This window comes from Tursiops truncatus, chromosome 11 (assembly GCF_011762595.2).
Source record: "Tursiops truncatus isolate mTurTru1 chromosome 11, mTurTru1.mat.Y, whole genome shotgun sequence".
Classification (NCBI taxonomy): Eukaryota; Metazoa; Chordata; class Mammalia; order Artiodactyla; family Delphinidae; genus Tursiops; species Tursiops truncatus.
In genome coordinates, this window is record NC_047044.1 from 5,047,556 (window position 1) to 5,169,451 (window position 121,896).

At 55.7% G+C, this 121,896-nt stretch overlaps 1 protein-coding gene across 3 annotated transcripts; it reads left to right on the forward strand.

Annotated features, from left to right (window-relative positions):
- Positions 1-36,370: 36,370 nt before the first annotated feature.
- SHISAL1 (shisa like 1) lies at positions 36,371-118,095 on the forward strand. Of its 3 annotated transcripts, XR_012324147.1 has the most exons (6): positions 36,371-36,885; positions 64,618-64,713; positions 68,287-68,500; positions 79,295-79,612; positions 112,126-112,544; positions 116,421-118,095. XR_012324147.1 is itself a non-coding variant. In XM_073788092.1 (5 exons), coding segments are annotated over exons 2-5 (597 nt in total). In that variant the 5' UTR covers positions 36,371-36,885; positions 64,618-64,649; the 3' UTR covers positions 112,127-118,095. The 3 variants fall into 3 exon arrangements, 2 of the variants coding, with proteins under 2 accessions (XP_073644193.1, XP_073644192.1); XM_073788092.1 differs by having other exon boundaries at positions 112,126-118,095; XM_073788091.1 differs by lacking the exons at positions 112,126-112,544; positions 116,421-118,095 and having other exon boundaries at positions 79,295-82,847.
- Positions 118,096-121,896: the final 3,801 nt, after the last annotated feature.

A 121,896-nucleotide genomic window follows, 5' to 3' on the forward strand; every position in this document is an offset into this window, starting at 1 on the left:
GATCCGGAAGGGGAGGATCCCACATGCCGCGGAGCGGCTGGGCCCGTGAGCCATGGCCGCTGAGCCTGCGCGTCCGGAGCCTGTGCTCCGCAACGGGAGAGGCCACGACAGTGAGAGGCCCGCGTACCGCAAAAAAAAAAAATCATGAATAGTTGCTGAATTGTATCAAATGCTATCTCTACGCCTACTGAGATAAACATATGATTATGTGTGTATTATATTCTTCTAAAGTGGTGAATTTCACAGATTGACTGTCAAAAGTCAAATCAGTTTTGCATCCCACAGTAAACCCAACTTGATCGTCATGCATTGTTCTTTGTCTATATAGCCAGACACTATTTGGCTAATATTTTGTTTAATATTTTTGCATTTTTAATTTTTGGCTTTTAATGTTTTCCTTTTGTGTTAGTTACATATTGTTGAATAAAAACTTGCACTAAAGAATACTTGTTAAAACACTAATCTTATCTCTAATGGATTCTGCGGGTCAGGAATTCAGATGGGGCATAGCAGGGACAGTTTGTCTCTGCTCTACAATGTCTGGGCCCTCAGCTGGAAGACTTGGAGGCTGGGGACAGGATTCACGTAAAATCTCAGTCACTTACAGGCTGACTGTTGACAGGGGACCTTGCTTGTGCTCCCTCACAATATGGTGGCCTGAGGCCAAGAGCAAATGTCCCAAGAGGGAGAGAGGAAGAAAGAGCATGAGAGAGGCAGTGAGGCATATGCTCTATTCTTTTTTCCTTTGTAGACCTAGCCTGGGACCTGACATAACATCACGTCTGCAGCTCTCCATTGGTCAGGGAGGTTACTAGACTCCTCCCAGGTTCAGAGAGAGTGAGAAGAGGGTCAACCTCCTTGTAAAAAGACAGGGCAAACATATTGGTGTGTCTGCCTTTGGAAAATACATTCTTCCCCCTTTCTTGTAAAGTTCTTCTCAGTTTTAAGTATGAAGGCTCTGCTTTGCCTCTAAAGCAAGTAGGAAAAGATTCCCACTTTTTTATTCTGTGTGTAATTTGTACGTGACTCATGTTATTTCTTCCTTAAATGTTTGGAAGCATTCATCACTGAAGCCATGTGGGCCTGGAGAGTTCCTTGTGAGAAAGTTTTAAATTATAGATCAAATTCTTTAATAGCTATCAGACTATTCAAACTTTTTATCTCTTCTTGGTTAGTTTTGTTTTTCTAGGAGTTTGTCCATCTCAACTGAAATTTTAAATTTACTGCCGAAAAGAGGTGTTCACAGTATCCTTTTTTAATGCTGGAAAGGTCTGTAGAGATGTCAGCTTTTAATTCTTGATACTGGTTTCCATGTTCATGATCTGTCATGTTAGGGATGTATAAATTTAATTATACATTTGAGAAACAAACTTAATACTTGGTGGATTTTCACTATTCCATGTTTATTTTCTATTTTACTATTTAAGATCTCTCTCTCTCTCTTATTTTTCCCTCTTATTTCTTTGAGTTTACTTCGTTTTTGTTGTTTTACTGCTTCTTGAGATGTTTATTTAGACAATTTCTTTTCAGCCCTTTTCCCCCTAAAATATAAGTTTTGAGACTATCAGTTTTTCTCTAAGTTCTGCTGGAGGTTCATCCCTTATTTTGATGATTCACTTTTATTATTGTCCATTTCAAACTACCTTCTCATTTTCATTGTGATTTCTCGTCCAACTCACTGAATTTAGAAGTATACTTAACTAGTTTACAAACGGTGGGCATAGTCTAGTTTCCTTTTTGGTTTGGATTTCAGTAAAATTCCACTGTAGTCAAAGAACATATGATTTTAATTAAAGGACATTCGTTGAGACTTGCTTTATGATCTGTATGTAATCTAGTCTTGTACATGTACCAGGTGCGCTCGATAAGAATGTGAATTCTGCTGTTTATTTTTACAATGTTCCTTATATGTCAGTAGATCAGGTTTATTCATCATATTGTCTAAATTTTATATATCCTAAGTTTTTGTCTACTCATTCTGTTAATTACTGAGAGAAATGCACTGCACCACCCCCCACACGACCGCTGCTTTGTCTATTTCCTCTTTTGGTCCTGTCCAGTTTTTGCTTTATTTATTCTGAGATTATGTTATAAAGTGCATACAAATTTACAATAGTTTATCTTCTTGGTTAATTGTCCCTCTTTACCTCTATTTATGATTTTTGCCCTAAAGTCTACTTTGCCCGATGTTATTATAGTGAAACCCACTCACTTGGTTAGAGTTTTCACGATCTTTTCCTGTTCCTTTACTTTCAGCCTATCACATAAGTCCTTTTATTTAAGATGTCTTTTCCAAGCAGCATATGGTTGGGTTAAAATTAAACCAGTTTAAGTGAGATGATATTTGTCTTGTAAGAAAAGTATTTATTTTCTACTTATCCTACCTCTTTTATATTTCTTCACTCACTTTCTTAATTTTAGAAAAATCAAAAAATTTTTATTATTCAATTTCCTCCTTTCCATTAGCTTGCTAGTTATCCTTTCTTTAATTGTTCTGTCAGTGGTTACTCTAGAGATTATACCATGCAAAGTCAAAGGACTTGTTATAGTCTAATTTAAGTAACTATTTTTACCGCTTCCTAGAAAATGGAAAAATGCAAGGGCCTCAGAGCATTTTAACTTTATTTGCTCCTTCTGTATATTTTTCTTATTGTTCCGCTGTACCCACGTAGTCACACATTTACCTCTTCTTCAGTTTTTCATTCTGCCTATATTGTTATGTGTCTGCCTGAAGAACTTCTTTTATGGTATTTCTTTTCTCGAAAGTCTACTGAGAATAAATTCTTCAAGTTGTATTTTTCTGAAAGGATCTTTATTTCACTTTTGTTTTTGAAAGGAATTGAATATTTTCATAAGGTATATAATCCTCGGTTGGCATTTATATTCTTTTAGCACTTTAATGAAAGATGCTCTTCCATCGTCTCCTGGGTTGCATCATTCAGTTGAAGGGTCACCTGTCGGTCTTATTGTTGTTCCTTTGAAGGTCATGTGCCTTTTTTTTCTGGCTGCTTGTAAGCCTTTCCCCTTGTCTTTGGTTTTGTGACAGTGTGTTAGGGGTGACTTGGTGGCTCATTAAGCTTCTTGAATGTTGGCTTAAGTTCATTCATCAGATTTGGAAAATTCTTGGAAATTTATTTTGTCATGCATTGTTTCTGTCTAATTCATTTCCCCTTCCTCCTTCTGAGATTCCAATTATATGTATGTCAGATCTTTTAACTGATTTCTGTGTCTCTTATCATCTTTTCTGTATTGGTCCTTCTTCCGTCACTCTGTGCTCTAATATAGATTTTTCGCACTCACTCATTTTCCAGTTAATTAATTCTCTATTCTGCCTAGTCCACTTTGCTCTCAACCCCATCAACTGAGTTCTTATTTTCAGTTATTATGTTTTTCAGACGTAGAGTTTCCTTTTGCTTCTTTTATTTATTTATTTTTTAATCCTGGCTTTTGGCTGAAATTCTCTGGCTTGTCACCAATTTTCTTGAATGTATTAATCACAATCATAGTCATCTCTTTGTCCAATAACTTCAGGATTTGCATCATCAGTGGGTCATTATTTTGTCTGTTTTTTCTCTTGTTCCAGTTATTGGGATGCCTGGGAACTTTTAAATGAATATTGAACATTTTGTACAAACTCGCAGAGCCTCTGTATAATGTTATAATCCTCTCAAGAGGCTCGACATTCGCTTCTGGAGGCATTTAGAGTATGGAGAGAGAATATGAATCCACTCAAGGCCTGAGCTGATTCTCTGCTGGGGCTTAGACTTTCTCAGGCTGTGTTTATCTCTGACTTACCCTTATTCCTAGGACACAGCCACCTTCATGGGTCCAACTGTGTTGACACTCCTCCTTGGTGGTCCCTGAACTCCAATATTTTTTTTCTTCTCACGATCATAAACCTGCTGAAAGTTCTGCTTAGATTTTCAGTCTCTTAGCAGCCACTTTCTGCCAGCCTCATTCTGCTTAGGAGTCGGCAAGTTTCTGGAAGGGGAGGTGGAGAGAGTGAGTACTGCGCTCACTTCTCTGTGCTTCTCATCTCCTGGAATTTAGATACTCAGGTCCTGGGTACCCTGACAGCCCTCAACTCCAAGTTTCATCTCCCCAGCCCCGTGAGATTTCTAAGAGCTCGGATTAGCCGCCACTGTCTGCCTATTTTTGTTTTGTTTTGTTTTGTTTTGGCTTAGCTCCTTGGGCCCTAAGAACAGCTGCTACAACTTGTCAGCTGTCTCTGGGGAAAATCAGGGGAGACGATCATCTTTGCCTTAATGAGTTTCCCTTCTCTCCGGGATTTGGCCCCTTCAGTCCTGGCAGCCTCTGTAGCTCTCTCAAGCCTTTAAACAGATGTGTCTTGCATTGTATCTCACTTTTCTCTTTGCTAGGAGATCAGTAAGGAAGGTAGGCAAGAGGCGATGCTGGCCTCAACTCAGCTGGTGGCAATGGAGATGGCAGAAGAAGATGAATTGAGAGAGATGCAGTTGTGGGAATTTGTTACAGGGGGAGGAGGAGTGCTGATAAGCGCAGATTGTTTGTGCCTCTGAGAAGCTGGGCACACACTCACCAGCACCAGGCTTCTGCGGGCTCCCCTCTGGATGCCCAAACCTCTTCCCTATGCACCTCCCCCATTATAGCCCTGACCCCGCCGTGGGCATCTTTTGTGTCCTTGTCCACCTCCTTCACAGCTGGGAGCTCTGTGTTCCCAGCGTTGTCGGCACTGAGATGGTCACAGGTCACTGAGGGAATGAATTAATTAAAGAAATGCGAATTTGTCTAACAATGACCTGGGATGAGACTGGCATCTCCTGGGTCCAAAGGCGTCTGGCACCGACCACGGTGGTCCAGCTGGGTGTGCAGTGTGGCGAGGCTGGGTTTTCCTAGGAAGTGCTCCCCGGACCCCAGCCCTTCTGTTCCTCCCGGCAGCTGGCATCCCCAGACCCCACGCTGACTGAGTCACTGGATGAGTCCCAAGGCTATTCCCAAAGCAAACCCCTGGGCTCCCAACTGTGCCCAGCCCTCATCCTTGCCTGGCCAGGCCACATTCTCATCATCCCTACTCCCTTCTCAGGCCAGAGGTTGTGTGTGTCAGAGGCAGGCCTCTCCGTGGCAACGGGAGGGCTGGGGGAGTCAGGGTTTACAGCAGCTGGAGGAATAGAAGAGATGAACACTGCTGGTTCCCCCCCTTGGCGTCTCTTTCAGTGTAGGATTTAGACCAACAACAGAGACCACCCCTTGATACCCAGAGCTTCCCCCCACCTTGCCAGCCCCTCCCTGGCTGCCCATTCCTCTCTGCTGATCACGTAGTGAAGAGCTGGTCCAGCAAGTTGCCACACACCTCTGACCATCCGGGCTTTCTCTGCGCAGGGGAGCGAAGGTCCCCACAGGGCAGGGGCCGCGGGACAGAGGAAACTCACGGGAGAGCCAGCTGGGCTGGCACAGTGTGAGGGAAACTCCTTTTGGCCTCAGATGGAGACTTTCTGAGGAGCTGTGGATGGGTTTGAGTGGGCAGGGCTGGGAGGTGAGGTCGGAGGAGGGGTATATGAGGTCATGTGGCCTGAGGGTACTGGGCTAGGGTCTCAGGTGCTGGATTCCGGTTCTTTCCCGAAGCTCCAGCAGCTTCTGGCTCCAGGTCAAACTCCTAACCACTGCCCACTGCCTCTTCCAGACCCTGGCCACCCGATGGACTCCTCTTCACCCCTCAAAACTGCAAGCTGCCTCCTCTGGGAAGCCTTCCTCAGCCTCACCCCTCCGTCCCAGAGAAGGAACCATTCTTTCTCCAGGATGCCTCCCTGATCTGATTTCATGCTGGGTGGGCTGTCCTGGCATCTGTCTGCTCGGCCACCGCCCAGATGTGGGCACCTTGAGAGCAGTCTGCCTCAACCATTCCCGTGTTCCCAGCTCCCAGCTCCTTGCTTCTCTGAGGCTCAGCCACTCCCCTTAACTCACGGGTCACCCACAGGGCACGTCAAGGCCTTTGTCCCCACCGTGAGTGGCAGAGCCACCTGGATGGTGACCATCCAGGGCTTGTTTGCAGGCAGTGGAGCTATTTTCTAGGAAGCACATCTGGGGCTTCTCAGAATCAGAAACCGGAACCCGGCCAGGAAAGGGGCCAGGAACCAAGGCAGCCTGGTGGCTGGGGAGCCAGGCAGATCTGGCCGTGGAGCAGCCGGTCACATCCCCCAAGGCCACCCTGAGAGGCCTAGTACAAGCTGCACTCCTCACTTGAGCCACCGCAGCCGGTTCCCGGCCACCGAGTGGCGGCAAATGACCCCCAACATCCGAGGCATCAACAGATCAGAACCAAAGCCCATGCCTGAGGCGTCTGGTTTGGATATTGTAGGAGAAATGCCCAAAGTGCCTTCATGCTGACGGGGCCTGGGGTGCCAGGTGACGGGGGCTGGTGGCCAGAGAGAGGCTCCAACATCCAACCCAAGAGCCGTCAGGCCTAATGACATCACCCCACATAAAACCTTCAAGCACTCTGGTTACCCTAGGGTAAAGACCAAACCTCTCAGCGGGACCAATAAGGCCCTGTGGGTTCCGGTCCAGCCCTTGACCACCCAGCACCCCTCCTTCTCTCGGCTTGGGCCACTCTGAGAATCCTTCATTGCCTCAAATACATCTTGAGGTCCTGCCTCAGGGCCTTTGCACAAGCTGTTTCCCAGCCTGAGAATGCTCTTCCCCACCCTCTCCATGTGGCCAGTTGATTTCTCCCCACCTTGGGGTCTCAGCTTAAATGTCCTTTGCTTAGGCCAGACTCCCCACTCTTCAGTTTGCAGCCACAGCTTATTGGTAATGAAAGAATTAAGAAGAAAATTAATTAAGAATTAACTCTGGATCAAAAGAGAGGCCACAGTGTCCTTTGTCCTGAGCTATTTCCTGTGAGACTCGTTGCTTCCTCCAGCAGGACCCTTCTTGTTGCAGAGAATGTTCAGGCTCTTGGTCAGTTTTCCTTTGGTTGTCCCTGAGGTCATCACCAACCACATTTCTAAGCCTTGTCTCCCCTCGCGGAGTCTGCAAAGTGCCTGCCTCCCAATCCAAGTCTTCAGGAAGGACGTGGGCTCTCTGCATCTGGGCAACTTTGCGGGTCAGTCAGCTGCTCTTTGAGGCCTGTGCTGGGCAGAGGGGGTTGTGGCAACTTAAACTTTTGGTGCGTAAAGAGTAATTTCCACACCAGTCTGCCCTGAAAGCAACTACCCCAATGCACAGAAGTCTTGAACACTCACACCAGATACCCAGCGTCCCAATCAAATATTAATGGCTGCATCAGTCAGCTTCTGCTGTGTAACAAACCGTCCCTACTCTTTGTGGCTTTAACAACTGTTTGTTTAGCTCATGATTCCGTGGGTTGCCTGAGAAGTTCTGGGTCTGGGTTGGCTTAGCTCACTTCTGCTGGGCAATCTACGCCTTGCGTTTGTGGTCAGCTGGCAGGTAGGTTGGTGATGGAATGACCTAGGATGGCCAACTCACATGTTCGGTAGTTGGCAGGCTGCTGGTTGGGGCACCTTGGTCTCCTCAATGTGGCGTCTCCAGCAGGCTGGCTCCGGCTCATTCACCTGTTGCTCTCAGCCTCCCAAGGGCATCACCAAGGCAAATCCCAAAGCGTCTGCTTGCATCATGTGAACGTCCCCTTGCCCAAAGCGAGTCCCATGGGCGAGTCCAGAGTCGATGCGGGAGGGACTACACAGATCAAGGCAAGAAGGAGGGGAAGAACGCGGCCAGTTTTGCAATTTAAGATCATTGTTATTTGTATAAGGAAGACAGGATTCATACAGCGGGTGGGGAAGTGGGTGGTGAGCAGTTCTCCCTGTGGCCATGCGCACCGTCTTGGTTGGTTGGTGGTGCTGGGGGCAGGGACACGTGCTAGCAACCCCCCAGCCAGGGCGCCATTAAAAGCCAGCCAGTGTCACTAAGTGAAAGAAGCCAATGTGCAAAGGTTACCAACTGTGGGATTCCAAGTCTATGACATTCTGGAAAAGGCAGTACTATGGAGGCAGTGCAAGATCAGTGGTTGCCGGGGGATGGGGGAGGGGAGGACAAAGCGGGGAGCACAGAGGATTTTCAGGGCAGTGAGGCTCCTCTTATGATGCTGTGAAGGTGGATGCGTGTCATTATACATTTGCCCAAACCCACAGAATGTCCAACACCAAGAGTGAACCCTGATGTCAGCTATGGGCTCTGGGTGACAGTGACGTGTCAGTGCAGGTTCATCAGTTGTAACAAATATACCACCTGAGGGGGGATGCTGGTAATGGGGGTGGCTGTGCATGGGGGCAAGTGAATCTATTAAATAAAAACCCAAACAGCCAACTCCACTTCAAGAGGACATCCAGTGTGAGGTGAAGGCAGTGCTGGGCAGTGCTGGTGAACAGAGAGTGAAGCCAGAACAGGAAGGAGCTGGGGGCTAAGAGGGGTGAGAGAGCGCGGGGCCCTTTGCAGTAGGGGAGCTGAGTCACAGACGTACAGGATGGGAGCGGCTGTGGCCCCGCCAGGCAGCCGAGGGGAGGGGGAGGGGGCTCTGCCGTCTGTCTGGCGGCCTTCCACTCTCTGTGGCCAGCCCTCACTCTGCTGTGTGACCTTGGGGACTCCTTCAGCTTCTCTGTGCTTCCGTGGCCCTCTCTGGAAAGTGGGCCTGGTGATAGGCTCCACGGAAAGGGCCCTGGCGAGGATAAACAAGTGGCTACCTGGGCGCTTGGAGGCGAACCCCGCCCATGGTACAGGTGCTAGAAGGAGCCAGCTTTATCACTGCGTTATTCTCACTGCTCTTCAGAAAGCACCTGCTGGTTCATTCCCTCATCAGTTTGGTGTACGTCCTTCAAGCTGACTCAGACCAGTGCCTGCCCTGAAAGAGCCCCCAGCCGCAGTGCCAGGGCCGAGACACGGGGAGCCCGGGGCTGGGAGGGGAGCCGGACGAGGGCCCCCCTTTCCCCTCCTAAAGCAGCAAAGGCCTCCCAGGGGCTGAGGAGTCTCAGAAACGCAGAGCAGCCCCGTGTGTGACCCTGAGCAGTGTCTCCTCTTGAGGCCTCAGGTGGACATCAGGCAGGAACAATGCATCCCTTTACCTGAGCCTCCGGCACCTCGTGCTGAGGACAAGGGACCGTGGCGGGAATCAGGTGCGGGGGAGCTGGGAGGTGCAGGGAGGCGGCTGGAGAAAGCTCAGCCGGGCTGGAGTCTCTCGAGCTGGATCCACAGACATGAGGAGACCCAAAGTCCCTTCCTGCCGACCTAGGACCCACTGGGAAGGCTGGGAGGTGCGGATGCCTGCCCGCCGAGGCCCCGGGAGGGCACCCCTGGCCGCCGTCTGCGTGAGCCAGGGCTTGAGGCAGGAACACTTCTCTCTCGCTTTACTTAATTTCCACCAGAAACCATGCTTTTTTTGGATCTACTTGGGCCAAACTGCTGAATTTCTGAACCGGCTTAGAACAGTGAGGGAAGTCCGGTTCCCAGTGTGCCCCGCCCTCGCCCCAGGCAGCACGGGGCACGGCCACGCCCTCCTCAGGACAGCTGTGGCAACGCGGGCAGTGTGCGTGTGCGTGTCTGTGTGTGCCTGTGTGGGCATGCATCTGTGAATGTGTCAAGTGTGTGTGTCAGTCGATAGCTGGTGTGTTGGTCCACCGGCTAAGAAACAAAAGTGCAGATTGAAGCCCAAAGCCTCCCTTCTTCAAACATCAGGAGGCCACGTCGTTATTTCAACTCTGTCTCAAGTTTTCTGATGGCAAAAGAGCCCTTCCAGATGTGTGCTGACTCGGCTTCAAAGGCCTCATTACAGCGGCCCAGCTTCCGGGATCTCTGGACATGGAAGCGGGTGCCCCGGAGCCGGGTGGGAGCAGGAAGGATGCACGTGGGCGCTGACCTCTGGGAGGGGTGTTTGTAACCAGTGCACAGTCAGGGACCCTGCTGCGGGGCTGGGTCTTTGATGCCTGCAGCCTTTTGCCCAGGCTCAGCCCACAAGCCCACGTGCCCCCTGCACAGGGCTCTATTCCCTCTTCACCCCCCGCCCAGGGGAACCCCGTCCCCTTCCCGCAGGTCTGCTCTCCAAGCCCCAATCACCTGGCTGAAGGCTCTTCATCACCACCACTGCCCCCCTCAACAGACACGCCCACCACGCACTCAGCGTGGGTTGGGGGCTTGGGGGTGGGACCAGCTTCATTCTCCATTCTGGGCCCTCGCTCCCACCCGGCAGACTCTTCCCTCCCTCGCATGAACAGCGAGGGTATTTCCTATAGTTTTTCCAGGCACTTTTGGGTAATACGAAGTCCAGGCAAGTCTAATAATAAAACTTCAGGGCTTCCCTGGTGGCGCAGTGGTTGAGAGTCCGCCTGCCAATGCAGGGGACAAAGGTTCATGCCCCGGTCTGGGAAGATCCCACATGCCGCGGAGCGGCTGGGCCCGTGAGCCATGGCCGCTGAGCCTGCGCCTCCGGAGCCTGTGCTCCACAACGGGAGAGGCCTCAACAGTGAGAGGCCCGCATACCACACACACACAAAATAAATAAAATAAAATAAAACAGCATGAACTGTATGCCACTTTAAAAAAAAAAAAAAAAAAAAAAAAAAACTTCAGAGCCTCGTGGAATTTAAAGCTCCTGCCTGGCCCCGCTCAGCTCAGCGTGGTTTAGGGGCCTGGGACGTGGTCAGTTTCTCCTCTGTCCCCCCTTCTCCCCCATTGCTGGGGTGCATCTTTTTTTTTTTTTTTTTTTTTTTTGTGGTACACGGGCCTCTCACTGTTGTGGCCTCTCCCGTTGCGGAGCAACAGGCTCCGGACGCACAGGCTCAGCGGCCATGGCTCACGGGCCCAGCCGCTCCGCGGCATGTGGGATCTTCCCGGACCGGGGCACGAACCCGTGTCCCCTGCATCGGCAGGCGGACTCTCAACCGCTGCGCCACCAGGGAGGTCCATTGCTGGGGTGCTTCTTACCCCTCGGAGCTGGGCTCATGGCAGGGCTAGAGGAGGGGCAGGGAGGGTCTCCTGATGGGCGTGGCCGTCTTCAGAGACCCTCCCCAAGGGCCCCTCAGCCTGCGGCTCCCTGGGCAATGCCCTGCCCTCTGCCCCAGCTTCCAGGATCCATGCTTTCTTCAGGATCTAACTTGGACCCAAGAATGAGCCCCGTCGTCCCACTGCTCCTCATGCGGTCCTGCCTCTTGGCTCCCCTCCAGCAGCCTCTTGTCCCCAGGCCTGGATTCCCAGAGGACCCCAGGGGCACTGGTCAAGTCTGGGAGTGGTTTGCTTGCTAGCCCCACCCATCTTCCTCCAGCAGCTACTGCTACAAGCCGTGCCTTTGTGCAAATTACAGCCAGGCCCCTTCCTCCAGGCTGACCCCCTGGTGTGGCTTGGCTTCGAGGCGTGGCTGGAGTCCAACCCCATTTGCATCCCCAGGCACAGCGATGGCTGCCTTTGGGGCCTGTGCCGGGGTCCGGGCTGGCTTGGGTGTGCACCGCCTCCAACGCCTTCACCCCGGGCTCTCTTGTCACCTTGTGCCCTCCCATCCCAACACTGACCACCTGGCCTGGAGACCACTGCTCCCACACAAGGTCTTAAAGGCAGACACTGCTTCCTGGACAGGAAGGCCTGGCGCACGGTGGGACCCCCAGAATATCAGAGTGACTTGGTGAGCAGACAACGTTCCATGAAATGGGGCCCAGGCCCATCTTGGGCCAGGAAGTCATAACCCTGGGGGGATGGGAGCAGCTGCTGCATCTCCGGGGATTGGGTTCCCCATGGGAAGCCACCCTCCCTACCCGTCCTGCTGCCTTGGGGGAGTCACATGACCCTCTTCCCCACACCCAAGGTAGAGGGGCCCTACCCAATTCCTCCTTCCTTAGGCCAGCCAGTCTCCCCGCAGGAGGTGGGATACGGCTGACCCCACTGCTGCCATCAAGAATAAGGGCAGGACGACGGCAGCAGCTGCTGGAGGGGAGGCCAGGGTGGAGGCAGGGCCCTGAAGGAGCACAGCCACCCTGGTGACTGACAGGCAGCATCCCCCGCTGGGCTCAGTCTCCTCATCTGTGAAATGGAGCGGTGAGTCAGGCCCATCTAACTAAGGAGGTTTCTGGGTCCGGGTGCTCCGGGGGCCCCCACACACTCTGTCCCTCCTGTGATGCTTGGTGGCTCTATCTGTGGACCAGCCCAGAGCAGGCGGCTGGCGCAAGCACTGGTTCCAACTGCGTCAAACAGGGAGCTCAGCGGGGATCCGGAACGCCCTGGAAGAACGCTGGGTGGCGTCCAGGCGCCGCCAACCCGCTCCACAGGGAGCCCTCGATACCGCTCAGCTGTGTCCTGATCCCGCGGCCGGCCCTTGCACAGGGCTGGGGCCGTCCTGGGCAGAGGGGCCTCAGGATGTGGGCCTGCGCCGGCTCCTTCTCTGAGCCCTGGGCTTGCTGACGAGGCTCCCTAAGGCAGCTCCTTGGCCAGGGAGGGACGGGAGGCCCAGGGAGAGTGGCCACGCCTGGAGGCTGCCGGTCCTGTGGCCACTCATCAGCCGCTCACAGGACGCCCTCTCTGAGCCAGGCTCCAGGTGGAGTCGTCCCCGCCCTCCCAGAAGTCCACACCACTAGAAACAGTGTCCAGTACTGACCAGTTCAGGCTGGTCCTCCCTGCCTCTCCCGCAGCCGCGCAGGGGGCTCGCGGTGGAGAGGTGAACTCGGAGATGCAGCAGGGAGCGGTGGCCTGAAGCAAGATCTTGATTCCCTGCCCAGGAATTGAACCTGGGGAGCCTGGATGAAAAGCAGGAATCCCAGCCACCACACCCCCTGGCTCTTGCCTCCAGTGAAAAATGCATTTCTCACGGAGGCAAAACTGTAAAAACACGTACAAAGTTGATTATTAGAGACACAGCACAACAAGTGGGAGAGCATACAGAGAAGCAGTTTGCTTAGTTAGGACAGAAGCAGGGCAGAGATGCACACGGGGAGAAAAAGGGTGTGGGCGTCCCCACAATGAGGAGGGGCCCAGTAAAGAGGTGGTGACGTCGTTCATATAGGGCAGTTCTTCCGGGTTTGTTTACCTTTGGCCAATTACCTGGCTTCTTTTTCCACACGTGACCTGCCCTAGGACCCTCCCCAACACGCGTGCGCAAATTTTTTCAAAGATGGGTTACAGCCCACAGGCCTGTGGGACAGCCTTAGCATCACCTATTATGGGGTGGTGCCCCCTCCTTTCTGACCCCCAAGGAGCCTTCCTGCGCATGTGCAATGTCTCCCTTGCCCTAAGGATGGGAGATATGTGACCACTTGATCTTTTAACAGGGTTTAGCCCCTCTCTGTCCCTGCCACAAAAGTGTCCAATGTCCAGTTATCTACCCTATTCCTGTTGTTTCTTATATCGAAGTGCAGATCTTGAAATACAGACAGGAGCCTGGTCACAAATATGTATTCTGGGGCCCGTTGGTCTCTTGCCTCTGGATATATAAACAGGGGGCTGGTAACGAATGTCTGGCCTGGAGCCCATCTATCTCCTGCCTCAGAGGGAGCCCATTTTCCAGCTGAGGAAGGGAGCCCGGCCAGGCGTAGGGACTCACTCCAGACCCCACAGCTGCTCGCTCCAGCAGTCACTCAACACGTGTGCTGAGAGACAGGGTTGCCCAATGGTCACACACTCTGCCGCGGGGGCCAAAGTACCAGGGGTGGATCCTGGTGTCCCCACGTCCAGGCGTTCACCTTGGGCAAGTCACTTAGGCTCCCTGGGCCTCAGTCTCTTTGTCTGTGAAATGGGCCCGATCACAGCCCTTGCCACAGGTTTTGGGCATGAGGTGGGAGTGCAGAGTGGAGCTGGCACACTGCCAGTGACGTCAGCATTTGCTGTCACAGTCACCTGCCGTGCAGAGCCTGTGTTAGGTGCTGGGAGGGAGACAGAGAGAGGGACGGAGTCTGCCTTCAAGACACCAGGACACAAACCAGCAGGTGCCAGAGGAGAGGCCTCCTCCAGGAGGGGACGTGGATCAGGCCTCGGCGATCAGACCCCAAGACCTTTCCTCCCTCTCTATGGCAGATAGAAAAGGAGCGCTGCAGGAGTGGATGAGAGAGAACTCCTCTCTGATCTCTAGTCCCTGAGCCAGCAGAGATGCCCTCCAGATGCCTCCCTCATCACCGGCTCGCTTCACTTCCCGTGTTCCTTTTAAAACTTGTCTTCCTTTCTCACGTGGCCCTGGGCATGATTTTTAGCCTCATAAAATAGGGATAAAAATATCTATCTTACGTAGGATGCTAAGAAAAATAAACAAGATAACTATCAAAAGCGTTTATCAGAGCCAGGCCTCATACAGCCGTTCAGAATCCATTAGTTCCCTCCTCCCGTTTCCCTCTGTAATTTTCAGACGCACTGAGCTCAAGCAACTTTAGAGTCTGTTGGGTGGACCCGCATGGCTCACTTAACTGCTTCTCTGAATGATTTGCTACCATGAAGACCACAGCAAACATCTCTGTGCCCAGGGCTTCCCCATGGACCGTCCCTGGAGGCGGATGCCGGGGCCTGGGTGCGACAAACTCCAGCTTCGTGCCTGTCGGGAATGGTGGAAGGCATTTCCTTTGAGAAAAGCATCTGGGATGCTCTGAGTGAGAACGGTTGGGGCCGGCTCAGGTTGGCCCTGAGGGGCCCGGGGGCTCCACAGATGTCATGGAGTGTCCCACGGCGTGTACTAGTAGGTTGCAGGTGAATTCAAGCCCAAGAGGCTCTGATGGCCATTTGACTCTTCTAACGTCAATACTGGTTGTGATCGTTTGCTGGGGCCCCTGTCGACCGGGCGGCCTAAGCAACAGACATTTATTTTCCCACGGTCCCGGAGGCCTGAAGTTCAAGCTCGAGGTTTCCGCAGATTGGTTTCTTCTGAGCTTCTTTCTCTCCCCGTGTCCTCGTGTGCTCGTCCCTCTGTGCGTGTCTATGTCCTCATCTCCTCTCCTAATAAGGACAGCAGTCCTACTGGATTGGGGCCACCCTAATGACCTCGCGTAAGCTTAATCCCCTCTTCAAAGGCCTTCTCTCCAAATAGTCATCCGCTGTGGTACTTCAACATATGGATTTGGGAGGGGACACGATTCAGCCCAGGACACTGGTGATTCATCGTAATTCTAGAATTCAGGGATCACTACCCCGGTAACTCCTATAAAAACAGTCCCCCAACGCCAAGACTTCCGCCTCCGACGGGAAACCGTGGCTGGAGAGGCTGTCACTTGTCTATGGTCACACAGCCAGCCGGGGGCTGAGAAGGACTTGGGCCAAGGCCTGGCTCATCCCCGAGTCCGTCAGCTTTCCACGTGCTACAACAGCTTCGTAAAATGGTCAGGGAAAGTTCTGGACTTCCGACAAGCTGCCTTCAGGGGCTGGGACACGGCGAGTTGCTTTATATCAGGTTGTCTGTTCCAGCCGGGGGCCCAGTCCTGGAAGGCGCTTGAGGAGACAGAACTTCAGACCTATGTATCTCGGCACCGCGGTGCCCCACCCCTGCCCGGCACACAGCAGCTGCTCGGGGATTGCTGGACGGACCTGAGGATGACGCAGGCGCGGTCGCTGCCCTGGGGGAATGCACTCACCCCGCAAGAGGGCGGCGAGCCAGCCGCACGTCCCAGCAACGGGGACATGCAGCCAAGAGCCAGGCGCTTCTCCCCTCTGGTTTGGGCCCCGCCACCCTCCATGCAATGGCCTCTGCGCATCTGCTGGCGGGGCTCAAGCTAATTCCGAAGCGCTCAGCTGTCCCGGAACTGAGTCACGACGGAGGTTCGTGGGATTCCCCGGCAGCAATCTGGCCCCCATGTGTTTTTGCTGGTCCCCAGCGGTGCCAGTGGCTCAGCTCTTTGCTACACCACCCAGAAATACCCAGAGAGGACGCATCCTCTTGGAATGAAAGGCCCCGCTGGCCCCAGCTCTGAAGTCCTCGCCACTTGTGGTCCCAGCCTGCTGCCAGCTGTGAACAGCCTAACAAGACGGCCCCGTAGGGCCGGGAGCTGCAGTAGCAGAGAACATGTGTCTTTGTCCCAGTTGGAATTTTCTCCCCAAATTACATTGGATGCAGTGGGCCTATATGTGGCAGCTCAGCTTACAAACTCCCAGGCTCCGGGGCAGCGGATCGGGGGAGGGTTCATAACTGTCAAACCCCTCGTATGTGCAGTCGCTGCTCCTGTGTGTTCTCAGTCAGCACCAGGGGCCCCACCTAACAGACGGAGAAACTGAGTCAGCGGGTCAAAGCACAGCCCCGATCGCCTTCTTCCTGGTCCCAGACGTTGGACTTCCCATCGCCACGTCCCGGGACATCTCCGAGCCCTGCCCAGTCCCCAGAGAGAGCTGCATATTCACACTATGGCACTTGACCTCTTTCTCCTAAGGGTCTCCCCTCCACCTGACAGACTCCCTCCTGGACCAAACTTCCATCAGGCTTCCCGAGCCCTTTCCTCCTTGACCCTGACCTGCCAAGCCCAGTTTCAGCCAGGAATCCTGCTAAGCCAGGTTATCAAGGATGCCCTCCCCCATATCTTCATTCTCCCGACCCTTGGTATCGAAGTCCTTGACCCTTTAGCCAGAATCCTTTGGGGCCAATTTAGCAAGAATTCCCCTACCCGGGAAATCTAATCAAGTCTCTCTTAGTAATTTTCCACCCGCTGATCCCCTCACTCTGCTCCTTGGCTGTACGTCCCCAGCTGTCCTTGCTGTATTCGGAAATTGAGTTCAATCTCTTGCCCCTATCGCAGTAGCCTTGAATAAAGTATTCCTTGCCATTTTTAGCAGAAGCCCGGTGCAGTTTTTCTCCTTATCACGCACCCTTTGGCCCCCACCGATCTGGCCATCCTCCCAAAGCTGCTCAGCTCTGAAATCTTACTCTGGGTCTTGGTCCACAGCAAACTTGACAATCAGAGCCCTGACTTCACTTCCTGCTGCCCTCCCGGGGGGGGGAGCTGTCTCATCTCTAAGCTCCCGGCACCGTAGTTCACGTCTGTAAAATAGGAACCGGGGAGAGGAGAAACCGCACTCACCGCGCACAAGGCAGCCCTCCGAGCAGAACATGTGTTCAGCAAATGGGCGTTTCTTTCCCCTCCTCTGGCTCCTGTTTACAAGATGCCTTCAATCTGGCAGCAGAGAAAGATTCCACGTTGCTGGGATGTTGTCTTCCAATGGGGAGAACAAAATCCCAGGTGGCAGGCGAGGGGCGACTCTCCGAAATGGCGACATCTGTCCAGCTCCAGCGTCCCCATTTATCGCTCTATTTCGGCGCTCAAAAAGGACAGGCAGGTGGCCAGCCGCAGAGCTGAAACTGAATAAAAGAACCGGGAAGCTACTGGATGGTCCAGGCTCGGCCCGGCTGGGTGTGCGTCTTCAGAGAGATTGCTTTGGCTATTCGTTTTCTCCTCGACTGGAACAGCAGGGCAGGGGGTCATGAAAGGGTTTAGATGTTTGTCCAGAGTTTCTTTTCTTATCCTCAGGCATGCAGCTCTCAGAACCGGCCGAAATGTCGGCCACAAGCCTGCCCTGCTCAAGTGCCTCATGGGACATCTGGGTCCTTACCTTGGTTGGCTTTGAGGATGGGGCCTGGGTACTGGAGATGCTTAGCAGGGTGACTACTCCAAGCTCTTCTGGGGGATAGGCCCTTGGTGGCCTGCGTTATTCATGCAGGGAGGCAGAGGCCCAGAGAAGGTCAAGGACCAACCCAAGGTCACACTGTGCTGTGGGAGCTGGGAACCTGGATGCCCAGATTCCCTTCCTTTTATGCCCTTTTCAAAAGTCACCTACTCTGTGAAGCCTTCCCTGCACCCATCACCCTATCCAGATAGGCCGGATCTGGTGCCCTCTGGGCCGCCGCAGCCCATCAGCGTCCTGTCATCAGAGCCCAGATCGTGCTGCACTGTGATCACCATTGGTGCGCCTCCCTCCTTGGGGGCAGATGCGTCCAGGCACAGAGGCGGCAACAGTGACTGTGAATGGATCACGGTGAGCACATCTGGCCCTCTCCTACAGGCCGTCTCCTCTCCTGCACACAGCGGTGAGCAGAGGCCCCACCACGAGGCTTTCTGATCTCGACAGCCAGCTCAGACCTGCCAACTGACAGCTAATTACAATCATGCTATTAATAACAACAATAATAAACATAACCACAGCACTGCCGCCACCAATTACCAAGCCTTACCACGAACCAGGTGCGTTGACACTGTATTTAATTGAAAGCTTGTGACAGCCGTGGGAGGTGGGTATTATTATCCTAATTTTTCAAACTAGGAACCAGGGACTGGAGAGCTGCCTCTTTGTTTGATGAGCAAGGGTGTCCCTCCCAGACAGACAGTTCCAGACTCGGTGGGGCTGCAAGTGGAGCCGCCGGGTGAGGGCCGGGGGCCGGCCAGTTCGAGCTTGGCAACGGCGTTAGTGTCCTGGGGCTGCTGTGACAAGGCACCGCGGACTGGGGGGCTCAAAACAACAGACATGTGTGCGGTCACAGTCTGGAGGCCAGGATCTGAGGTCAAGGGGTCTGGTTCCTTCTGAGGCTCTGAGGGGAGATTTGGGCCAGGCCCCTACCCCATGTTCTGGGGGTTTCTGGCCACCTTTAGCGTTCACTGGCTTGTAGCCTCAGCACCCCCATCTCTGCCCCCATCTTTACATGGCCTTCTCCCCGTGTACATGTCTGTGTCCAAACGTCCCCTTTTTATAAGGACACCAATCATGCTGGACCAGGGCTCACCCGACTCCACTATGACCTCATCTTAATTACATCTGCAACAATCCTATTTCCTGATAAAGGGCCACATCCTAAGGTGCTGGAGGTTAGGACTTCAACGTGTAAATCTGGCGGGGGGGGGGGGACACAGTTCAACCCGTAACAGCAATCCAAGGGCACCCAAAGGGTTGCTGCTGGTAATTGGGGCCAGCCACAGGCTCAAGGAGGCCAGGCTGCGTGCCACGTGGGCCCTGGGGGCAGGCCAGCTGGAGGAGGGGCCCGATGGGAGCTCTGCAGGCACCAGTGTGCATGAGGAACCAGCAGCTGGTCATGGAAGTGTGGCCTTGGTTCCCCTCCTACCCCGCTCCTCAAACCAGAAACCTGGGGTGGTCTCCGCCCCTCCCTCTCCTTCAGCCCCCAGATCTGACCCCCCACCCACATAAAGAACTCTTGAGTCTGTTTGCTCTTCACAAATAAGCAAGTGCATATATAATATAGCAGACAGCAATAAATGTCTCAGGGAAAAAACGCTGAGAAGGCAGGTGGCAAGCTTCAGGAGGTGAGGGGTGCTCTAGAGAAGGCTCTTCTTGAAAATGACATTTCAGCCAAGGCAGGAAGGAAGGAGAACGCCAGCTCCGGGCATATCTGGGGACAGCAGAACTATCTGGGAAGCAGGACCAGCCAGTGCAAAGGCCCTGAGGCAGGAGTGGGCTTGCTGGAGCGGAGGAAGAGTTGGTGGGAAGGGTGGGGGGAAGGGTTACCTCGTGTGCCCCTGGCCCAGGACTCAGCCTCTGACCCGACCTGGTTCTCCCTGTCAGGTGGCATGAAAAGCCTCAACATTCGAATCCCAGTCCTGTCACATCAAGGCCCCCAGGCCAGCCCTCTCTGCACAGCACTCCTGGCTCCCAAAATGGCAAGAGCAAACAGTGCATGATTTTCATTATTGAAGTCACTTTATATAACAATATCATGAAACCCTGGGGAAGAGCAGTGAAGAAAACCCCCAGAAATAATGAGAGAAAGACGACGAAGGCCTCACTATCAATAGAAACCCCATTTGCAAAAACCGCTCAAGGGATCACAGTATTTCTAAATCTTCCGGTAGCTTCTGTCTAACTGCTACGAAGTGCTGTTTTCTTCCTTATGGTTTGATCAACCAGTTTAGATGTATTACTGCGCTCGACTCCGCCTTGATTTCTGATAAATGAAACAAAAATATTTTTAAAACACTTGCACAGTTGAGAGCGGCGTGCCCAGATCCCTGCCCACGTCCTGCCCGGTGTTTCTGCAGAATCCTGGTTGGTTCATTCATTTGGCAAATTTTTGCTGAGGGCCTACTGTGTGCCAGGCCCCAGGGGCACAGCAGGTACAGAGCCCAGCCCTTGGCTGGTGGAATTTCCAGATCGAAGGGGATTTGTAACAACAGAACAAAGGACCAAAGCGTCCAGACGATCAGAAGGCACTTTGCCCGTAGCGGGAGAAACAGAAACCGAACTGAGAAAAGGAATCTTGATGGGGGACCGGCAGTGAGACCCCCTGAGGCCTTATTGAAGAGCTGATATTTCAGACAGGATTTGACAGAAGTGAGCCGAGTTTCTGTATGGGTCCCAGGACCAGTGCCCTGCGGGGAAGGGTGCTGTGAGGAGGCTTTGCTCTGGGTGCCGTGGGGCCCTGGAGGGTGTGAGTCCCATGGCTATCATTGACTGGCCCTGGTGAGTTCTCAGAGGGACAGACGGGCATCCACCCACAAAGCACCTGCCACACACCTGTTGGGAGGCAGAGGGAGTGGAGGTGGGGGACCACCTGGTCTCCACGAACACGGATTGAGCTGCCAGCAACGTGTCCTTCATGAAGCTCAAATCTCCCCCCGCCCACCCCCTGCCTCAATCCCCTGCCTTAGACACCTGGGGCCAGACTCTGGGCTGGAAAGGGACCCTGCCCTGGCCCTGCCCACGGTCTGGAAATCTCCACGGCCAGCTCATGAGTCTCCATGTCAACACAGGCATCTCCAGGTCCCTAAGACCCAGGCCCAGGCAGGAGAAGGCCCAGGGCCCCGCACATCCCACTCCGATGGGCAGCGAGTGCCACCGGCCTGGCCACAGGGCTCCATGGTCTGGGCCAGGGACAGGGCCGCTCAGCCTGTGGAGGGAGAGAGGGATTGCGAGCCCCGGACAGAGGCAGGACCCTGCTGTGTTTCCCCCGGAGCGAGGAAGTAAGTCAGCAGAACCGCAGCCCCCTGGGCTCCTAACGCAAACCCCAGCCCAGCTGCCGCCTGTCTTGCATCCCCCAGCCTCCGTCGCCTCCATCGTGGTGGCTTCTCAAATGCGGATCCCCACCCCCGGGCCCTGATGCTCTGACATCCGCCCCTGGAAGACTCACTGTTGGGGTCCCTTGTTCTCCCTGGTGGGCTCTGGGCGCCATGCCTGGTCCACAGGACTCAGGTAGGCACCTTCGCAGGGACAACCGTGGGGGCGTCTCCATGTCCATCCCTGCTGTCTCTCCTGGCCTCTCCTGGAGGGGATCCCCGGGCACCCCGGCTCCAGCAACACAAGACACACTCTCCAACCGGCCCCCGCCGGGCTGGAGGTGAAGGAGGCGGCAGCCCCCTCCCCTCGGGGACTCACAGTAGGACAGTAAGTCCCTCCAGCCTCTCTCTGTCCTGTTACGGTTGGGGACCCTGAGGTTCGGGGAAGGGTCCCTGCTCACTTTCTGCGTCCGGGGAAGCTGCACCACTGATACCTCACTGACATGTCGGTTAGAACTTCAGCCTTATTTGTCCAATGCTGGTGCTGGATGGACCCTGCACTTGGTGGCGGGGGGAGAGGGGAGAGGATGACCCCAGGCAGCTGTTGCAATTGTCAGTTATCCAGATGAGAGTGACGGTGCGGTGGTAGTGGATGGAAGTGGACAGACTCCAGCAATGGTTAGGAGGTGGGGCCCACAGAGTCTGGGAGAACCAGGGAGAGGCATCTGATTGGAGGGCAGGATGCAGCAGGCGCAGTGGAAGGGGACGGGCTCGGGGCAGGAGGACGCAGAGTTCCACCACAGACTTCCCTGCAGACCCGGGGGCCTGAGGACCTGGTGATGTGGTTTTGCACTCAGGAGAGATTTAGACCCAGAGATTTGGTACTTGGCGGTCCACAGATGGACAAGAGAGGGAGGAAGAAGAAGTGGCAAGGTTCTAAATATAACCAAGAATCAATCCCTCCCTACCAGCTTCTCTCCAGGTGGAGCAATTCCTGATCTGTAGTATTTACCGCTAAACCCTGTTGAATGAATGAATTCTTATTCCAGGCCACGGTGGGAGGGTTTTAAGCTGAGACCTAAATGCAGAAACTGGCCCTCGTTACATTGATTGTGTAAAATGCCCCCGAGGGCGCGGGGTACGGAGATTGTCAGAGGGCTGGAGGCGCACACAGGTTGCTGCCTTGGGAAAGCACAGCGACCTGCAGGGCAAGGACCCCGTGGGGGCGGGCAGACAGCTGTGCCCTCTCCTGCAGCGGGTCCACAGGAGGAGGAAACCGTCCGTGCGTTTGCCAGCAGCTCAGGACTGTGCAGCCCCAGGGCAGGGAGGTGGATGGGCCAGAGAGCTACCGCGGGAAGCTGCAGGGCAGCCACACCTTCCCCTCCCGGAGCTACACAGTCTGTCTCTACCAGACCCAGAAACAGATAAACCCCAGCGTCATGAAACCCCGGGGTAGACACCGATCCACGTACGTGTGAGTCGCTGTTGCAACCTCCCCAGGAAGCAGGGGACCAGATTATTCTTGCTTGCCCCTAGGAATGGGGAGCTCTCTATCTGAGGGGACAGCCCATTCTGTCTCTCTCATCTCTGATAGTTGGGGCTATTCCTCCATCCAAATCTGCTCACACGGTCCCCCTGCCGGTCCCAGGCCTCTCCCTCAGAGTCACAAAGAGCACTTCCATTTCCTCTCCTCCCCAGACTGGCCTAAAAGGTCATTCCCTGTGCCAGTCACCACACCCAGCACTTCCCACAGGAAGCATGACGCCAACACCAAGCACCTACTATGTGCTTCCGAAGCACCTACCATGTGTCATTTTGCGTGCGTATCTCCCGCCACAGCGTTATGCCCCTGAGATGGGCCATAACCCCCATTTCATAGCAGGGGAAATGGGCTGGGAGAGGTCAAGTGACTGGTCTGAGGTCACATAGTCTGTGTGTGGTTTGTCTGGGGTTTGCCCCAGGCTATCAGGCTTCAGAGCAACGCTCTGAGCTGCTGGACGCTCCTGCCTGTTCCCACGGACGCAGGGGCGGCCACACGGGGCGCCCTCTCGGCAAAGCTAGACGGTGGCGGGCGGAGGCCTGGGGCGAGGGTCTCTGCCCTCCAAGTGCACTGGCGGGGGCCAGGATCGGGTGGGGGTCCCCAGGCCGGCTCCACACCCTGAAGAAAGGCATGTGAGTTTCCTCACCTGGAAAACAGAGACCAGAGGACAGGCGGCTGGCTGAAGGTCTCCCACTAGTAAGTGGCCGATCGGGGACCTTCCCCTGCTCCAGGCAGGACCTCCAGGACCGAAGCCAAGGGCTGGCTCAGCACTTTGGTTGATGGAAACCCTCCCTCCCCCTGGCTCCTCTCCTCCCGAACAGCTGGCAAGGCTCAGCCATGCCCCGAAGATGCCAGCAGCAGCTGGCCACGCCGCGGCGGGGCAGGACACGTACCCCCCTCTGCCACCTCGCACACACGCAGGGGAGGGAGGGCGGTGGCACGCTCGACTTCCCAGGCTATTCTTAGCTCCTCGGGACCCACAAGCAAGGTCACCCTGTTGTCTGCGAGACAGAAGTGACTCAGATTCAGACATACTGACAGAGGGCCTGCCCTGCTCTGGAAGGCGAGGCCTGTTCCTGGTTCCAAGAACCGACCGGGGCGAGCAGCTGGTGTGAACCCGGCCGCGAGACCCTTTCGCTGGTCTTGGTCGCTGTCGTTTAGTGATTCGACCGCGGATCACCTTCCTCCTGTAGGTGCCACAGCCCTGACCCCCGGGACGCCTGGAGTCACTGATGTATCCCAGCACCCAGGACAGTGCCTGGCACACAAGAGAGGCTCCGTCAATACCTGTTGAATGAACTGACTAGTCTGTGCACCAGGCCCAGTCTTATTTTTGAGAAATATACTGTCAGGTGGGGGGAGGCAGACACTTTATTAGTAATGATCATAGCCGCCATTCGCAAGCACCCCATGGTCAGGTGCTATAGTGAGCGTGGCCGCCTCATCCATCCTGGTGACAACCACCCAGGCGAGAAGTCTTGCTGAGATCCTTGTTTTACACATGAGAAGGCCAGCCACGGGGAAGCCAGGGGTCGCTTCCTGCAGGGACCCCAGAGCCCAGCTGGAAACCGCTGTGGTGACTTGAAGATGGTGGGCAGTGATGGGAACCCCAGGGAAGAAGAGATTTCACTGGGCCTCCAGTGGACGGGGGGGACTGGCTTTCCAGAAGGGGCACTGCATAAACAATGACCCAGGAGCCTGAAGGCCCCTGTCATGGGAGGAAAGCAGGGCCCTTTAGTGTGTCCACAGGCACTGGCTATGGAAGGCTGGGCACACCGAGAAGGCTGGGGGCCCATGGGCGTTCGGGGTCAGAGGAGGATTTGGAGCTGTTTTAGCGAGATCCCCTTGGCTGCCATGTGGCGGGGACACAGGAGGGCCCAGGACGGCTAAGGGGAGCTGGGGGCCACATCCAGCCACAGTTGTCGTGGGTGTAGACAGTTGGAGCTCCGAGGGTTGGTGAGATGGAGGGTGAGACAGTGGCCAAGGTTGACGCCAGGCTCCTGAGGTGGGTGTCTAGGAAATGGCACGCCCTTCCCTGGGGTGGAAACAGAGAGAAAATATCCAGGCTGTTGCCCATCGCTTTGACCTCTCGTCCACTGCTCCCTCCACCTCACCTCCCAGCCCGCCCGGCATCCCATCTGCTTGACTGAGCTCCTGCCCACCTCTCATCACAAACACACACCAGCCGGGCACCTGCCTGCCTGTCTACCCACCAAAACACCCATTCAGGCATCCCTCATCTCCCAATCCAGCACACGTTCCCCTCTAGTGATAGTTACAAGCATTAAATGAGCTAATGAATATACCTGGAACAAATACTTGGAACAGTTCCTGGAACCGCAAAAAATATTAGCTCTGGGTAGAATATTATTATTGTTATTGTCTATCCAAAGACTCACCCACCCTTCATTCACCTGTTAACCCATCTAGCCACATATCTATCACCCATCCACCCATCATTCACTTATCCATCTATCCATCCAGCCCTCCCTTCATTCATCTCTCTGTGAAGCTCTCCATCTAGCCAACCATCTTCTTGCATATTCATCTTTCCATGAACCCGCTCACCCATCATCCACCCACCTACCCATTCATCCGTCCATCCATCCATCCATCCATCCACCCACCCACCCTCCTACTCACTCATCCATCCACCCACCCACCCACCTACCCACTCATCCATCCATCCACCCACCCACCTACCCACTCATCCATATGTCCACCCACCCACCTACCCATTCGTCCATCCATCCATCCATCCATCCATCCATCCATCCATCCATCCACTCATCTACCCACTCATCCATCCACCCACCCACCCACCTACCCAGTCATCCATATGTCCACCCACCCACCTACCCACTCATCCATATGTCCACCCACCCACCTACCCATTCGTCCATCCATCCATCCATCCATCCATCCATCCATTCATCCACTCACCTACCCACTCATCCATCCATCCACCCACCCACCTACCCACTCATCCATATGTCCACCCACCCACCTACCCACTCATCCATCCATCCACCCACCCACCTACCCACTCATCCATATGTCCACCCACCCACCTACCCACTCATCCATCCATCCATCCATTATCTATCCATCTACCCACCCACCTACCCGTTATCTACCCATCTATTGATCTATCCATTCATCCATCCACCCACCCACCATCTTTTCACTCATTCCCACATTCCTCAATGCATCACAAGTACTGGTCACCGAATGCCCAGTCCTCTGCTCACTTCCCAGGATGCAAAGACACGGAAACTTGAATCCTACACGAGGACTCTCAGTGTCATTGGGAGGGGCAGGCCCACACAGAGCAATCACCTATCAGAACAAGGGTCTCTGCTCTAAAGGCCAGAGGGAAGCAGAAAAACCCAATGTGAGTGGACTAATCAGGGGAGTCTTCCTGGAGGAAGAGGAGTTGCCTGAAACTGTGATTTGCCAGGGCCCTCGGCAACACCAGTCCACCCAGCTAGCTTTGCACAAACCAGGCTGCGGTGCTTCTCCACTCCACTCCCTGCCCCTCCGCTTGCCTCTTGCCTCTTCAAAAATTATCTTGTTATTTTTTCTGATGACAAAACTAAGCTGTTAAGACAGCAAGCTCGTGCATGGCCTTATAATAACAATAATAAATTAACACTCCATCCCAAAGGTTCTGAGACCACCTGCTGGCCCAGGGGAGGGAGGAGTAGAAGTGGGAAGGGCCCAGGAGATGCGGAAGAGAGGATTCTAATTACACTGTGCAATGAATCCCAGGCACCTTTAAGGAAAGGACTTCACACATCGTTATCTGCTGTGGGAAGAGCAGCTTATATGGGGTGTGGGGAGAATTAATTAAAGGTGGGGAGGTGCTCAGAGAGCTGAGAAGGAAAGGCGCAAGGCCAAATGTGCTTATTAATAAAATATCGGCGCCAAGTTGCCGACGCGGCCAGACTGGGCACTGGGTGTCCTGGCAGGGGCGGAGAGAGACGTCAGTCGCTCTTGGCCTCCTGGGCTGAGCCTGTTAGAACCACTTATGCAACTTCTCACACCGAGGCCCGCTCAGGGCTGGGCCCTGTGGTGGACAGCGTCGGCAACACGGAGCTGGGTCAGACCCAGGCCAGCCCTAAGGGAGCTCCTGGTGGTGACAGGAGCACAGATAGTGTCACTCAGTGTGGCCAGGGCTGTGATGGGTGGAGAAGCCCAGAGGAAGCAGAGATCCAGCCTGGCTCAGAGAAGGCTTCCAAGAGGAGGAGACAAATGACCTGGGTCCTCAAAGATAAAAAGAAGTAAGACAGGCAGTCCAGGAAGAGAAAACAGAGCGAGCTGGGGTCTGCTGACCTGAGAGCACAGTCTGATCAGGGAAGTAGGGAGGCAGAGCAAGCCTAGGGTGCCCTTGTGGCAGGAGATGGAGCTCAGTGGCAGGTGGAAGGCAGACTTTATCTGGAGGCAAGTAAGGAGCCGTAGAAGGGCTTTGAACAGGAGAGCAATGCTGTCAGATTTGGGTTCCACGTGGATCCCTTTGGCTTGCATTGGAGGATGGCCCACTGGGTGGGAGAAGAGAGTCAGGGAGACTGCTGGCTACTGCACGCGTCCAGGCAGGAGACAGTGAGGCTTGAACCAGCAGCTCCAGTGAATACTGGGAGGAGCGGCTCAGGGGCTGCCGGTGGAGGGCTCGGGGGGCTCTGCCCGACGAAGCCAAGACACCTGGTGACTGGTAAAGGTGTGAGCCTGCATGATCAAGGGCAGAGTGCCCACACAGATTGGTCCCTGCGTCCACGGCACCGACCCCACCCTGTTCTGAATGCCACCAGGGCGGGGCCTTGGCCAAGGGCATTTGTGGACCATCAGCCCCGTGGACTCTCCCTCTGGGGTGGTGCCCAGCAGCCTGCAACCTGCAGCTGTTGCCCACCTACATCCAGCCCCACACACTCCCCACTGGGTTTGGCGATGACCCTGCTTCCTCCTTCCTCCCCGAGCCAGCTCAGGTGTCCCCTTTTGGGTGGAGGACGAGACCTCAGCTTTTCAGACAGAGGTTCTGGCCCAGGTTTGAGAGCTGGGCTTGGGGGTCAGGCAGACCTGGGTTTTAGGAGTCTCAGGTAAGTTACTTCCAGCCTCAGTTTCTTTGTCTGTGAGATGGGCGTGGCTGCAGCCCACATCACGTTAGCCCATGTGATGCTTGTCAGATGCATAGAGCAGTGCCCAACACGAGGCTCGAAGACGTTGGTTGTGGTTATTTCCACGATGCTGAATATGCAAAGTGCCCAGTGTAGTGAGTCACACGTAGGTGGTTAAGACCTAGTAACTGTTATTATGACCAGTAAATACCAGACTCTAGGCACTAGCTACTCGCGGGGTAGTGGTGGGGATAGCCAAGTAGCGGCCCTACTGTGTGCCAGCCTTTGTGCTAAGGCACTTACTAATATGGCCTCAACTGACCACGTATCACAGGGCCCCTGAAAGGTAGGAACTGTTGCCCCCATTTCAAAGATGAGGAAATCGAGGCTCAGAGAGGGAAAGTGACTTCTTCTGATGCGAGGCAGACCCAAGAGTCTGACCCTGAAGCTGGGGCTTATTTTGTAATTTTCACATTAAAATAGGACCTTAAGGTGGCGAGAAGGCTTAATGTGCGAGGTGACCTTGGCCCAGTCACTGGACCTCTCTGAGCCTCAGTTTCCTCATCTGCAATTAGGGCTCATGCTGCTGACCTTGGAAGGTTGCTCCAGCAGGCCATGATTCTGGGGTTCTCTCTCTGCAGGTGGTATGCCAGGATATTCCCATGATGCCCTGGGGGCAGAAAGCAGCCCATCCTCTCTTCAGCTAGGCTCCAGTACCAGGCATGGTGCTCTGAGGAGGCCTTAGAGCAATATGTGAGGAAAACTGACTGCAGAGGGCCTGGCCCCTCACGTGGTCTGGGTCTCAGATGGGGAGGGCTGAGACAAAGTCATCTCCTGGACACCAAAGTGGGGCCACATTTTCTCTGATCAAGAAAGTGATGTAGGGCTTCCCTGGTGACGCAGTGGTTGAGAGTCCGCCTGCCGATGCAGGGGACACGGGTTCGTGCCCCGGTCTGTGAAGATCCCGCATGCCGCGGAGCGGCTAGGCCCGTGAGCCATGGCCGCTGAGCCTGTGCGTCCGGAGCCTGTTCTCCACAACGGGAGAGGCCATGACAGTGAGAGGCCCACGTACCAAAAAAAAAAAAAAAAAAAAAAAAAAAAAGAAAGTGATGTAAATGGTATAAAGGGTTCTGAACTTGGAAATCTAACATACGGCAGGCAGCAGCTTCCACTTACCCACTGTGTGACCCTGCGCAAGGTACTTAACCTCTCTGGTCCTCCCTATCTTCAGCTGAAATGGGGCAAAAATAATAGTGCCTTGCTTTTGGGGGGCCAGTGGGGCTCAGGAGAAAATGTTTGCAAAGCCCCAGGCCTGGCACGAGGTACCTGAATCCAGGCTCTGAAAGCTGGAATTTCCTTTCCCTTGCCCCTCTTCCAATGGAACCAGGGCTTGGCTGGCCCCGGTCAGCCAGAGGAGACCTCAGACAGGGCCGAAGGCACCCCCACTTCATTCTTATTCCAGCCGCTTCCCGTCAGGCCCCTGAGTAGCCCTTTGGAGGTTCTGATTCATCACAGATGTTGACCGGTGAACAGGCTGTAGCTGGCAGGCAGCCAGACAGGCGGGCGCTACCTGGCCAAGGCCACGGGCTCCACCCTGCGGCCCAGGCCGGGGCTGGCTTCCCCACAGCTGGGAACCTCACCAGAATAGAATTCAGACAGATGCCGGAACCCACCAGCACAGGCTCCTTTTTCCCTGGATTCTGTGGAAACATGAGATTTTGCAATAACAAAGGTCGCTCTGTGAGACCGAGCCAAACCATTTACAGCATCGGGAGAGGCTGCTCAGCAAAATCAAAGAAGCTTGGAGCTGGGACCCTAGCCACGGGAGCCTGATCTGTCAAACCCCGTACAACCTGCCTCCCTACGGCTGGGCTAAACCTGCAAGAAGCCAGAGCTGGGCTGAGTCTGCCAGGGCCTCACGCTCTCTGAGCCAGAGGCGCCTGACCGGCAGTGAGAACGGAGCAGCTGGGGAAACTGAGAAATGCGGAAGCACAGCCAGGACGTGCTCCCATTCCAGGGCCCTCAACTCTGTTCCTCCTTGCATCAAGGTCAAGAGCACGGGCCTGGAGCACGGGCAGGGGAGGGACAGACCCAGGTTCAAATCTTAGCTCTGCCACCTGCTGGCTGTGTGACCCTGGACAAGTCACTTAACCTCTCTGGGCCTATTTGTCATCTGTCAACAGGAATAAATGGAAGCAGCTCCTGGGACGGTGGTGGGGATTCAAGGAGACCACCCAAGTGACACTGGGGGCCACAGAGCACCCAGTAAGTGGGAGAAAAGGTAGATCTTTTTCGAGAGAAAAGGTAGATCCTCATCCCAGAGAGGTTAGGCAACTTGTCCAAGGCCTTATTGCTACAAAGCTGCGAATCCTACCGTAGTCTAGGTTGCCCTGCCCTTGGGGATTTAAAATGACTGATCTTTGGAGCAAAGCCCCCACTCCAGTCCCCTAGACAGAGGCTTCTGAGAAGGGGCTTCCCGAGCAGTAGAAAGAGCACTGGCATTGGAGTCCTCAGATTCCTGCCTCTCACGAGCTGTGTGACCTCAGGTCCACCACACAACCTCTCTGGGCCCCCGCCCTACAGCTCTGAGATGAGGGTAGATCCCTGCCCTGACTCCCCGCATTCTTTTCAAGGTGTACATGGGTGTGGAGGGCATGTGACTGAAAGGCTCTGCTTACGCCAATTATCCTGATTACCATTGCTGTTATTATTCCCCGGCTGCCCGTGGGGAGGGCTGGGCTGTGTGGAAATTAGGCCTCCATCTCGGGGTGCTTGGCTCAACCTACCAATTTGCACCATATTAATTCTCATCATCTGTGCGCTGGGTTTGAGAGGCTGGGGAGACGCAGGGAGGCCATGAGAGCCGCCGCCAGCTGTGGCAGAATCCAAACCCGGGATAGACACAGGGGATGGAGCTGTCGCCGTTCCTATAAGCTGATGCCTCGAAGGTTTGGAGCGGGGGCGAGTGCCCCGGAAGTAAGGGTGGGGGTCTCTCATTCCACCCCAAAAGCACTCCTCTGCCTTCTGCCATCAGCCTCGCGCTGTGCCTCCCTAAGCCAGGAGGCTGAGGCCGGCGTCATCCCAATTCAGATGAGGAAATGGTCTTCGACAGGTGAACCGATCTGCCCAAGGCCACCAGCTGGCACACAGGGAGCCAGGACTCAAGCCCGGGGGCTGTGAAGCCAGGGCTCTCTCAGTCACCAGCTCCCCCTGCAACCCGGGCGCTGGGGTCACAGCGCATCACTACCTGCGAAACTGTTACAGTGACAGATAGGATACCGGCTCCTACCCCATAGGCTTGTTATGACTGAGACCAGAGCCTGGTGCCACCTGAGTGGAGGTTATTATCAGTGACGGTGTACAGATGAGGAAACTGAGGCTCCAGGAGGCCAAGGGCACACTGAGTCCGCTGGGGTTTCTTGTTTTCCAGCCTTGGGAAGGGTGATTGGGTGCTCATCCCCCTACCCCCTCCACTCCAAGCCTTCCTAGTTCCTGCTGCCCTTTTGCATCAGACATGCTCCCAGGAACCCTGGTCCACACAGCAGGCTCTGAGTCTTAGGGTCCAGAGGCAGGCAGGTCTGCAAAGGGGGTGGGGGTGGGGTCTTCCGAGTTTTGCCGTTTCCCTGGGATTGATTTCTGTTGCCCTAATCAGCTGCCCCAAGCAAGTAGCAGGACCCTTGCTGCCGACTCTCTCCAGACTGATGAGAACCGTGTCTTTTCTTCCCCGTCTTGAATGTTCTAAAACGTGGAATTTGCAACTGTGCGTAGAACATTGGCTGATGTCTCCCCAGTATCCACATAAGCAGCTATCGGGGGTGTATTTAAAGAAACGGAAACACTTGGGAACATGTAGGTGCTGAACTTGAGTACAGGGAACCGTGATGATCCCTGACATGTGCCTGACGAGAGACCCAGGCTGCTCTCTGAACAGCACACGTCGGGCGGGGCCACTCGTGGGGACGTGGGGGAACAGGGTTCAGAACACAGGGGGCCTTGAATGCCAAACCAGGGGCTCAGACATCACCCTGAGAAGATGTAGCCATGGAAGGTCTGCAGGCGGAGGGGTGGCTAAGTCAGGTTGTACAGTACAAAGACCAGCCCAGGGGTCTGCAGGGGGAGGGATGGCCGTAAAGACCTTCGCCCCCTAAAAATAAAGGAACTGGCACCAGCGGTTGCTGGGTATATTGGTTTCTCTGTGGCTTGTAGCTAATTTAGCAGCTTAAAACCGCGCCCATGTATTATCTCACCGTTCTGTGGGGCAGAGTCAGGGCGGGCTCCGCGAGTCTCTGCTTAGGGTCTCACGAGGTGGAAATCAAGGCGTCAGCCAAGCGGGGCTCTTAGGGGAGGATCGGGGGAGACTCCAGGCTCCTTCAGGGTGCTGGCAGAATGCAATTCCTGTGGTTGCAGGACTGAGGCCCCTGGTCTCTTCCTGGGTGTTGGTCGGGGGCTGCTCTCACCTCCCTGCCCTGAGACCCCTCCATCTCAGCGCCAGCCTCCCTGATGTCAAATCCCTCCTTTGGCCGCCATCTCTTTGACTTCCTTTTCTGCTGACAGCGGAGAAAAGTCTCTGCTTTCAAAGGCCTCCCGTGATTGGCTTAGGTACACCAGATAATCTCCGTATCTCCTGATCTTACTAATCAACAGATGAATAACCTTAATTACATCTGCAAAACCTCTTTTGCCACAGTGGAGTAACAGCAGGGGGAAGGTGATGAGGCCCTCTTGGAACTGGGTCTGCCACGGGCCTTTCTGATGCAGACGGGGCGCAGACGGAAGCCCCGTTTCCTCCCGGGTCGGGAGGGCTGTAGGTAGTTCACACCCAGGGCCAGGAGGGAGGCAGGCAGGAGTCGGGAGGAGGCCCCCCCCCCGGTGAGTTTACAGCCCCTGGCCCAGCGCAGGTTGGAGTCAACGGGGTGTGTCTGGTCAAGGAGGCTTCTGGACCAGATGACCTACTGGTCTCCCAGATCTCCAGGACAACAGGCAGCCGTAGCAGCGGGTTCCACACACGGAGCACCTCCCGTGTGTCTGGACTGGAAGAGTCAAAAGCCACAGCGTCTCACAGAAGAGCAAACGGCCCAGGGCGCTGTGGGCTGCCAGCTCCGTGCCCGGCTCCAGAGCCAGCGTTCTAACCACTGGGTGCCCTGCCACCCACGTGACCCAGCCCTGCAGCCGCGGGGAGGCTGCGGCTCTGCTGCCACACGTAACTCCCACGGCCAGTTGGGAGAGCCGGAACAGCAAGGGCATAAGGATGGCTGTGACCTAAGCCTCGAGCTTCAGAGGGGCAGGGCTGGGCAGCAGGGGCCAGTTGGGAGAGCCGAGCAGCAAGGGCATGAGGATGGCTGTGACCTAAGCCTCGAGCTTCAGAGGGGCAGGGCTGGGCAGCAGGGGCCCAGCTGGGGTCGGGCTCCTCCAGGGGCCTGTCTCCTCCCAGGTAAACGGGGTGTAGCTAATGCCTCCCAGTGGCGGCAGGCCGCAGCCTGGGGACCTCAGCCTCTTTGGACTGAGAGGGAAACAGGCTCAAAGAGCCAGGCCTCCTGCCCACCACCTTCAGCCACTTCCTCCGCAAGTGGCCAGCTGGCCCGGAACACGAGCCCCCAGGCCAGGCCAGCACTTCACACTCCAGCTCGGCCACATCCTCCACGGGTGACTTGGTGGCGGGGGAGCCCCAGTTCCTTATGTCTTGAATTGGGGAAATGGGGGCTTGGAACCCTGAGGTCTTGGGTTGGAGAAGGAGGGACTTGGGGGGCTCCTGGGAGGGGGAGGGCTGCTCCCCAGAGGGAGGTGGGGATGCTGATGCAGAGGCAGGGTGCCAGCTGGTCGTGGCCCCTCCCCCTGCCCATCCCAGAGTCTCCCTCCCCCCTTCCCAAAGGGGCTCACGGGCGTGGACCTCGCTGCCCCCAACTTCTAATTAAACGGCAGCAACTTTGACGTGGCAGGTGATCTTCTCGGGAAGCCTGGCTTTAAATTTAGCTCCCTCCCCAGCCAGCTCTTTGAAAAGGCTGCTCTCGGCAGTGAGGGAGAGAGCGTGAGTCATCCTCCAGGCCGCCAGCCCGCCCCGGGGGGGGGGAGTGCGGGGGGGGGAAGCATTTGCGGGGGAGCAGGCCTCCCGAAGGCAGAGACATAGTAAATAGGGAAGGGATTAAAGGCGACAGAGCGCGGAGCACCCCGCCACCTCGACTCACAGTAGGTGCTCAGAAATGGGGGCAACGTTTCCCACGCGGTCTGGGTAATTACCTGCACAGCCCCGACCCCCTTCACCTCTCCCCCAGCCCCGACCAGAGTGGAGACACACATGTTTGTTGAATGGGTCCACGTAGGCTAGTCTTCATGCTAGTCTCTGCTGATTCTCCCAGCGGCCCTACCAGCCCAAGCTGCCCTGATCGCAGATGCACAGAGTGTGGGAGGCTGAAGATGCCCCCCACCCCAAAAGAGACCCCCGTCCTAGTCCCCGGAATCTGGGGACCTTATCGTATACGGCAACAAGAAAGGAGCTTCGTAGATTTGATTAAGGTCAGGATCTTGAGATGAGACATTATCCTGGATTATCCGTGGGCCTTAAATGCCATCACAAGTGTCCTGAGAGGGAGCAGAGGGGCTCTGACACACACAGGGGCGCAGCCACGTGAAGACGGGGCAGACAGAGGTGGGAAGATGCTGGCCTTGAAGGCTGGCGTGACGCGGCCACAAGCCAAGGATGGCGGCAGCCACCAGGAGCTGGAAGAATTCTCCCCGAGCACCTCCCAGGGAGGCGGCCCTGTCCACACCTTCAGCCCAGTGAAAATGATTTGGGGATTTCTGGCCTCCAGAACTGTAAGAGAATAAACATATGCTGTTTTAAGCCACAAGTTTGCGAATATTGGTTATGGCAGCCCCAGGAAACCAGTGCACAGGGGTTGGGAGAAGCGAACTTGCCCAAGGTTACACAGCTGGTGAATGGCCAGGCTGAGATTCAACCCTAAGTCCGACCAGTTCCAAAGCCTGCTGCCCACTCTACCACCTCCTGGAAGGACGGAAGGGCCACTCCTGCAGATCAAGGCCCTCATTTATTTGGGAAAATCAACAGGACCGTCTTCTGTTTGATACAGCCTCTTGTTTAATCTTCATGCTGACTCTGGGGTGAGTGGAATCATTTCAATTTTGCAGATGAGGAAACTGAGGCACGGGGAGGCAAAGTGGCTTTGTCCGAGGTTGGGGAGCCTGACTGTAGGGAAGGGAAGGTACAGGGCCCTGGGAGCGCACTGAGCGCAGCCCAGCCTAGCGCAGAGGATGGTCAGCTCTCAACCCAGTCCCACCCGCCTCCAGCACTGGGCCCTTCGGTCTGTTTCTTAACCTCCTTGGTCCTTGGTTTCTATCATCCCGTGGGATGATCAGGTTCCCCACTCTTGGGAGGGCTTGCAGAAGCTGGGTGAAGTGCTTCAGATATCCTGCCTCATTTAATCTGCGAAACGTCTTGTGAGGGAGACGCTGCTGAGACCTCTTTAGGGAAGAAAACTGTCACAGGTGGGGAGCCTGGGCTTGGAAGTCGGGGGCATCTGGGCTGGAGCCCTGGTTCTGTCCCTTGGCGGCTGTGTGGCTCAGGGCAGGTGCTCTAACCTCTCTGAGCCTCAGTTGCCTTACCTGTAAAACGGGGAAGACACTCCCCAGCACTGTGGTGAGATCTAAGTAAAATAAGGTGTATGAAGGGCTCAGCCTAGTTTCCGGGGAGGTTCAATCAACATCTGTAAAAATGGCGCCAGATCCAATGACGTGGGAGACACAGAGTCTGCCCCGCTGGGATCAACCTGCCTTCCGGAGCACTCAAGACCACGCTCCCTAACCCTGCACGACATAAACCATCCTCATTGCCGTCCCCTCCCTCTGCGGGGCCTTTGAAGAGGCTGCAATGTCCCCCCACATGTACTTCTTTACCACCAGAGGTCACTGGGCCAGGGACAGGTGGGGGTGAAGGTGGGGAAACTGAGGCTTAGTGAGGTTGGCTCACTGGCCCCAGGCCACACAGTGAGTCTAGCACGGGGTTGTCCTGCAGGTGAGGGGTGAAATGGGGGTGGGGGTGGGCTGCTGGGGAGGAGAGGTGGAGAGAAGGGGGCCCGGAGCAGGAGAGGGGTACCACCGCCTGGGGAAGTCGGGTTTTCTCATTGAAAACTGCACAGAAGACCTTGTCTGATGTGAAGGATTCTCCTGCCCAAGTCTGACCCTGCCATGGACCACCTCCGCCTGACCCTGACTTTGACCACCTCCCGCGGTGGCGGGGTGGGGGGGGGCTGGCTGGAAGGACTGTCTTGCTTAGCACCGCAGGGGGAGGGGCACTGCAGGTGGGGCCCTCCAGTGGCAGGCTGCGGGAGGGGCGGCAGGAGGGGCTGGCAGGACAGCGGCCACCTGGCTGGAGCGGGTCTGGTGTTCCCGCAGGGAGGGGCTGGGGGAGCCCGCCTCCCAGCAGCCGGGCCTGGCCGAAGGCTGGGGAGCCGCCAGAGAGGAGGCAGGTGAGCTCGTGCGGTGGGGCTGGGGAGACAGAGAATCAGAGATGGGGTGCCGGGAGGAGGAGAGAAAGCAGAAAGGGAAGGAACAGGAGGAAAAGAGGGAGGAGAGGGGAAAAGGAAAGGAAAAGTAGAAAGGAAGGAAAGGAGTGGGGGGGAGGAAAGAAAGTGAGAAGAGAGTGGAGCACAAAAGAAAGGAAGGAAGAGATTGCAAAAGGGAAAAAACGAAGACAACACACACGGGGAGAGAGCGCGCGAGAGGGGAGAAAGAGATTGCGAAAGAAAAAAATGAGAAGAGGAGGGCGAGAGAGAGAGGGAGAGGGAGAGAAGAGAAAGAGAGAGGGAGGGAGGGAGAGGGAGGAGGGCGCCGCGGGCGCTGGGGAGGGAGCGCGGCGCGGCGGCGGCGAGGGCAGGACGGCCGGGCGCCGCGAGCCGGGAGAGGGGGCAGCAGAGGGCGAGCGGCGAGCGGCAAAGAGTGAAGTGGGCACCGCGGCTGCGGCGGCGAGCGCGGGGCCGGCGAGCATGAGCGCGGCGGCGGCGGCGGGCGCGGCGCGGGGCTCGGGGCCGGCGGGCTGGCGGGCGGCGCGGGCCGCCCAGTAGCGGCGGGCGCTTGGCGGGGCGGCCGGCGGGGCATGCGGCCGGCGGCCGGTCCGCGAGCCGGAGCGCCAGCCCGAGCCCGCGCCCCGCGCGCCTAAGAGCGGGCGCTCTCCCGGCGCCGGCCCCGGAGCCCCGAGTCCCCGCGGCCCCGCAGCCCCCGGAGCTGGGACAACTGTTGCGGCGGCGGCTGGGGCACCGTGGGGGCGTGAGCGGCCCCGCGCCCCGGTAGGCGGCTCAGCCCCGCGGGCGCCGGCTCCCGGCGTCGGAGCAAGGAGCGAGCGGGCGGCGGGCACAAGGTGAGCGGTTCCCCGGGCGGGCCGGGCGGGGACCGCGCGGGGGAGGGGAGCGCCGGGCCAGGGTCCGGGCGCAGGGGTTGGGGAAAGGGGTCGGGGCGGAGCTCCTGGCGGAGGAGGTTCCCGGCCAGTGGGGGGCGGGTCTTCGGCGCCCCGGCTTCCGAGAAGGTGTGCGGGCGCCCGGGGCGGGGAGGGGTGGGCCCGCTGGGAGAGGTGAGTTCGGTGCATCGGGGGTCAGGGGTGCTGTGGAAAGGGACGGGGTACGCCCGGGGAAGACTCTGGGGGCAGGAGCCTTGTCGGGCAGCCGGTGCCCTGGCATTGCGGTCCGCGCCAGGGCTCGCCAAGGTCGGGGTCTCTGGACCTTGGAGAGGACCGGGCCCGGGTCCGACGACCAGTCCAGGGCGCACCGTGCAGGGACGCGGCAGCTGGGACCGGCATCCGCGTCCGAGGTGGGGACCGGCGTCCGAGGACCAGTCCTGGAGCTGAGCGAACCGGGAGCTCCGCGCGCGCCGGGCAGGGTTCCGGAGCCACGCTGGGGACCCGACTGGTTCCGGGGGTCCCAGCTGGGCGGCGCAGGCTACCAGGAAGACGCCTCCAAGTGCTTGCCCCTCGCTCCCCAGCCGCTGCGGGGCCCCAGGGGAGCCGCCGCCGCCTCCCGGGGCCGAATCAATATTGATCCCGCGCCTGGGGCCGGGTGGCCTGGCGGCGGCCTCCGAAGTGCCTTAGCTCCAGCGGTTGCCATGGCAACGAGACCCCAAGCGTCTTCAGGTTATATTTATTCTAATTATTATTATCATTGTTAGTATTAGTATTTGTTACTCAGCCAGAGGAAACCAGAAAGGAGGAAAAAAAGCCAGCGCGTCCCGTCGCCTCCAACTGTCATCTCTTTAGAGAGAACTGATGCCGGCTGGTGGGTCAGGGCCGTCCGTCTGGGTCTGGTGCCCTGTGCAGTTGCCGGGGTGGCAGCCCTGGGGCGGTGGGGCTGGGCAGGGGAGTTATATAATCTGCCGTGGGAGTGTGTCTGTGGGCCTCTGGTGTCTCCCCTGCCTCTCTCGGCCTCTCTGATCCCTTGCCTTAGTGACGGCTCCTCCCGCCCAAGGGAGCCCAGGGAGCCCAGGCCGGGATGGGAAGAGCAGAAAGTGCCTTGCACCAGGAATCACAGCCGGCGGCCTCCAGCCCTCTCTCCCCCAGCTGTGTGACCTTGAGCAAGGCGCTTGACCCCTCTGAGCCTCTGTTTCCCCATCTGTAAAGTAGCATGGGCGCCATTCCCACCTCTGAAGGTTGCTGCGAGGTCACGCCAAGAAAGCTCCGTGAGTTCTGACGGTGTGACCCTAGGCAGATGCCTGTCCTTCTCTGGGCCTGTTTCCAAGTCTGTGGAATGAGGGCCTGGACCCCAGGGTGTCTTGAGTCACGGTCGTCCTGTGAATTTCACTCCAGGCTGCGATTGAAATACTGTTGAGCCAGCAAGTTGCGATCAGACCAGGCTTAGGGGAGCTCCTCCGTCACCCCCTGTTCCCTCACCTGTCAGGTGGTCTGAAGGTGGTGGGGAAACAGGCAGCCCAGCCTTGGTCCTTGGTGTCAGCCAGGACAATACCCATGCTGGTCAGGGTGGCCCGGGATTGGGGGTCAGTCCCCCACCATCCCCTAGACCTGTGACAGCTCAGGGTGGGACACCTCCCTGCGCGAATCCATCTCCCCAGAGAGGCTGTTGGCTGTGCCTGTCCTGGCTGGGGGTTGAATGTGGAGCAGAAGCAAGAGGTGGCCAGAAAGTTCGCTGCAGCTAGGCAGCCCCAGCGCCTCATGGCTCCAGCTGAAAGCCCCAGGGAGGGGTTTCTGCCTGTTTCTTTACTGTCACCAATCACACTGAATTCTTGACTCTGTCTCAGGCATCTGGGAGGTATGATGGGGAAGCTGGGGGAGCAGATTGGCTTGGAGCCATGTGGGGTGTGTGTGTGTGTGTGTGTGTGTGTGTGTGCGCGCGCGCGCGCGCCCCACCCCCGCTCTCCCAGGCCCCCAGCCTGGAACTTATCGGGGCAGCTGGATTGGACAGGATGGGTGGGGGCAGGGCGAGTGCTGCTTAGACCTTTGTGAGTGAAAGAGAAAGGGAGTGAGGCCTGTCCCGAGGGAGATCGGGAGATCAGGAGACCGGAAGAGAGCCACTCCCTCGGTCCCAGTCACCCATCCATCCCTCCATTTATTCATTCTTTCACTCACTCCCCTTCTTCAGCCAACTCGGCGAGCCCCCTGCCTGCTGCGGAAGGGCATCAGCTCTGCTCTTGAAAGCTTTTAAGGAAACAGCCCCCGACAAGCCAGTGCGGCTGGAGCCCTGCCTGGGGGAAGCTGAGTGGCAGGGGTGCAGGTGGGGAGCATCTTCCCAGAGAGCCTGAGGTGGGTTCGGGGCTGGGGGAGCCTGGTCCGGAAGGCAGGCCTGAAGCAGCCAGAAGAAGAGAGGAGCAGCAGTGTTCCGGGCAGAGACCCTCCACGGGCAAAGATGGGGGCCCACAGGGGGCAGGGAGGGAGGCATCTTGTGGACCGGTGGGCGGGGCTTGGAGGGGGCGTGGTGGGGCCGGGAGGGGCTGCAGCCGGAGTGAGCAGGGGAAGGTGGTGCAGCTGGAGCAGGGCTAGGGCAGGAGATCTGGGCACCACCACCACCCAGCCTGGGTGTGGGTTAGATAGTGGGGGTGGGGCAGGGAGGAGGGGCGGATGGTCAAGTTCAGCACTTGGACACGTCCATGGCCCGTGGGTGGAGCCTGTGATTGGGGTGAAAAGAGGGAGGTTTGCGAGAAGGAGAAGAAGAGTCTGGTTTCCAGCTCTCTGGGGCAATCGGCCCAGCCCTTGCCAGATGCTCCCCACTTCCGGCCACATGGGGGGAGAGGACTGCCTCCCCGCCAGGCCCTTGGCTGCTAGGAGGGGAAAGTAGCGAGTGGACATCAGGTCAGGCTGCTTTAACCGTCCGAGTCTGTGATAAACGACTTCACTGCATGAGCCTAAGGACGCACCTGCACGGCAATAGGATTGCACTCGACCACAAAGGCCCAGAGGCCTGCTACGTGCCAGGCGCCGTGCGGGGCAGGCACTGAACCCCATCATCCCATTTAGTCCTCACACCAACCCTGTGAGCTGGCCGTGATCGATCCTGTTGTACGGCTGAGAAAACAGGCTCAGAGAGGCTAGAAATGAGCCAGCTACTCTCACGCTCCTAACCGCTGCACTCCACCACCTGGAGCCCAGCCCGTGCCTGATGGCAGCCATGGTAGCTCTTCAGACGCCGTGCAGTGAGCCGCTGCAGGTCAGGGTCTGCTGAATCCCACATCCTACTCATTGTTCTGTTTTTCCTCTTTTGGACGGATCCAGAGCGTGGCCCGTGTTAGGCTCAGATGAAAGATATCACCTCCCTTCTTGGGGATGCTCTACCTCTATAAATTCAGCCTCTTGCTTGAGCTTTGACCCAGCTGAGTCACACGACAGATTCATATTGATCTTAGAATGAACTCAGAGCCCATCTCCGGCTCTCCGAGAGTGGCTTTTCCCAGCCCAGCCACTCTTTCTAGAAGTTACTGAAGCAGTAGTCAAGCCCTAAGAACTGCGGGGCCTTGTTTCCTAAACAGTCTTCTGTAAGGTGGGGTCCTGAACGTCTGGAGCCAGTGAAAGTGAGAAGGGTGACCAGGGGCCCTGCCCACCCTGGGCCACGCTCTCCTGGGAATGCCGGATGTCACCCACTCTGTTGGTGTCGGTCTCGCCCTGCACAGGGACTGGCAGGGAAGAGGTCCTGTCTCCTCCTCCCCCCTCCCCCCTCCCTTTTTTTCCTTCCCTGCCTTCCCTCCTCCAGCACACACATTCCTTGACACACGCCCATGGTTGACCCCCTAGAAAGGTAAAGAACAGCCCAAGACCCCTCAAACCCGCCCCTAGACGTGACCAAGGCTCAGGATCTGTTTGACAACTGACTATGTGAGTAAATAACTCTGAGCTGAGACCGTGGCTGTCCCGGCACCCCTGGCTCTGCTGGCGTACCCCCTCCCACACGCCAGCTTGGCCCACTTGTGACGGGCTGCTCCTTCCTTTTCCCCCTTAGCTGTGAGCGGGTTGGGAATCTTCTGGAGGGCCTCCTCTGGGCATCCCGGTGTTACCACTCTCCAGCAAAGCCCTTGCCCTCTGAGCCTGGGTTTTCCCGTTCAGCAATGCAGAGACTTGGTGCCTGTCTAGTGGGTTTCATGAAGGTGGTGGTGGGAAAGGGGCTGGCAGAATCTTCGGTGTGAGGGCCTCCACCCTCCACATCCTGTAGCTGGGGGGAGGGGCAGATAGAGTCAAGGACCCCAGCATCTCCGAGGCCCCTGTGCTGTGCTGTGCCGTGATGGTGGGAAGCCCGAAGAGCTGCTGCTTAGGGGCCTGATAGGGAGCTAGAAGCTTGTCCGCTTACCCATGTACGGTTGGGGACACAGAGGCCCAGAGCGGGCTGGTGGCATATGCTCAAGGTCACAGTGAACTGGGCGTCCTCGAAGGCCAAGGATGTTCATGACACGATGCAGACCCGGTGGGTGTCAGCCAGAGCCTCTGAAGCCGCTGCCCAGGGTGGGGGAGGGGTGTAAACAGCTCCTTGGATGGTGAAATTTGCCCTGAAAACCCCAAGGCTCTCCCATCAGGAAGAGGCTTCGGAATCTCTCCCTCCCTGACCATCCAAGCGGAAAAGCAGAAGTCGAGGGATGAAGTGCAAATGCCTCCTGTCCCGTATTTCCGGCCATCAGACATGAATGGAGCGTTCCCTTTTGGCGTATTTTGGACAGGCTGCCCCCTTCCTCCCCTGTCTGGGGCACACACTCCCGTCACCGCCCATCTGTCTGCATGCACACCTACCCCAGCAGATGCGTGCAAACTCGCCTTTAAGAAATTAAGAAATAATGCATGAGTTTCCCGAATTACACCAATTTAACACTGCATTAAGTTCTGGAATCTCTTAACAGAACCCTGGGAGGGGCAAACATTTTTTTTTCTGTTTTTTTTTTTTTTTTTTGGTTCACACTTCCCTGGAAAATGAGACAAACCGTGATCTTTTAAAACCCAGCTACATAATCTGATTATTCCTTCCTGGCAAGCGTCTGAGAAATGCCCGGCGGAGGGCGGAGACGTCCGCTTCGCTGAGGCTGCGAGATTTGCATTGGGAAGTGGGGCTGGGAAAGTTTGTCTCCTGTGCCAGGTCTGAAGCTCCTCGGCACACGATGGGCTGAAAATAAAGTGCCACTTTCTTAGCTATTGGCACAAATGAAAAATAAAGGCCAATTCCTTCCGTAATCCGGCGCCATAATTTCCTCCGCGGCTCCCTGAGCAGGTTACCGAACCGATGGTGATTCGCTTTCACTTTGAGTTCCTTGCCTTTGTCGGGAGAATCGTCCATGTGCAGCTGGATTTATAGACCAACAGAAAACGCATTTAAGCGTTGGCTCATTCCACATTTCCGGGGCACCCACCCTGTGCCAGACATAGTGCCAGGCTCCGGGGACAAGAGACAATTAAAACAGGACCCTGCCCTGGTGGGTTTTGCGGTGTATTTGTTGGGGGCAGGAGAACAGAAGAAAAACAGTCATCTGCAAGGTCCCACCCTGCCTGAGGTCAGGTCAGGGAGGGCTTCCTGGAGGAGGTAACTTTAGGTTTGAGTCTTGAAGCGTAGATAGGAGTGTGCCAGGCAGAAGTGGACAGAGGGCATTCAGGCAGAGGAGCAGCCTGAGGAAAGTCTTCAGTGGGTCTCAGACAGGCATGGCCTCCCAAGGGCATCTTCAGATTTTAAAGTTTGCAGTTCCTTTATTACAAAGCCCTTTCTTGTCCATTATCTTCCAGCACCCTCAGGCAACCCCAAGGCCAACCTCCAAGTCTCCCTTTCCCTAAGGAGAACAGCCCAGAGAGGGGAAGCAGGTGGCCGGGGTCCCAGCCAGAGCTCTGAAGCCCAAGGCTCTGGGTCAGATGGGCTCTCTGGGGACAGCAGAGCAAGTATCAGTATCGTAAGCTGCTAAAGGGAAATTCTAAAAATTAAATCAAAGAATTACAGACAGTAATACCAAAGTCTGGAAGATCCCCTTTCTCCCTCCACCTGAGCCCTGCTTCTCCTTCTCGGCTACAGCCCAGGCTGGGTTTCCGGACAGGGGTCCCAGAATGTCCATGCCAGAGCTGCCGGGCTCGGTCTCTGCCTCCAGAAGATCGGGGGATGGAGCCTCTACCCATTTGCGGGAAGCCTGGCATCCTCCCCGAGCCCCGGAGGCCTGGCCAGCGGAGTCCAGCCTTCAGCTCGGTGGGAGTACGGCACGCCCTCCCATGGGCTTGCTTCTCAAGGGCTCTGTTTAGATTTTTCCGGGAGCAGGTCGGGAATACGGCACCACCTGGGTGTCGCTGCCCGGAATCTGATCCCTGGGACCATGAGGCCTTTGGAGAATGAGCAGAGCCTCTGAGCTGAGGCCCATCGTCAGGGCGAGAAGCAGAGCTGCAGGGAAGCTCCTGGCGCAGATCGTGGGGGAGCAGCCTCGGATCCACCCTGGACATGTCTCCCCTCTGCTTGTTCCTAACTCTGTGACCCTGGTCGAGTTACATAACCTGTGAGCCTCAGTTTCCTCATCTGGGAAACGGCTTATTGCACGAACCGGGTAAGAGGAATTTGCAGCTTCCTTAGTGCATCGTGTCTATTCAAAGACAGGTCAGCTCTTTGTAGTCTCACCTTATTAACTGTTACTCTGCCAGCATTGCCCCAGCCCTTCGGGGAAGCAGCCCGGCAGGAACCAGACCCGATCATCTGGGAATCCCCCGCGCAGGGGATTCCAAGACTGCCTGTGGACTGAGTGAGGACATGAATCAAGTGAACCGTTAGACCGCTCTGGTGCCTGCCCAGTGCCATGGCAACCACAGAGCAGGGCGGCAAGGGAGCCAGCTCTGGATCTCACCTGCCTGTTTTCACACACCAGCTCCACCCCCTACCTGTGGCCGGTGCTGGGCTGCTTATCTCACTCTCTGAGCCTCAGTATCCTAATTTTTTAAATCCGCTTGAGAAAGCTGATAATAATAATAATAACTTACAAGGGTGATTTTGAGGATTAAAGGTAAGGACTGTGACATTCCAGGCCCCTGGATCAATTACAGTGATAACCATTATTTATTATCTTATCCCTGAGTTCTGAAAGGGGCTGTCAGGATTTGAATCCCAGTTTCCACCGCTAATAGCTGTGTGACCTTAGGCAAGTTATGTGACCTCTCTGAGCCTCAGTTTCTTCCTCTAAAAATGGGGATAGCACTTACCTCGCAGGGTTCTTGCAGGAATTAAAAGAGTTGATTCAAGGAACGTGTTTGGTGTAGAGCCTGGCACATAGTAAGTGCTCAGTAAATAATACTGTTAGCATTATCACCACATTTAATAACAGAAACACCCAGTGGGCACAGAAGCAGTGGAGTTTTTCTCTGTCCTCAAAGGGTAGAGACCACCTTGTTCCTGGTTTAGCTCTGTAGCCAGCTTCTAGCTCAGGCATGCTTCAGACAGGTCTGTGAATGAAGGGATGGACTGATGGATAGATGGGTGGATGGATGGATGGGTAAGTAAATGAATGAGTGAGTGAGTGAGTGATGGCTGTCAGGAAACTTCAAAAGCCTAAGTTCGGGGAAGCTCTGGAAGGCGCCCAGGGACGGGGGCAGAGGCTTCTCTTTGAGGGCCATGAGCCATGAGATGGAGTGAGTTTTTAGCCAGATATGATCTCTCTTCTCTTCATGAGCTTCTCCCCCACTTCCAGGCACCAGGGATGGTGACCCGAGTCTGGGGCCCCAGGTTGCTTGGTGTCCCTGACAGTGCGGTTTTGGTGCAAGAAGGAGCTGCATTCAGACTGTGACCTCCTCCCCTTCAGGGCAGGGAAGTTCCAGGGCTTATCTGAACCTCTTTCTTCCTCCATAATACGGGAGAAGGCTGTCTTCCTCTGGGGGGACGGTGATGTGCAAAGACCACGCACTGAGCGTGGTTTGTGATCTGTAAAGGTGCACGGGAAGTCAGAGGAGGTGTTTGGGCTCCACGCGGCAGACGGCAGGTTGCAGGGAGGTTCTGGAGCTGGGGACGGGCATGGTGCAGGCAGTGTGGACCACCAGCCTGTGGGCCATCTGATTCCTTCCCAAGGGGGCTCCAGGCACGGAGTCGGGGAAGGAGTGAGGGCGGAGGGCACCTCCAATCTGCTGAGGCCACGGAACGGCCCCAGGGATGGGGTGCTGGGCCCAAGGGTCCCCAGAGCCCTGAGCTGCTGAGAGCTCCTCCCGTCTACACCGAGCCCTTTCCTGGGTGCTTTACAAACACTGCCTGCTTTAATTCTCAGAACATACCTGAGCAAGGATGGATTGCTGTCCCACCCAAGGCTCAGAGCAGGGCTATGGCTTCCCCAGGGGCACACAGCTGCTAAGTAGCAAAGCCAGGACTTGGATCTTCTCACGTGGGGTGGGGGGAAGGCAGAGTGCCCTCAGTGGTCAGGAGGGGCGCATGCGTGGGGGTACGGGTCACCACACTCCTGTGCCCACCCCTTCACATGTGGGTGGCGTTGCCCAGCCACCTCCGTCCTCTCTGCCTCAGTTTCCTCCTCTGCAACGTGGGTCCACAGCAGACCCTCCTGCAACGCGTCCAGGTGAGGGTCACGGAGGCAAAGCGCTCCAGGAGGGAGCCCTCCACGCGTCCCCACTCATTTGTCACTGTTATTTGAATTCCTTCTCTTTGGCGGAGAGAGACATGGGGTAGCGAGCCCCTAAGGACGGGCGGGGCCTGGCAGGAGCCAGTGAGGGTCTGCACTGAGGCTGCCCCAGCGTTGTCTGGGCCTGGAGCTCGAGGGCAGTGGGGTCCTTAACATCTGGAGTCTGGTTTCTGCTGCCGCCTGTGGCCTCCTCCAAAGGGGCTGGCTGTCAGACAGGAGCGGGCAAGCCATTAGCCTGGGTATGTGTCATGTGATCATTCCCTCCAAAGACTGCACCCAGGGCTTGCCCTGGTGGGGCTCCAAGTCCGCAGGAAGGTTCTTCTGCCCGGGTCCAAGTCCCACGTAAGGGATCGCACCGATGTGGGTGAGAACAGGAGGACAGGGCAGGGACTCTCCCTGGGGAAAAGGGGCCAGACATCAAGGAGGACTTGTCAGAGGAGGTGGTACCCAAGGAAATGGAGGATGAGTCGACCAGGCCGATAGGCAAGGGCTGGGGTGATCTTGAGGTAGAGGAAACAATGCCTATGGAGCCCAGAGGAAGAGGTTTGAGAAACTTCTGGATAGCATGGCTGTCCCATGGTATTTGTGGAAAGCTGTGGAGGTGAGGCTGTAGAAGTCGGCAGTGGCTTGATCTCCAAGGACTCTGGCTAGTTAAGGAGTTTGGACTTGACTCTGTAGATGCAGGATGGCAGATATGTGGCTTGTGTACCACCACCAGCCACTGCTGTGCCTAGGGCAGACATTGCTAATCGATCCATCACAGCATGGAGTCAGGATGTGCCTCGGCCCAGCCCCCCAGGCAGTCCCAACCAGTCGATCCTGTAGGCACCCAAGATGACACCTGTTTGCCCTGCTGCCATAGTCAATAGGAATAATGACAGCACTTCACAGTTGCTTATATTGTGTGGCTCATCCAGGCACCCAGAGTACTTTCCTGATAGAAGAGGAGGCAGGCGGCAGCCTCTCATTCCACCTGGGCCACCAGGCTCCTGTGTGGCTCCAATGCCTTACAGTGCTGGGCAAATTTGGTCCTTCCTGGGAAAACAAAGCCTTTCTTTCCAGTGGGTCCAGGCATGAGCGCCATCTGGGAATGCAGACCCGCCTATCCCGGGTGAGCCCCTGTCCATCACCTACAAGTCCATAGGCCAGCGGGCAAGTCCAGGTCAGCCCCGGACATCCAGCTGGGGGCTGGCCGAGGAGTGGGGTCTCTGGGGGAGGGCTGGGGCCAGGCAGAATTCTGGGCAGGACTAGGGAAAGATTAGGAGACTTTTCCCCTGAAATTTAAACAATTGGACAATCTGTTCTGGATCAATTTAGAAGCAGTGAAGTGAAAAAAAAAAATCAGAAAATATAGTGTGAAAGCTATTTTCTATCTCAGTTGGGAAGAGCGATGAGCTGGAGTTTATTCGTAGACTGTCCGAGGCCGTGGCCGGGGCCTTTCACCCCCTCACCGCCCGCTCCGCCACCGCCCTGGCCCCCTCCTACCCCCTGCCCAGTGCTGGGCTGGGCACCCAGGGGTCTCGGAGGGACGTCCTCCCCGGCTGCAGCCTCGGGGAGCCAGCAGTCTGCAGGGGCCTCAGACATGGACGTACCAAAAAGGCAGACCAAGGCGTCTCCATGCCAAGGACCGGGTGTGTCTGGTTCACTCCTGTATCCTCAGGGCCTAGAGCTGGGACTGGCACCTAGTAGGTTTCCTGCCTGAATGATGGATGGAAGAGAGGGAGGGAGGAACAGAGGCTTTGAATGAAGCGACCAGCTCATGGCCACCAGTTTGTTAGTGGTGGAGGTGGGATTGGAACCAGAGCTGCGACCCCAAGACCTGGATGTAGCCCCCCACCATCCCTGGGGCCAGGAACCAGGTCTGAGAGCCAGGAAGCAGGGCCTCCCCTCCAAGGATGTTTTCTTTTCCTGCCGACACAACTCCTGAAGGGGTCTTTCACCACTGGGGCCAAATGCTGATTGTTTTAAAGTAAGCTTGTTCAAAACAAATAAAAAAATAAGCTTGTTCAGTATGGGGCCTGAGCAAGGGGGACTGGGGAGGAGGGTAGGGGGGCAGCAGTGCAGATCCCCCCTCTCCGCTTTCCAGTCTGAATTGTCTCCCAGAGGGAACAGACTCCCCGGGGGCTGTGGTGCATTGAGTTCCAGAGGGAGTTCAACCAGGGGCTGGACATTTGGGGAAGTCCTGAGTGCGGGGGAGGGGGGGGAAGGGGAGGGCTCCAGTGCTGGTGGGAAATGAGACCAACAGATTCCCATCCCCAGAGAATGGTCTCTTCTGTTTTCCTCCAGGCATTGGGAGAGGGGGAAATTCCCAGTGGTTTAGTTTGGGGAAGTGGCAGCTCCCTCCTTCGCCAGATACTCAAGGCCAAGAGCCTAAGGCCCAGAAAGAACCTTGACTTAGAAACCAGACCAGCTCGGGCCCAAGTCCCAGTAGCTCAGCAGCTGTGTGACCTTGGGCAGGTGACACACCCTCTCTGAGTCTTAGTTGTCTCATCTGCAAACTGAGCGGTCGTCCCCCTTTTTTTGAAAATTAAAGGAGACCACATTTGTCAAATGCCTGTCATGGGGCTGGACAGCACATAGTAAGTGCTCAAGAATGGTCTCATTCTCCCGTTTCCACTGTGTGGAAGCCCAGTCATTAGACACTGCTCAACTCTCGTTTGGGTTCTGTGTCTGCACCCTGGAGCCCAGTCCAGGGCAAGTCGCCCCCAGCTGAGAAGGGGGGTTATGCCACAGCACAGAGGGCCCTGCGAGCCCCAAATGTCTTCGCGCCCACCCTTAACCATGCCGGGGATGTGCAGACTGTGCTGGGCGAGGCCAGCTTGACATAGTGGGGGGAACCTGTGCTGAGACTCTAGGGCCCCAGGTGCTAGTCCCAGGTCTACTCTGTCTGAGCTGTGTGACCCTCAGCAACGACAGCCTCTCTGAGCCTCCGCGTCTTCAACTGAGGCTAATAACCTCCCCCGGCCACTGCTCAGGATCACGTGCAACTCACCTAAGAGAACGGATGTGACGGCATATGCGACAGCTCTCAGCCAACCACCAGCCAGTCAGAGGATGGGAACGGAAGCCCTGTTTACTGACCACCTACTGAGCTCAGCTGGGGGCCAGGTTTCACTTCTACTGTCTCATTTAATCTCACACCACCCACGTGAGGCTGGGGTGAGCACCCCACTTTCTGGGGAGAGGCCCAGAGAGGCTAAGTGGCGTGCCCAGGGTCACAGGGCAACCGTGTCCCCTCCTGCAAGCCTGCCTGCACTCTCTGTCCTCTCTCTGGCCGCCCTCTGCCTGGCACCGGCCTAGCACCCACCTCCCCTTGAAGTCCCGCCCTCGCACCCCAGTTCTGATCCGGTTTCCTGTCGGCAGGGCTCTCCCGTAAATGCTTTTTGATGTTACCTCTCCGTTCCCCAGAAATTTTAGAGCCAGCATTCCCCACAGTGGCACACGAATTAGACCTCCATAATACTGTTTACCTAGACGTCAACTTACACTATAAAATTTATCAATTTTCTCTGCATGATAAGCAATGTTCAGTTTTGCAAAGGAGGAAGCCTGCCGTGATGGGCCCGGGAGTTGCGTTTGGCCCCTGTAGGACCCACGTGATAAAGGCTTATCCTGGCGCCAGCCTCTGGCCCAGTAGCTGGGGCCACCCCTGCTGGGAGGGGCGCCGTCAGCCTGAGGGTGGGGACTTCCCTCCATCAGGGGCCTGTGTTCAGCCCCTTGCTCCCTGCTCCTTCTTAAGTGTCTTAGGTGTCAGAGCCCACCTGGGGGATGGTCAGAGGGCTCTGGCCTCTCTGAACGCCTGCCCCAAGGCACATTTCTTAGCAATTCTTTTGTTTCCAGAGTGTAAACTCAGAATTGGAATGGGTCACCCATTTGGGGAGGAGAGAGCAAAAGCAGAGGGAGTGCGGGCTGCTACCGGCTTTGCTGGGGAGGTGCCCCAGGCTGGGAAGAGGGGCCAGCAGACAGGAAGAGAAAAATGTCAGTGAAATGGCTCAGAGCAGTTTGGTCTGATTCCAGAATCCAGCCTCTAACCAGACACCTGACAGCCCCTGGACATGATGACCTCGGGCCTGAGAGCCGGGCTTCCCTCCCGTCTCCTAGGACATATGACACTGCCGTCGTCCAAGACCAGGATGAGGACTCAGGGAGCGCGCCCCGCCCCTGCCCCTCACTCCACTCCGGTGGTGGCCACTCACGCTTCCTGGGACATCAGCTAAGGGAGGGGCCGGCAGAGGGAGGCAGCAAAGCCCAATGGGCTAGGATGGCTGAGGAGTTCAGTTTGGGGTGCAACAAATGTGGGGTGCCGGGGCTCCCAGGAGTGGAGATGGGCAGGAGGAGGCCACTGTCTGTCCAGGTTGGGGCCCGGGAGAGCTGGTGGCGGTGAGCCAGAGTTTGCAAGCGCTCGGGGAGGCTGGCTGAGAGCCGCCTCCTGCCCCCTTTGGGAGTGTCCTGTGTTCCTCCATGTTCAGCCGTTGCCGCCAGGGAGCCCTCTTGGTGTGCAGCACCCCCTGGCCGGCTCACTGAGGGCCAGGCTGGCGACCCAGGCCTGGCGAGCCACCGCTTTCAAACGGGGGCTGGGGGGCGGACCCGCTGTCTCCGGGTGGCTGCTGGTTCACCTCCCTCTTGGCTCAGCCGCTCTGGTGCCAGTTTACAGAGAATGTGGGTGGCAGGCTTGTTAATCCCCAGAAGTGGAGCTGGTCCATGGGAACGTGGCCGCGGGCCCTCCAGGCCGGCCGTGGGGGGTTGAGGGTGCCGGGCTGGGCCGGGGAGCCTACTCGGCACCATCCCTGTGGTCTCTGCTGCGGCCCTATTTGCATAATTTTGAAGCTGATTGGCCTAAAGGCAACTTCGCTTAATCACAACTAAGTCTCTGGTTGCAACGGCAGCTGCTTCCAATTAGCCGCGTTGGTACCATGGTTTGTTAGACTGGCTAGGCAGCCCCTCTCCCAGCTCCCCCGCCACCCGGCCCCCCTTAGACCCAGAAGGAACCCGCAGGGCCCGTAGCTGCCTGCAGAACTGAGTGTGGACAGGTTAGCACACAGCCTGGGATGCAGCAGGTGGAGGCCCTGCCAGCTCCCTGGAGATGCTGCCGCGATGGGCTGCGGACTGTACTTGGGTACCAAGGCACGGGGGCTAGAAAGCGGGGCTGCCTGGCTCTGTTAGTAAAGTTTTATTAACACACAGCCGCTGCCGTGCAGCCTGTATTGTCTAGGGCTGCTTTCTTGCTGTAACGGCAGAGCTGAGTCACTGTGATGAGCCCTCCTGGCCCACGAAGCCCGTGATATCTAGTGTGTGGCCCTTCACAGGTAAACGTCCCCGCCTCCGACCTAGCCCACTGGTTCTCATACGTGAGTGTGCGTCAGAATCCCCCGGAAAGCTGGTAGAACGCAGATTCCTTGCCTCATCCACCCTTGTTCTAATCCGACGGGTCCCGGGGGGCCCCAGACCCCGCGCTGCTAATGAGCTCCCAAGCGGAGCGCGGGGCCACACTCCAGGCAGCCCCGGTCCAGCCACCTCCAGGGTCCCTCACAACAGTTTCCATACTCCTTAGACGGAAGAGAAAGCCAAGGCTCTGAGAGGTCCCTCGCTTCTCCGAGGGCCTGAGCTGATGCACTCTTCTTCCCCAACACATGCTACACCCTTGACCCAGGCACCTCACCCCGGGCGCACCACGCGCCGCCAGGGCACAACAGGCCCAGCTCGGTTACCTGGCCTGGTCGGTTCCATGTCTGGGGTCCACACCGGGCTCCGCCGTCGGGGACAGCGACGACTCTTCGGCAAGTCAGGGTGTGTTGCCTTCCTTGGGTTGGGGGAGCATGATGGCGGGAAGGCAGGGTGTCAGGGGCACAGCTGAGAGCGCTTGGCCCCTATCAGGGGCTCTGCTGCCTCCCCCACCACTGGCATCTGCACTTTGCGGTGCATTCAGTTACCAACGTCTGTTTGGTTTCATCCCCTGGCTCAGGCAGAGACCCGGGCTGCCACCCCCGAATCATCTAATGTCACTTTGTGAATGATCGAGGGTACCTCCCACATGGCACCCTCTTCATCTCTCATCTTCCCGTGACCTGGGAGGGGTGGGAAGGGGCAGGACATGCACTTACAGAGGAGAAGCTGAGCCTCCCCGAGGCCAGGTGACCTGCCCGGGCAGCTGCGAGGTGGCGGTGGGATTCCATGCCCGGGTTACCTCACAGGGGCCCACCTGGTTGGGGCGCGCTGCCGGGCACAGGAGGACCTTTCAGGGCCAGCGTCCCCAATTTATAGGCGAGGAAACCGAGTCATCGACAGCTCATGACCAGGAAGTACTTGACGGGGCAGAGTGTCTGGGGCTCCCCGGAAGGAGGAGATCAATCCTTGCTGGAATCAGAAGACCCCAGCACAGGGATAAACATCCTTGAACCTGCCAGCCAGCGTTAACAGCTGGAACACCCCCCGCCCCGTCCTCTTGGGGCCACACCGTTAGCCCCGCTCCTCTCTGTGCCCTTATCACGGCTACACGCCTGCTACATTTTTAAGCTCTTTTTAGCTTCCTAAAGTGGATCGTGCAGCGTTTGATCTGGGGACCGCAGTTTCTCCCTGAGCCCTGGTTGCTAAAATGTCCTGTGACGTTTGGTGTGGCGACGGTTCAGTTTGGCGGCTGTAGAGCATTCAGTGTTTGGACATCCTGCCATGCGTTCTCCCGCCTCTCCAGCTGGGCCACCTCCAGGGTTTTCCTCTCAAAAATGGCCTCTGAGAACGTTCTCGTACCTCGCGCCCGCGGGGGTCAGCAGGGCCTTTGCTGAGCCCAGAAGGGGTGTTAGTGCCACTCATCCCACAGTCACTGAGGACCCACCGTGCGCAGGAGGATGCCGTGAAATTAGCCTCCGCGAGCTTGCTGTGGGGCTGTGCTCTCTCCAGCCCGGCCCCGGCCCCCTTCCCCCGCCCCCCACCAGCCCGCCAGGCAGGCTGGTCTGTGCTGTGATCACAGGCTCTATTGAAGAGGAACAGAGGAATTCCTACTGCATGGGGTCATCACCAGGAGTAAAGGAGTGAGACAGCTGCACTTTCATATGACGTGGGGGCCCGGGGTCTGGCTGAGGCAGCCCAGCTCAGAGAGGGGAAGGCACTTGCCCAGGGTCACACAGCTGAGAAGTGGCAGAGCCCAAGCGTTAGGACCCCAAGGTCAGAGCCCTTCCTTCTTGTTCTCTGCTGCTGTGCTGACCCTCGGACCACAGGCAGGACGGGAAGCCCCGTTACCTGGGTGAGCACTGCCCCCAAACTGGTCCCATATTTATTGCACTGAATGAACCCTCACTTTGCCGCGTGTGTCTTAGTCTCTCTGCCGGGAATGCCCTCCCACACTTACTGGTCCATCAGGAGTTACTGCCAGACCCTCTGGTGAGTTGAATCCCAGCTTTACCACAGCTAGCTGGGTGACCCAGGGCAAGTTACTTAAACTCTCCGTGCCTCAGTTTCCTCATTTGTAAATTGAGGATAATCACAGCACCTCCTGATCGCGTGAGGATTAACTAAATCCCCATCCCCCCATCCCACCAGACGGTTGGGCACTTCTCCTGGGCCATCATGGCGCCCTGGTTTCCCCATCACAGCCCCAGTCACCCTGGGCTGCCACTGTCCACCTGGATGGTGGCTAGATAAGGGGCACCCAGGCCTGTCTGGACCTGGCACTCTGTCTGCCGTAAGCAGAGCACCTGTGACTTCAGGGGATGAGAAAAGAGGTTTATGTCTGGCCCAAGGCAGGATCCAGCGATGGGAGGGAAGGAGGAGGAGCCAGCCTCCTTTGTGGCCTGGCTTTAAATGCCACCGTGGCACTGGCCAAGACAGAAATGCCAGCTGTGGGGGCACAGGGGGCCCTGAGTGTGGAGATGGTGGTGGGCGGGGCAGTGCCTGGGGGCAGGGGAGACCTGGCTGTAGAGGCCTAGGGCCCTTTGACTGTGTCCAGATGGTCACATGGTGTGTTGCCAACAGCAGCTGGAGCGGACAGCCCTCCGTGGTGGACAGGTCTTCTGCTGCCGGCTGGAGATGGGCGGGGGGTGCGTGGGAGGGGGCAGCCAGGAAGGCAGCCCAGCTTCGGAGGCAGGTGGACAACACCCTCTCCGTGTGCCTCGGTTTCCTTCCTCAGAGGGCAGGGGGCTGAACGCACTCACGAACGCACTTCACCTGGGCAGTGCCCGGGATGGAGGACGGTCTCCAGCGGTGGCATCACTGACCCGCATCTGACCAAGGACGGATGTTGAGGGCCTCGGGGGGAATCCACACGCATGGTCTCTCATCCTGTGAAGTGTTAGCCCAGATGCGCCCCTGCAACCCCAGCTCAGCCGCTTCCGAGCTGTGAGACCTCCCAGAGAACAGCCTCAGTTTGCTCACCTGTAAAATGGGACTTTTGGTGAGGCGCTGTGAAGACACCAAGGCAGGGGGACCTGAGCCTGGCCCCGGGGACAGTCCCCAGGTGGCAGCCCCAGGCCTCGGGCTTGAGCTGGGTCCCCATCGGTGGCGTAGGCCTGAGGCTCTCTCCAGCTGCTAGCCTCCTCGTGGCCCCGGAAGAACCAGCTGAGTTCCTGTCCACACAGTCCGGCAGCCGTGCTCCTTTGCCGATACAAGGCCCGACTGAGTCACTCTCATTTTACTGGGGTGCAGGGTTGATCGTGGTGGGGAGTGGAAGGGACAGGGTTTCTGGTCTCTGCCATCCAGAGCTGGGCAGATCAGGATGTTCCCAGATCCACGGCGTGCAGAGGCACGACTTCCTTCGGGAGCAATAAGGGTGAGGGGCTCACCCTCACTGAGCCCAGCCGCGAGCCCGGGTCCCTGCCCTGGACGAGCGCACAGCCTGGGGAAGGAGCCAGGCGGGGCCAAAAAGTGACCCTCAGTCCCAGAAGGATGTGAGGGGCCCCAGGGGAGGCTGTGACGGGCAGGTGTGGGTAGAGCAGGCTCTGGGCACAGAGGCTGGGAGCCCTGTGTAAGGAGCGCAGATGCTGGCCCCGGACCACCTGCTCAAGTTCCGGCTCCTCTGCCTGCAGGCTGTGTGATCTCGGGCAAGTTGCCGACCATCTCTGTGCCTTAGTGTCTTTGTATCAGGAGCTGAGCACACAGGGTGGGTGAATAGAGGGGCAACGGCTCCGACAAGCTCCGTGCTCTGTGGTCTAGCAAGGAAGCTGGGATGGGAGGGAAAACAGGGAGTGCGGGGGAGGCGTTAGGGTCCGACCTGGACCACCTCCAGCCTCCTCCCTCACCCCCACTCCATTCTCCCTTCAAGCTCTTTCCCGAAGTCAGCTGCCCTTGGGGCCCTGCCCTGGTGACCTGGTGCCCTTTCCCACCTCCCCTTTGCACCCAGCTGCCCCGAAGGTCTCTTCCTGTGCGCATACCCAGCCGGCTGGCCCGGCGTGGCCAGGCAGAGGACGCCCTGAGGGTCATGGCTGGCCCCCGTGTGAGCACGGGCCAGCGCCTCCCTCCTCCCCTGCCCCGGCAGGTTCGGGCGTGAGACTGCACAGCTGTCCTGGTGCGCAGTAGGTGCTCAAAGGTCTCTACTTGTCCTCGGCTCTGCTCCCCGCCCCTTCCTCACCTGAGAGGGCCAAGCTGCCGGTTTCTGGTGGCCCTCATGACCGGTGGGGGTGGGCGCCAAAGAGACCATCAGCACCCACCCCGTGCCAGCAGCGCCCACTGCCTGCTGGCCGCGCCTCCTTCCCTTGCCCTCCCTGAGCTCGGCCCCACCCCTTGGCCTTTGCACCTGCTGGCCTCACTGCTGGCGCGCTCCCTCCCCAGGCCCGCCTCGCCTGGTCCAGCTGAGCCTGCCTGAGATCTGACCTGTCAGATCTCGTGTTCCCTGGGGACACCCACGACCCAGACCAGGTCAGGGCCCTCTTCTGTGCTCGGGTGCCTGGAGTCGCCACGTGTGGTTGGCTCCACAGGGGCAGGAGGGGTCTGTTTAGCCCACCACTGTGTCTGCAGTCCTTAGCTCAGGGCTGCCCAACATCACACTCGGCAGGGAATGAATGAATGAATGCCTCCATCACCTCCACTGCCCCTCCCAACACGCCTTCAAGGGGGGAGTGTTATCCCCACTTACAGATGGGAAACTGAGGCTGGCCTTTGGTTTCTGTTCTCCCCAGTGAGGGAAGGTTCCTGGGGCCAGAGCCCCCTCCCACGGAGGGAGGCTGGAATAGAGGCTCCCAGAGTGGGGAGAGAAATCCAGCGCTGCCCTCCGACAGTCTGTGGGCCTGTCTTTCCTCTTCCTGCCCTGACACTTCAAGTGATCCATTCTTCATGTGATATTTTCATGCTTCTCCAGTAGGAAGAAAATGCCGCTGGGATTTCCAGGGGTTGTTTTATCTGAATGGTGTAGCCAAATAATTCGGGAGAACACATAGGGGCAGAGGGCCTCACGAGCTCTCAGCTAAGCCCTCCCCTTAACTGGGGGAGCCATGCGCCTGGTGATCTGGTGTGGCTCTGAGCAGGGAGCAGAGCGTCCGGGCCTTCAGCAGGACTGGAGTTTCCAGCCCAGCCTCTCTTAGCTGCGTGCCCTCGGGCAGATCTCTTCCCTCCCTGGGCCTCGGTTTCCTCACCTGTGAAACGGGAGAGCAGCAGTGCCTACCTCAAACATTCAGGAAAGAGACATGCACGGAGGACCCGGTGAGATTCCCAAGAAGGGATGATGGAAACAAGCCAGGTTTGGAACTTGAACCCAGAGCCCAGTTGGCAGAGGTTGGGGTGGAGATGTCGCTGAGGAAGGAGAGCCCTTTTGGGAATCAACTAGCATGTCCTCTTGAAGGAGGGACTTGGGGGGCAGGAGTGGTTTCCAAGTTGGTGGTGACCTGCACGCCATCCCGTGGTCACACCCACACCGACACCCCACACCGCACTTTGCAGAGCTCACCTCTCCCCTCCTGAGTTGACCCTACAGTAGCCCCATGGAGCGGGGGACATTGGGTGGGGGTCAAGGGGTGTAGATCCAGGGCCCTGCGCTGTCCCACCTGGGCTCCCCTGGACTCCGGAGTTGGGGTTTCCTGGCTTAGAGGAGTGGCATCCACCACAGGCTGACGCCCAGGTTCCCTCGTGGTGTTGGCAGTGAAAGTTGACACCCCGTCTCAGTGCGAGTTGCACTCGGGCCTCTGCCTGCATCTCTGCTGTTCCCATCAGAATGTTTGCTCTTTGCAGTAAAGTGGACCCCGCATCCAGGCCAATGAGTGTTGACACAGTTCCCACTCTTTGAACAGCAGCACCTACTGTGTGAAAAGCATCCTCTGTGGGTGATAGAGACACAGAAGGCCTTGTGCCCTGCAGGGAAGCAATGAACAAGCAGGCGGGGCAGGAGGAAGTCGGTGCTAACTAACGGCATAAGCCCTTCATGAAGGGAAGAGTTCAAACACACTTTCCTCTGCGCAGCAACTTCCCAGGGACCTAAACCACCGGCTTTGGAAACAACAGTGGGCAACACCAGATAAGAGCCATTTACGGAGCACTTGCTCGATGTGCCGGGTGCCCCGCTAGCGCTCCTGGACCTTTTCACCTTTCTTTAGGACCCCAGCAAGGGGTGGGGGTCATGGTTCCCATTTTACAGACGAGTAAGCTGAGGCCAGTGAAATAACTTGCCTAGAATACTCAGCTACTTAGCAGCAGGGCTCAGATTCCAGGCCGGGGGAGACTGACTCCAAAACCTGTGCCATCACCCCAGCACCCACTTTGAGCCCCTGCTTGGAGTCAGACACACCTGAGTTCAAGTCCCAGCCCTGCCAGCCTCCAGTTCTAAGCCAATCACTTAGACTCTCTGAGCTGCGATTTTTTTAATCTGAAAAATGGAGATGGTAAAGCCTGCACTCGCTCAACCAAGCCAACACGTGTTTATAAAGTGCCTACTGTGTGCCAGGGCCCATGCTGCATTGTGAGAATCCAAAAGCGAGTCAGCCAGGCCTGCTTCGCGGCGTGCGAGCCACGCTCAGAAGGGCCCGTGCTTGGTTTCCTGCTCCGCCGTCGCTGTCTAGAAATGCTTATTGATTTTTGAACAAAAATGGTTCTCTGCATTTTTCATTTTGCACCGGGTCCTGCAAATTATGCCGCCGGTCCTGGGTCACAGCGCTTGTCCAGCTTACAGTCTAGGGGAGCGGGAGACGCAGCTCAGAGAGAGCCACTGTGCAGGCGTGCGACTATAAACCACTATCTGTGTGTGAAGGAGAGGCGGACAGGCCGTGAGCACGCACGGCAGGGTCCCCGACCTCGTGTTGGGGCCAGGGGACGCCTCTGGGAGGACACAGGCACTGGGGGATTCATCTGAATCTACCGGGTGAAGGGAAGCCACAGGGTGGGGTGTGGGGCATGGTGAAGGGGCTGCAGGATGGCCAGTGTGGCTGGAGGGTGGGCCTCCCTGGCCGGGGAGGTGCCAGGACCCTGGCAGGAGTCTGGCCTTCCCCCTGCCCATCCCCCCACCCCGTGCCCTCGGAGGGTTTTAATCAAGGAGTGATGCGATGGGATCTGCATTTTGAAAGGCAGCTCTCTGGCTCCAAGGTGAGGGTAGGTTTCGGGGACAGAAGTGTAGGGGGGGCCCCATGTGCTTGACTGATTCATGGGGTGGGGTGCAGGCCACCGAGATGGGAGCAGCGTGGACCTCAGGGCCGGCGTGAGGTTGAGAAGATGTGGGAAGGGAAAGGGGCTGACCGACACAGGCTGGGCCCCAGCTGGGGTGCGCTTCACGGTGGCCGTGCCCTGCTGGCCATGCAGCCCAAAGCCGGGCTGCAGGCAAACCTGTCGCGGTCTGGCCCGGTTCCCTCTTGTTTCCTGCTTCCCCACCCGCCCGCCACTCCCTCCGCAGGCCCCAGGGGTCAGGAGGACACACTTTGATCCTGCTTCACACCGGTGTCTATTCGTGGAATTCACGTTTCAGACTGAGATTTCATAACCTCCAAGTGTGTGTTGCCCTAAAAATAAAAGTTCACAAACTCAGGAATAGGTCTGCATCGCCAAAGAAAGGCCCTGGAAACTTGGGGACTTGCTGGAGGATAAGGTCGCCGCGGATAACGTGTGTGCCCGTCACATGTATGTGTGGGCAGCAGGGGGTTGTGCATGCATGTGCACGCGCGTGTTGTTGCAGACGTATGTGTGCAGGCGTGTGCTGCCTGGTGAGTGAACACGCCCATCTGCCCATGGAGACAGGGCACAGGAGCAAAGTGCGGGCTTGGCATCCTGGCTCTAGCCTGCCCGTCCCTCCACCCACACCCCGGGGAGGGCGGTGGTACAGCCTAAGGGTGTCAAGAAGTCAGTGAGCGCATCATAGTCAAGCGCTCTGCAGGCCTCCCGGCCCAGGGTGGGCGCCCAGTGGCTGTCTCCAGGGTTATTTCCAATACCTGTCTATCGGGCACCTGCTCTGCCCACAGGACTGTTTGTGAGGCCCCAAAGGGCTCTATCCTTGTTTAATTACTAATTCATAATGCTCATACTACTATTAATAAGAAGAAGAATGCCCAAGCTTAATTACTAATTCATCATGGAATCAGTGGCTTCCTGACTGTTGCCCCCAGGCCGTCGTCCCATGGCGACCAGACCTGGTCCATCTCGTTCGTGGCTGAATCCGACCGCCACCCAGCGCTGGGTCTGGCCCCCTGCAGAGGCCCGTTAGGCATTCACCGATGGGCGTGCAGAAGAAGACCCACTCCCTGGACGTTGGGGGTGGGGAGGACAAGTAGCCGGGGCAGCTTCATGGACCAGGTGGCATTTGAGCCGGACCTCATGGTAGGTCTGATCTGGACATCTGAGTTGGAGGAAGAAATGCCCGGGGAAGGGCCAGCCCGAGCAAAGGGCCCGACTCCTGTGCTCTACCACCAGCACCCAATGCCCAGGAGGCTGGGTCGGGACCCATCCTCAGCCCGCCCGCCATGGGGCTGACTGCAGATCTGCACCCCTGCAGGGGTGGGGCAAGGTGGGATGTGTCTGGGTGACAGGTGTGTAACTAGTCACGTGCCCTTCTTTGTTCTTGCTGCTGGGACATGCGGGGCTCAGGTGGCCGGGTCTAAAGAGGTCAGGCCCCTACGGCAGGGGTCTGGGTTCTCAACGCCCCCGCCTGCCACCCGTTTTCTCTAACCCATTTGCTCTCAAGCTGGGACACAAACTAATCAGGCAGCATGGTCCCGCCCCTGCCAGCCTCGGGAGCCCACCCAGGGGAGTGAGAGAATCAGAGGGAGAAAAGCTTTGCTGAGAGACGGGCGCCGCAGCTGAACCTCAAAAGCTGGGTCCAGGCTGCCCGCCTGCAAGACAGGGGAAGGGTGTCCCCAGTGTGGGGACAGCGTGTGCAAAGGCCCAGAGGAGAGGCACATCCTGGAGGGCTGAACCTTGAGGAGTAGAGAGAGACAGAGGGGGCAGCAAGCCAGACCACCTGGGGCCTGGGAAGTGAGCATGGACTTGAACCTGGAGCTGCCAGGACCCCTAAGGAGGTGGCTGGGTGGTCAGATGGGCATTTCAGGAAGTCAGTAGGACCTGGATTGGTGGGCGAGGCTGGGGCAGAGGTATCTAGCGGCAAGCAGCAGTCCCCACGGGTATTTTGAGCTCCAGCCCCATTCCAAGCACTTTGATGCATTGCTTCATTCAATCATCACAAGGACTCTGTGAATTAGATGCTATTTTCATCCCCCTTTTAGGGCCGAGGAGACTGAGGACACTTGTCCCAGGTCACACAGGGTGTGGCTACAAAAGGTGGAGCCAGGCAGTGTGGCCCAAACCCAAGGCCCACCCTCCAGGCCACCCGGCCCTCGACCTGGTCCAGGCAAGAGGGGGTGCTCTTGGCCACGCCCAGGGAAGGTCATGGTGGGCTAAGCAGGGGTCTGGGTAAGCCGAGAGAGGATGAGGAACCTCCAGGCATTGAGCCGGGGGCCGCCAGGCCTGGGGGGTCCTGGGGGGTCCGTGGCAGTGCCCCCTGCCCCACATCAAGGGCCCGCCTCCCCTCCCTCCCTCCCGAGCCCTGCCTAGTCCGGCTGATGGAGAACAGATCTGCTGTTGTTGCCAGTGGGGTTTAATTCATCTTCGCCGGCTCTGTTTCTCTTCACATGCCCTCCATCCTCTCCACTCAGGCCTCGCCAAATTCGGTGTTTAAAAATAATCCTCAGATCTGGGAACAGCAGTCCCCGGCTGACCCAAGGAGTGGATGCAGAGATGCGTGCTTGACTTGTGGTTCTAGAGGCAGTCAGCCTGGGGGGTCCTGCTCATCCAGAATGTTCCCCCTGTTATTTGAGATTTATCATTGGCCACCAGCTACCATTGTGGGTGGTTTACCAGTGTTCAAAGAAATAGAACCCGGGTCAATAAATCGAATCTGTCTGTGGTAAATGTGTTTTCTGAGGAGCGAGGGTCGGGGGCTCCGGAGGCTCTGGAAACTCCTATAGTGCCAGGAGGGAGAGTGAGTTTCGAGGCTGGGCTTGCTTCCTGTCTGAGACACTGAGTGGCTGTGTGACCTTGGGCAAGTCACTTCACCTCTCTGAGCCTCAGTGTCCTACTTTACCAGATGGGAGTTTGATATCTGCCTCATCAGGCTGTCGGGGACTATCTGAGATAACATGGTGAAAAGCCAGCGTCCGGCACCTGTGAAGAGCCCGGCTGGTCTAAGCCAGTCCCAGGGTGCAGCCCCACGGCCGCAGACCGCAGAACCAGGGCTGGGCCCAGGGGGCAGGATGAGGGATGCTCACTCTTTCAGCCCCAGCTCCTACCTCTGCTGGAGGGGCTTCCCCCAAATGTCACCAGTGGGGGAGGGTCCCAGGTGGTGGCACCTGACAGCGTGACACGCCCAGGTCCCCCTCTGCGGACCCCACAGGGGGGCTAAGGTGAATATGGGGGCTGTTGGTGGTGTGCCCTCAGAAGCTGGCCCTCTCATGGAAACCTCACAGGGATGGCAGCCGCGGAGTTTCCAAAGCAGCTCTCCCACCGAGCCAGGAATAGAGATGCTGGCTTATAGCTTTCCTGTCTTCGGTCATTAGAAATGGAATTTTTATGTAACTTCCCAGTGACATATGGTGGGGTTTTCTTTCCACCACGGGTTCAGCCTTCAGTGCCAGCACCTAAGCTTCCCCGGGGGTCTGAGGAGGTGGGGCAGCCCCCACCTCCACCTTTGTCCCACCAACAGGGCTGTGGCTTTTGTCACCCGTTGACTCATCCTGAGGCAGCCGTGGGTGACCAGGCAGGGCGGAGGGCGCACGGCCAGGCAGAGGGGACTGAGCAGATCGCAGGGAGGACCCTGCTGGACAGGGGACAGACGAGTCACAGTGCATCACTGTGACGGGGTACACCTGTGCTGTGCGGGACCCACACATCCACAACAGGCCCTGTTGCTTCAGCGCCCCCAACGGGCCAAGGGCTTGAGGCCGGTGCCAGTCGTGCTGGGAGTCTCACCCAGTCTGTGTGACCCCCAGTTGGCCAGGCCCTGGCCCAGGACTCTCACAGTCGGAGAGAGGAGGGCATGAGGACCAGTTCCATAAGGTAGAGCTGCTGGGCGCCCTCACCCAGGACACCCTGAGTTCCTAGAACCCGGCCCAGTCCCTTTCCAGGTGTCAGCAAGCGGATAAGTGGGGGTCAGCAAGTGGATGTTGAGAGAATACATGAATGAATAAATGAATTAACACATTAAGGAGAGAAGAGATAGAATATGATACGCCTCAATGGAGAGACAAACTTCTTCAAGCTGATGGAATCGAGGCAGGCTTCCTGGAGGAGGTGGCATTGTAACAGCTTCTAAGGTGGTGCAGGATTTGGACTCACAGGAAAGAGAGGAGGGCACCCCAGGTGTGAGTGATAGCCCCCCTCAGTATACGCAGGACTTTGTAGGGAGTGGGAGCAGCAGGAAGGAGGGCTGGGCACCGGCGGAGGTGGACCTCCACCCCCACCCAAGCATTTGTTCCATGAACCCACCAGCTCTCAGACTGGAGCCCCGGCTTAAAAAGTGAAAAGTGAAAGCCACCTTTCAGGGGCTAGAAGGGCTTGGAATCTGGACACCCGTCTTGGCCCTCGGCTTCCCCATCTGCGGAATGGGGCCACATGGCAGGGAGGACTCATCTCAGAGGAGCTGTCACTCCCCACCCCCACAGTGCATTTTCCAGGACTGATCTTTAGGTTTCCCCAGTATGAAACCCTTTCCTAAGCCCTTTCAAATGCTTTAATCTCCTTCATCCTCCCAGGAGGGCCCTGAGGGAGGCAGGGAGGAGGCCCAGGCTCAGAGCGATTAAGAAGCTCACAGCCCTTGGGGGCAGGGCTGCTCCTGGGGGAGCAGAGAGGCCTTCAGAGAGGTGGGCGGGTCCCCCCAGGGACTGGCAGGGACCGACACCAACATCACCACGAGTAAGCGTCGTAGTAAGGCGTTCAGGCTTCGTCCAACAGCCCTGCCACCCCCTTTTCTTATTCCGGCTCACCAACCTTCCAAGCAGCACTGACACCCTGGGTGCCTCCGTGCCGCCCGTGCTGCAGGTGCGAAGCCCCAGGCCCCAGAGCAGGGGCAGGGCCTGGCTGTGAGCAGCCTGTGTTTGGCCGTGAATCTGGCACTGTCTCCTCAGTCCGAAGCTCTGGCCTCTGGGTTGCCCCCTTGGCTTCCTGCCCTGCCTGCCCACTAGTCAGCAGGATTCGGAGCTGCCTTGGACCCAAGCTGGGGTCCCGGAGCTCTCCCTGGTCAGGGGTGCCGTGAGGGTAGAGGGTAGTGTGCAGGACCTTGTTTGGCCTGGAGCCTGGCACATAGTAGGTGCTCAGCAAATTGCTCCCCAGCCACATGCAGCTACAACCCTGGTGGGGCTCTAGCAGGCCACGCAGAGGACACTTGGTCCTCCTCTGCAGCCTCCATTCCCAGAGCCCGGGGGCGGCGTGTGGGGATGGTGATGATAGTGAGGGAACCTGTCCCTCAGGTTTGTCCTGAGGTTTCAACAACCTGATAGAAAGTGGCCACTGAGGGCCAAGGCCCTGCCTTAGGCGGCCTGTTGCTACCCACCCCTCCCCTCATCCTCCACTGGCCTCCCTGCTGCTCCCACCTCAGGGCCTTTGCACCTGCTGCTCCCTCAGTATGCAACGCTTCTTCCGATCACCACCATCCATCTCCAGAACTTTGTCATCTTTCCACACTGAGACTCTGTCCCCATGAAACACTCACTCCCACTCCCCCTCCCCCAGACCCGGGCACCCCCCATCCTACTTCCTGTCTCTATGGACTCGACTGCGTTAGGGACCTCGGAGGAGTAGGATCACACAGTGTTTGTCTTTTCGTGTCTGGCTTATTTCACGGAGCGTAATGTCCTCAAGGCTCATCTGTGCTGCTGCCTGTGAGAATTTCCTTTCTTTTGAAGGCGGAGTCATGTTCCACTGTAGTACGTGCCACGTAGTGTTTGTCCGTCATCCGTCCATGGACATTCGTGTCGTCTCTTCCTTTTGCGATCGTGAATCGTGCTGCTATGGACGTGGGTGTACAAGTATCTGCTTGAGTCTCTGCCTTCAGTCTTTGGGGTGCAACCCCAGGGACCTCATAGCCTCTGAACTACTCATCTGTGAGCTGTCAGCCCTGGTCACTAGAATGCAAGCCAGGGCAGGGACAGCTTCTATTGAGTTCCATCTCGAGTCTGTTTAGTTCACTGCCGTGTCCCTAATTCCTGGAAGGTGCCAGCTGGATGCATGCTGGTGGGGGTGGGGTGGGGTTAATGGAAGTCACCGTTAGCGACACAGCAGGGAGACGTGGGTCCCGCCAGCCCCCTGCAGGTTCATGAGCTCGCCTCTAATCCCCTCTCTCACCGCCGTTCTCATTCCCGTGCCCACCGGCCTCAGCCCGCTGGTTATTTCCACCACCTGAGCCATCCGTCCTCCTTTGATTAAGTCTCATTTTGCCGTGAAAAGAAAGGGAGATGACAGCTGACTGGTGGGGGAAGGTCATTCATCCCGGAAAGGAAATTGGATGGCGGAGTTTCCATCATCTGCGGCCCGGCCCCTGCTCCCGGCAGACCTGCTTCCCTGCCCGTGCCCGTCCGGCCCTGCCATGGGCAGCAAAGCCAGTGTCTGCACCGCAGACAAAACAGCCCACACCTGGCCTCTCCCGGCTCTCGTTCGACAGGCAGCGCTCGACGAATCGATGCAAGCCAAACGATGACCAGTTGTGGCCAGCAGCCCTTGAACGTGCTCGCCGTCCTCTCGTTGCTGATTTCCGCAGGTAGAGCCTCCGCGATGCTTGGCGGGGGGCGGGAGGGGGAGGTGGTCCCTTCCTGGTGTCAGGGCTCTAGCTCAGCCGGGCTTCTGGGTGCTGAGGGGCTGCCTGCCCTAGTGGCATCAGCCTCGTGAGGGGCTCATGTTTGGTGAGAACCTACTGTGTGATGTGCCCCACGTGCCTGCCTCGGGGAGCTCAGCTGGAAGATTCTCGCGGACACTGTGGGGTTAACGGTGGCTGCCGGTAAGTCCTGGGAGAAGCCCTTATGTGCAGTGAATTCTCCCTGACCCCAGCAAGTCAAAGTCAGGCGGTGTCGTAGTCATCCCATTGTCCAGAGGAGGAAACTGAGGCTTGGAGAGGGAACTGACAGCCAGAGGCAACACAGCTAGTGTAGGGGCTGGATTCCAACCCAGACAGAGTGGTGCTGGGGCCCCGTCTCCCAGCAGCCTACCAGTCCCCTAGGCGGGCCCCCTGATCCCAGCAGGGGGGCTTTCACGCTCCTGTTCGCAAAGATGAACATGAACCAAGTCCTTCGGCTGCTCCAAAGCGAAGCTGGCCGACTGGAGAAGTGCACCCTGCCTCCTGCCAGCAGGGCTGGCCCCGCGCGAGCCCTGGTCTCAGCGACGTGCCTGCTCTCGCTGTGTCTCTCTCTCTGTCTCTCTCTCTGTATCTCTGTGTCTCTGTCCCTGTCTCTGTCTCTCTCGTGCGTGTGTGCACCTATGCCCTCGCGCCCTCCTGCTCTGGCGGGGCTGTGGACACCAGCCTGCACCTTTGGGCCCCTTTTGCCCCTTTGCTGGGGGTCGTGGTTCAGGAGGAGGCCATGAAGGGCCCTGGGATGGCAGAGAAAAAGCCAGGCCAAGGCCATGGGTCTGGGGGCCCCTGTGCACAGAACTCCTTCCCCGCTGCTTTCTCATGCAGTAGGTCATCTTGTCCCCTGGGAGAGAGGAGCTCCCCACCCATTTACAAATGAGGAACCTGAGGGTCAGACCAGGAAGGAGACCTGCCTGAGGTCACATGATCAGCGGACACTGTCACCTGGCTGTTAAATGATGGCCACGCAGACCCTGAGCCTCGCAGGTGTGTGTGTGTGTGTGTGTGGAGGGGGTGATCGGGGTCCTATCTTGGACGCCAAGACCCCGGGACCCAAGAGTGGCTCTCCCCCCGGTGTTCCCTCTCCACGTGGGCCGGTTTTCCTGGTGACTCAGGACACACTGGCCTCCTAACGACCATCCCCCTGCCCTCGGGCCCCAGGCACAGCCCCAGAGCCACGGTGCACCCGTGCCTGGAGGCCGGAAGTGCTGTCCTTTATCGTCCACTCTTTCGCTTACACCCTCCCTGCTCCAAGCGGGCCCTGCGCTTCGCTGTTCATAAATGCTTCTCGGAGCCCCCAGCCCCCGGGAGCCCACTGGTCTTCCATCCTTGAGGGCAACGAGGCACAGAGAGGCTGTGATGGCCCAGGTGATCCTGTGCGCTCCAGGATTCAGACCAGCTGTCCTGGCTCCGGGCCAGGACTCCTCGGGCTCCGACACGTTCTTCCTCAGGAAGCAGCAGTGGCCTTGTCTTCGCACATGGTCAAAGCAGATGGTACCGGCTGTCCAGGGGTGGCCGGGGTGAGCCACTGGGGACTTCTCCTCATCCCTTCCCTGGCTGGGCCTCCCTCCCACTTCCATCTCTGTGCATCTGGCTCCTCTGAAGCCCAGCTCAAAGGCTCCCCCCACCACTCTGCTCCTTTCCTCCCTGGGTCCTGTGGCCTCAGGGCCCCAGCTTGTCTTCTTGACCAGCCACTGGGTGTTGCTGACACATCGAGCCTCCTGCAAGGGAGTGTGAGCTGACCACCCCCCCCCCCCCAAAATCAGGGCTTTCTCATCAATCTGGACGGGGGCTGGTCAGTGGCTGGAATTCACTTCCTGCCTCTGCCTCTCACCTTTAGCCTCTGGTACGTTGTGCCTCCAGGCCAGTGGGTCCCAAACCAAGTCTATTGGCATACCCTGCAGGGCTTTCTAAGACTCAGCCTGCGCCCCCCACCCCCAGAGTTTCTGATTCAGAACGTCTGCTGTGGGGCTTGAGAAACTGCATCTGTGACACGTCCCCTGGGGAAGCAGACGCAGCAGGTCAGGGACCACACTTTGAGACTGGTGCTCTCAACCTTAGTTTTCTCCTCTGTACAATGGGAATACATGAGATCAAATGAGACGGTGCATCCCCCTGGGGCTTCCTTAGTGACCACGGCATCCATAAGAGGGTCTTCTGTTTCCCAGGGTCGAGGCTGAGAGCTCCCCTGACGCCTGAAAGGCTGAGACCCTTTTCCCGCAGTGATCCTACCCGTCCCCACGAAAGAGGGTGCTGTACTTTGGGGAAGGGGCCCAGGATTTCACGAAGCCACCCAAGCCAGCCTCGGCGCTCCAGCACATGAGGCCCACCCGCCCACCGGCCAGCGCAGCCCAGCTGCGATCCCCTCGGCAGCCCCTGGCGCTGGGAGCTGTGTGGGCTGGAGTCTAATAACCTCTCAGCAGAGACAGAGCTCTCAATTAACTGAGGCGCTTCTGCAGAACTAGAGCCTTGGTGGTTGGAGAAATGTATTCAGCCTTGGAAGCCCCTTTTGAGCGATACAAATTAGATACAGCAGTCCCTTTCATGAAGACACTAATTAAGCTAGAGACAGCGGGCTCCAAGTTGCTTTCCATTGTTATGTTTGTTCAGGCTTTCACTCGTCTTTATCATCAGCAGCACAACTAGTAAATACTGTCCTGGGTTTTCAGCGTCATCAGTGGCTGAATAGGGGCCCTCTGGCCTTGAGCCAGGAGAATGAGGGTCCAAGGCCAGGGCAGCTTGGTCGCCATGAGCTGGGGCCACCAAGGTGGGCCCTTGGGGACCTCCGGGTATAGGGCATCAGTTTAGTAGAAACCGAGATACGAGGGGACACCGCTTTCTCTACAAGTGGGACCTGGTTCTTGCACCCATGCCACTCACCACCCAGGCCAGCCTGGACTTGTTGGTGAGTCCACCATCAGTCCGCACAGTGATGGAGGAGTGCAGAGGCTCCTGGACCTTGGATCCAGGTAGGCCTGGGTTGGATTCCTGCTCCACCACCTCTAACTGGCTCAGGTAGGTCACTGTACACCTCTGAGCCTCGGGTTCCTCCCTCTGTAAAGTGGGATCCCAGACCTGCCTGCTGGGATGGCCAAGTGGATTAAATCTGCTAGAGCCTGCAAAGCACATAGTAAGTGCTCAGTTAGTGTTGCTTCCTAATTGAGTGCCAGCTGTGTGCAGAGCCCTTGGAGGGGATCCACGTGAGGTCTAAGATCAGCCCTGCCTGCAAGAAACTCCCAGTCTGAGCAGCACGGTAGAAGCAGGATGGTAGCCGAGGGGGGCCTGGGAGGTGACAGGAGCCAGAGCAGTCCTCCTGGCAGAGGGGTGGCTCACACTGGGCCACAAAGCCTTCCTGGCAAAGGAAGAGGTGGGCACAACCCTAGAATAGGCCAACCAGGCTCTGCCCGTGGTCCTCATGCACTGGTGGGGGTCTCGGGCCAGCTGGGCCTGAGGAGGGACCCCACCAAGCCTGGTGACTGTCTTTTCCAGTCTTGTCCGCGCATTTCCGTGTCTGTGAGCCATACACGGACCACAAAGGCCGCTATCACTTTGGCTTCCACTGCCCCCGGCTCTCGGACAACAAAACCTTCATCCTCTGCTGTCACCATAACAACACGGTTTTCAAATACTGCTGCAATGAGACAGAGTTCCAGGCGGTGATGCAGGCAAACCTCACGACCGGCTCCGAGGGCTACATGCACAAGTAAGTACTGCGCTGGGGCCACAGCCCCACTGCCTTGGGCCCCAGTCAAGTCCGGGTGCCGCCAAAACACCCCAGCCTCCAGGCCAGCTTTTGGGCAACCAGTGCAAGGATGCGTGGACCTGGAAGGAGTCTGGGAAAGTCTTCAGGTGACAGGTTTTCTGACCTGTTCTGCCCTCTGGACTTAGCCTTCTTATCTGAGAAATGGGCATGTGATACCTGCCTCTCAGGGCTGCTGCGGTAGTTAAATGAGGTCAAGGATGTGGAAGACTTTCAGGCATGAAAGGTGCTTGGACCTGGAATCCACGGGGCCTGAGTTCCTTTTTCATTCATTATTTGTTCAACACGTATTTGTTGACATTCCTGACCCAGAGACTAATCCCATGCAGCCCCTTTCCCTAAGGTGATTAAAACGCATGAGATCAGGGCCCTGATGGAGGGGATATGAGTGTAAAGAAGGAGGAGGAATTTGCTGGTAGAAAAGCAGTGAGAATATGCTAAGTAAAGGCACATAGGATCGAAATAGCATCCACTGATTTCTCTTACTATGAGTGAAACTGAGCATATTTCACATGCTTGAGAGTCACTTGTATTTCTTTTGCTGTGAGCTAACTGTTTATGTCCTCTGCCATTTCCTATTGAATGTTTGGCCTTTTTCTTATTTATTCACAGGAACTCTTTACATATGAAGGAAATAGGATGCATTGCAAATATTTTCTCAGTGTCTTTGAATTTGTGATGCTTTTTTCCTCATGCTTAATTTTTAATTGTTATGTAATCAAATTGTACCCATTTTTTTTCTTTTACGTCTGGTGGGGTTTGTATCATACAGAGGAAGTCTTTCACTACTGTGAGATTGTTAAAAATCCCCTCGTGTTGTCTTTTACGTCTTTTATGTTTTAATTTTTTGCCTTCAAATCTTTGATCTGTGAGGAATTTATTTGGATGTAAGATTTTTTTTAAATTTGGATGTAAGTAATTTTTTTGGATGTAAAGTAGGAATCCACATTTATTTTTTTCCCACATGGGTAGACAGTTATCCTAACAGCAATCATTGAATTGTCCATCTTTTCCTCACTGATGCGAAATGCAAACTTATTGTATACTATAGTATACTAAATTTGAGTGTCTGGGTAGATTGTGATGGCTTTCATTGGTCTATTTATACATTTGCTAGTACCTCATTGTGTTAAGTACTGTTGCTTTTGATGTGTTTTAATGTCTTCTTAGTCTATTCCCCCAGGTCTTTTGTCATACGAACTTTAGAATTGGCTTTTGTAGTCTCCCTGCCCAAAAAAAAAAAAAAAAAATCTAGTTAGTACTTTTTACTGAGATTGTGTTAAATTCATAGATTAATTCAAGGACAATGGACTTTTCATGACGTTGAATATTCCTATCCAAGAATACAATGTGTCTTTCCATTTGTTCACATTTTCTTTTATAATGTTTTGGAGTTTTCTTCATATAGATATTGCACGTATCTTTTGTGTTTGTTCATATTTATTTCTTTTCAAGCTGCTATTTTATAATGGGGTTTTTCTTCTACTGTATCTTCTAACCCAGGGTCCCCAACCCCCAGGCCGCGGATCAGTACCGGTCCACAGCCTGTTAGGAACGGGGCCGCACAGCAGGAGGTGAGCGGCGGGTGAGCAAGCAAAGCTTCATCTGCCGCTCCCCATTGCTTCCCATCGCTCACATTACCGCCTGAACTATCCCCCCACCCAGTCCCTGGAAAAATTGTCTTCCACAAAACTGGTCCCTGGTGCCAAAAAGGTCGGACACCACTGTTCTAACCAACTGTTGTTTAAATGATAAAACCTAATGATTTCTAAATATGTATTTTTTTACTCAGCCACCTTACTGAAATTTCTTATCTTTGTAATACTTTTTTCAGCTGATTCTCTTAGGTGTCCGATTATGCCATTTGCAAACAATGATAATCTCATCTCTTTCTTTCCAATTTTTGTGCCTCACTTCTTTTTCTTGTCCAATCGTGTTGGCTAGTACCTCTAAAACCATCTTTAAAATTGTCAGGCAATCTTGTCTTCTTCCTGACTTTAATGGGGATGCTTCAGATATTTTCCCAGTAAGCCTGAAGTTGACTCTTGGGGTAGATGTATTTTTTTCATGGTAAGGAAAAATCCACTTGGAAGGAGTGTTTGTTGAGTGACTGTTGAAGAGATTAGTGGCACCGCTGGGAGTGGTGGGGTGGGGGTCTGAGCCTCCATCTCTCTGTCTGATATTGGGGCTTGGATGTTTTGCCACCATGCCATGCTCACTGGGGGGAAGTTGCCTCTTCCCTTTGATCAGGCAGGAGATGCAAATCCCTTGACTATCTTCTGAATCTCTCCTCCTCCCACCAAGGCCAGCTCCCCAGCCTTCCTTCCTCAAATGCACGGGTGCTTCCCCTGAATATCTTGCCATCTGCTCAGACCTCAGAATAATTCTGTGTGAAGTAGTTCAGCAAGTCTTTTCTGTCACGAGGACTGGAATCAAGCCTGGAACTTGACCCAAGCCTTTTATAAGACCAAAGACTAATTCCCTGAGGGAGGAGGGCGGTGCCAGGACTGGGGTTAGGACCCTGAAGTGTTGTCATTGCCAGCTGAAAGCCAGACAGAAGACAGAGGCTTGGCAAGACGGCCAGACTTCTCCGAGGCTCTGGCGATGGTGTCTGGGATCCTCATTTCGAAGCCCACAGGTTTCTGCGGTCTGCACATTTACACGGGATTCACACGGAATTCTCCAGCGTTTAGGCACAGTGGGTCCCGGCTGCAGATAATGAAGAGTTGGACCACAAAACAGAGCCCTTCCCCGGGGAGGCATGGACGCATTGAGGAAGTTTAGCTTGGCTCTTCTCCTGGCACCTCGGCAAGCATTTATGGAGCTAGCGGCAGGGGGCCAGCTCTGTGCTCAACCCTCTGAAGCCACTTAGCAGCCCACCCTTGGCCCCCTTTACACACAGGAAGGTGAGGCGTGGAGAGGTTGATAACTTGCCTGACTGAGGCAGCCAGTCGGGGTGGAGCCGAGAGCCAGCCTGGGTCCAGAGCTGCTTTGATAAATCTGGGACGTCCACTGATGGAGGGCCTAGAGCCGGGACCCCCACTGCGGCCCGGTGGACACCTGGAACCTAATCCTCCTTTCTGGGGGCTGCTCTGTGCACTGTGAGACCCTGGCCACCATCCGCTAGACGCTTATCGTGCCCGCTCCCCACTGACTGGCTGTGACAACCAACCGTGCCTCCTGACGCTGCCAAGCGTGGGGCGCGGGACTCTCCGGGTTGAGAGCACTGCTCTGGAGGGATCCCTCCTGATTATTCTCCACCGAGCTTCCTGCCATCGCCCTTCCCGCAGACGTGGACGGAGGCCCGGAAGAGCTGGGCTGAGCTCCCCTCCCAGGCTGTTCTGCTCTCCTGGGCTTCACAAGGGAGGCGTGGCGCTTGGTGTCCTGTATCCGAAAGTGTTGAAGAGGGTGGGAGCCGCACAGTCCAGAGGAATGAACGTTTCCAGACACAGTTCCCTGCAGCCTGAGTGTGAAATGCCAGGGGAACCATGGGGCAAGGCGGCGGGGGCTGGCGGGATGGGGTGGGGCCTCGTGGACCGGGGCGGGGGGGCAGAGGGGGAGGGGCTTGGGCTTCCTCTTGAGGATGGTGAGGGGTCCCGAGAGCTTTAAGCTGGGCTTGTGCTCACGGATGGTGCCTGGTACAAGGACCTAGGACGCTGCAGAAGTCATGAGGATGACTTGGCCAAGACCGGGGCCCTGTGGAGAGGAGAGGCTGGGGTCACCCAGGAGACAGCCAATCCAGAGCTCAGATAAGAAGCCCTGGAGGCCCCCGTTTAGCTGCCTGAGCTGGGGCATCTTGGGGAGAAGGCCTGAGCCCAGGGAGTGGGGCCAGGGCCTTGCGTCCGGCCAGAGCTTGCGGCAGAGAGGGGACAACTGGAGGATGGGCCACTGGGTGTGGGAGGATAGGTTAGTGAATGGGTTGGGACAGGCCTGCCTGACCAAGAGGTCCTGAGTGCTCCGGGTGTGTGAGGAGAGCCAGGTAAAGTCCACCTCTGGGACCGTCCTGCCCTTTGGAGCTCTGACCCTTCTGGGCAGGATGCCTTTGTTGTCTCATTAGTCCTCACAGCTACTCTGAGAGGAAGGAAGAAGGGGCTGAGCCCAGGCAGGTGAAGTCACCTGTTCCACCCAGTCAAGGCCAAGGGACACCAGGGCCCTTGTGCCGGCCAGTGGGCTCTGCCACTCCCAGGTGCATCTGGAAAGCCAGGGCTTGTCTGATGCTGGGGAGTGTGCCAGACCTCAGCCGAGAGGCCAGGTGTTCCAATATCCCAGGAGGTTAGCGCCCACTGGCAGCCCCTCTAGAGGGACCAGCGCAGCTGTGACCCCCGTTGGGGCTTTGTGAAGATGCATGGGGCCTGTCAACAGCAAGGCTGCCTGACATTCACCTGCCCCGCCAGTGAATCAGCTGGGAGGCGGGGCTGGTGGAAGGGAAGAGGAGAGCGCTCCTGATGACTTATTTATTTGTGTCTCTCCGGAGGAACAGAATGGTCTGTTTTGGCTCTAGCTGCCTGGCAGAAAGGCGGACAGAGCTAGGGAAGCAACCTCGCCAAGCCTGCCGCCACAGTGAGATGCCACTTCTAGCCACTCGGGCAGAGTCCCTGGTGTTCAGGAGTGTACTGCACACCCTCCCATGCCAGCTTCCGGCTGGGACGCCAGCAGCAGTGACCACCCAGGGCCCTGAGCAAGCGGTGGCAGCCTCTATCCAGGGCACAGGGTGGCACGGGGTATATGGGGTCAGCGGTCAGCTCTCTCTGGGGGCAGAGGTGGTATGGACTAGAGGCTGGTGCAGTGCGTGGGTGTTCTCCACCAGGCAGATGGGCTGCCAGGGGTGGGAACCTGGGGCAGCAATGCTCAGAAGACAGAAGGGTCTTCAAGGCCTCAACGTGGGAAGTGATGGGCTGTCATTCTTCCCTTGGCTGCACTGAAACCTCTTTCCTCCAGTAGCTTTCCTTTCCCAGTACCCAGAGGTGCTCCAGCCACACCGAGAGCTGCCATGTGGCGGTGGGCCAGGCCTGAGGACCTGAGAATCCCAGCACCCTGGGTCTCCTCTAGCTGGGCCCTGTCCTGCAGGCCTTGCATCACCGTCAGACATGCTTCAAGCTCGGAATCCAGCTCCTGAGTTGGGTCGGAAGTTCCTGGATGTTCTTGTCAGTTGCTCAGCCCTATCATGCCCCTTTAGGCGTAAAACATACCTACACACTGTCAGCCTCGTGACGCTCCAGAGGTTCTAGAATCCGCGAGGCTTCCTAACCTGAATACACCCCTCCACGCCAGGGGAAGGGACGTATATGAACGTTTGCGAGCATCTAGTGGAAGGCAAGGGGCCTTACTTGCCCTGACTCCTTTAATCCGAGTAGAGGTATTTATGAAGAAGGTCCCGCTGGCCTCACTGCACCAGGACTGAGGCTCAGAGAAGGTGAGAGCTTTCCTGTAGTCGTACAGCACACAAGTGGCCCAGCAGGGTTTGGGACCGGTGTGGGGGGCATCTGGGCTCAGTTAAGGAGCAGCCCCAGAGTCCCTGGGAGTCGAGACACAAAGGCTTATTTTTGTTTGTTTGTTTGTTTTGCGGTACGCGGGCCTCTCACTGTTGTGGCCTCTCCCGTTGCGGAGCACAGGCTCCGGACGCGCAGGCTCAGCGGCCACAGCTCACGGGCCCAGCCGCTCCGCGGCATGTGGGATCTTCCCGGACCAGGGCACGAACCCGCGTCCCCTGCATCGGCAGGCGGACTGTCAACCACTGCGCCACCAGGGAAGCCCCAAAGGCTTATTTTTGACTCACACTCCATGTCTTTCTTGGGTCACTTGGAGCTCTGGGCAGGGAGCATTCTGTGACCCGAGCTGATCAAGCAGTCGTGATCCAGAGCAGGATGTCTCCATGGCAGAGGGAAAAGAGCGATGGTGAAATTACAAGGTAACTCCTAAGCTTCCACCCAGAATCAGCCTAATACTTCTGCTGATGTTTTTTTTTGCCAAAGCACATCACTTGGCCAAGGCTGTTACCAGCAGGGCCGGGCCCTGTAAGCAGGCCTGCAGGGAGAACAGTGAATATTTTGGTATTACTGGACGCTGCTTCATTAGCCCCAAGCCCATGCTCCTCCACGGCACTGGACAACCTCAATCCGGCTGTGTGACCTTGGGCAAGTCACTTTGCCTCTCTGGGCCTAGATCTATTGAGCATTCCCTCTGTGCCTTAATCACAGGAGCCAGCACTCACTGGGTCCTTTCTCCTTCAGGCCCGTGTTATCTCATTAAGCCTCACAATTGCACCACCAAGTAGGGCATATTGTTATCCCCATTTTACAGATGAGGAAAGTAAAGCTCGTTTTCCCCAGATCACGGAGAAAGAATTTTGCCGAGCTGGGATTTGAATCCACACAGGCCTAATCTCCTGGGCCCAGAATTCAGTCACCAGGGTTATCAACTTGTCACACTGACTGACAGGCCCCCCTGTGAGCGGGTTCAGTTATTTTAGGTGAAGTCGGCTGAGGGGCCATGAATCATCTCCCAGCCAGCCTGGGGCCAGCTGTGAGCTCTGCAGCTGATGCTCCTTTCTGACAGCATGGCCTCAGGAACTCTGTCCTCCGTCCTCAACTGGGACTGCCCACGGGTGGCGATGGGACCTCCATCTGGCCTCCGCCACTGACATACCTGCTCCTGTCCCCGGGAGGTATTCAGCGACATTCCTCTGTCAGAGAAGGTTTTGTTTACTGCTTGGGAAGCAGCAAAAGAATCTGAATCATTAAATCTTCCAAAAGATACTGAAAAATTGCTATCTGCGGCTTTGGTTGGCTTCACATCTTGTCCCATAAAACAGCCTCTATTTTCTCTCCTGCCCTTTATAAAACACCCACACACACACTCAACAAAGACCCCTGCATCTGGATGAAATTAATTTCCAGATCACATTTTTAAATTAGATTAAAAAGACCAGAATGCTTCCAGCCAGGCAACCATGGAGAGGGCAGGCCCTGGAAGGCAGGGAGCTGCCTGGAGACGGCGTCCATGGCCCAGGCTTCCCAGCCGGCTGCCGCCTCCAGGGTGGCCTCCCTTGCAAGGCAGAGGGAGTCAGCAAAGGTGGCACCTCCTGCGGGTGTGCCCCTCCCTTCCCTGAGCTGGGGGGGCGGGGTGTGGTGAGATCATGGCGGTGAGATCATGGGGGGTGCTACCACCCCCCAAACCCCATGCCAGTTAGAGCAAGCTGGCTGCGGAGGCCTGCAGGCTCAGCAGTGCCCATGCAGCCCGTGATGTCGACACACTGAGATGCAGGATGCTGTTGCAGGGGAGGTTGGGGCCTGTCCGCAATTCCTGGTAGAGGATGAGCCAGGACAGGTGGGCCAAGCAGATGTGGGGAATTCCTGCCTGGACATCTATCTTAGACCTGACCTTGGGATTCCCCAAAACTCAGCCTACTCCGAGGTCAGATAGACCTGCTTGTAAATCCCAGTGCGGCCACTCCCCAGCTGTGTAGCCTCTGGCCACGGACTTTGCCTCTCTGGGCCCCATTTCCTCATCTGTAAATGAGGGATACTGGCTCCTAACTCACAGTATTGTTGCAAAGATTCGGAAACACGAGGCACGGGCACGTTGTGATTGCTAGTATCACTATTAACTACTAGAGAATATGCATAGAGAAGGTAAAGTCTAGTGAAGAAGTTATTCCTATCAAGGCTGCCACTGACACCAGCTCGCTATAAGCACGCGATATATATTAGCTTAAGGAACATTGAAAGCAGCCCCAGGCCGAGCATTGAACTCTGACCCTGGCCCCAAGGAGCTCTGATGTCGAGATGCAGACAGTCCTACAAGACAGCAGAGACAACACAATGTGTTCTGGGAAGCCCGGTGGCTTTGGGAGCCCAGGAGAGGGATTGGACTTAACATAGGACGTCAGGGAAGGCTTCCTGGAGGAGGTGATAGCTGCGCTCAGACATGCGGGCGGGGCGAGGTAGGGGCGAGGTAGGGAGCAAGTTCCAGTCAGGGGAGCAGCATAGGCAAAAGCCTGGAGGCGGCTTGTCTGCCCAGAAAACATGGGTGGCGCCTGCCTTAGGCGGTGTGGTGCAGCGGTTAGGAATGTGTGCCGTGGAGCTGGATTGCTGGGTTCAAATCCTGGCTCTGCCACTTAATGGCTGTGAGCTCTTAGACAGTCTCTGAATTCCTCTGAGCCTCAGTTTCCATCTCGGGTATGGGGATGATAGCGGTAATGCTTCCTTCCACGTGTGTTTTGAGTGTCGTCGGATGAGCTAAGATGCGTAAAGCACTTAGAGCAATGCCCACCGGCTGCTGCTCTGCTAGCTGTTATTATTTCTTAGTCCTGATGGTTTAGGCCCAGCCGTGTCCAGCTCCCACCCCCAGCTGGCGTCGTGGACTCCCTCTCTCAGTGTGGCAGCCCCTGCCTCTCCCGCCCCACCGGCTCCCTCAGCGCCCGCGGCTGCCGCCATGGGAACCACCAAGGCAAAGCCTGACGCTTAGAGCAACTCTGTGGGGGCAACAGAGGAGGTTGGAGAGGGGGAGGCCCTCCTCTCCTGTCCACGTGGACTCCTGCCTCGGCATGCCAGACAGGGCTGCTGGCCTCTGTTCCCTGGCAGGCATTCACACCCGGATATCTCCAGGTGAAGCTAGCTTCCCCTTGAAATGAGGCAGCTCAGGGGGCAGCTGGCAGGCAGTCATTCACACCTTAGCATGAACAAGCCCCTGGGACGGCCGCGGGCCTCATGGAGGTGGTGGCTGGAGATGAAGCCGCAGAGGGCTCCAAGGTGCCGTGATGCGGAATTGTTGGGTTACTCGTTCCTCAAGCGGATACTAAGTCCTAAGCACCTGCCAGTGCGTGCCTGCTCGCGGGACACACAGAACCTCCCCTCGAGGAGCCCCCAGCCGGTGTGGGGAAGGAGGGCGTTCCAGGCAGGGGGCACGTGTGGGCAAAAGTCAGCCTCCCCACCCAGCCTGGGCCCAGCCCTGGTAGGGGGCTGGAGGACCCAGAGGGGAGGGACGCCCATCTCACTGCAGCGGCCAAGGCTGAGCAGGTGAACCCAGCTGGGAAGATGCAGAGTCTGGAAACCGAGACCGGGAGGGGCTTCACATCTTCTCCTCCAGACCCAGAGACACACGGGCATCCTCCCAGGCCACACGGCAAAGTGAGGCCAAGGAGAAACCAGAGGCAGGGCCTCCTGGCTCCAGACCCGTGCGCCGCAGCTTCAGACAGCATCCAGAGGTACCTCTCGGGGGACCCCGGACACCCGGGAGCCTGTCTGCTGAGAGCCAGGGCGGGTCCCCCCCAGGGGGCAGCGAGGCTGGACACTGGCTTTGCCTCGTCTTTGCCGCCCGCCAGCTCACACCCACCTGAACAGATGGCCGCAGCAGGGAGCCGGTGGAGGGGGCATTTGAGTGACTAATAAATCCGTCCCTTAAACAGCCGCAGTCCCGGGCGAGCCCCGTGTGGAGCTCCGCTGGCCCCCTGCAGTGGTGAGGCCAGGAAACGGCCCTCCCCGGGCACCCGGGAGAGACTCAGACCCTGGCCTGGGCGGGAGGATATACCCGGACCCTGCCAGCGTGGCCCCGGCTGGTGGGGGGAGGGTTTGAGGGGCACTCAGGTCAGAGGAAGGGCCCAGCAGTTTCCAAGAGGCAGTGGGAGTCAGGCTGGGGAGGAAGGAAGGCGGTGGGGGGACAGAAAGCGGTGGCTGGGCAGAAGGCGCAGTGTCCCAGTGAGCTCCTCAGGGGGCAGCCAGCTTCCCTTCACTAAGGGGCATTTGCAGCTCAAAACCAACCCCATCATCTCTGCTTCTGGAGGGCAGACTGGCCCTCAGTGTGGAAATGCTGGGTGAAGGAATAAAAGAACCGACGTCAGGGGGCCCTGAGATCCCCCAGCCGTGCAGTCTGGGGGTGCCTGGTGGAGAGCGCTGTCGGGGAGCAGCCTGAGGGTGGGTGTGAAAGGCATGTGGCTGGTGGAGCAGATGCACCAGTGTCTGGTTCGTGGGGTGTGGGGAGGGCAGCTGAGCTGATGCCCTGACTCCTGGGCTTCCGAGGGAGGGAGCGTGATGGCGCAGGCTGGAAGGGAGCGGGCCCCAGGTGGGAGACGCCCTGGCTGAGTCCCACGCAGAACTTGGGGGTGTGAGGTGGCCCAGTGTAGATGCCAAGGGGCAGGAACTTGGTTCAGTTTGTCCTCAGACGCCAGACTTCCTGCATTTGCCCTGGGTCCAGAAAGATGGGGAGGGGAAGGGATGGTGAGGGATGCAAGAGAGCCTCCTAGATGGTGGGGGTGGGGGTGGGGGTGGGGGCGTAAGCCAAGGCCAGGAGGCGGGGCAAACGGGAGGTACCTGCGGGAGAGAACTGGCAGGTCCGGGAGTAGCGCCCATGCTGGGGGGGCAGGAAGGTGAAAGTAAGGGCCACCACAACGCAAGAGCCCCAGATACCCAGCGGAAATTTTCTTCCAGGGGGCCTCACAGGGTGAGGCCCCCTGGGCTCCCGGCCCAAGGACTTGGGGCCTTGGAGGGGATGCTCGAGGGACAGGCCGAGGGCAGTGGATTGCAGGCATCTGGGAGGGGCACACAGGTGGGGGAGAGGAAAGTGGGGAGTGGGCATGACAAGAGGGAGCTAAGATCCCCTGCCCCCCAGAGGGGTTCACCTCCTCTCGGAGACCCCGAAGTAGCCTCCGTGCCGCATTTTCTAATCAACCCCCCCGATTAACTCCAGCCTCGATGAGGCTGCTGTCCCGGCCTCTCTCAGCCTCTCTCTGTTTTCCCGCAGCAACTACACCGCCTTGTTGGGAGTGTGGATCTATGGCTTCTTCGTGTTGATGCTACTCGTCCTGGATCTTTTGTATTACTCGGCAATGAACTACGACGTTTGCAAGGTTTACCTGGCACGGTGGGGCATCCATGGACGGTGGATGAAACAGGACCCCAGGCGGTGGGGGAACCCTGCCCGGGCACCCCGGCCAGAGCAGCCGGCCCTGCAGTCCCAGCCTCCCCCGGGTCCCCTGCCTCAAGCCCCCCAGGCCGTCCACACGCTGCAGAGAGACAGCCACAGCCCACCGCTGATGAGCTTCCAGGGTTCGTCTGCCTGGTGAGTGGCTGCGATCTCTTGTCTTTGACGAGCTTGGAAAATACCAGATCATTATTGCTGCTGTGTTTGGCTTGTCAATTACCGGATGATTTGCTTATATTATTTGCCAAGAAAGATGTGAAGTGGCTCGTGGTAACAACACGTGCCTGGACAGAAAAGTCGAAATGAAAGGTTGAAACAGAGCTTAGAAACAAAGCTTGCAAGTTTATTTTGCTTAGATTCTGGCGTGAGAGCTGTTGCCACTGAGCGTGAAGTGGAGTTGTGAGTTTCCTAGCTGCCAAGGCAAAAAGGGAAATTGGATGGCTTCCCAAGTTTTCACAGTCTGGTCAAAGGAAGCAAGTCGATCTGTCGGGGGCTGAGGGAGAAGCTTTTCTTGGCATGAAATTTGAAAATAAGCATATTTATTACTGGACTCCATCGTGCATATATGTTGAGTCGCAGAAAGGCATCTGAGGGTGATGCAGGCAGGCTGCTCAGCGATGGCTCAGGGGAAGGGAAGGAAGCCGGTCAGGGAGGTGGGATCTCGGCTGGCCTTATAGGGTGGCCATCCCAGCAGAGCCTGGTTACCCTGCCCCAGGGGCGAGTTCATGATTTCCTGGAAAGGGACAGACTGCCACTCTCATGTCTAGCCATCTCCAGTCTGGTGGGAGGCAGAGAATAACCTAACCTGGGCGTCCCTGGGCGGTGCAGAGCTGGAGGGAGAGAGGAGGGGTCTGTGCATTTTGAAGCAGGAACCTACCGTGTGACTGGCCAGCACCAAGAACAGGCATCAGCCCCCGGCAGGAGCCAGGCTGAGTGTAGATGCTCAAGTCCGGGGCTCGGGTGTGGGGTTCAGCTGCTCTGCAGGGGCTGAGCTGCAGCCATGGGCACACAGGGCACGGGGCACATCATCCCAGGACATCACAGTACTGAGCCCAGCCTGCAAGATCCAGTGCAGAAACCTACAACACGGTGATCCCTGCCAAGCCATGAGTTTTGCAGGCAACCCAACCCAGGTTCAAGTCCCAGCTCTGCCAGTTACCAGCTCTGCAACTTCGGGCAAGCTCCTTCACCCTCTTAACCTTCCAATCCTTGTGAAGCAGGGGAGAGTGAGAACCCACCCGCCACCCCCGCCACCCTGGGATTGTCTTGAGGATCAAACAAAATGCCTGGCACATAGTAGGTGCTCAGCTAACCATTGCTCCTTCCTTGCAGGAGATGCAACCAAGCTAGTTCATGATCGTTTAGGCAGCTAACAGATAGTGACCTTTTCAATAATGAATGACTTAAATAATTAATAAGATACACTTTGCCACAACGGTCATGCAGGAGGCAAAGACGCAGCCTTGCTCAGCTCGGCTGGACAAATGTGGACTGAGCCGGTCCTCTGGGCGGGGCCCCCGAGCAGGCTTCTGGTGGTGTGGAGGTGATGGGTGGAGGAGAGGCTGCTCTTCCCCTTGAGGAGGGGGGAGGGGACACACAAGCCCACCCAAAGCTACAGACCATGAAACAGCTGTGGGCTCTGCCCCAGAGGTGTGGTCTCCTGAGATGTGAGTCTCGCGCAGCAGACACACCTGGGGTGCTCGTCAAAATAAATTCCTGGGTCTCAGGCACAGCCTCCTAACCAGGAATCTCTGGGGGTGATGCCTGTAGGCGCTACAGTTTGAGAACCATTGGAAAACTTCATTACCAGGACCCAAGTGTTTTGAGAGCTGAGACTCTACCATGTAAACGAAGGTGCTCCCCAGCCCCTGCCCTGTTCCTGACAAGACGGTGATGTGAGCCAGCCCTTAGGGGCTGTTGCCGTCCTGCCTGCAGAACCCGGGGTGGTTTGCTTGCACGGAAAGGGACCGCGCTGGTCCATTTCTGAGTCGCTGCGTCTGGTCCTAACAGTTCTCAGTGTCCCTTGCTGTTAACCGTTGCCTGCCTCTGAGGTCTCCCCCTTTCCGTATTGCACACGTCGTGCACCTCCTGTGTACCAGGCCCTGTGCTGTGCAATCCAGATGGGGTTTAAGGACGTCAGCTATGGAGGGGAAGGGGGCATGCAAGCTCGCTGGCATTGCACGTGAAGTCTGGGCTCATGGCATCTTCACGAGAGGCTGGGCTCCCAGCCCACGGGCTCTGCCCTCTGTACAGATGGTTTCATTTCTGAGCTCAGAGCCTCTTTGTGTCCTGGTTCTCATAGAGGCAGACTCAGAACGGGGTTTCCATCACCATATGAGTCTCCGTACAAGAACAAGCATCAGGAACGTGCCAGGACGCGATGGGGGTTAGGGGATCCCCAGGTGCCGCCCAGCTCCCATCCTGCCCTCCACGCTCTGTGTGACCTTGGGCCGGGGACTTCCTGCTTGGGCTTCCTTTTACCAGCAGAAGGGAGAGGGGATGGACTTTGAGACCAGAGGAGACCTTCACTCGCTGGGCCTCCTGGTGGGCGCCCATGGTTCCAGCAACATCTGCGGAGCACTTGCTGTGTTCCGGGCCCTGTTGGCACGCCTTCATTCTCACTACGACCCCGGGGGCTAAGTGCTGGAAGCACGGAGCTTTCTGGAGGAACCCAGCCAGTAGGGTCAGTACGTGATGGGGGTGGAGGGGGGTGAACAGCTGGCTCCAGCTCCTGCCCCGCTGCCCCTTGCTTCCAGCTCCGCCCTCTATGGCGGCAGGAATCCCTCCCCTTCCCGAGTGTGTACCCGTCTTCCCTGACGTTGTTTGGTTTGGCTGAAGTTTCCCAAGCAGCCACTACCCCACCCTGGCTCTGTGCCGGGCGCTGGGGACACAGAAGCAAGCGGGCAAGTGAAGACCTGGGTAACCGTCACAGGATGATGGGGTACAGGCGGGGGGGGGCGCGCAGGAGGGATGAGGGGCACAGCCAGGCCGTGGGCCCCAGCAGTCTGAGGTTAAACAAGCCTTGCCTTGTGGACAGGAGCGGAGGTGGGGCTTCTCAGGCAGGTGGAGGTCTGGGACCAGGTGCGGTGGTGGGTGTGGTCATGCGTGATGTCAAGCTGGGGGTGGGGGGAGGGTGGAGAGTCGGGACAGCAGGGCTGTAATCAGTGTTTCTCCCGGAACAAGAGCTATAGCGCCTGCGCTGCTTTACTACCAATTGTCACCTGGATCTCCCCCCCCCAACCCCCGCACGTCGCTGAGATGCGTCTCCTTGAGCACGATCCCCTCAGCCGCTCCCCAAGGGCCTCTCTCTCTCTCTCCCTCCCTCCCTCCCTCCCTCCTCTCTCTCTCTCTCTCCCTCCCTCCCTCCCTCCTCTCTCCCTCCCTCCCTCCCTCCTCTCTCCCTCCCTCCTCTCTCTCTCTCTCTCCCTCCCTCCCTCCCTCCCTCCTCTCTCTCTCTCCCTCCCTCCCTCCCTCCCTCCCTCCCCTCTCTCTCTCCCCCCTCCCTCCCTCCCTCCCTCCCTCCTCTCCCTCTCTCCCTCCCTCCCTCCTCTCTCTCTCTCCCTCTCTCCCTCCCTCCCTCCTCTCTCTCTCTCTCTCTCTCTCTCCCTCCTCCCTCCCTCCCTCCCTCCCTCCCTCCCTCCCTTCTCTCTCTCTCCCTCTCTCTTTCTCTCTCTCTCTCTCTCTCTCTCTCTCTCTCTGCTTCTCCAGCTCCTGGAGGCTTCTCCATTCCTGGCCCAGGGCCCAGCTTCTTCCCTGGGGAGAAGGACCAGAGTTCTTCCTCTTGGAGGAGGGGCCGGGGAGGAAGCGGGCTGCAAATGCACACTCGGCGCCTCGGTCCCTGGAGTCCCCATCCCGAGGTGCCTTCCTCTTCCGGGGTCTCCATATGCCTGTTTCGAGCCCTTACTTGGCGATGGGGAATTCTGGAGCCAAGATCCAGCCCGGAACGACTCCAGGGGAGACTGAGGCAGGAGGCTTATCATAGGCACCCCGGAGGGGAGACCCAAGGATGCTGCAGCTGCCCGGTCCGGCGGCTGGGAGCAGGTACTAGACCTGGACGCCTGGCAGTGGACTGGGCTGGCCTCGGCGCCCCCAGCTGAGCCCTGTGAGGGGCCAGGCACCTAGCAGGGCTCAGCGAACACTCAGAAACCCACGAAGGAGGCTGTGGGCGCTGCTCCCTGCACCCTCCTCCAGGCAGCCGGCATTGATCTACTCAGTGTCAGGTGCTCAGGGCACAGAGACACAGAAAGAAACACGATGGGAGGACAGGAAGCGGACGGCAGTAGCCGTTGCTCAGTGCCGACCATGCGCCAGGCACCCACAGCGGCTCCGCCAGCAGGCGGGCACCGCTCAGCCGTAAAGCCGTCAGCCTTCTTAGGGGATGTTTCAGCGCTATCATCACCGTCGGCATTATCAGAAGCAGCACGGGTGCCTGGGCCGGGAGTCAGACGGCCCAGGTTCAAGGCCCACCTGTGCCACTCGGAGGCTCTGCGACCTTGGGCAGCCCGTTCCACCGGCCCCTGCCTCAGTTTCCCCATGTAAGCACCAGGGGTCATAATCATCCTGAGAATTAAACGGGCTGATCCTCGTGCAGGCCTGGTACCTGGTCCTCACGTGCCGGCGATTCTTGAGGTCATTTCACGTTTGGGTAAATAAAGGTGGTGGGGGTCCTGCCCTGCCAGGGTTGGGGGGGGGGCGGGAACAGCATTCACCCCGTGCCCCACACAGGCCAGCCACATGCCGCCTGTTCTGTAGGGCTGTTGAGCCCCATTTTCAGATGTGGAAACTGGGGGGCTCGGAGGAGTTCATTGACTTGCCCAGGTCAGCCGGAGAAGGGGAGACTGAGGCAGGGTCCCACCCCAGGGCCCATGGCCTCTGCTGAGACTCGCAGAGCCTCTGGAGAGGCGGCCTCCTCCACGGGAGGGGGAAGGAACGTCTTCATCAGAAGCTTCTCTGGTGACGCGAGGACTGAGGCAGCCCCCAAGCTGCCACTTCAAGAGCAGTATCGGAGGTCGCGCATCAGGGGCGCTGCATCTCAGAGCAGTGCCTGCCTCCGTGGTCCCTGCAGACCCACACTCCATCCATCCCCATCCCCAGAAACGCCATCTCCTTGCTGCCTGGCAGGGCCAGGCCCAAACTGCATCACCACTCGGGATGGCATTGTGGTGCCCCTGCCTCGGAGCCCACAGTCGCTGAGTTATGGACCCGGCCTGGATCCGGGGGTGGGGAGGTGCGGTCCGAGGGGATGAAGCGCAGCCGCTTTCAGTTGATTTCACGGAGAAGCTGGCTTTCCCTTCGTTTAGAGCACAATGACCTCGGACTGCAAAGTTTTCTGCTAAAATCCCACGGACTCGGCCTCCCCTGGCGCCCGCACCTCCGTGGCTCATTGCCTCCCGGAAAGTGGTGACAAGGTGCCCTGCTTTTCTGCTCATAATGTCTCCCTTGCTCACTTGACACGCTCTGGTTTTCTCCCGAGCTTAGGGAACGTTTCACCTCGGCCCTCGTCGCACCCCTGCCGGCTCCCAGGCGGCAGGAGGGCAACTCCGGGCTGTGCTCCCCCTTCCTGCCGCCCTCCCCTGCCTCTCCCTCCACCTGACTTTCTTTTTGCCCCAGCTCCGGGTCTACCTCCTGGTGAATCACATCTCTATTATTGTGCTACGGTTCCCCCAGGCTGGAACCTACGCCCACCGCAGGCATCTTGTCTCTGGTGTTCAGGGCACATAGTAGGTGCTCAGCTAATGCTGTCTGATGGACACAGCAGCAACAGAGCTGGAGTCAGCCCTGACACATCACCCTAACCCTCAGGCTGCGTGCTTTATAGCTAGAACCCCCCTAGGCGTGCAGTGGAGCTAAAGGAGAAAAGGGGGGTGGCCTGGGGTGCTGCAGGTACTACCCAGGATCCTCACTGCAGCTTCAGGGAGAGGGGTCCCCGAGGCACGGTGTCATCCCAGCTGCCTCGACGCTTGTGTGCGTCATCGTCACTGTTACGGGCCCAGGGGAGAAGCAGGGGCTCCAGGTCAGACACATCTGGCTTTGAATCGCAGCTTGACTCCTCAAGACCTGTCTGAGCCTCGGTTTCCTCATCTGTAAAATGGGGACAATCTCAGCCTCACCTCACAGGGGTCTCAGGACCAGATGAGGTTCTGGCTGCCCTCTCAGGGCCCCAGCCCCCCGTTGTCCCTGCCTCGCTCCCTCTGGTGTGTCCCACCTCCCCACCCCCGGAGAGGGTCTCCGCTCCTAACCTGGCCCCCAAGGCCCTCCGCAGCCTATCTCACTCTCTCTGAAGCCTCGGGCTGCTGCTCACCTCCCTCTAAGATGCATGCACGGGAGCAGGTCGAGCGCTGGGAACCGCGGTTACACTTACAGTTTAGACGCCTTCCCCCCCGCCGATCATTATTTCCCTTGGTCCTTGTAACTCCCACCCTGGGAACTGAGCTGCACAGCTCTACCATCCCCTTTTACAGATGAGCAAACACAGGCCCAGAGAGGCTAAGTGACTTGCCCACGGCCACACAGTAAGTCCATGGACTTAAGCCAGGGTCTCCCTAGGCCACAGTCTCTCGGAACTAAGTACGACCCTGAGCCAACTGCCACAGCCCCTGCCAACCTCGGAGCCGCACACCCCACAGCAAGACAGGACTACAGGGGCTTCTACCTTCCCACCAAGGAAAGCTGCGCAGTCTTCCCCTCCCACCTCATCCCTCACCCCTGCCTCACACCTTCCATTCGAGGCCTGGTTCCCCTCCAGCTCTTGCTGATTCACACCTCCCTGCTTTTGCACACAATTCTCTTCCCAGAATGCTCTTCTTCCGCATCTCCCTGAGGAACTCCTATTCATCCTTCAAAACCTTCCCTGAGATCAGGGTCCCTGGTCAGGCCTAGAGGGCTGAGATGGGGTGGTGACTGGAGGAGAGACAGGAGGCTGCCCAGCCCCCAAGCCTTCCCAAGAGAAAATTCCTGACTGGACCTGGGAAGGGGGTTGTTTGTGTATCTCAAACTTTAATGGGTATTCAATCCCCCAGGGTCCTGTTAAACTTGCAAATTCTGATGTGCATGGTCTGGGGTGGGCCTGGGATTCTGCATTTGTAGACAAGATCCTGGGAGATGCTGATGCTGCCAGTCTGGGGACCAGCCCTTGACTAGAGGACAGAGCCGCGACCGTTAGAGCTGGGAGCTTCTCTAGGGCAGGCTGCCTGACTTCAAGGCCCAGATTGGCAGAAGGAGCCCTGGAGGCCTGGGGGCTGGCGCTGGAGTCCAGGGGGGATGCTGAATTACCTGGCCCCCTGGGCAGTAGAGGAGCAGCTCCCCCTGGTCCACCTGGCCAGCCAAGAAAGCCTCCAGCCAGGGAGGGGCTTGTTTGCAAGGAAGTGTCCCATCACTTGAGAGAACGGCCACAGTCACATGAAGTGCCCAGAGGACCCAGAAGAGCCCACGATGAACTGTGGGGGAGGGAGGAGTCAGGGCATGCTTCCTGGAAGAGGAGGCGATGTTGCGCCTCACCTGAGGAGGTAAGGGGAGGCCACCTGGTTGGCGCACAATGGAAAAGTCACCTCGGACAGAGGGAGCAGCTTGAAAAATGGCCCCGGTGACCCTTGAAATCACGTGACTTTTGCAGATTTCGTGTGGGAGAACCAGACATTCTTTCCTGATGTTCGTTCGGGGGCTCCCCTCTCAGCCCATCACTCTCCCACCTCCTCCCTCCCCCACCTAGAACCCTCACAGCTCATTGCAGAACTCATCTGTGCCTCCCCGTGGGGTCCCTGGAGTTCACCCAACCCCAGAGCCTTCCCCCCTGGCAGAGCCCGGGCGTCACTTTTTTGCTGGCTCTGCGGCCAGAGTTTCTGGTGTACGGTTTCTGCAGGGACACCAGCCAACAGCGAGAAATTCCAGAAAATTAGGAGACAAAGGGAGAGGACCAGGTATCTTCTTTCCTTGGCATCACATCAAATACCAAGGAGGCCTCCGTGATCGGAATTCAGAAAACAGTGACTGTCCCAAGTGGGGCTGGAGTTTCAAATGCTTAGGGCTTCCAGCTGGATCAGGACACTCTGGCCCTGTCCCCTCCGACCCCTGTCCTTCCCGGCTGGGCCTTGGCTTCCTCCCACCCGGCCTAGTTGACACAGGAAGGCACCCTCTGCCAGCTCTCCCTGTTTTCACCTTGTTCACACGGCTTTGGTGAAAACCCAGGAGAGTGTTTGTTCATTAGTGGTGCTCCACGACCAGGGGGTACCATGAGGGATGAGGGGTGACAGAAAGTCCAGACCAGAGGCCTCACGTGCTGTGTGTCCTCAGGTGAGCCGCTGGCCCTCTCTGAGTCTCAGTATCTACTCCGGACAATGGTGATGAGAGGTGAAGGAGGGCACACAGAAAGGCCCAGCCCAGGGCTGAGCACACAGTAGGGCTGCAGGGAGCGTTGATGCTATTCCTGGGGAGTGTCCCCTCGCCCCTCACCAGCTGGCCTGTCCCTCCTTACCCTGGAGAGGGCAGAAAGTCAGACTTCTCAGTGGAGAAGAGCCGGCAGCGGGATGGGGGGTACGGGGGCGGGGCAGTTAGCCCAAGAGGGAACGCTTGGGTTTGGTGCTGGGGAGTGAATTTAAAATAACAGCAACCCTGGAGCAGGGGTGCAGCCGGGTACGCTATGTTCCTGCCCCAGCCCCGCTAGAACATAAGAATGAGGGTTTCGTTTGCTTGATTCAATGCCTCCCTCCCAGCTCCCAAACACTTATTTGACAAATCCTCATTTTACAGACAAGACAACGAAGGCACAGAGAGGTTAGGTAACTGGTCCAAGGTCACCCAGCTGGTCACCTGCAGACTCAGCACTTGAACCCAGGCAGTGTGCTCCACCCCAGGCTGTCAGGCCCGGGTCTTCAGTCTGGTGCCCTTGGCCAGAGAGCCGGATGAGAGAAGGCAGGAGTCAGGAGATAGAGCTTGAGGGCCTCTGCATGCCCCTGAAGGCTTGGGCAGGGAGCAGCTCCCTGCTGCAGGCTCCAGCCAGGGCAGGGCCAAGGGCAGGGGGAGGGGCCAGGAGGAAGATGGGGTATAGCGTCCAGTTCTGGTCCAGAGAGGGGCAGGGATGGGAGCCGATCTCCCCCACTCCTATCCTGCGCCAGTCTCTGAGTTGGGCAACTGGACACACAGTCAGACTGACTCAGGTGCAGACAGAGGAAATGAGTGATCAGATCTGATCAAAGGGAGCCCAGAGGAGACACCTGACCAGCCTGGGCATCAGGGAGAGTTCCCTGGAGGAGGTGGCGGCTGGAATGATCTTTAAGGATGAGTAAGAGTTAGGCAAAAAAAAGAAAAAGCCGGGAGTGTGTTGCTGGTAGGAAAAACAGCACGTGCAAAGGCCCAGGTGAGGGGTCAGGCCCACGAGGTCTCCGAAGGGAGCAGCTGCCCAGGAACAGAGTGCGACTCAGGGTTCTTTTCTCTGATAGAATTATCAGATAGATTCTTCTTCTAGTGAACCCCCCTTTGCTAATAATATTCCACAAGAGGCCAGAAACGCCCTCCAGAAAGTCTTCCGGTGCTCAAGGCCTTCTCTTTTTCTGCTCTCTCCCTTCCTCGAGGGCGATAAACCCCAACAGAGACCCCAACCCAGCCCTTGAAAGCGCCAGCCTCCAGGGTCCAGAAAAAAGAACCAAACAGTCCACATTCAAAGGGACCTGGGGCTATGCTGGTGGATTTTCCCACTCATACCAAGGAGTAAATTGTGATATTGGAGCAGAAGGGAAGGGGGTGGACGAAGCAGTTTGGAGGGGCAGTCCTGAGTTCAAATCCCACGGCTGCCCTCCTGAGTCATGTGACCTGGGCAATTCCTGCAACATCCCGCCCCCTCCCTGCCCCCTCCCTGTCTCTCAAGGCTTAGGGTCTTCTTTGGGAGGGGATGATGAGATGCGTGGAGAGGCAGGGCCGCCTGGAGCCAGAGCACGGGGCCCCTTATCTCTGGTCTTGATTATTATTTCCTCCACCTCAGCCCTCCACCAAGTAGCCGTGACAGTTTCCTTTCTTTTCATGCCAAATTTTCCACCATAAAATTGCCCGTGCTCAGTGGAGAGCACGCGAGCAAGGGACCAAATGGCCACACCACCAAACGCGGCCCCTCCTCCCCTCCAGCCCTCTCTTGTCGTCAGCACATCATTTCGCTTTATAGCTGTTGCCTTCGCCCAGAAAATTGTGTGTCTTGGGTTTTTAATTCAACATTATGTCATGGCGAGCTGCCCACGTTATTGAGAACTTTTCATGAGCAGTGCTTTAATGGCTGCATTCACTGTGCCGTGGTCCGTCACTCCATGACCCACTTCCTTGTCTCTGGCTACCTGGGGGCTTCTGACCTCCCACCTCTCAGAGCATCGATCTTCTCGTGCCCCGGTCCCTCGGCCTCCAGGACAAGAGGGTTTCTGGTGTTGGCACTGAAACCCCCTGCCCATCCCTGCCCAGGCGTGTGCTACCCAGTGATGGAGGGCTCACTCCTCCGAAGCCAGCTGCCTGTATCTGAACAACTCCACCTGCTACGAAACTCTATTTCTTTACAGGCAGGAAGCAGAGTGGTGAGGGGCAGAGGCTCTTGGAGGCTGGCAGACCTGGGTTCAAATCTTGCTCCCCTGTTTCTTGGCGGCCAGAGGACCTCCAGCACATGATTTAGCCGAACTGCCCTCACCTGGAAAGCAGGGTAATTAAATCAGCCTCACAAGGTGCTGTCTGGCTAAATGAGACGTGGGAAGAGCCTGACATATAGAAATTGCTGTACAAATGTTTTTCATCTCTCCCCGGCATCACATCGAGGTGTGGCAGGCTTTCTGCAGTGTTGAAGATGGCAGTCGGCTGTCCCCAGGGTCCACAGCCCTTTCGGCTGAGTACCAGACAGCGATCAACACAAGGAAGGGTTTCACTGGATGAGTAGGAGTTTTCTGGAAGTGGAGAAAGGGCAGAGAGAGCAGCTTGGCAACGTCCCAGAGGAGGGAAAAGGCTGAGGAAAAGTGAGGAGCCCTGGGGAGCCCCGGGTCCTGGGCACTACCCCATCATAGCTCCCGGCCTCTCACTGGCCCCACCTCAGTCCATTTCACTGCTCCCTCCTCGTGTCTGCAGCCTTAGACACTGGAGGACCCTTCCTTCAGCCTCTTTTTCCCATCTCCACCCCCCGCCCCGGGAACCCCACCCGGCCCACAGTTACAGTCTTGTCCCCCTGTACCTGACCCCGGGTCTGTCTCCACCCGCGTCTCCCCCGACTCCAGACTCACCCGGATGTTCAGTAGACACGGCCGACAGACCAGCACATCCAGGGACCCCCGCCCCCTCCCGCCGGAGCCAAGCTGACCCCACCCTCTCTTTCCCATTTCACACGTCCTGTGAGCGATACCGGAACGAGCCCAGAACCCTCCCTCCGCACCCCTCTCCCAAGACCAACCATTCCAGTCCATCTTCCCACCAGGGTCGAGACAACGCCTCCTAATTCTCTCCCTGCTTCTATCCTCTGCCTCCCAACCCCCCCACCCCCGCCCCCCAACCACATGGAGCAACGATCCCTTTCAAATGTGAATCAGAACCCACCGATGCCTTTCTCACTGGGGGAGAAAATTCTCTCACTGGCTCACAGCTTGACCTGACGCCCCTCCCCAGCCCCTCTGTACTCCTCTCCCCCACTTGATCAGCCACACTGGCCTCCCTGCGGCTCCCGGAGCTTGCCAAGCTCACCCCTACCTCAGGGCCTTTGCACCTGCCACTCCCCCTGCCTGAAAAGCTCTCCTCCCAGATAGTTGCATGGCTTGCTCTCTCTCTCTTCCACCAGGTTCCTGCCCAGATGTCACCTCCTCCAAGAGGCCCTCCCTGGCCAAGGTTTATATGATAGCAACAGCCTTCCCACCCCACCATCCCCCTCTACTCCCCCTATTTCTCTTTTGGTTTCTACATGGAGCTCACCACCTCTGTTGTGTTTGCTTTCTTGTCTGCTGTCTCCTCTGCTGTAAGGAATCCCGGGAGAGCTGGGATTGGTCTGTCTTGTGCCCAGCCGTGCCCCCAGCACCTAGAAGTAGGCTAGGCGCTCCATAAGTAAGTGTTGAGTGAATGCATCTTCTTCTGCCCGGAGCCTGGCACGTATTAGGCACCGAGTAAATGTCAGACCGATGAGTGGATTGCATCATTATTGTTCATAAAAGGAGCTCCCATTTACTGAGGAACTGGTGAGCTAAGCGGCTGCAGCAGACGGTGCCAGTTCACGTCCCTAGCTTGGCCACCCTGAACTCCATGCATGGAGGAGGAAACGGAGCCTCGGCGAGAGTCAGCAATTTTCCCAGAGCTGCACGGCTGCTGAGGCAGAATTCACACCCAGGTCTAGCTGACTCCGAAGCCCACGTTCTTGGAACGGGAAGCAGGGTCTCCCCGGTACTTCTCCTGCTGTGAGAGCTACACCCTGAGCTGGTGCTCACGAAGCACCCAGCCCCGTGCTGGACCTGAGGACAGGCTCCCTGTGCAAGTCAGGCCTTACCCACCCCTGGGGCAGGACCCTGAGGGTCCTCCAAAAGAGCATGAGGTCTGGGGCTCCAGGCGCCGGCAGACCAAGCCCCCTCTGATCTGGACGCAGTACCGACCTGGGGTTCAGAGGGTGCCTCCACTTGCTAGTGGGGAACCTCAGGCAAATTATTTCACTTCTCTGAGCCTCAATTTTCCCACCTGTAAAATGGACCAGTAGACCAACCCTGCGGGGCGACTGCGAGGATTAGAACAGGGCCCGGCATGTGATAGGGGCCTCATGCTCATCGTAATTATTGGTGTGTTATTAGTGCAAAGAGTAAAAGTAGACAAGAGAAGCCACAGAACCCCCCAACACGCACAAGTGTTTTGCGTTTTCTGCTTTCTTATGCACGTGCTTTTCCACTCTTCCAATAATGACGTACAGTGTTTCCCCCTTATCCAAAGTTTCACTTTACCGGGTTTCAGTTGCCTGCGGTCAACCTCGATCTGAAAATATTAAATGGAAGATTCCAGAAATAAAGAATTCATACGTTTTAAATTGCACACCATTCTGAGTAGCGTGATAAAATCTCAATCCGTCTTGCCCCAGATGTGACACATCCCGTTGTCCAGGGTGTCCCGTCCATCAGTCACTTAGTAACCCTCTTGGTTATCAGATGGGCAGTTGTGGTGTCACAGAGCTTGTGTTCAAGTGACCCTTATCTACTTAAATACGGCCTCTCGGAGCAAGTGCAGTGATGCTGACAAGTCAGTTGTGCCAAAGGGAAGCCACAAAGTGGATCCTTTAAGTGAAAGGATGAAAGTTCTCAGGGTGGAAAGAAAAATAGCCAAGATCTTGCTAAGATCTACGGCAAGAACGAATCTTCTACCCGTGACGCCGTGAAAAAGGAAAAGGAAATTTGGTGGTTTTGCTGTTACACCTCAAACTGCAAAAGTAACGGCCACAGTGCCTCATAAGTGCTTCATTAAGATGGAAAAGGCATTACATTTGTACAATAAGGTATTTTGAGAGAGAGAGAGAGAGAGAGAGAGAGACCACTCTCACATAACTTTTATTACAGTGTGTTGTTCTAATTGTTCCATTTTATTAGTAGTCATTGTTGTTAAATGTGCCTTATTAAACTTATTGTGCCTAATTTCTAAATTAAACTTTATCACAGGTATGTACGTATAGAAGAAAACATAATATACGTAGGGTTTGGTTCTCTCTGAAGTTTCAAGTACCCACTGGGGGTCTTGGGATGTATCCCCCATGGTTATGGCCGGGGAATGACTGTACACATCATTCTGCATTCTAATTTTATTCACCTAACATTAAATTAGCCATTGTCCTGTGGTTTCGACTTAATTTTTCTAAATATCGTTTTAGCAGCTCCCAAGTAGTCCAGGTTCCATATGCTGGTGTGAATTTAGCCATTCCCCTACAACAAGGTATTTATACAGCTTACAGTTTTTTTTACTGTGACAAAAAACATTGCAGGGGAGGCACATACTCCAGAAAATCAGGGGTGGCAACAAACACCTTTAAGTGTTCATGGTTTTCCCTTTTCTGAATTATTCCCTCTGGATAGATTCCAGGCCGGCGAATTATTGAGTCTAAGGATGTGACAATGTTATGGTTCTTTATATAGGTGCCAGCCTCACTCCCAAAGGGACTGTCACCCACCAGCATCTTCTGAGGTTGCTCATTTCACAGCCCCCTCTCCAGCACAGGGGTTTGCATTTTTTTTGATTATTAGTGAGGTTGAACACCTTTCCTTTCATCTGTTAATTAGTTGTATTTCCTCTCCTGTGGGTTGCCCACTTATTTTACTGTGCCCCCAAGACAGGTGATAATTGAAGCCATTTCCATCAACAACATTTCTTTCCCAAACTTCAGCTGCTAGGTGTTCGTCTTGACTGTGTATCTCTCTCCCTGTACTATTTACTTACCACATTTTTAATTGATCTTAAATCAAGCCATTTTTTTTTTGTTAGAAAACTCAGACTTGCTCTAAGCAATCATATCTTTACATATTTCCAGGGAACCATCCTACACTATTGGTGGGAATGTAAATTGGTGCAGCCACTATGGAGAACAGTATAGAGGTTCCTTAAAAAGCTAAAAATAGACCTACCATACGATCCAGCAATCCCACTCCTGGGCATATACCCGGAAAAGACTAAAACTCTAATTCAAAAAATAGATGCACCCCAATGTTCATGGCAACACTAATTACAACAGCCAAGACGTGGAAGCCACCTAAGTGTCCACAGTCAGAGGAATGGATAAAGAAGATGTGGTATATGTATGCAATGGAATACTACTCAGCCATAAAAAAGAACGAAATAATGCCATTTGCAGCAACATGGTTGGACCTAGAGATTATCACACTAAGTGTAGTAAGTCAGAAAGAGAAAGACAAATACCATATGATACCACTTATATGTGGAATCTAAAATACAACACAAATGAACTTATTTATGAAACAGAAACAGACTCACAGACATAGAAAACAAACTTCTGGTTACCAAAAGGGAAAGGGGTGGGGAGGGGTAAGTTGGGAGTTTGGGATTAGCAGATACCACTACTATATATAAAATAAACAGTAAGGTCCTACTGTAGAGCACAGGGAACTCTATCCAATATCCTGTGATAAACCATGATGGAAAAGAATATGAAAAAGAATATATATGTATAACTGAATCACTTTGCTGTACAGCAGAAATTAACACAACATTGTAAATCAACTATACTTCCATTTAAAAACAAGTTACATTTTTCCTAATACACAGAAAACAATAAACGTATCCAAGAGTTGCTGGGGCCGCCGCAGCAGCACTGATAGTTAAATTCTGAGAAATTTTCAGAGCCCGTAGTTAAACCACTATAGAAATTCACTGTTATAAACTTCCAATTAAATAAATTTTATTAAACACAAAGGTAACAGATGCTTGAAACTCTTCACTTCCTAATTGCATGGCTACATCGGCTACTTTCTATGCTCTTGAGGTTTGAGGTCTGTTGTATCTGTGTGATGCAAACGCGCATGATGGTGGCTACCACCCATCTCTCCCCAGCTCTGCAGTCAGCTACGTCATATTGGCAGTATTTACACCACGGACATGGGCAGCAAATGCTACAAATCAGGGCTCCCCGCTGGAGAACAGGTCATTAAATGTTCACCAGCTCATCGCTATACATGGCTCAGATCTGCCTGCCCCAGTGGTCTGCCCCGTACTGTGGAGAAGCAAACATGTTCTTAGGTGCTTGTGAAAGCAGGGTCCCGGCGTTCCCTGGGACACCCGTAGGCAGGCGTCCCGGGCAGCAGTAGCTGGGACAAGAAGCAAGCTGGAGGGAGATGCATCCACCCTTTCCAGGTCCTGGTTCTTCTGGGCACGGAGAAAGCAGGGGGCGTGAGAAGGCAGAGAGCCTGGTCAGCCCTCCCTGTCACACGTCTGGGTCTCAGACCCCGAGGAAACAGCTCGGACGTCCCTTTGCAAACCCTCCGGCTCCATCCTGCTCCTCCTTCCCTGAAACAGTCCGCATTGTTGTGCAGCTGCAGCCCGGGCACACTTACCTCCCTCATTTATCCAAGGTCAGCACTAGGTCACGGCTGTGCTAAGTGCTGGGGGTAGAAAGGTGAGACAGGATCAGTCCTGCCCGCAAGGAGCGCTGGCCGGTGATGGGCAAGAAATCGATCCTGGCCCTCCACTTGCGTTGCCTGGAAAATCAAGGTATTCAGCCACAGGGAGAATAGACCTCAGGGAAGGTTTTGGGAAAATCACTGAAAAGGCACTTCCAGAACGAACTAGACCCACTGTCTCTGGGCCCAGGATGCAGCTCAGCCAGGGCAGGGGTGGGGAGGTGGGAGTGAGGGCCTTGGGTCCAGCCAACCAGATCCACAGGCCCTGTGACCTTGGGCCAGTCACTCGCTCCTGCCAAGCCTGTTTGCTTGTCTGTGAAAACGGGGGCATCAGGAGGACGGAGATGGTGCCCACTAGGAGCCTGGCACAGAGCAGGAGATCAGCCCGGTGGCGCTCCCATTCCCGGGGGCACACTGCCAGGCGGCCGCTCAAACCCTGGGAGGGGCTCCTGCAATCCTGCCCTTGCACCTGGCCACCCAGCCTGGAGGAGACCCACACGGCCCACCCAGCTCCCAAGTTTGAAATCAATTAAAATTCCGTAACCCAGTAACTGCGGTAGCTACTGTGCAAACAGAGATGCCAGCTCGCCTGAGCAATTAACAAAGAGATGTTTCCATGAAGGCCTGGGCGAATCTCGGGGATCATTACCCCCAAGAAAGGAGGATGCTCCTTTATGGCAATCTGACAGGAATTCCATAGCATCGCCCTCTGGGCTGCAGCAGGTGTAACCAGAGAAAGCGGGGTCACCAGGGAGGGAAGTCGGGTTTGGGCTTACGACTGTTATGTTCCCCCAGACCCTTTATTTCAAGGGTTCTTCCCAGGCCCAGCTCCCAGATCAGGGCAGGGGAAGAAGGAATTTATCTCCATGTGGGTCGGGGGGGACCACGGAAGCTTTCCTTCTTTATCCTGCTCCCCCATCCCCGCCATTAACACTCTGGCTTTAGCTGCTAAAATATTTGCTTCCGAGAATAGATGCTCGTTGGTGCAGCAAATGTCTCCCGATGTGAGCATTCCAGCCCCGTCGGAACGACGGAAACCTGCACTTGCCTGTGGGCCAAGAGGGCACCCCCTCCCCCCTCCTCCTCAGCGCCTTCCAGGGTGGTCTTCCGGTTGTTTCTAAGGCACCCGCAGGGTGCTGGGGAGAGCCCGCTGCCAGATCACTTTGGCCACGAGATGTGGGAGTGGTTCCATCCTGCCCTAGGTTCTGGGAGCGTGGCTTTGGGAATCTCTGGGTGCTGCATCCCGGGAGTCCCCTGGGCTGGGCTGGCACCAGGTTCTGGGCTGCCCAGCTGTGCATCCTTGGGCAAATTGCTTTACCTCTCTAAGCTGCAGCGTAGACATTGGTGGGGGAGCAAATAATCCCCACCTGGCGGGGGGGTGGATAGTGAAGACGGAATCTGAGAGGGTGTGCAGAGGACCTAATCCAGCACCCCACTCATAGGAAAGACCCCCAAAGTACCCTCTTTCCTTGTCTCTGCTCACTTTGTGGGTGGGAAAAGAGCTCCCTGCCAAATGCCCCCTGCTCAGCTGGAGTTTGCCGAGGGTTTAGGTCACAACTCGTTCAAACAGACGAGACAGGGGGATGTGGTGCTGGCTTGTCCTGTTGTGGCCTGGTCACCCTGGGGTCTTCACATCCCAGAGCCCACTCCCTGGTGAGGCCGGCTAGAGTTGTCTGAAATTTGGGAGGCTGGAGACAGCCATCCCCAGCCCTGGTGGTCTCAGAGCCAGGGAGACACAGCTGCTGAGGCGCCCTGGGGCCCCCATCTGTCTTCAGGTTTGCCGTCTGTGTCCAGCCCTCCTTCCCGACCGCTGCCCCCAGGCCGGCAGATGCCGCAGACACGTCCTGGGGAGCTGGTGGAATGCCAGAGCCTTCTATGCATGCAGGCCCCTCGGCAGTCACTTGGCTCCCAGCCCCCCTGCAAATGGGCCGCCTTCTCCCGTCCAGCACCTCTGAGTGACCCTCCTTCGAGCCTTTGACGCCCCTTTCTGGACCTTCCCTGCCCCCAAGTGTGGACACACCAGTCGCTACAATAGCACCCCAGCGACTGTGTCCCTGTGACCCTGACCGGCACCATCACTTACACGACTCCAGGGGTCACGTCTCTCGCCTCCAGCTGTGCCCCGTGGCTGTGTGCATTGATGGAGACTTGCCCACTTCTTCATGAAAAGCCACTGTTCCAGCTGATGATGGGACTCACAGCTGGCGGCCTCGTGACGGGAGGGAGCGTGTCTGTGAGTTTAAGGAAAACGTGGGGTGGGCGGAGGGCTTTCAGCATTAGGCAACTTGGTCTGATGGGAGTTTGGTGGGAGCTCCCCCATCCGTGGCCCGGGCAGGGCTTCCAGTAGGAGGCGGGAGTGGAGGCAGGGAGGCCGAGGGTAGGCCGCTGCTGTGCCCCAGGGAAGAGGCCAGGATGGTAGAGGCTGGGGGGTGGTGACAGAGAACAATGGACCGATTCGGAAGTATCTTGGAGGTGGACTAGGTGGGACCTACGGAGTGAGTGGATGTGGGGAGGCGGGGGAGGGGGAGCGCCAAGGACCACTATGGGGTCTGACGTGGGTGACACGCGTGTGGCCACAGCCCAGAAGGACACACGAGAGGAGAGGCGGGGCGGGGGCTGTGGGGGGGAGGGGCGTGTAAAGGGGGAACATGCGTCGTGAGAGATGCAGAGATGGCGGCGCCAGGAGGGCCAGGTGTGAGCCAGGTGGGCAGAGGGAGGCCCCAGGAGGGCTGGCGGACTCACGACATGCTGCCCTTGAGAGACGACCTCCTCCCTGGCTGTGAAGCCTGCCTGGAAAGGCCAAGACCAGGGGTGTGTGTGTACATCGTGGGTAGGCGGGTGCAGTCTGCGTGTGGCTTGTGACGCAGTGTGGGTGTAGTGTACGTGTGTAGCATATAGTGCGTGTTGAGGGTGTGTGTGTGCGTGTGAAGTGCAGGTGTGTAGTTTGGGCATAGTGTGTGCGCACGTGTGTAGCGTGTGTGTGTGGATGTGTGTGTTGTGTGCACGTTCATATGCTTGGGTGTGTCCCTGGCCCGAGCCTCAGCCCCCTCCTGCCACCTCTGTCCTGACCCTAGGGCAGCGGGAAGGGCGGCGGGGAGGGGCCAGGGCACCTGAGGCCGCCAGGGGTGCAGTAAAGTAGGAACGGGGCCAGGTCAGCGCCCAGACTGAGGGAGCATAGAGGCATGGATGGTGCCAGGGCCAGGGGACCAGGAGCCACGGATGGCCACGGGCAAGGTGCAAACTCCCCAGAGCAAGGAGGCACGTTAATTTCCCAGAGATTTGGGACCAAAGCCTGGGCCCCGGGCCAGGGCTGAGGACACAGAACGGATCAGACTCCATCTCTGCCCATGAGACGCTCACGCAAGCCTGGCCTCACTGGGTTCCCTACCCCAGCTCCCCACGAGCTCCTACTCACCCCTCAAAGCCTTGCTCAGGTCACTCGCCTCCCTCCATCCTCTGGAGGATTTCTTCCCCTGCTCCACGCTCCCATCACAGCCAGGACCACGTGGTCTGTTGTCACATCTGTCCCCACTGCACCAAGCAAGAACAAGGACGATCTGAGTCCTACTGGGGATCCCAGGGCCCAGAGCAGAGCCTGGGCTGGGAGTCACAGCTGCTCGTTCAACCCCCTCTACCACTGGCTTGCTGTTTAACCTTGGGCAGCCTTGTGCCTCCCCAAGCTTTACTGTCCCCTCGTGTAAGTCGAGGGAAGGGACAGAATGCTTCTATGGTGCCTTTCAACTTAGAACCTTTCTGACCTTCTACCTGGCTGATGGAGACGCCGATAGGGGACAAGAACGGATGTGGAAAGCGCTTTGAAAAGTTCGTAGCAGGAAGCAAAGAGAGAGAGTTTTTCTGTAGAGCAGGAGGAGGGGGGAGTTATGGACAGAAGCTGCAGATGAAAAGGACAGACTCTGGCATTAATGTAGGATGCAGAGCGCCTGTGGAAGCAACAGCGTCCAATATTTACCAAAGCAACATTAAAAATTAACCTTTAGGATGTAGAGGTTTAAAGACCCAGAGCTCCATGGGAAATGCCACCAGGCAGAAGAGTAAAGGGTACGGGCAGGAAGGGTACATGCTGGGCTTGAACAATGATGCCCCCAGAGCCAGGCACAGCTCCCCACGGACCCCTCCTCTATTTCCCGCCACCCGCCACAGCAGCCTTCAGCCCTGCATCTGCAGAGGCACCTGGGCAGCCCTCCTCAGCCATAAGCCTTTCTGAGGCTCCCGTGGCCTCCAGGATAAGGACAGGCCCTCTGCTCGGCATTCATGGCCCTCTGTATTTTGCTCCTGCCTCTCTGGGCAGCTGAGACCTTTAGGATGGAAAAGAGTGAGCTGCTGAGGTTGGAGGAGATTGAGGTGGGATCGGGGAACATTCCAGGCCCCGGAGTGGCATGTGCAAAGGCACTGAGGCAGAGAGAGCCAGTGCATTCATGCACCAGAAGGAAAGTCGAGGTGCAGGAGTGTGGGGAGAAAGGGGAGCACAGGAGGGGAGGGATGGGAGTTGCAGGGGGTGTCTGATGTGCAGGGCCATGGTGAGGGGTGGGCTTCCTGATCCCGGGACCAGGGAAGCCCTCCAGGGGAGGGACAGGTGCCTTTTTCAAAGCTCCCCCTGGCAGGGAGTGGGGAAGGGAGCTGGCCGTCCAGCAGAGGCTGGCACTGTCTTGCAGGCTGGGTTGTGGCAGGAGCAGAGAAGGAAGCAGACAGCCCACAGGACCAGCTGGTGGATTGGGTGGGGGTGAGGGGCTCCAAAGACCGTGTCCCGGACTCTGGCCTGAGCCACTGGGGAGATGCTGGTGGGATTTTTCCAAGGTGGGGACCCAGGGGCAGGCGTGGCTTTGGGGATCAGCCTTGTGGAGTGTCTGCTGTCTGAGGTGCCTGTGAGCGTGGATGGGGTGATGTCGGTGCCGCACACAAGTCGGGGAGGAGCTCGGAGGAAAACCTGGGTTGAATCCCAGCTTGGACTTGGCCAAGGGGGCTTGTCACAGAATCATGTCGTGCAGGGGCCAGGAAGTCACCTGGGGAGAGGATGACGTGTGTGGGAAGGGACCAGGGGACGCCGGCAAAGGAGTCTGGGTAGGAGCAGCCCCTGAGGCAGATGGAACCCAGAAGCCCTGAAGACGGGGTGATCCTGGAGCGGCGGGGTCAGCCTCAGATGCCAGGACCGAATGCCCTGCCCTCTGCCCGCCGCTCCCACGATGCCCGTGTCCGTCCCGCAACACAGTCAGCGGCTCCTGCAAACACACGGAGGCGACGGCTTGTCTGACTCCCAAAGGCATCATCTCTCCTTCCCATCCGCCTGGCCTTTTACGCAGCTGGCTTCTCTCTTCAGGAAGAAAGTGAGGTTTCACGTTGGATTCTTTAAAATGAAGCAGTGCCTTATGACCCCAAATCATTCTAATTTGTCCACAAACAAGACCTTTGTTTTGATGGTCTCTCGTTTCTCCTGGAGACCCGGCGACCCACAGCTGGGGTGCGAGGGGCACTTGGGAGAGCGCTGCCCGTCTCACCTGCACCACGGCCTCTCAGGACAGGTGTTTTCTGCCCATTTTACGGATGTGGAAACTAAGGTTCTGAGAGGTCGCTGGCACATTCGAAGTCAAGCAGCCAGTGAGAAGCAACCTGATTCCACGGTCGGGCTCTTTACACTCTGCTGGGAGCACCTCCACGGTGCCAGGTCTCAAGGGGGACTCAGCCCAAAGCCTCCCCAGCGCACACACATACACACGCGCCACACACACATACACACACACCACACATACACACGCGCCACACACAGAGACACTGCTGACATCACACACCCAGACATCCCACACCGACACACACACACGCACACACACATGCACACACACATACACACACCACACATACACACGCGCCACACACAGAGACACTGTTGACATCACACACCCAGACATCCCACACCGACACACACACACGCACACACACATGCACACACACATACACACACCACACATACACACGCACCACACACAGAGACACTGTTGACATCACACACCCAGACATCCCACACCGACACACACACACGCACACACACATGCACACACACATACACACACCACACACAGAGACACTGTTGACATCACACACCCAGACATCCCACACCGACACACACACACACACACACACACACACACACACACACACACGCACGCACCTTCCCCTGCTCAGCCCCTCCTTCTGCACTGGGATCACTGCCCCTCTTCATCCGTCTAGAGGACCAACAAGCTGTCTTGCTAAAGGCAAAATAAAAATTTCCTAGAGGGTCTCTAACGTCCCCTTTGTGAAACGCTTGCCCCGCCCACTTCACAGGACATCCATGCCCTGAGCGCCTTCTGCGGGCGAGGCACTCTCACACGCTCTGCTTCCTGGGAGCCTCACGAGGTCCCCACTTAGCAGAAGCGTGAACCCAAACTCCCGGAGTAGGTGACGGACAGCGGGTGACGGCAGTGAGCGAGGACACAGGCCGAGTGTCTGCTGGGACCCCAGGGGCCTGGGCCCTGCCTCACTCCGGGCAGCTCTCGCCTGAAGCAGGGGAGGACGGAAGGAAGCCCTGATCCAGAGAAGGCTGATTGCTCTGAGGGTCGTGGAGCCTGACCGTGTCTGCAGGACTAGAGTGAGGGACCCCGAGGCCGAGCTGGCAGCAGGGGGAGGAGGAGGCCAGAAGCAGGTTACGGGCTCAGGAGAGGAAGAGCCTCCTGCCAGGAAGCCTCCCTTCACAGCCCAGCAGCTTTCCTCACTAGGTAGTGAGCTCCCCATCACTGGGGCATGCAAGGTGAGACCAGAGGCTCATTTCCTGAGGTTGTTCACGGTTTCCGAGTTGAAGTACATAAAGTGCCCATCTCGATGCTACAGCGTGGTGAATTTCAATCCGAAATTGAAACATCCCAACACCCAGAAGGCTTCCTCGCGTCCCCTCGGCACCACTCCTCTGACATCCAGCCCCTGAGTGGTTTTGCACAACCGTGGGCTGTTCCTAGGCTGGCATTGGCTGGTGTGGGGCCTGGGGTCAGTGTCTCTCACGCAACATTTCATCTATGAGGTGAATTCCTCCGTGTTGTTGGGCATATCAAGAGCCTGTTCTTTTTCAGTGCTGTGTAGTACTCCATCATACAGATGTAGCACGCTCTGCTTATCCCTTTGCCTGTTGAGGACATTTGGGTCGTTTCTGTTATCCGTAAAGCTGCTCTGAACCTTCACAGCCAAGTACTCTGGTGAACGGGTGACCACGTTTCTCTTGGGTGTCGTACAAGTGTCCTGGGGCAGCTGCAACCAGTGACCACGAACTCAGTGGCTTAGAACAGCACAAATTATCCTCTTATAGTGCTGATGGGCAGAAGTTCAACGTGAGCCTTGTGAACCCCTAATATTCAGGTGCTGGCAGAGCTGGTTCCTTGGAGGTTCCGGGGAGAATCTGTTCCCTGGGCTTTGCCAGTTTCTGGAGGTGACCTGTGTTCCATGGCGTGTGGGCCCTTCCTGCGATGGCATCACTTCGACCTCTGCTTCCATCCTCACATCTCTTTCTCTGACTCTGACCCTCCTGCCCCCCTCCTTTAAGGACCCTTGTGATGACCCCAGGCCCACCCGGTAACCAGTCTCCCCGTCACAAGGCCCTCGACCCATTCACACCGGCAGAATCCCTTTCACCACGTGAGGCCACATTCACAGCCTCTGGGGATGAGGATGGAGACCTCTCTGGGGGCCTGGGTTCTACCCACACAGGTGTATGTGTACCATCAGGGGACAGGCATATTCAACTTCAGCAGGTACAGCTCCCCAGTTTCCCAAAGCAGGTGAACCATTGTGCGCTCCCCAGGTCGTGGGTGAGAGTTCCTCCCCCACCTCACCAGTCTTTCTCATCTTAGCCCTTTGTTTCAGGGGGCTTGTAGGGCAGCTCCCTGTAGTCGTTTTACGTTGCATCTTCTCCACGCTCGCGTTTCACTTTCTATCATCATTACCGAGCACACCTCCTCCATGCCACCCCCCATGACCACACCTTCTGCCACTAAGAGGCCACCATCTGTGCCGGGGGACTCTGCTCTCCCCTCCGTGGCAGTGCCCTCCTACCACCCTGGTGGTCCCGCATTGTTCGCCCCTTTGTGAGGAGTGGTCAAAGCGTCTCCACCTCTCAGGTTGCTGTGAGGACGCAATAGAAATTGAGCTGAAGGCTCCTGTCCCCACTCCCGGCTTATCGTCCCCACTAGATCCAGGCTGAGCTCTTATCAGTGCCGTGGGCGCAGTATCTGCAGCTCACCTGGCAATGTAGCCATGCTGTGCCTCGTGAGGCCTCTGCTTTTATCCTGAGCAGTTACTGTGACAGATTCTCCGCCTTCTGGAAGCGTCCATTGTTATGCAAATTGCCAGGAGCTCTGTCTTATCTCCCCAGTTAGGTTGCAGAAGCCAGCTGGAGACCCTCCTTATCCTGCTGGGCCCCATCCGGGTCCCAGCGCTGCATCCTCTCTCCAGGGCAGTGGTGCCTGCTGTTCAGCTGGCCCCCCCACAGCCAGCCTAGCCAGGCCACCACCCGGCACCTGAGGGGTGGCAGTGCGGCCCAGTGGCCGGCAGCACAGGCTGGACTCCTGGCTCCACCACTACCCAGATATGTGACTCTGCGCAAGTCACACTACCTTCCTGAGGCTCGGTTTCCTCACCTGTAAATAGGGGAAATAGGGCTACGGCTGTTGGGAGAGCGAAGTGAGACTAGGCATAGAAAGTGCCTGGGGCTTCCCTGGTGGCGCAGTGGTTGAGAGTCCGCCTGCCGATGCAGGGAACACGGGTTCGTGCCCCGGTCCGGGAAGATCCCACGTGCCGCGGAGCGGCTGGGCCCGTGAGCCATGGCCGCTGAGCCTGTGCGTCCGGAGCCTGTGCTCCGCAGCGGGAGAGGCCACAACAGTGAGAGGCCCGCGTACTGCAAAAAAAAAAAAAAAAAAAGAAAGTGCTTGGACAGTGCCCAGCCCAGAAGAGATACCCCATCACAGAAGCCCTAACTCTGACCTTTCTTGGGATTAGGAAGGATCTTCCACGTCTACGTCCCAGAGCCCCGGGATCTCGTGTAGGGCCTTCACCTGGCAGTTGAAGTGCTCCGTGGCTGCCTGTCTAGCCTCAGCCCACCAGGAAGATCCTGCGTCACCTGCTGTGACCCTCTGACTGGCCTGGGCTCAGGCTGCCCCCTCCTCCTGGTGTGCCTTCCCCCACTTCCTGACATGAGTTTTCCCTGGGTCCCCGCCCCCATCCAAGCCACGCCCCCAGCCACTCAGCACTGACACAGTGCGGATCTGTCGCTCTCGTTTTAGGGTCCCAGTGTGGCTCCCCCCAGCTCAGAGCACTCGAGGGCTGGGCCCACTCCTTCCAGGTCTGTGTCTCAGCCCCCAGCCCAGGCCTGGCAGAAGAGGCTACCAGCAGCGGCTTCCAGAGGCATCATTCTGCTTTGGTCTCCACTGCGTGGGGAGCCATTGTTTCTGAACCAGTTCCCCAGTGATGGACATTTCTTTGATCCTAATCCTCCACTTTTACCCACATTACTGCAATAAATGAGCTTGTAAGGATTTTGCCCTTGTGAGCGTATTTGTAGGATAGTGGTTAAGTGGAATTACTGGGTCAGAGGGCGTGCGCATCTATTACTTGGGTGCGCGCCAAGCTGCCTTCCAGGAGTGACCTGACGTCCCTCCCACCAGCACAAAGCAGAGGTTTCCCCCCCAAACCCAGCAAACACGTGGTGCGCTCAACCTTTTGATCTCTGCAGACGTGATGAGTGGAGGCGTGTAGACGCTTCCCTTTGAGCTGTGCTCTGGAACGCCTTCTCATTATGGCTTCCATTTGCGTTTGTCTTATTTTATAGACTTTGGATTTGCCGTTGGACAGTTTCTTTCTGGCATTGCTTTGTTTAGATTCACTTTTCCTGGATTCTCTGGGCGGTTTCTATTGTCTTGGAAATTCACCCATCTCATCCAAGTTTCTGATTTTTGCTGCACAGGGTTGAGTGGGTAGGTTGTGTGTTCCCCCCATCTTTCCTGAGCGCCAGCTCTGTGCCAGGTGTCGTTATTGGTCCTGGGGGTAGAGTAGTGGGCCAGCTCCCATTTATATAGAGGCTACAGACAATTTAAAATACGTGTGGAATTCCCTGGTGGTCCGGCGGTTAAGACTCTGCGCTTCCACTGCAGTGGATGTGGATTCCACCCCTGGTCAGGGAGTCAGATCCCACATGCAGGGCGGCACGGCCAAATAACAAATAAAATATGTGGACTGTTAGATGGTGATAAGTGCTAACGAGAAAAACACTATGAGAGCAGGGAGGGAGTTGATGATGGAGTCCAACTTTCAATAAGGTGGTCAGAGAAGGTCTCAGTAAGAGGTGACTTGAAGGACGAAAGGGAATAGACACGTGTTTATCTGGGAAAAGAGAGGGAAGCATGCTGGTGCAGGTGCTGTCTTGGTCTAAGTTCTTGGAGAAACAGAACCAGTAGGATAGATATCGATACAGATATAGATATAGTATAGACACAGATGTAGATATCTATATATAAATCTAGATTATAGATAGATATCTATATATAAATATATGTCTATATATAATACAGATAAAATATGTGAAATCCACACAGAGACAGCTATATATATAAAGAGACATTCCAAGGCATTGCCTCGTGCAGATTTGGAGGCTGAGAAGTCCCAAACCTGTACTTGGCAAGCTGGAGATCTCGCAGGGCTGATGGCCCAGGACCACTCCAAGTCTGAAGGCCTGAGAACCAAGAGAGCCAATGGTATAAATTCCAGTCCAAATCCAAGTCTGAAGGCAGGAAAAGACTGATGACCCAGCTCAAAGACAGGAAGGCAGAGAGGGAATTCTCCCTTCCTCTGCCTGTTTCTTCTACCCAGGCCCTCAGTGGATTGGAGAAGGCTTACCTGCCTTGGGTAGGTGATCCACTTGACTCAGTCCATAGATTCAAAGACGGATCTCATCCAGAAACACCCTCACAGACACACCCAGGACCACGTATGATCAAATATCCAGGCACCACCCCTGTGGCCCAGTCAAGTTGACACGTAAAATGAGCCATCGTGGCTGGAGTGGAGTGAGCAAAAGAGAGACGATAAGGGATGTGACCAGAGAGGATGGAGAGGAAGGTCTTTGGCTTCTACTCTGAGTGAGACGGGAGCCAGTGAGGGTTTTGAGCAGAGGAGGGACATGACATGACATGGATTTTCACAGGATCCCTCTGGCTGCTGTATGGAGAGTAGACAGAAGAGCTTGATAAGCGAGGAGGCCATGGTAGAAGCAATGGAGGTGGCAGAGGGCAAGGTTCATGGATACATCTGAAGGATTTACTAGTGGACTGGATTTGGGGATGAGAGAAAGAGATGCTCTGGGACTCTGTTGGAGTTGTATTTACTGAAGTCAGGAAAATTGTGGGAAAAGCTGATTTGGGGCAGAGGATCAGGATTTTAGTTTTGGGCATATTAAGTTTGAGATGTCTATTAACTATACAGTTGGTGATGTCAAGTAGACAGTTTGAAGCTACGGTGTGAGCTTGAGGCTGAAAGAGACATTAATGTATGTAGAGTAGTTAATTCCTTGGGAGGAGATGATTTCCTCAGGAGTGAGTAGAGATGGAAAGGAGAAGAGGAGACCGAGAAGATGGGGAGGGACCCACGGGGGAGCCTGAGAAGAAGCAGCATGAAAATTAGAGGGAGAACCAAGAGAGGGGCCTGGAGTGTCCTGGAAGCAGGAGAAGTGATCACCTGTGTCAGTGCTGCCAAGGGGACAAGTAAAAGGAGGACCGAGAATTGACCACTGGATTTAGCAACATGGAGGTCTTTGGTGACCTTAACAAGGGTAAACCCTGCAGAATAGTTGGGTCAAAAGCCTATCTAGAGGGGTTAAGAGATAGTGGAGAAGTGGAATTGGAAAGGAAAAGTACAGCTAACTTTTAAGTGGTCACTTTCTCCTTCTGCTTTATTAAAGTCACCAACAGTTAATGTGTCCTGTTTTTCAAAAAGAGTAAGAAATTGTATTTATTTATTCATTTCTTCCTTTTATGTGTTTAACTTCATCTCAGTTTTAATTTATCAAGTGCTTTCCTATGCCTTCCTTCGGTATTTTGCCTTTTTTTCTAATTTTTGAGCTGGATAGCTAATTCATGTTCTCTTATTTATTAATATAAATATTTAAAGCTATAAATTTTCCTCTGAGTATTGCCTTGGCTGCATCTCACAAGTTCTGAAATGTAATCTTTTTATTTTCATTATTGTCTAGATATTCTGCAACTTTGATTTTGTGCTCTATCTTTGACACAAGAGTTATTTTAAAGCATTTTAAAACTTCTTGCGTTTTGTTTTGTGGTTTTGTTATTAACATTTTCAAATTCTAGTGTATTGTGATCAGAGAATGTTGCCTTACATCTACTTTTTGGAATTTAATTTCTTCGTGGCCTGATAATTGCTTTTTGTGTGTGCATTTTCAAGAGCATTTGAACAGAAGGAAGATTCTGTTTAATACACACACATAGGGCTTCCCTGGTGGTGCAGTGGTTAAGAATCTGCCTGCCAATGCAGAGGACACAGGTTCAAGCCCTGGTCCGGGAAGATCCCACATGCCACAGAGCAACTAAGCCCATGCGCCACAACTACTGGGCCTGCACTCTAGAGCCCACAAGCCACAACTACTGAGCCCGCGTGCCACAACTACTGAAGCCCATGTACCTAGAGCCCATGCTCCACAACAAAGAGAAGCCACCGCAATGAGAAGCCCACGCACTGCAACGAAGAGTAGCCTCTGCTCGCCACAACTAGAGAAAGCCCATGCACAGCAATGAAGACCCAATGCAGCCAAAAATAAATTAATTAATTAATTAAAAAAAACACACATACTATGTTATTAATTAGGTTATTTGGCTCTCTATACCTTATTTATGTTTTTGTCAACTTAATCTGTGAGGGACTGAGAGAGGTGAATTAAAATGCACCAATATTAACATACTCTGTCTTTTTCTTCCTACATTTTCAGATTTCTTGCTCTATGAACGTTGAGGCTATGTTATTTGGTGCAAAGACACTCATTACTTTAAGTCCTCATGGTGACTCTCATCCTTGATCCCCACACAATGCCGTCTTTTTCTCATTCTCTATTTCTTGCCCTGACTTCAGCTCTGTCTAACATTCAGATCAAGACCCCTGCTTTCTCTTGGTTTGCACTTGTTTTGTTTCTGCCTGTTCTTTCTTGTGTAATTGTGGCAAAACACATAACAAAATTTACCATTTTAACCACCGTACCGTTCAGTGGCATTAAGTACATTCTCACTGTTGTACAACCTCACTACCGTCCATCTCCAAAACTTTTCCATCAACTACTCATCTTATTATATGAAACCATTCTGAATGATTCTACCGTCAGTGGATTTTGCTTGTAAACCATTCTGAGTCTTTTTTTTTTTTTTCAGCACGTGTGCGTGGCTCATCAACATTTACTAATACGGCAGCTACATTTAGTCTTAGTTCTGTCATCATAGTTTATGACATGCTTTATGCTTTTATAGTTTTTGTGGGGGTTGTCAATGTTCACCATATGGCCTCTGTTTTCTTTGTTTTCTTTTTTGTTTATATATCTTCTGACAATTTGGAAAGCTGTGTTTTTCATCCCATAGTTATCTTCATAATTATACTGTCGTATGATATCCTTAATCCTCTATTTCTTTAGACACTGTTTATTTTCTCCCTACTATGAATGATGCCCAAATTAGAACATATCTACTCTCCCTCCCGTTCTCTCACTTCCATCAAATGATTTTAGTTGATTATATTATATTAATTTTTCCATTTACCTTTGTACCTCTAATGTTATTTCCATCTCTAACTGATCCTTTTGGACTCCCAACTATAAGCAAATAAGACATAGTTTACATATGTTACCTCCCTCTTTCTGACCTCCACCTTCCCTACTATAGTTTATATTGGTTCTCTGTTTCCTTTTTTGTTCTTTTCTGTAACAGTCACAATACATTAGTTTCAGACATAGACCTACAGTTAAATAGATTCTCATTGCTAGTACTCTTGCCAGAGTTGCTCTATTTACCCTTCGTTATCCTAAGGTATAGGATGTTATCCTTTATTATCCTCTATGTATCCTCTGTTCATTTATGCAAGAAGGGCTCATGGGAGCTATAATTCAAAAATGTGTTTTTAGAAGTTTTTCTGTTGACTTTATACTTAAAATCGGGTTCATCTGGGCTTTCAATTCTTGCTTCATTCATTCATTCAACAAAGACTTATTATGTGCACCAGTTACTGCTCCAGACCCTGCAATGCAAAAATGAACACAACACACAAATACCTTGACCCTCATGTAGCTAATTTTCTAGTTGGGAGAGACAAACAATAAGCTAGACCAGGGCCTCCCTGGTGGTGCAGTGGTTGAGAGTCCGCCTGCCGATGCAGGGGACACGGGTTCGTGCCCCGGTCCGGGAAGATCCCACATGCCACGGAGCGGCTGGGCCCATGAGCCATTGCCGCTGTGCCTGCGCGTCCAGAGCCTGTGCTCCGCAACGGGAGGGGCCACGACAGTGAGAGGCCCGTGTACCGCAAAAAAAAAAAAAAAATGCTAGACCAGTAAGTAAAATATTTGGTGTACTGGATGGAGAATGATAAAGCAGGTAATGGGGGACCACAGAATCTGTCACCCAGAGCCCAGTGATGCAGATGGGGTGTTGACTCTGCCATTGGAGTATCAAGCCCTCTGGAAAGATGGACTTTGTTGGCTTAACCCCTCCATCATCTTCCCCCCTTGCCCCTGGAACACACTGGAGTCTGGTGGAAGATGGCTTATCTGTTAGTAGCTGTAATCAGATACAAGTTGCAGAAACCCAACTACAGTGGTGTGGAGGTGGACAATCTGGGGCTGCCACCAGAACCAGGTTTCTCCCTGCTTCCCACTCCAGCCACATTAGTGAAGGTCCTTTGTTATGCTCTTCCTCTGGATCCATGTCCCCTTCCCAGTAGACTTCCACTTGCATAGCATTGGCCAGAGTGGGTATGTGACCACTCCGGTCTGCAAGGGAGTATGGGAAGGTGAATATTTGTGACTGGGTAATTACCCCTCTAAATGGCTATAGGACAGGGGATTCACTGTGTCTGCCAGAGACGGAGTTTGTATTTCTGTTCCTCGTTATCCTTGTTTGGAGGTGATCTCAAGAGGAGAAAGAACAAAGGCAACTCAACTCTGCCAATCAAAGCTGTAAGTGCCCCGTGGGCTGGCGTTTACACTCTTGACCTTATCCCAGTGATCTCGTGACCTGTCCATGTGCCCTGGGTGTCCTGGTTTCCTCTCCATGGCTTTGTACAATATGGTCCTATCCAGTGGTGTACCACCAAGGTTTACAATGGTTCTTTTTATTATTATGAGTGTTATCTGTATCTGTTCTTAATATTTTCTAGTTTGTTATAACAAGGGTGACCATCTGGTTTATCATCCAAAGTAGAATACTTTTGAGGCTGAAAAGGGAACAATATTAAAAATTTTGTCAGAACAATAAGTATTAACTGGGACTATCCTAAGCTAAGACATATAATCACCCTGGTAACCATTGAGGTAAAAAAACACTGTTGGTTTTATAAGTTTTTTTTTAACATCTTTATTGGGGTATAATTTCTTTACAATGGTGTATTAGTTTCTGCTTTATAACAAAGTGAATCAGTTATACATATACATATATCCCCATATCTCCTCCCTCTTGCGTTTCCCTCCCTCCACCCTCCCTATCCCACCCCTCCAGGTGGTCACAAAGCACCAAGCTGATCTCCCTGTGCTATGCGGCTGCCTCCCACTAGCTATCTGTTTTACATTTGGTAGTGTATATATGTCCATGCTACTCTCTCACTTTGTCCCAGCTTACCCTTCCCCCTCCCCGTGTCCTCAAGTCCATTCTCTAGTAAGTCTGCGTCTTTATTCCCGTCCTGCCCCTAGGTTCATCATGACGATTTTTTTTTTTTTTTAGATTCCATATATATGTGTTAGCATACGGTATTTGTCTTTCTCTTTCTGACTTACTTCACTCTGTATGGCAGACTCTAGGTCTATCCACCTCATTACAAATAGCTCAATTTCGTTTCTTTTTATGACTGAGTAATAGGTTTTATAAGTTGATCTGGTTTTGTCTTACAGATTGAAAATTGTATCTTTGTATCTGTCCTCTCTGTTCTAATAATTAGCCTGTTGATTCTCTTGGGTTTTCTATGTACGTGATCTGCCAATAATGGTAATTAGGGTTCTTCTAGCCCACTCCTGACACTCTATGCTCTTTTCTTGTCTTATTGCTTGGGCCAGGGACACTAGTGCTGTATGAAACCATAGTGATAGCAGACCTGCTTGTCTTGCTTCCAGCTTTAAAGTCAAACAGGTCTCAATAACTAGAAGACAAAAACATGTCATGTGCTCAGAGAAAAACCTGGGTTCTCCTGGAACTGAGGCCAGAGAGAAATGTCCCCAGTGCATCACCATGGAGGAGACACCATGTGATACTTTATTCCTTTCTGCTTCCCTAGAAAACCCTTTTGCCATGCCTCAGGATGGGGGAGGTGAGACCCAAAGCACCTGGCTCAGCCTCCGAGAAGTACCACTTCAAGACGCCAGGGAGAGCCAAGACGGCCGCGGTGGTGGCAGAGGAGAAAACGCCACCTGTGCCCGAACCCTTCCTCGGACTTCTAACACTACGAGCAAACTCAGGGGTGGGGGCCGGGTGCAGGGGGGGGCTTCTGAGCCACCCGTCCGCAAGCAATAGTCCCATTTTGGGCCAGTGGTTTCTGAGAGATGGCGCCATGGTGGACTCAGGATGACCGACACAGCTGCTCCGGCCAAGCGAAGCCGGGAGGATTCAGGCCATGTGTCGTACCCGTGCGTGGTTCCCTTGCCTCTGCTCCCTCCAGTAGTGGCCTGTGGGCCTCTCTGTGTCAGAATATTGAATGTGAGTGTGTGTGCGTGCGTGTGCGTGTGATCAGGGGTATCCTTTTTGTTTGTTTGATTGGTTTTATTGGGGTCCCCCCAAGTTCTCTGATGGGCCTGAGTCACCTTGTGCTGGGGGTCTGGCCCAGCGTCCGGGCTCCAGCTTCTTGCTGCAGCTGTGAGCCAGATGGAGCTGGCAAGCACAGGGCACAGCCACACTGTGTCTCAGGGGGTGTTGGGGATGCGAAATGCCGGTGGGGTTTCGTTCTTATGGAATTTGTTCCCATAATGACAGTGATAACGAGAGACACGTCTCAGGCCATCCTCGGGGCAGGCATTAGATTATCTTCACGTACGCCCTCTCTCATCACCTGGGAGGTGGGTGGGATGAACTCCCTGCAGAAATGGCCCATGTCTCACAGCTGGGAGGAGACCAGTCCTCGGTTTGACCTCAGAGGTATAAGAACCCAAAGTCCAAGCTCCCCAGCCCAGGGTACCCCCAACACAGTCCCTGGAGCATCCCCCCAATGGCTTCTCAGTGGATGGGCCATCACCCAAGCTCTCCACCGTCGCTTCCCCAGGACCCTCCTACACACAGCACATTCTGGTTAAGCACCTACTGTCTGCCAGCCCTCTGCTGGGCAGCGATCGGGAAGGGAGATGAGTCAGGCTGGCCTCGTCCCTGCCCTGTGGGAGCCGCATCTGGTGGGAGAGACAGACACACAGATCTTTGCTGGACAGAGTGATGAGCACTGTGGAAATGCAGAGGGGAAGGTTCTAGAAGCCCTTCCCATTTAAGGAGGGACTTCCACAAAAACTTGGATGCCCGTAACATCTGTCCACAGAGCTCACCACTGCCACCACCCACCCCGCCAGCCCGGGGGCACACACACGGAAGGGCCTGACCTAGGAAACGATCACATAAATCCCCGAGGGCCAGGGTGGCAGTGTAGACACCCTCATTCCCCTAGTGTTAGTGAAGCCAAAATCTCCCCCAGTGCCCAGCTGGGTGGGCCCGGCTCCTCTGCTCACGTACCCTCACCTAGCAGGACCCAGTGTCTTCCACAGACCCTCTGCCCATCAGACGTGGCAGTGAGCAGGCAGGCCCCTGCTCGTGGTGCTGGTGTCCTAGCTGGGGGAGAGGACAGGGGAGAAATAAGCAGTGAATAAGGAAGGTAGCAATAGCAGTGAGCCCTAAGCCGAGAATTTGGTCAAAACAATGTTCATGGGGGTCCTCTTGAGCTTGGGTGGTCTGGGAAGGGCTTTCTGAGCGGGCTAAGCCCAGCTCTGAATGATAAGCAAGAGCCAGCCATGGACATTAAAGATATTCCAGGCAGAAGGAACAGCTAGTGCAAAGGCCCTGAGGCAGCAACTAGCTTGATGCTTTCAAGGAACCAAAAGAAATCCAGGTTGGCTGGGACACAGAGGAAGGGTGGAAAGAGAGGTGGGTGAGAGCCCAGATGCCGTGGTCCGCTGTGAGTCACCTTAGCCTGGAAAAACATAACACCTGTCCTTCGATAAAGCAGAAAGAAGTTTCCAGGGTGTCAAGCGTTTTCCATCCAGCCTGGCTTTTCGTCCTCTCAAAGCCCATAAAGAAGGGACTCTCCCCATTTCGTGGCCTACAGTGCTGAGCCTCAGATGGGTCAGGTGGCTTGCCCAAGGTCACACAGGCAAGCTAAGGAAGACCCAGACCTGTGGCTTGAGTCCCACCTTCTCCAGACAGTGCCGCCAGGGCCCGGGTGTACAGCTTTGGCAGAGGCAATGTCAGAGAACCTCCGCTTGGGGTCTTGATTAGGGATAGGCGTGGCTTCCTTTACCCTGGACGCTGAGACACGCCAGGACCTGCCCCTGGGCCTTGTCCATGCGGAGCAGTAGTCGCCATGGAGGGGAGCTCAGCAGTCATTCAGCCCAGCTGGATCAGCAAACACCTGCATCCCAAGTGCATGGCCTCGAGAATCAGAGAGACCTGAGCCTTGGGGAGAGCGGTGTGGGCACAGACACTGAGAGCAGTGTCTGCGCTGAGAGCAGTGTGACCCCAGGCAAGTTCTGTGCCTTCTCTGCCTTGACTAAAAGAAAGGGCTGTCGAAGCCCTTCCCACTTAAGGCGGGGCTTCCACAAAAACTTGGATGCCCGCAACATCTGTCCACAGAGCTGACGTCAGCTCCGCAGGGACTTTTAGGGGGCTTGCTTCTCTGGCTTCCTGCGGTTCTGGGGCTGCTCGTGCGGCTGTTCATACGGAGACGCTTCCCCTGCCAAGAAGGAGCTGGCCTTGCCTCTCTGCCCCGAGCACTAGAGCCAGAGGTCACTGTCACAGAGACCAGCAAGGGCTAGGGTTCCCCTGATCTGCATCCCTGGGCTTGAGAACTTGCCAGGCGCTGCTCCCGACTCCACCAGAGGTCTTTCCAGGAGCAAATGATGACCCCGTGGAGGTTTACCTTTGCAGCCGGGCTGGGGATCAGAACCCTCTGTGGTGTGCAGGCGGCCCCTCATCGTGAAGCAGACACCACAGACTTAGCAAACGGACACAGGGCAGCCTGGGACGCAGGGGGTGGAGTGCAGGGACCCACTCGCTGCCCCTTCCCCGCTGGGTGGTATTGGGCAAATCGCTTCACCTCTCTGAGCCTCACCTGTCAAGTGTGTGGGGTGTTGGCGTGGGACGGAGTGGCTGAGGGGAGAGGGCAGTGTGCGTGGGTGTGAACGCCCATCTGAAAGGCACACGTGTGCGGTTCATTCCCTCTTAATGTCAAGGGCTCCTCAAAGCCCCTGGGACACGGGCCATCCTGACAAAAACCTGCCCCATCCTACCATGGCAGGCAGACGCGCCAATGAGTAGTGTCCCTGAGAATAAGATGCAGGGTAGAGACAGGTTCAAGTAGAGATTTACAGAGTTAGTGTTTTTTAATGACTCTCTAACCTGATTTTTCGAGCTGCCTAGTTTTACTTTTTACTGTGAGCTTCTGGCTATAACCACATAATTTGTAAAAATCACAATAATAATACTACGAAAAGCAAAACAAAAAGAAGAGAGAGAAGATGGCAATATACCCGCTGAGGAGCTTGTCTTTGACTCCCTGTATTTGTAAGGACTTTTTCCCACTGGGAACTGTGTGTTATAACGAGCAGTTTTATGCTTTCCTTCTCATCTGTGTATAGCGTAATTGTGCGTTTTGGAATCTCTACGCAGAACCAATACCTGGTAGCACCCATGGGCCTCTCTGCCCCCACCTGAACCTCTGAGATCCCCCTGCACCTCAAGGAGCAGCCCACTAGCTCAGAAGGGCCTGGGGCCGCCAGCTGCCAGCCCGACATCTGATGCTGACCGGGACCTATAGGAAACAGGCCTTAACTGAAAGCACACGCACACGCACACACACACATGCACACGTGTGATTCTGCAGGTAGATCCCGTCTCTCTGATGAGCCCGTCTCTGATGATTTAGAGAAAGAGCAGGTAGGCAGCTAGCATTCCTGGAGTGGGGGCCTTTCTCCTCTTCATCCAAAAAACCCTTCCGGCAAATTCATCCCCAGGGCTAGAAAGGAGGGCTTGGGGGAATCAGGGGAAACACAGCCAGGAATGGGGGTTAACAGGCTTCTTCTACCAAGAGATGCTTCTCAGCTCACCGTCAGATCAAAAGCTCCCTTTAGGCCATGCCGTCACATCGAGCCTGGCACCATCTCCCACGCGCCCAGCAGACCCCCAGACCCCTGTCCGCACCAGGCCAGTGTCCCAGCCCTCTGCTGTCACTCCGGACCACGGTCCCTGCCCAGGCCCTGGCTCCTGGCTCCTCTGACACCCCATTTACTGTGTCTCCTAGAGGTCGTGCCGTAAAAGAAGATTAGTTTCCCAGAGTCACAGACTTTTTGAAAATTGTTGATTGATTTATTTTCATTTTTTCAGCTTTGCTGATTGGTCCCCACCGACGGCAGGAGCCATGCCTTAGGTGGCCCTCAGAGGTGAATTTACAGATTCCGCAGCGGTCCAAGTTGACATGATAGCCCCAAGAGGAGTTGCTGGGGGCATTTCTTGTCCATGTGGAGGGGCAGCCACGTCACCGCAGACACGTCTGGGTGGCCCCCTCTCTGCGGCAACCTTGGGGGATTCTTATCTTACCGCTCACCTGGCGAGCATAGACAGTGTCTACCTGTCCCCACTGGCCATCTGCAAGGTCAGCGGGGCAGCCACCCACCCAGTGAGTGGGTGACACTCTGGTCACTGCCACCTGCAGCCCCAGAACTCACCACCAGGCTGGGGTGATGTCCTGTCCCCTCCAGAAAACAAACACGGCACACCCTCCGTCTGACCGATGCCACGCCAGGCTCCCCAGCCCCTCCTTACAGCACAAATGCAGCACCAGATGGTGATTAAGTGAATGCATGCAGCTTTGGAGCCCGTGGCCTGAAAACTTGAATGTTGAGTTGAGCAGTCAGGTGAGGTAGAAGATTCTAGAAATTCCATTTGGTCATGCATGCATTCATTCATCTATTCAACAAATATTTACCCAGTGCCCCTCTGGGAGCTATTCCTGCTGTAGACGGAGATGTCAGGGAACATGCAGTGTCTGAGGGAGAGGCTGGGATCACCTGTGAAATGACTTGTTGTGCCTAACGGTTAGGAATGTTCAAATTCATAAAGAGAATAAGTGACCTTGGAGGTGGCATTGTCTCCCCCCTCTCCCCACCCCCAGCATCTTTTCAGTCCAAGATGTTGCCAGACAGTTGGTGCTAGATAGATGCTTGATGAGTGAGCAGCTTTGACTATTAGTTACACTCTACCTAAAACTCCTATCTTCACGTCAAAGCCCTGACCTGTTTGCCCTTGACGGACTGAAATTCAGGGCTGCTGCAGTGCCCACCTCCAGGGGGCACCATTTCTATAGACTGTGCTGTGAACAGTGACCCCAGGGATGGTGCAGTAAGGCGCCCTGTGAATTGCCCTAAACTGCTCTCCGAAATGTGCAGGATCCCATCAAAGTCAGCGAACCCCAGGAAGGGTCACCGTGCACATGACCAAAACTTACAGATTACACGGCCTCTGTGGGCATCCAGTGTGGTCACAACCGGAGCCAAACTGGTGTCCCCAAGAGAATCTCTTCTTGGAAACTCACCTCAAGTTCTCACCTCGGTTCCTTCCTGTCTCTTCCCCATCTTCTAGGTTAAAGCTAGTGGGATACGTCACTGTCAAATAACCAAACAGTCAGGGTCTGGGTAATGGGCAATAACTAAGTGGGGACTGCGAGAGTGGGGGGCTTTGTCACCCTGACAAGGTAGGACCCCCCCCCCCACCCAAGGTCGGCGTGTCCTCCCCAGGATCAGCCGGACAAGGGCGCAGACACCATGGGACAGACTTGTCTCTTTCCTGTAAACCCCTACTTCACGTGAGCAGGCGTGGGGTCTCTCTGAGAGCTGATAACCGGGAAAACCAAAAACCAATAATATTCCTAATAAGAATATAATGTAATAATAATAATGATGATGTGTTTTACACGGACCGCTGTTGCACTGCTTCTGTCTATACACAGTAGTTTTTATAAAGAAAGATGTCCTTAGGTTTTAATAAAGGAGTGTCACGTCAACTCTTCCCTGTATTAAAATTTGCTTTAATGTTTCAAAAATGTGCTCGGGGGAAGCCGCACTCACAATCGTGGTCACTCTGTCGGGAGGGTGGACGGCCAGGGCCTGGGGTCTCAGCTAAGAAGCTGCTGGGGTGCTGTTAGGGGCAACTAATCACATGGGTCCCTCCGGGAAGCCTTAGAGGGTCCAGCCCAAGGGCAGATGGGGAGGCCTGATGGACACCACCTCCCAGAGGGCAAGATTGAGGTCGGAAAGGAGACAGAGCCTCCAAAGGGGCACTGGAGGGCGGCAGGAGGGGCTGCAAGCCGCGGGCCGTCAGCGACGATTGCTGGGGATACAGCGCCATCCCCTCGCAACCCCCACCCCCAGCACCACCCCCTTCCCCTGCGCCCGAGGCTGGTGCAGCGTGAGAGCAGCTCTGCGGGTCAGTGTGTTTCCAGGCCTGGCTCAGAAGACAGACCCCAGTGGCTGAGTCCACCTCCAGCCGGTGGGTCCACGGAGGAAGACCAGACCCCCTGCTCCAGCAGGGACAGACACACTTATTGGGCAAACAGGGGTTTTGCACCTCCAACAACTGTCGCCCAAGGGGGCCACGTTGGAGCCTCTCCACCCCCTCCTCAACCTCATTCCCAATTTGGCCAGAGCAGTGTCCCTCCGGGCCCAGCTCAGCTCAGAATTCCTGTCTTAAGTGCTAGTCAACTCTTCCTGCCACCCCAATGGACTTGAGTCCCATGGGATGGCGCAGACTCTCAGCACACACCCTCCTCCCCGCCAACACCACCAGCCTCGTGGCTGGGGCAGAGGAAAAGGACCGGGAAGAGGCCAGGGTTGACATCACTGCTGTGTTGCGGGCACGTTCTTGGGTCACGTTGAGGCTTTTTGGAGAGCCCCGTGGAGGTCTTCCATGCCCCTGTTTCCAGGCAAGGAGGACCGGGCCAGGACACAGCCACATGCACACACACACATACACACACTTACACACCTCCCTGCCTTGGCACTGGGGAGCAGACAGAATAACCTTCTGAGTGAAGATTGTGCTAGAAAGCTGCCTTCTCTCTCCCAGTTGTCCCTTACCCTAGAGCAGGGTCATTTCTGGCCCCAGCTGGCAGGGGTGACAACGTGAGAAGGGCTCCAGACGCTTCAGGGTCTTGGGCACCCAGCCGAATGTCTCAGACTTGAGTGTATGGGCAGTGGGGAGCCATGGGCAGGCTGGGGGCAAAGGAGAGACACCACCCGTGGAACAGCAGCATCTGAGCATGGAAAGGATGCACTTCTGGGCAGGACTTCATAAGCTGGTGGCCGTCAGCGGCGGCGGATGAGCTGAGCATGGCTTGCTCCCACCCTGCTTGTTCAAGGACCTCCACAGCTTCCATTTACATCCTTCCTCCCCTCCTCAGCTCCTGAGCCACGGGATACAGCCAACTGGAGCTTTCACAGGAAGAAAGCACAGCCCATGGCTCTCACTGGACAAGCACTAGTTCCCCCCAGAGAGAAAGGTCTGCAGAAAGCAGGGGCCACCTGCCTCCACACCGTGACCAGGCCAAGGGGTCCTGCCGGGATTACCGTCTTCACTCCACACAGGCAAGGAAGCGACCACAAAACGAAGCATCCTATCTGCAGTGGCTCATATCTCAGGATAGCATATATGAATGCATATATGTGGAATCATGTAGAAAAATGGTATACATGAACTTATTTGCGAAGGAGAAATAGAGACACAGACGTAGAGAACAAACATATGGATACCAAGGGGGAAAGGGGGGCGTGGGATGAATTGGGAGATTGGGATGGACATATTTACACTACTATATATAAAATAGATAACTAATGAGAACCTACTGTATAGCACAAGGAACTCTACTCAATGCTCTGTGGTGACCTAAATGGGAAAGAAATCCAGAAAAGAGGGAATATATGTATATGTATAGCTGATTTACTTTGCTGTACAGCAGAAACTAACAAAACATCGTAAAGCAACTATACTCGTTTAAAAAAAAAAAAGATTCCATCCCCCGTTGCCTATGACAACATCCCCCTCAGTCCTGCATCCCGGATATCCCCCTCTGGTAGGTCATTACCACCAGTGTTCGAATATGTCTTCGTTTCACCCGTCTGAAAGGCGCGCTCCAACATGCACCCCCAGCGATGGCAGATCAGGTCTTCAGACTACCCCGCCCACCCCAGCCCCACCCTGAGAAAAGCTAGAAACCCTGGGCCACATGTATTTTTTAAAACTACCGGAGGGCATTCGAGAGCTGACAAGGTAGCAAAGAATTTTGGGTTCAAGGTCTGGGAGAAGACAGAAACTCAGAAAGATGAGGTCTGCACTTGGGGCTGCTTTTTCCCTGGGGACTTGCTGATTCTGAAACAGGGGGATGAGAGGATGAGCCATGGTTTTCCAGCTTAGCAGGCTAGGGGGAGGGGGTTGGAGTCCTGGACTACCTGAGGGAGGGATGCGTCACCCCCACTTTGGATGGGGACCTCAAAGGCTGCACCCAGGAGTAAGGGTGGACCCCCCTTACACTCAGTTCCACTTCACCTGGGGGCCCAGAGACACCCAAATCCTGAAATTGGATTAAGGGGGTCCCAGATTGCTAGCACTCCCATGTAACTGATAGCACCGTACACTGATCTTCCTCCAGGGAGGTTTCATCATCCCAGGCTTCAAAATATTTCTACAAACAATTTATCAGATCTATTCTGTCTGTCACACCCTGTACTGTCTGTACAGTGCAGCAATGTAAGAAACAGCAGTAATGGATCACAGAAGAGACCCACAGAAGTTCCAAACCAGCTGCACTTAATATGCTCAAAATGTACAAAATTATTTCTAAAAACTGAAAACCATAAAAATATAATACAGGAAAATTTTAAAGAACCAATTAGAAATTGTAAAAAATAAAAAGTATGATAACCAGACATAAGACCTCAATAAATGGGTTTAAAGGCAGATTAGACGGAAACAAGGCAAGGATGTCTGCTCTCACCACTCGTATTCAGGATGGTGCTGGAAGTTCTAACCAGTGCAACGAAGGCAAGAAATGGAAATAAAAGGCATGAAGATGAAAAAGGAAGAATTAAAACTGTCCCTATTTGCAGATGATGTGATTGTCTACAAAAAAAAAAAAAAAAAGGCAAGGAAGCTACAAAAAAGACTTCTAGAACCAATAAGTGAGTTCATAAGATCATGGGTGAGCACACAAAAATCAATTGTATTTCTAGGTACTAGCAATGACCATATGAATGCTAAAATTATTACAATTTCTTTAAAAAATTAAAGTGTAAGTCTAAAACAACACATATGCAAGTTTTATGCTGAAACTATAAAAAGCTGCTGAAATCAAAGAAGATCTAAATAAATGAGGAGGGACTTCCCTGGTGGCACAGTGGTTAAGAATCTGCCTGCCAATGCAAGGGACACGGGTGCGAGCTCTGGCCCGGGAAGATCCCACATGTCATGGAGCAACTAAGCCCGTGCACCACAACTACCGAGCCCACGTGCCACAACTACTGAAGCCTATGCACCTAGAGCCCATGCTCCGCAACAAGAGAAGCCACGAAAATGAGAAGCCCGCGCACCGCAACGAAAAGTAGCCCCCGCTCACCACAACTAGAGAAAGCACACACACATCAACGAAGACCCAACACAGCCGAAAATAAGATGTACCTTGTTCATGGATTGGAAGACTCAACATAGTAGAGATGTCAGTTCTTCCCAAATCGATATATAAGGTTAACATAGCTTCTATCAAAACCCCAGGAAGATTTTCTGAAGACATATACAAGATTATTTAAAAATTTAT

Coding starts and splice junctions, on each gene's coding strand:
- SHISAL1 (XM_073788091.1), top strand. CDS start 64,650: ATGACCAGTTGTGGCCAGCAGCCCTTGAACGTGCTCGCCGTCCTCTCG. Junction 64,714..68,286: donor CTCGTTGCTGATTTCCGCAG/GTAGAGCCTCCG, acceptor TGTCTTTTCCAG/TCTTGTCCGCGCATTTCCGT. Junction 68,501..79,294: donor TCCGAGGGCTACATGCACAA/GTAAGTACTGCG, acceptor GTTTTCCCGCAG/CAACTACACCGCCTTGTTGG.